We start from the raw sequence: 144,179 nt of genomic DNA, 5'->3' as shown, positions 1-144,179 counted from the left end.
GCGCTCATCAAAGTGGAGTTACTTCCACTATCCAACAGTGCCTTTATTTTTACCCCGAATATCTCTAATTCGACGAATGGTCGATTATCTGTCTTATCTGTGATGAAGATCGTACATGAATTTGACGTGTAATCATCGTCAACTGCAGGCCGGTAGTAATTAGAAAAATTAGTATTAGTTTCACAATGTCGAGAAACACGCGTGCGTTGTATCGCTCGCGCTTTTAAGCGATACAGATGTCGTTTTTTTGACAGTATGGACAACGATTCCACACGCCCCTTGAAGCCACAGATTTCACAAAAAACGCGTCCAGGTTTCGAGCAAGTTGTATGTTTATGACCTTTAGTACCACAATTATAGCATGTATCGTATGCTTGAGGATTATGATTTTTCACGAGATATTCTAAAGAGATAATCGTTCTTTCAGGAAAACTTTCAGATTGCGTTTGGGTTTCTTTACCTTTAGGTTTTGTTTGATTTATTTGTTTTCCTACTGATTGTGGATTACTATTTCCGTCTGAATCAAAACGATCGTTTGAGTAAGCGGTTTTATGCTTGTGATTTGAATTTCGTTCAACCGATTGACTTTGAGCTTGGTTTCGGTTCCAAAAATATTTCGGTTTACTGAAGTTGTTTTTACCATCGTTAGAATTCGAATTTTGATGAACTGGACGATTTGTCTGGTATTGATCGCGTGTTATGGTATTAATCTCTCGGGGGTTACCGAACACTTTGTTGAAAATTGGTACTCTTGATGCATCGAGAGTTTTCCCAATACTTAGAAGTTCTGCTAGCGTGTTAACAGATTTAAAAATCATTATCTGTTTGTAATCAGGTCTTAGATTTCGCTTGAGATGTCCCAATTTCTCCTCTGGGTTCAAAGGAACACTCAGAGCTCTGAAAAGTTTTTCCATACTTAAAAAGTATTCTTGGAAGCTCTCATTCTTATGTTGCCGCCTGGAGGCAATTTTCATTTTTAGTGTCGCATCTAATTCAGGATGTACGAAATTTGCTTTTAGTTCTCTAACCAAATGATTCCAATCAAACAGACGGTTCTCGCTTCTCATTGAAAGAAACCAATTCAAGGCTGTTCCTTTAAAAAGGTGCATAGCGGAGTTGAACAGTTCTTCTTGCGAGATTTGTTCTGAAACTGCATAGTGATAAACGCTATCGAGGAATTCATTTAACCCTAACCCTTCATCTTCGCCATCATATTTCATAATTTTCCAATCTGCGACGCGTTGTGGACGTCGATGAGTGAGTGAATCAAGTAAGACTGATCCTACCGGCTCGATATTGTTCGCGGGCACTTGCGGAATGTTCGCACACATAGGAAAATTAACTTCTCTTGTATTAGAGCAATTAGATATCACACGTGGGTTCAATATGTTTGACGTAACATGAGGGATTCCTGATGAACATCTAGGAGTATTTGAAAATGAACTGGTCTTAGTTGTAGAGTTCATCCCATGAGTGGTTACTGAACTAACAGGGACTCTAAAATTTTCGCTATAAGCTTGACTCCTGGAATGTTCTGCCGTCATTAACTCTCCTAATGTTTGGTTTGCCTTTTTAATTTCATTATTAATTTCCATCATTGTATCTGCCATCGAATTGATTCTTACCATGAAATTTGATATGGATTGAACCGATTCTAAAAGAGAATTTATTCGTGACACTTCGACTTTACGGTTCTCCTCCATTTGGATATGCATGAATCTAATCTCATGTATAACATCATTCCAGCAGGACAGATCGTTAGGTGTTCTGTTAGCTTGGGATACTGTTGTGATACAGTTTTCCGAATTCGCAATTTCTTGAGGTTCACAATTTCGGGTTGGGTCATTGACAGTGTCTGCCGGTTGAGTAGACTGAGCTGTCTCTTCGCAAATATTATCATCGTCCTCTGACTCAGTTTGCTCCTGTGTCAAACCATCAAACGTTAAATTATAATAATCTATAACTTCTTCTAATATGTTACTAATTCTTATATTTCGTTCTCCTGCCGTGTACTTCATTAACAATTGAAGCCGATTGGCAAGATGTAATAATCTTGAGCGAAAAACTAATTTGTTAGGCACACGATATCTTAAATCTTCTTTAATCAATAGTAATTTGTTTGCACATAGTTCACCATCCTCCACCGCGTCACCGTATATTTTTCTAACAATTTCTTTTGTTCCTTTCTTTTCAGCTTTCATCAGATCGCGCACACGCCTTTTTCGTTGCGTTCCTTGGATATCCCTACCATCGAATTCTTCTAGCTCGACACCTCGCGACATTAGCTCAAAGTTCAGCTCATCCTCATTCAGATGATCAATTCGAAACGTATAATACAATTGTTTAAGGGAATTCAACGTGAGCTTGGCCATCATGGAGTGTTACAAAATCGTCAACAAAAGAGCTCGATAATAGAGAAGATTGTATAAAGTACAACAATAGTCTATTGTCTGTGAACCGATGATTTCATCAGGACACACGTGCAGCCACGGAATCACGACCACTAAGGACACCAAATAAATCCAAAAGCGGAGCGAACCTGAATATTGATTATTCAATAACGAGATCAAATCGATTGATATGAGTGGAACGACAAAAGAACTTTGCAAGGATCACCACGTTCGCGAAGAAACTAAAGAGAAATTATCCGAAAAATTTTAACCATTCACAAGCTGTCGGGACTGCACTTTATTACTTTTTTTTTCCACGAACTCGAAAGAAATTCACTATATTTTCGTCGGACCCACCTCACATCCAGGAGAAAAAAAATTACGCAGTAATTTTTTTCGTAGTTTTTGTTGGGCGCCAATTAATTTGTTACTGAACTTTTTTTGTCCATTGATTACAATGAGATCTAGCTCATAGATTCAGGGTCGTTTCGGATGTGAGGCGTTCTAAATCACGACAACTAGTTTTTAGACTAAACTAACCTTAACATTTATTGTTCACATACATTTTCTTTGTCTCCGGATCCATCCAAGCCACCACGCCACGTCTCCTGCTGCTGCTGCTGTTGCCGGTTCCCGATGTCCTGGATGACTCCTCTTCATGAACTGCCGGTATTCCGGCGGGAAAATCTCTGCTGTCACGCAATGCTGCGCGTGATGACGTAACAAGGTGTACGCTCTCTCAAATAACTCCCCAATTCTTGGGGGTAGGCCGTGGCACTTTGAAAACTGTCACACGGCTTTCCGTTCACTTGCACGAACGTTTTCTGGGATTTTTCCTCAGGAATTTCGATCCCTGCTTTCTCACTCGAGTTACACCGTTGATGCGTGATATAATCACCGGCGAATCACTTCCACAGAACGTGTGGTTCAACTACGTGTTGCCTCTTAGACTCTCGAGGGCCGAATCCTCCTCTTACACGTCATTCGACGTCCTTTTATTATCTCTCCCATTCCTATTGACCAGGCATGGCGGGAACCGGATCCTTGGCTGTGGTGAATATGGCATGGTAGCTTGGGTGACAGGTGGCAGGCTTGTGTGGCGGTTGGTTGAAGTTTTACATTATATAAATGATATTTCGAGTTTACAATTGTATTTTAGTATAAGGTATCGATTGTATTTTTACTACAAATAAAACAGAAATTCTATTTCACACGAAAAACATTAGTTTGTTTCAAGCGTTACGAGTGGTGAATACAATAATGAGCCGACTTCATACACAGTAAATACATATGTTACCGCGCACTGGTAACAACTTCTATTTTTTGTTCACAGGCAACATCCCTTATCTGAAATAATTATTGAACGAGTTCGGGGATGTCAAACAAATCTTCAATCGGTTCATGGAGGGGCGGATTTCGAGCGGCTTTATCGAGCTGAATGAGAAGGTTAGTTTTTGTTAATTTGAACACACTAAAAATAATTCTCTCGTCTAATGTTCTTTGGGTATTCCAGTTTGACCTGACCGGCGACGCGATTGACGACGAGACCAAGGCACTCCAGCCAAAACTGTCAGATATGTGCTCTGTGGTCTAAATGTTCCAATGCCCGACGCCAAAGCATCGGTTCTGTCAGAACGAAATTCCAGCTTATCTGATTCGGTCATTCTTTGCCCCGGATCCGCGTATTGATAGCTGTGATGCGAATTGGGCTCGAGAAGCTGCCCCTGCCCCAGGATTACGTGCTCGAGGAATTGCGGCATATGTTGAGCTCGTTCTTCGACGAGGATCAGCGGAAGCAGCAATGGAATAGTGTTTGAACGAATTATGTTATTTTATTCGTAATTTGTTTACTGTATTAATGAAATAAAAAAAACTCTAGAATGAATGGATGTGTATACATTCTCTTGTAGGTAAATTCCAAAATAATCATAGGAAGTGAACACATTATACATATAAATAAATAGTGCCTCTGGCTTGTAACGGAATGTTATTATTATTGGTTCATCAAATTGCACTTTTATCTAACCGTGTTTCTGAGACTGTTGAAAAATTATGTGGCAACAGAGCGTGTGATATAATCATACTATTCGTGTATGCTTCGAAAAGAAATAATTATGCGTATGAATGAATAATTAGCGTGCACCCGTGGCCGAGTGGTTAGCGTCTCACATTATCATGCCGGGTGTTCGGGTTCGATTCCCGTTCTGGCCGGGGGATTTTTCGTCAAAGAAATTTCCTTCGACTTTGCACTGTGGTTCACGCGTATTCAAGAGCTTGCCCTTCGGAATACATTTAAGGCGTGTTATCTGGCTTAAGAAATCTCAACTAGGTATTAATAAACGACGCTAGTTAATACATACGTTGAGACGGCAAAAGTGCCACAGAGAACGTTAACGCAATTCAAGAAGAAGAAGATGAATGAATAAACCGCAGCTGGACTAAAGTTAGTTTTTTAAACGTATTCTGAAGTGGGGCGGAAGTATTCATAGGTACGGTAAGAACGCCGTTATGATGCAGGATGTGTGTAATGTCCGTGAGGCCTGGTCTCACTTTGATCATGCTCATGGTGTGCTATACTCCAACATTCGGCCTTATGTGATTTCCAAGGAACATACATATGAGAACGGTCGTGGTTGCCGCAGCAGCTGTGGGTTTAAGGTTTTCCGTCTGCACTCAGCTGCATGTAACCGGAATATTTGAAGCAATGTTTACCTGTCAAATCCACATATAAATAAATGCATATATGTGTTTGTGAGAGATGTACGGTTTTGTGTAGTGCGAGGTCTCTTTCACATTGTTGTCCGGTTTTCCGTCCAAACCCAGCGGCGCTTTTTGAAACCGGTCCGGCAGAAACCGGATAATGTGTAATCGCCCTAAGGGTAGCTAGGCCGAGCGCGTTAGTACCAGTGCACCTAGCCTAGCCGCCGTTATATAGTTTCGGCCGCCGAAGTGATCGAGTTGGCTGGTAAAGCTTCTCGCGACGATAAGAAAAACCGCATTCAGAACAGAACACATCAAGACAACAACAGGCAACAACAGGTGTATGTCGCTGAACTGGGTGCGATTTTTTTTTTTTTTTTTTTCTGTATTATAGTGACTTTCAACGCTTCTGGCTGGTTCGTCACTTTTCCTTCCATTTTGGAAGAGTGTCGGGAGTGAGAATTGAACTCGTGATCTTGAGCGTGAGAAGTATGGATGTTACCTCCACGCCAGATCGGCTCCACAACTGGGTGCGATATATTACGCATTAGGGATCATTGAAACATTGCCCATCGACCACTATTTTATTTTTTCAGACAGTCTCAGCTCAATAGAGGCAATCCGCTCAATGAAGGTTGATAAACGCTCATCTTATTTCCTAACTAGAATAAGACAACTATTGAGTGTTTTGGTCGAAAAATTATTCAAGATTACCTTAGTATGGGTTCCCTCTCATTGCTCGATTCCGGGGAATGAGAAAGCGGACTCGCTAGCTAAGGTGGGCGCTGTAGAAGGCACACTTTTTGAAAGACAAATTGTATATAATGAATTTTTCCACATTCCTCGTCAGTATACGCTCGTAAGTTGGCAGCGCATGTGGAGTGGTGATGAGTTCGGTCGTTGGTTACACACGATTATCCCTAAGGTCTCGACGAGTGCATGGTTCAAGGGATTGAATGTAGGTCGTGATTTCATTCGCGTGATATCTCGGCTTATGTGCAATCACTACAACCTAAACGCGCATCTCTATCGCATTGGGCTCGCAGCAAACAATCTTTGTGATTGTGGCGATGGCTACCACGACATCGAGCATGTTGTCTGGTCGTGTATCCGGTTCCATGCTGCTCGCTCTCAGCTCTCTAGAGCACTGAGAGCACAAGGCAGACAATCGGATATCCCCGTCCGGGATATCTTAGGTAGCCGGGATCCTGATCTTCTGCTTCATCTATACCTGTTCCTCAGAAACGCCGATGTCAACGTTTAATGATGTTTCCTTCGTTGTGTCCCCGTTTCATATCCCTCCTATCCGATCGATAAACTTTTACTTAGTCGCGGCAATACATACACACACTCTTTACAGATGCACGGGCCGAAGGTTGTGCAGTCCACTGATTATTCAACAAGAGCCAAAGGTTGTACCGCTCATGACAACTCTACACGAGCTGATGATTGCGCCGCCATTCTATCCTGGATTCCTTGAGTCGAGAAAGACGCACCACGCTAGATATGGGGTACAGACTAGGGGGGCGTTGCTGATTAATGGTCAGCTGCATCCCAATAGGAAGTATCCCGTGTCGGGCACACGTACAGAGCATCGAAGACTGCGACATACCAATTATGAGAACACTTGTAATACTAACCTCGAGTCAACCGCGAGTAATCGGTTACATATTACTAACATAGTCTAAGCAAACATTGTCAAAATATTGAACTCCCGGCCCCGTTAGGCTGACGCCATATGAGCCTTAATAAAATATATATTTTGGATAAAAAAAAAAAAAAAAACAACAGGCAGTTGCAGCGAGTGGCGAGTGGCAAACGCAATCGCAAAACGGCAGCAGGTAGCAGAAGAAAAAAGTTTGTTCTTTTTACAATCTGCTTTGGTGGCAAATCCAGAACAAGGCGGCATCGAGGGCGTTCGAAATGGTTTTTTTTTTCAAAACCACGAGTACTAAGTTTTCTAAATTGGAACCATTCCATAAAACAAGGCGCTTTTCAGGGCCATTAAACCTTCCAAAAAAGAGTTTAGGAAATAAAGTTCAATGCGTTCTAAAACATTATCCAAAATAACAATAAAACACAAATTGATGTTTTCATAATTTGTTTGCCAGAATCTGATGAGTATGTGAATTTGGCAGTAGTTCTGAGCTTATTGATAGTTGGGGACTTTCAAGATTATTCAATTTTCACCAACTCTCAAATTGTTTCCAGATTGAAGGTACAGTAATTTACAATTAGTTCGACATTTAGCTAATTGGACGGACATGTAATGCGACTTCTCCTACGTGAATACCTACCTATCTACCTGAAAAATGGATTAGTTTACTGTTTACTCTTTATGAATATGTTGAGGGTTGAAAAGAACCTTTGGTGTTGTGTTTTTGTTATCACTCGATATTCCCATCTTGTTCGGTTAAACCTTCCTGTTTAGCTATTGCGTTTGCCACTCGCCACAGCTTTCACAGTTGGAAAATTTCTTCCCATCCAGCTTGTGACATGTTGTTCAGTAAATTACATTTAATGCGACGTGCCGGAGAAACACTTTGCCACTCACTGAAACTAATTGTTGCCTTGATGAGCGCCGAACCGAAGCTGCTCTGTTCTTGATGCGGGTTTTCTGATTGTCGTGAGCAGCTTTGCAAGCCAACTCGAGCACTCCGACGGCCGAAACTCTATAATCGCTGTTAGGTATACTGGTGCTCCGGCACCAATCCGTTCGGCCTAGTTACCCTTGCGGAGCAATCAGTGAATGCGACCAACAGGGAACTGGAGACCTGCACGATTCGAGTGAGACTTTGCCTTTCCCTTAACTTGTCCTCCTTTGTTACGTCCGCGATGCCGATGCCGTACAACCACACGGGTTTACGGTTTGAAAGAAAATAAGATATTTTTTTGGGGTCCGCGTGTTTTATACTCTAGCGGTACACACTCACAGGATAGAGACAAATCGGCAGACTCAGCCAAAGAGGCGAGTCCAACGAGACGAACGAATGAGCGTTAAAAGGGAGCGATGGCAAAAAAATACATTCATTATGATTTGATCGCTCGTTGGATTCACATGCAGGCTAAAAAGGGTCCTTTTCAGGATCACACAATTATCTTCAATCTAAAGAGTTTATTGTTTTATTATCACTCGATATCCCCATCTTGTTCGGCTAAACCTTCCTGTTTAGCGATTTGTTGCCACTCGCCACAGCTTTCACAGTTGGAAAATTTCTTCCCATCCAGCTTTGTGACATGTTGTACAGTAAATTACATTCAATGCGACGTGCCGAAGCGCCACTCAGTGTCGCATTGGAGGCGATTTTAACCTGTAATTGAACATTTGCGATGACAGTGGTACAGTGTCGACTTTCAATGTGAGGTCATAATTTGGATCTCTATGTTTACAAAATTGTCCAACTAAATAAGTCGCATTACATGTCCGTCCAATTAGCTAAATGTCGAACTAATTGTAAATTACTGTACTTTCAATCTGGAAACAATTTAAGAATTGGTGAAAATTGAATAATCTGGAAAGTTCCCAACTATCAATAAGCTCAGAACAACTGCCAAATTCACATACTCATCAGATCCTGGCAAACAAATTATGAAAAAATCAATTTGTGTTTTATTATTATTTTGGATAATGTTTTAGAAAGCATTGAACTGTATTTCCTAAACTCTTTTTTGGAAGGTTTAATGGCCCTGATAAGCGCCTTGTTTTATGGAATGGTTCCAATTTAGAAAACTTTGTACTCGTGGTTTTGAAAAAAAACCTATTCGAACGCCCTCGATGCCGCCTTGTTCTGGATTTGCCACCAAAGCAGTTTGTATAAAGAACAAACTTTTTTCTTCTGCTACCTGATGCCGTTTTGCGATTGCGTTTGCCACTCGCCACTCGCTGCAACTGCCTGTTGTCTTGATGTCCACCGAACCGAATGTGTTCTGTTCCGAATGCGGGTTTTCTTATCGTCGCGAGCAGCTTTGCCAGCTAACTCGATCACTTCGGCGGCCGAAACTATATAACGCCGGCTAGGTGGACTGGTGCACTGGTACTAACGCGCTCGGCCTAGCTACCCTTGCGGGGAACTCCAGATCAACACGGTTCGAGCGGGATTTTGCCTTTCCCTTCACTTTTCCTCCTTTACCATGTCCAGACATGGCTGCTTGGGTTGGTTTGTTGATGTGTTGTGATGCGAACCGATGTGGTGTACGGTTTGGATGAGAATGATCCTTACGGCAGCGGAGCGGGGATTTTTAAGCTGACTGGCTGGCTCGAGAATTACGCATGTGTGAGACTGCGACCAATGTTTCGTTCATTTTTTTCTTTTTCCTTTCCAATCGTGCTTCATTTTATTTCGCTGCTGCTCTGGTTGCCCGTTTTGGTCGGTACGATTTGAGGAGCACAAAATGGACCAATAAAAAATGGGCACATAGTGCATTTTGACAATGCTTGATATTTCACAATTATTCAATTATTTATCTCACGAAAAATGAAATGTTATTCGTTATGATAGATGCGTAGATATATTTCCTATCAATTGATGCAAAAACCTTTGCGATCTATTGAGAAATGCTCGAGTTATAAGCGTTCCAAATCTTGCATTTTTTCCTACTTGTTCAGTGCCTAGATTTCCATTTCACCCCCTATATCTTCCGGTTAGACGTAGTCCTACGTCAAAATAAAACAATATATTTATAATATATATTTAACAAAAGCTGTCCCCTTTGTATAGTCCTACGTCACTCCGGTTATGTCCCCGACATTACCCACCCGTCTTTTTTGTTCATTTCACCAGTGTTACAATCGAGCTTTCGGTATCAGTGATAGAAAGTTGTTTCAGCTCCGATGCACGTTTACGAGATTGGCGCTCATATTGCGTGAACATATATTCCGACATATTTACTCGCGTAAAACTTTATGGAGCAACAAAAACAACAATTCACTTCTGTTGTTTTTTGGCAGCGGTAGCTTTTTCGAAGCCGCTGCTGCTTATTTCTGTTTTTATTTTGGTGGTTTCGTTGACACCATCACGTCGAGCTAAACGGCGAATAGCGAATTTGATACACTGGATATTGTCATGTAGAACCTTGCGATACGCTTCGATCCTCCTTTGCCTTCCTTGCCGCATGAAGTCATGTTGGTTGATGTTGATCTGATGTGACTACACTTAAAACACTAAAAACATATATGTTTACCGATCTGAGCGTCGAACAAAATGAGAAATCTGACATAGCAGCAGCATCATCAAAAAGAGAGAACATGCCTGAAACTTTCTGCTCATGATGTTTGCTGTTGCCATCAGTACTGGACCGATGCGGGACACAGCTCGATTGTTGATGTTAGGCCTCGATGTTTACCGCCGCTGCTGCTGCTACTGCCACTAAAGTTCGATATGAGACACAGCTCAATTGTTGGCCGCTCAGATTCGATGCTCATCTTGAAGTTCACTGTTGCACTTTCACGATTCCAAGAAGCGTGTGCTCGCACTTCTGATGGAGAGAGCGTGCCCGAAATGCTCCGCTCGCGATGCTTGCTGCTGCCACTAGTAGAGTAGTAGTAGTTTGTCGCTGCTTATACTGCCATAGAAGCTTGATGTGAGGCACAGCTAGCCTATTGACCACACAGCTTCGATGCTCGTCTATATATTAGCCGCGTCCACTGCTGCTGCTCTCCACTGTTGTCCGTTCCACGTCCGTTGTAAAAATGAATAAAATCCACGAACGCTCCATCCTTTTATATCATTTGGTATGTGTGAAGTAGGCGCCTCCTCCTCGATTGTCATGCAGCTTGCCGGTGAACGAACGAATCGGGCGCGAAAAAGAAATGACGTCAATTTCGATCAATCAGGCCTAGGTATCTTCTGTTTGGATAATGGTTGAGATTTTTTAATTGTTCGATTGTTAGTTACATGATATATATTATTTTATTCAATGTGAAAAATTATTATGGAGTGCCGACAACGTATGATGCAAACATCTCATCAATCCATCATGAAATGAATGAGCAATAAGCGTTTGAAATTGGACGGGTCGCTCATTTATTTTCTAACGATCATTTATTTTCTAACCGGGAAGCAGTTGACATACTACGCTGCGCTTTTATGTACATGAAAAACCACTTTTAACATGCGGGGAAAAAATCTTATATGAAAATTGCCAGATGTCAATGTTGCCAAGCGTAGTTATCCCATCCGTTACGAGCGTCGTCTATAGACGACATCCGCGCGACGTCCTGTGTGTACGAATGTCGTCGATAGACGACATCCACGCGACGAGCTGTGTGTACGAGCGTCGTCTTTAGACGACATGAAATTCATACTGCTCTTCGATCACACCAGCGCGATGTGCATACTTTTCGGCGCAGTGCTTCGTACAGGGGTAGCACTTCGGCGGAGCACACTGCCGTAATGAAAGGGTTAAACCGACCCCGAACCGAATAGCGATGAACGCACCCATATCACGAACTTCGACAATTGATTTGCTATTATGGTGCTACTCGCCTGTGTAGTTCGCGCAAAGGCATCGGCAAAATATTATTTTAGAAAATTCCTTGAGGCATTTGTCTGCAACGTGCTGTGTATGACCGGAGCCGTTTCGCTATATATATATATATATATATATATATATATATATATATATATATATATATATATATATATATATATATATATATATATATATATGCATACATATGTCATTCGCCTCCCTTACCGCATCCAGTCAGGTTGGTTGATGGAAAGTATGTTTCTGACGTGATAAGTTTCCTGTTAGTTGCACATGATCAAAGAAAATGTAAAAGTAAACAGTATTTTTGATCGTAGTTTTATATCATTTTTATGATAAGTGGAAAACAATAAATTAAACTCTTTCGTTTCAAAGCAATATCGAAAGTCCTGAAAAGAACTGGAATGGTTAAATGGGTTGTATGGAATCTGCTGCGTGCTAATGTAATGAGGTTTCAGTCGGATGTAGTAGTTGTTAACTTTTTGGCAGCGGTAGTTTTTTCAGAGTCGCTGCTGCTTTCCTTGGATTTGGCATCTTCGGCTTCTGTGCGTCGGTTTGCAAGGGTTTCGTTGACACCATCACGGTGAGTTAAACAACGGATAGCGGGTTTGATACACTGGATGTTGCCATGTGGAACCTTGCGATACACTATTCCTTAACCGGGTCCTTTGTCTTCTTTACCTCCATAACCGCATCCAATTGTATTGGTTGATGTGAACAGGAGTACCAGCAATGCACACAAGAAACACATATGTTTATCGATCTGAGCGTCCAACAAGAATAAGAAATCTGACTGAGTAGCAGCAGCAGCAGCAGCAGTAGAGAAATAGAGAATGCCTGAAACTCTCTACTCATGATATTTGTTGTTGCCAACAGTAGTGGACCGATGCGAGACACAGCTCGATTGTTGAGGTTCAGCCTCGATGTTTACCGCCGCTGCTGCTGCTACTGCCACTTATGTGAGACACAGCTCAATTGTTGGCCGCTCAGATTCGATGCTGCACTTTCACGATGCCAAGAAACGTTCTCGCACTTCTGACGGAGAGAGCGTGCCTGAAACAATCCGCTCGTGATGCTTGCTGCTGCCACTAGTAGTAGACCGGTTTCAACAACCGTTGCTACTGTTTGCCGCTGCTTATGCTGCCATAGAAGCTCGATGTGAGACACAGCTCGCATTCTGACCGTTCAACTTCTATGCTCGCCTATATATTAGCCGCTTTCACTGCTGCTGCTCTCCACTTGTTGTTGTCCGTTGTAAGAATGAATGAGATCCACGAATGCTCCTTGCTTTTATATCATTTGGTATGTGTGATGTAGGCGCCTCCTACTCGATTGCCATGCAGCTTGCCGGTGAGAGAACGAATCGGGCGCAAAAAAGAAATGACGTCAATTTCGACCAATCAGGACTGGGTATCACTGATTGGATAGGGGTTGAATTTTTTCAGTTGTTCGATAGTTAGTTATATGATATATACTATTTTATTCAATGTGAAAAATTGTTATGGAGTGCCGTAATCGTTTGATGCAAAAATCTCATCAATCCATCATGAAATGAATGAGTAACAAGCGTTTGAAATTGGACATTTTTCACGATGCGATCGATTTTCATTTTTCAATTTGTACCCCAATATGTTCCCGAAAGACGTAATCCTACGTCAAAAGTATGCTCATTCGGTAATCGGTAGTCATTCGGATCGGATGTATTTATTGATAGCTCCTGCGGTGGTTAGAACAAAAACGTCCATCATCATTATTTCACAAGTCGAAGTGGTTTATTTTGTTTTTTTTTTCTTTCGTATCAGACTGTGTTAGAGCAATTGAGTTGGGTGGAGGGTGATAACTGAAACGGGTCTGATGTGCGAAAAAATTAGAAGTGAAGGAGTTGGCATGTTCAAGAAGCTCCCTTCGGCGGAAGTCAAAATCTTGAACTTTCGCCAACTCGGTGAAGTCACCCAAGAAAAGGAAATAACAAAATTCACGCCGTTCGACTCGCTTCGAGTAACTTTTGTTTTTGCTCTCCCGGACTACGTTATGGTGGACAAATTAAGGCTACCGGTGCGACTCTTCGTGCCAAAGCCCATGACTTGTCAAAAATGCAAGTCAGTCGGCCACACTTCAGCTTATTGTGCCAACAAGGAGCGCTGTGCAACTTGCGGAGAGCAACATGTGGGCGAATCCTGCAGTGCGACTGAGCAAAAGTGTCCATATTGTGGGGGGACTCCACATGTGCTCTCAGCTTGTGAAATTTACAAGAGTCACTGGGAGAAACAGAAGTGTTTTTAAAGGAACGCTCGAAGTGCACTTTTACGGAAATTTTGAAGTACGCTTCTCCACTGGCCCAACAACAACAACAACAACAACAACAACAACAACCAATATCAACACACAATACCTTTTCCACGTTGCCAGTTGACGAAATGGAAGCGGACACAGCTAGCGGGGGTACACCGTGTATTTTCAAAGGGAAACCCCGGCGCAAAAATGTGACCCAAAAATGTGACTCCCAAATTTCAAGAACAAGTCCCCCCGGTGAAACCTCCTGTTAGCTTGCCTAAAAAATCGAGTGCAGCGGACAAGCTAAATTAGGTTCCTCCTGGCTTGCGTGGGAATAGTTCACCTTCGAACGACCCAGCACACGAGGGGACATCAAAAACCCCACCTGTCCCTATATGTCCGTCCAGCTCTTCATATCTTCACGTGTTTTCAATGTTTCCGACTCCATCAGAACCATTGTCATCTCAATGCTTCCAGTATTAAAGACAATTTTGCAACAATTGATGCAAACATGGCCCCTCCTTGCAATGATTATCTCTCTTGGTGTCTAATTCAAATAGAGAGGTCAGAGATATCACTGTTTTACAGTGGAATTGTCGTAGTCTTATCCCTAAATTGGATACATTCAAATTTTCAATTCATAACTTCAACTGTGATGTTTTTGCTCTGTCCGAAACTTGACTCTCTTCGCAAAATGATCTCTCTTTCCACGATTTTAATATTATACGCTTGGACCGTGATGACAGATACGGAGAGGTGCTATTGGGGATCAATAAGTGCCACTCATTTTTTCGAATTGGCCTTCCACCTATTGGAGGGATCGTAGCTGTTGCTTGTCATGCAAACATCAGAGGCAAAGACCTCTGTATTGTCAGCTTGTATTGGCCTCCGAGAGCTGCGGTTAGCCGCAAGCAACTTGCTGACATGTGCTCACTCCTTCCTGAGCCACGATTGATCTTGGGAGACTTCAACTCTCACGGAACTGCCTGGGGAGAACTGTACGATGACAATCGTTCATTGTTGATATATGACCTTTGCAACAGCTTCAATATGACCGTTTTGAACACTGGGGAAACAACACGTGTACCTAAACCTCCTGCTAACCCAAGTTATTGCATATGTGGGTGGTTTCTCGAATCGTAGTAATAACAGGGTTTGGATAGCATATAAATTTAACGTTTATTTAATTGTATTCATTACAAATAATGATTTGGTTGTCGTCTCAAGCAGGACCCAAGCGAACAAAATAACGCGCTGCAACCTCTTTGCGATTGAGTATCGTGTATACGTACCCTGTTGCAACGTCGAAATAGACGGCGTAATAACCGAAAAGGGTTTGACCCGAAAAGAGATAATCGATGGTGTCGGTCGCTTCAAGAACTCCACACTAAAAACTGTGAAGATTCTTGCATGCGATCGACTGAAATCTGTGTCACATAAAAATGACAAAAGAATTCTCAATCGGACAAACTCTTTTCGTGTGACTTTTGAGGGTTCCGCCCTTCCAAATTACGTTGCAATAGGGGCACTTCGTTTACCTGTTCGATTGTTTGTACCCCGGGTAATGAAATGCAACAAATGTATGCAACTCGGTCACACGGCCGCCTATTGTTGCAATAAAAAACGTTGCGCAGATTGTGGAGAGAACCATGATGAGAATCCTTGCGCGAAAGAGCACAAGTGTCTTCATTGCGGCGGGACTCCTCATGATCTTATTCAATGCCCGGTGTACAAACAACGAGGGGAAAAACTCAAGCGTTTCTTGAAGGAACGTTCCAAGCGGACTTTTGCAGAAATGCTTAAGAGTTCCGTGCCAACGACACAGGACAATCCCTACTCCATTCTGCAGAACGACGAGCCTGTTGCAGACGCTCCCAATGCCGGATGTTCCGGTACATCGCAGGGTGCCATCAGGAAAAGAAAAATTACTTCTTTTCCATCACTCCCCAGAAAGAATACCGAAACTTCCCAAGTTGGAATGAAGCCTCGAACTGAACGTGCTGAGAATAGGCCGAAGCAAGTACCTCCCGGTTTACGTGGTCATGCTACCAACCAGGGGTCCTCAGCACTTCCCGGAACAACAACGAACACGTCTGTTCCATTTTCGCGGTCGAAGCAACAGCCACTACCTGGCCTGCTTGCGCTTTCAGACCTTGTGGATAACATTTTAAATGCTTTAAATATAAATGATCCTCTTAAAAGCATAGTATTATGTTTGCTTCCGGTTGTGAGAACATTTTTGAAAGAAAAATGTGGTTTTTTAGCAGCGTTCATTTCCCTCGATACCTAATTCAGGCCAAGAGGTCAAGGATTTGACCACTGTCATACAGTGGAATTGCAGAAGCATCATCCCTAAACTAGACCAATTTAAATTTTTAGTTCACAGTTCTAACTGTGATGTATTTTCTCTCTGTGAAACATGGCTTTGTTCAGCCGACGAGCTGAATTTTCACGATTTCAACATTATTCGCCTAGATCGTAACGACTCGTTTGGTGGCGTACTATTGGGGATCAAAAAACGTCACTCCTTCTATAGAGTCACTATCCCATCGATTACAGGCATTGAAGTTGTCGCTTGCCAGATACAAATCAATGGCAAAGAACTCTGCATTGCTTCGATATATATTCCTCCCAGGACTACTGTAGGCCGCCATCAGTTCTTTGATATTATCGAGGCATTGCCGGAGCCGCGGTTAATCTTAGGTGACTTCAACTCCCATGGAACAGCATGGGGGTCACTCTACGATGACAACCGTGCCACGTTGATTTATGATCTGTGCGACAACTTCAACATGGCAGTTTTAAATACTGGGGAAGCAACTAGGATAGCCAACCCTCCTGCACGGGCAAGCATGCTAGACATATCTCTCTGCTCTTCTTCATTATCCCTGGATTGCACATGGAAGGTAATCCAAGATCCCCACGGTAGTGATCACCTACCAATAATTTTATCGATCGCCAATGAATCAAAATCTAGTGAGTCAGTCGATATTGCGTATGACCTCACGAAGAATATTGACTGGAGAAAATTTGCAGAATTAATATCTGAAGCAATCATTTCGATGCATGAACTTCCTCCCCTTGAAGAGTATAATTTTATATCAAGTTTGATTTACGATAGCGCACTTCAAGCTCAAAAGAAACGTGTACCGGCTACCACTTTCCGACGTCGTACTCCATCACTTTGGTGGGACAAGGAGTGTTCAAAGGTCTACCTTGAAAAATCATCCGCTTTCAAAAAATTCAGGAAAACTGGATCAGTGAAATGGTTTCGAAAGTACCAAGCTCTAGAAGCCAAACTAAAAGGTCTGATTAAAGCAAAAAAGCGTGGATATTGGCGGAAATTCGTCAATGGTTTGTCAAGGGAGACCGCTATGAGTACTCTTTGGAATACGGCTAGGAGAATGCGTGGCTGGAACCATACCAATGAAAGTGAGGAATACTCTGACCGTTGGATTTTCAAATTTGCAAGGAAGGTTTGTCCCGATTCTGTTCCTGCACAAAGCGTCGTACGCGATATTCCGCTCCAATGCGATTATGAGAATTTTTCGATGGTGGAATTCTCAATTGCCCTCCTCTCATGTAACAATTCAGCTCCAGGGTCGGACAAGATTAAATTCAACTTGTTGAAGAATCTTCCCGACTTGGCAAAACAGCGTTTGCTGAACTTGTTCAACAAGTTTCTGGAGCTGAATATTGTCCCGCATGACTGGAGACAAGTGAGAGTGATAGCCATACGGAAACCCAACAAGCCGGCTTGCGATCACAACTCGTATAGGCCGATTGCAATGTTATCCTCTATTCGCAAATTGTTAGAGAAAATGATTCTACTTCGTTTGGACAAGTGGGTTGAAGCGAACAATTTGCTGTCAAATACGCAGTTTGGCTTCCGCCGAGGTAAAGGGACGAATGATTGTCTCGCGCTGCTATCTTCTGAAATCCAAATCGCATTTGCTCGCAAAGAACAAATGACTTCCGTTTTTCTCGATATCAAAGGGGCATTTGATTCAGTTTCCATGGAAATTCTCTCAGAGAAGCTTCATAATCGTGGACTTTCACCAATTCTGAATAATTTCCTGTACAATTTACTGTCAGAAAAGCACATGTTTTTCAATCATGGCAGCTTAAAATCTTCTCGATACAGTTTTATGGGCCTACCGCAAGGCTCCTGCCTAAGCCCCCTCTTGTACAGTTTTTACGTCAATGATATGGATGATTGTCTCACTAGAGACTGCACGCTGAGACAACTTGCAGACGATGGAGTTATTTCCATCATGGGTACTAATCCCGTCGCTCTGCAAAAGTCGTTGCAAGATACCCTGAACAATCTGTTCACGTGGGCCCTCAAGCTGGGTATCGAATTCTCTACGGAGAAAACTGAAATGGTCGTTTTTTCTAGGAAGCACGAACCCGCCCAATTCCAGCTTTACCTATCCGGCAAAACGATCCAACACTCTATGTTTTTCAAATACCTGGGTGTATATTTTGATTCTAAATGTACCTGGGGGAGACACATTGCGTATTTGAAACAGAAATGCCAGCAAAGAATCAATTTTCTCCAAACAATAACCGGAACATGGTGGGGCGCCCATCCAGGAGACCTCATTCAGTTGTACAAAACAACGATATTGTCAGTGTTAGAATATGGCAGTTTTTGCTTCCGATCAGCTGCCAGGATTCATATTCTCAAGCTGGAGAGGATACAATATCGTTGCTTGCGTATAGCCATGGGGTGTTTGCATTCGACACATACGATGAGTCTCGAAGTTTTGGCAGGAGTACCCCCGCTTAATCTTCGGTTCACAGAATTATCCTACAGATTTCTCATCCGTTGCAAGATCATGAATCCATTGGTGATTGATAACTTCGAAAATCTACTCCAACTGACTCCTCAGTCAAGTTTTATGTCTTTATACCATGAGTACCTTACCCACGACGTGCACCCTTCACCAGGCATCTCCAACCAAGTTTGCTTCCCATACTTTTGCAATTCCTCTGTCATTTTTGATCTGTCCATGCGACAAAAAATCCATGGAATACCAGATCACCTACGCTCCAATGTTATTCCGTCGATATTTTCGGAAAATATGGGAAAGTTGGATCTGATAAAATGTTCTTTACTGACGGTTCATACATAAACGGGTCCACTGGCTTCGGCATCTTCAATGAAAATTCCAGTGCCTCTTTCAAACTCAAAGATCCTTGTTCCGCGATATACTATGCTCTAGGGATCATTGAAACACTGCCCATCGACCATTATTTTATTTTTTCAGACAGTCTCAGCTCAATAGAGGCAATCCGCTCAATGAAGGTTGATAAACGCTCATCTTATTTCCTAACAAGAATAAGACATCTATTGAGTGTTTTGGTCGAAAAATTATTCAAGATTACCTTAGCATGGGTTCCCTCTCATTGCTCGATTCCGGGGAATGAGAAAGCGGACTCATTCCCTAAGGTGGGCGCTTCAGAAGGCACACTTTTTGAAAGGCAAATTGCCTATAATGAATTTTTTCACATTCCTCGTCAGGACACACTCGTTAGTTGGCAGCGCATGTGGAGTGAAGATGAGTTCGGTCGTTGGTTACACACGATTATCCCTAAGGTCTCGACGAGTGCATGGTTCAAGGGATTGAATGTAGGTCGTGATTTCATTCGCGTGATATCTCGGCTTATGTCCAATCACTACAACCTAAACGCGCATCTCTATCGCATTGGGCTCGCAGCAAACAATCTTTGTGATTGTGGCGATGGCTACCACGACATCGAGCATGTTGTCTGGTCGTGTATCCGGTTCCATGCTGCTCGCTCTCGGCTCTCTAGAGCACTGAGAGCACAAGGCAGAAAATCGGATATCCCCGTCCGGGATATCTTAGGTAGCCGGGATCCTGATCTTCTGCTTCATCTATACCTGTTCCTCAGAAACGCCGATGTCAACGTTTAATGATGTTTCCTTCGTTGTGTCCCCGTTTCATATCCCTCCTATCCGATCGATAAACTTTTACATAGTCGCGGCAATACATACACACACTCTTTACAGATGCACGGGCCGAAGGTTGTGCAGTCCACTGATCATTCAACAAGAGCCAAAGGTTGTACCGCTCATGACAACTCTACACGAACTGATGATTGCGCCGGCTAGTGACCATTCTATCCTGGATTCCTCGAGTCGAGAAAGACGCACCACGCTAGATATGGGGTACAGACTAGGGAGCGTTGCTGATTAATGGTCAGCTGCATCCCAATAGGAAGTAGCCCGTGTCGGGCACACGTATAGAGCATCGAAGACTGCAACATACCAATTATGAGAACACTTGTAATACTAACCTCGAGCCAACCGCGAGTAATCGGTTACATATTACTAACATAGTTGTAAGACAAAAATTGTCAAAATATTGGACTCCCGGCCCCGTCAGGCTAACGCCACATGTGCCTTAATAAAAAATATATTTTGGAAAAAAAAAAAAAAAATTACAAATAATACAAATAATGATTATTAATCGAGCGATAAAAGTACGCGACTTGCGATTTCGTTATTCTGTCTTAAAACTGACAGCTCGTGTACACTCAGGTTGGATGTTAGACAAGTGCATACATAACATTTCCTCCCTCCTTTAAGGAAGAGATCTAAGCACACTACGGAGAAAATCGAAGAGGGGGACGACGCTGTCTGTCTGAACGGCGTAGCATAGGTGTTGAGTTCTCACTTGACCGCTCTGGACTGTTATTCGGTGTCAAGAACCGTGCATCTGGCGTATCAGTCCAATTGGAAGACGACTCTGATATTGAACTGGATCCTTCGTTTATTGTCGGCTGGCGTGACGTCATGATACTTCCGTAAAAATGCATCCTACGGGATTTGTCACCGGATTCGCATAACATTGGTTCTTTCGCAATTGGTATGTACCTTTCGTTATAATCTTTGTCGTGGAAATGTCGAATCTGATCAATATGACGTTTAAGATGTTTACCTTCGTAAATAATGTCGTGGTGCAAATCTCCTAATCGAGCAGCAATAATTCCCGGAATCCATTTATCCATTCGAGGATTTCCTGATAGGCAATAAACTCGCTGTCCTGGGGTGAATGACCGGAACGAAGAGTTAAACGATGCTTGTTGTTTTTCAGAAACCTTTGTGCTGGCATCTAGTGGTCTAACTAGATCCAAACGTGTTCGGATGTTTCGACCTAGAAACAATATCGCTGGTGATTCTCCGGTTTTGGCATGTGGAGCTTTTCGGTACTGTTGCAGTAACTCGTTTAAGTTGGCTTGCAAAGTGTTGGTTGTCGTTCCCATCGCCTTCAGTGCTCTTTTTATGGTCTGTATATAGCGCTCGGCCTGCCCGTTCGTAGCTGGATGGTAAGGTGCAGAAAACTTGTGATACTTTACACCGCCTCGCTGGAGAAACGTCTTGAATTCCTCGGCAGTGAATTGTGGACCGTTGTCCGATACAATGGTGATAGGTGCTCCGTAAGCAGCGAATAATGTGTCGAGAATGTTGATAGTAGCAGCTGCTGTTGTTGAGGTGGCGATTTTGACTTCCACCCACTTGCTATATGCATCGACGACGATTAGCAGCATCACACCCGCCACTGGGCCTGCGTAAAGTCTGCTTCATTTGATATTGGAACAAATTCTTTTGCTCATTGTGGCGCTCCTAGTGGACGGATTTGGAAACTTTTTTCACCCACGTGTCGGGAAAATCATTACCTTTCACCATGTATTTATGTCATAACACCAAACGATAGCATTTTGTAAACAACCGCCATGGAAGCCGAACTGAGAGATAAAATTGTGCACAGTTTTCTTGAAAATCCATTGTTGTCGGCATCTAAGCTAGCTAAACAGCTTAAAATGCCCAGAAATACCGTATGGCGTGTTATCAAGCAGTACAAGGAAACATTGACGACGGCTCGGAAGCCGCATTCGAAGCGTTGGAGTGGAACTGTCGACCGGAAACTGCATGGGAAAGTCATCAAGGCCGTCAAGAGGAATCCCAATCTTTCAGACCGCGATTTGGCCAATAAGTTCCAGGCCGCTCACAGTACGGTGCGACGAATTCGTCTCCGGGAAGGAATAAGGTCATTCCGAGCCAGCAAATCGGACGCTGAAGCAGAACATTGTGGCCAGAATCCGTGCTCGAAAGCTGTACGACCAAGTTCGACGGATGTATTCTGATGGACGATGAGACCTACGTGAAGGCGGACTTTGGGCAAATTCCAGGTCAAAAATTTTATTTGGCGACGGCTCGATGGATGTACCTGCAAAATTTAAGTTCGTGTTTGCGGATAAATTCGCCCGCAAGTACATAATTTGGCAGGGGATATGCAGTTGTGGACAGAAAACCAAAGTCTTCCTCACTGACAAGACAATGACATCAGAAGTCTACAAAAAAGAGTGCCTACAGAAACGGATTCTGCCGTTTATTCGTGCCCACGACTGTCCAGTAATGTTTTGGCAGGACCTCGCAAGCTGCCATTACAGCAAAACGGTTATGGAATGGTACGCAACGAACGGGGTCAGCATAATACCGAAGGACCTCCACCCCCCAAACTGCCCCCAGTTCCGGCCGATAGAGAAATACTGGGCAATCACGAAGCGGAGGCTTAAGGCAAAGGGAAAACTTGTTAGGAACATGACTCAAATGAAGAACTGGAGGAATCAAATCGCCAAAACGGTGGACGAAAAGGGTGTGCGCCGCCTAATGTGCCGTATTACGGGAAAAGTACGAGAATTTCTTCGAAACAGCAATGAATAATTTTTTTAATTTTTTTTTATGAAAGAGTAAAGAAAATGCTACATTTGTATGAAAAACAAATTATGAATTCGTTAATAAATGATTTGTGTTCCAATATTAAATGAAGCAGACTTTAGTCGACATTGATACGCTCCCACGGACCGTTCGGATACTCCCAATGGTGACTGCTGAATTTCGGTGATGCTGGTGCATGTCGTGCGCATTCTGTACAGGATTTGGCTGTACGTTCGATGTCTGCATCGATTCCTGGCCAGTATACAAAGGAACGTGCTAGTCCTTTCATTTTGACGACTCCGATGTGTGCCGCATGTAGGTCATTCAGGATTGCTTCACGCAAAGTTGGTGGTATGAGGACACGATGTTCGAAAAGTAAACAGTTGGCAGCTAGGGTGTATTTTACTTCCGGGGCCTTGTAGTTTGGCTGCGCGAGATTTCGTCCTAATTCCAGCTCTCGATAAATCTTTCCAAGATTAGGGTCTTTTCGTGTTTCGCGTGCAATGTGTTCAGCTGCTGGATCTGGTTTAAAGCAAATTGTTCGAATTCGTCTTCGTTATTCCTTCCCTCGTGCATGGATAATCTGTTGACATCGGTTAGTGTAGACTGACTTGGAATTCTGGAACAGTAATCAGCGTTTGTGTTCTGACTGGTTGGCTTGTAGACCACATCGAAGTTGAAGTGAGCCAGATAATCAGCGTAGTTCGCCATTCGGCTAATGCAAAGTGTGGGGAGTGACTTTTCTGGATGTAGTATCTGTGTAAGCGGCTTGTGATCGGTGATCAGCGTGAACTTACGCGTGTACAGATAATGGAAGAATTTCTTTACAGCCCATACGATAGCGAGAGCCTCCTTGTCGATTTGCGGGTATTTTTGCTCAGTGTTGGACATTGTACAACTGGCGTATGCTATCGGTCGCTCCGTTCCGTTGTTCAGTCGGTGTGATAGAACGGCACCGAGACCAGTTTTGCTGGCATCTGTTGCTAGGATTAGTGGTAATGCTGGATCGTACTGCATCAGCACTTGCGGAGAAATTAGAACCTGTTTCAAGTCTTGATAGGCCATGTCTGCTTCGGGTGTTCATTTAAATGGATCAGCAAGCAACATATCACGTAAACTTCTGGCTCTAGAAGAAATATTGGGGATAAATGAGCTGTAGTAGGTTGCCTTACCCAAAAACAGCTGCAGTTCCTCCGGAGTAGCCGGTCGTGGTGCATCACGAATGGCTTCGATATGCTTGTCCGATTTATGTAAACCATGACGATCTATTCGATGACCTAGGCATTCGAGTGATGGTGTAGCAAAGACACATTTCGATTTGTTGAGCTGCAGACCATTTTGCTTCATCCTCTCAAGTGTTGCGGTGAGAGCTAGCAGAAGCTCGTCGAAGTTTCGTGCAAAAACGATGATGTCGTCGTAGAAGCTGACGACGTTATCTAATCCTTGAAGAACGGACTCCATGCGTCGTTGCCAAATAGCTGGTATATTAGCAGCTCCGTATACAGCTCTTGTGGGACGAATGAGCCCAGGCGTCGTAGTGTTGAGTGTAAGTACATGGCAAAACTAATTGTCGATTAGAAGGTGCGTGTAAGCATCGGTTACGTCGAGGTGACAAAACAAAGCAGCACCCTTCATTTTGTTGAAGATGGTTTCAATTTTCGGTATCGGATGTTCGTCAATTATCATCCTTGGGTTGACAGTCGGCTTATAGTTACCGGTGATTCGGATGGGTCGGCGATGCCCACTCGGAATAGTCTACTTTTTCGTAGAATCCTAAAGCGAGTTTTTTGTCGATCTCCGCTGCATATAGATCACGTAGTGCGAGAGGTACGTCTCGTGCTTTCACGAAAACTGGAGATACATTAGGTTTTAGATGAATTTTCGCTGATGGTCCTATGAGCTTTCCTGGAACATCGCTGAAGATGCTATCAAAGTTGTCCAGTAATGCCGACAGATGCGTTGCTTGATCCGGAGTAAGTTCAGTGCTCGTAAGTGAATTGACGGATGTGTTTGAAGAGAAGATTCGATTCAGATTGATTTCGTCAGCGAATTGCGCGATCCATTCGCGCCCAAAGAGAGAGTCGGACTCTCCGGACACAATGTACAAATTCAGTCTGCGCGTTGTAGATCCGATGGATACATGCACAGGAAGACGACCGAGACAGTTGATGATATGACCAGTATAATTTGAGAACTGTCTGTCTGTTGGTAGCAGAGAAAACTTCGGTTTGATTATTTTCAGCGATTCAGCAATGATTCCACACGGTGCTCCTGTATCTAGTTCCATTTGCAAGCGGTGACCGTTGATTGCGACGTTGATCATTTTCTTTCCGGTTGAAGAGACATTGTGGATTTTACTCAGTGACTGTATCAAGTCGACTTCTGAAGCTGGATTTTCATGAGTTTGAACCTGATCGGTGGAAGAGTATTGGGACTTCGATTTTCCTGATCGGCAGACTTTGGCTATGTGGCCCTTCTTGTTACAGACGTTGCACGTGGCGTCACGGAAACGACATTGACTCCGCAGATGCTGTCCACCACAGCCGTTGTAAGAACCTGATCCACCAGCATTGATCGGGTGACTTTTGGTTCGATATCTGTCGTCTGATTTATTTTCTTGTTGTTCCCGGTGAGAGGATGTCGTTGGATGATAAGGTTGAGGTTTCTTAGCTATCGGCTTCTCGTAGCCAAGTTTGTTAGTAGCTTCTGAATACGTCAATTGTGTGAACGTGTTGACTTCTCGTGTCGTGTTCCGGGTTGCTTCCAGCATGTACGCGATGTCGTACGCGATGTCGTACGCAGCGTTGAACGTTTCCGGGTTTTTCGCGATGATTTCGTCACAGATATCTCGTGCTTCAAGTCCGTGTAGAAGTTGTTCGATCAACATCCGGTCCAGAAAATCGCCATATTCGCAGTAGGCGGCACCTTGCTTCAAACGAAGAACGAACTGTGCGACGGTTTCGTCCTTTTGCTGTACGATGTGTCTGAATTTGACGCTCTCGACGAATTTATTTTTCGCACGATCGAAGTGATTGACCAGGGTGATACGTAACTCGGTATAGGGAATCTCAGCAGGATCACGGGGTGTAACGAGAAATTTCAAAGCGTTATTGAGTTCAGCTCCCATGTGAACTCGTGCAAAGGGTGCAAACTGGGCTTCTGGAATGTGACTCAGCTGCAATGCCCACTCGAATCGGTTGAAGTAATCAGCGACGGACGTTCCTTCGGATGAACGGTACTGTGGCATTGTGAACGGTGGTACTTTCGGCGATGGAGCGGCAGCGTCTCCGGCCGGAATCTGTTGACCAGCATTGACCTGATCGATGGCACCCGCGATGGATGCTTTGAGGGCTTGCGCGATCATTGCGGATAGCGCCTCCATAAATTCGGGATTCATTTGAGCCATTTTTTAGACGGAAAAATGTGCTTTCGATGCGATTATAACCTCACTTCCCGCGCGCGAGAGGTTTCTTCGACCAAACCCACTTCTGACACCATAATTATTGCATATGTGGGTGGTTTCTCGAATCGTAGTAATAACACGGTTTGGATAACATATAAATTTAACGTTTATTTAATTGTATTCATTACAAATAATGATTATTAATCGAGCGATAAAAGTACGCGACTTGCGATTTCGTTATTCTGTATTAAAACTGACAGCTCGTGTACACTCAGGTTGGAAGTTAGACAAGTGCATACATAACACAAGTGCTCTTGACCTCTCGCTTTGCTCGAATTCACTATCGTTAGATTGCAAGTGGAATGTAATCCAGGACCCCGACGGTAGTGATCACTTGCCAATCAAAATTTCCATCACCATTGGGTCGAATTATTCTGAATCTATAAACATGGCATATGACCTCACAAGACACATTGACTGGAAAAAATATGCGGACGCGATTGCTCTAGCCATCAATTTCAGAGATGGTTTACCTCCATTGGAGGAGTACAACTTTCTTTATCGTTTGATCTATGACAGCGTGATTCACGCTCAAACGAAACCCATCCCAGGCTCCACTATTCGTCGAAGGCCTCCCAATCCATGGTGGGATAGCCAATGTTCCAAGCTTTATCAGGATAAATCGAATGCATTTAAAGTTTTTCGGAAACGTGGAACCCCTGAAAATTTTCAAACGTATTTAGCCCTTGAGAATCAGTTCAAAAATTTGATCAAAGGGAAAAAACGTGCTTATTGGCGTAATTTCGTGGGAGGTTTATCACGAGAAACGTCAATGAAAAAATTATGGAAAGTGGCTCGAACCATGAGAAATCGCTCTTCATCGAATGAAAGCGAGGAATATTCACATCGATGGATTTTTAATTTTGCACGGAAGGTTTGCCCTGATTCCGCACCAGTGCAAAAAATTGTTCGAGATATACCACAAGATAGGTGCGATCTTGATTCCGAGTTTTCGATGGTAGAATTCTCTCTTGCTCTCCTTTCTTGTAACAATTCTGCTCCAGGAACGGATAGAATTAAGTTCAAGTTTGAAACTCTATAATTAGGGATTTCCTTTCCTCAGGGTCGTTTAACCTGCTTCCGGTCACTTGCAAACAGCTGTTCCTCCAGCAAAAAGGAGCAGTGTCGGTTTTATCCTTCTCCACAAGACCTACGCATTCCTTTGAAGCCACCAACTACTCCCACAATCAACTATCTCTCAAAGGTTGAGCAATGCTAGCCAACTCCGCCGACCAACCGAGGACGAGGGCTGGCGACTCCTTTCGAGTCCGAAAAAACGGGAATTTCCAAAACCGCAATAGAGGAGATAAATGTAATTTTCTTACAATTTTCTTCTTTTATTCCTTCCTTTTAAATCTACTCTTTAATTTTCTTCTGACCCTATTCTATTTTCCCTACCTTTTTCCTCTGTCCTATGCTTTTATACTTGCAGTACTTTTCGTGTATTCTTTCTCTTCTTTCTGTGTTCTTTCTCCGCGGTATTAACGGGAACCCCGCTGTAGCCACCAAGAGTTGATCGGATTTTTCTGGTTCCGGTATCCTGAATCGTCGCCGAATAACAATGGCGAATAGTTCAGTGGAACGTCCTTTTTCCAAATGGCGAATACCCCACTTGTCGAAGAAGAAAAACGAAATATAAAAAGACGGGTGGGTAATGTCAGGGACATAACCGGAGTGACGTAGGACTATACACAGGGGACAGCTTTTGTTAAATATATATTTTAAATATATTGTTTTATTTTCTTCTCCTACGTGAATACCTACCTATCTACCTGAAAAATGGATTAGTTTACTGTTTACTCTTTATGAATATGTTGATGGTTCTGAAAAGAACCTTTGGTGTTGTGTTTTTGTTATCACTCGATATTCCCATCTTGTTCGGTTAAACCTTCCTGTTTAGCTATTGCGTTTGCCACTCGCCACAGCTTTCACAGTTGGAAAATTTCTTCCCATCCAGCTTGTGACATGTTGTTCAGTAAATTACATTCAATGCGACGTGCCGGAGAAACACTTTGCCACTCACTGAAACTAATTGTTGCCTTGATGAGCGCCGAACCGAAGCTGCTCTGTTCTTGATGCGGGTTTTCTGATTGTCGTGAGCAGCTTTGCAAGCCAACTCGAGCACTCCGACGGCCGAAACTCTATAATCGCTGTTAGGTATACTGGTGCTCCGGCACCAATCCGTTCGGCCTAGTTACCCTTGCGGAGCAATCAGTGAATGCGACCAACAGGGAACTGGAGACCTGCACGGTTCGAGTGAGACTTTGCCTTTCCCTTAACTTGTCCTCCTTTGTTACGTCCACGATGCCGATGCCGTACAACCACACGGGTTTACGGTTTGAAAGAAAATAAGATATTTTTTGGGGTCCGCGTGTTTTATACTCTAGCGGTACACACTCACAGGATAGAGAGAAATCGGTAGACTTAGCCAGAGGGACGAGTCCAACGAGGCGAACGAATGAACGTTAAAAGGGAGCGATGGCAAAAAAATACATTCATTACGATTTGTTCGCTCGTTGGATTCACATGCAGGCTAAAAAGGGTCCTTTTCAGGATCACAAAATTATCTTCAATCTAAAGAGTTTATTGTTTTGTTATCACTCGATATCCTAATTTTTTTCGGCTAAACCTTCCTGTTTAGAGATTTGTTGCCACTCGCCACAGCTTTCACAGTTGGAAAATTTCTTCCCATCCAGCTTTGTCACATGTTGTACAGTAAATTACATTCAATGCGACGTGCCGAAGCGCCACTCAGTATCGCATTGGAGGCGATTTTAACCTGTAATTGAACATTTGCGATGACAGTGGTACAGTGTCGACTTTCAATGTGGGGTCATAATTTGGATCTCTATGTTTACAAAAATTTCCAACTAAATAAGTCGCATTACATGTCCGTCCAATTAGCTTAATGTCGAACTAATTGTAAATTACTGTACTTTCAATCTGGAAACAATTTAAGAATTGGTGAAAATTGAATAATCAGGAAAGTCCCCAACTATCAACAAGCTCAGAACAACTGTTGTAGAGGTACCACCCGGACCAACATCAAAATATACATCCCTGTAGTCAGCACTGCGTATAAACAAGCAAGCAGTACTGTCAAATGTTCATGTCATAGGAAACAATTGGATTGAACTATAAGAAAACAAAGTGTTTTGTAGAGACGTGAATTTCCTAAATATTTTTTCTCGAAATTATTAAATTGCATTAAACTGAACTCGATTGTAAGGCAGTTACCGCACTAAACGTTCGTAGAGGTTTGGTTGATAGATACGTAGCAGGAAAAAACGTGGACTACTCATTTTTTGAGCTGTTTGTACCACAAGCTTCAAAAAATACAGTTCACCTAAATTCTATCCGAACACCCTCAAAAAATGAGTACAATAAGAAACAGACGTAACCTCGAAGTAGACCCGGACGAAACTGCAAGTAATTGTGCCATATGTTCACGCCCAGATCACGACGAAAGTCAAATGGTATTTTGTGACTCATGCCAACGATGGTTTCACTTTTCCTGCGTAGGAGTGACTTCCGCGGTAGAGTACGACGAAGACTGGAGCTGCCCTAATTGCCTTGAAAAGGTGGTGGATCATGGAAAAGAAGACATGGATGAAGCGTTGAAAGTCGCTGCTGAAAAACGGAAGCGTATGAGAGAAGATATGGAAAAGAAATTAAAGCTTGCGCAGATGGATATCGAGCTCGAGAATGAAAAACGCGATATGCAATGGGCGATAGAGAAGAAAATTTTGGAGATGAAGATAGCCACCGAAAGAGCCTTTAACGAGAGAAGGGAGGTGGAACGTAAAAAACTGCAACAAGATTGGGACCAGCTCGTACAATAACGAACGCAAGAGTTGGAGAAGCGAACGAAGAAGTCCAAACGCAATAAGGCACGAAAAGAGGATACGGAAAATCCTGAAGCATTTGACGTCAGACAGCCAAGTAATTCGACTCCAAAGGCGCAACCTGGAAGCTCACGGGCCCCCTTTGAATCTACGCAGTTGCAGGAAAAACCGAAAAATGATCAAAATGCACGTCTGTTGAGAAAAAAGAAAGACGATAACCAGCATAATGATGTCGATGATGACGAATCGTGCACATCCGAATCCGATTCTTCTGCACACAGTGACAACGAAGGAACAGAGAAAGCTGAAACGACAATACCGACGAAATCACAACTATCTGCACGCCAGTTTCTGTCCCGGAAACTTCCAACGTTCACCGGGCGGCCGGATGATTGGCCGATGTTCTTCAGCAGCTTTGAGACATCGACGAAAGCTTGTGGATTCTCTAATTTGGAAAATTTAGCCCGTCTACAGGAAAGCTTAAGAGGCCCAGCGAGAGATGCAGTAAGTAGCCGACTTTTGCTACCCGACTCCGTACCGAAAGTTATGGAGACTCTGCGAATGCTCTACGGACGACCAGAGCAGCTTCTAAATACACTTTTGTCGAAAGTTCGTAAATCAGATCCACCGAAGTCGGACAAACTGGGATCGTTAATTAATTTTGGTGTGCTTGTGCAACAACTCTGCGACCACCTCGAAGCTACGAATCTTGTGGATCATTTGGTCAACCCTATGTTGATCCAGGAACTCGTGGAAAAACTTCCTGCAAGTACCAAAATTGATTGGGTTCGATATAAACGACAGTGTGGAAGAGTGACCTTGCATACACTAGCAGATTTTTTGTCAGATATCGTCTCCGCAGCGAGTGAGGTAGCTAGTTTGGAGGATAACGCTTCACAATCTGGAATTAATCGAACGGGAAAAATGAAGGCCAATAAAAGTAGAGAGCAAGAAAGTAACGTTTATGCACACTGTGGATCCGTGAGTGTCGATAGTAGAGTGGGAAACACAGCAAGAACCGAACGTATTCCGTGCCCGATGTGCGGTCATACTAATCACCGACTACGAAACTGTGAGAATTTCCGTAAGCTGAGTGTTCATCAGAGATGGGATGCGATCGAAAAGTGGCAACTGTGTTCAATTTGTCTGAACGCACATGGAAAATCAAAATGTAAGCTAACCATACGTTGTGCAGTAGAACAATGCGGAGAGCGTCACAACACCCTACTTCATCGAGTAGAAAAGCAGTTTAGCTGCAACACACATGGATATGCAGCCAGAAACTCGATCCTTTTTTCGCATGGCACCAATCATTTTGTCTAACGGAGACAGATCAATAGAAGCAACTGCATTCCTGGACGAGGGGTCATTCTATACATTAGTGGACAGTTCGATAACCAAGCAACTGAAGTGCAAGGGTACAACACAACCTCTTCGTGTCACGTGGACAGCAGGAGTATCAAGATTGGAGAAAGACTCACAGAGAGTTCACCTGACAATCGCAGCTCGAGAAACGCAGGAAAAGTTTGTAATCCAAAACGTACACACGGTGGACAATTTGAAACTTCCAGTGCAGACATTACGATTCGAGGAAATAGCAGATAAGTACCGACATTTGCAATGTATACCCATGATGGATTATGATCAGGCTACACCGATGATTCTTATCGGTCTCAAGCATATTCACTTGTTCGCCCCGTTGGAATCACGTATTGGACGACCAGGTGAACCCATAGCAGTTCGCTCGAAATTAGGTTGGACCGTCTATGGCCCAAAAGACGCAGAGGAAATTGGAAGCTTCGTTGGACAACACTCGTGTGTGGGTCTAACTAATGAAGAACTACACGACCTTCTTAAGGCGCAGTATTCACTGGATGAAAATGGCATCTCCGCTCAAATATTACCAAAATCTAAAGATGAAGTAAGAGCGCGGGAAATCTTGGAAAAAACAACAGTTCGAGTTGGAGAGCGGTTCATGACTGGACTGCTTTGGAAAGAAGAAGATCCTCGATTTCCAGACAGTTTACCCTTAGCAATGAAACGGATGAAAAGTTTGGAAAAAAGGTTGTCTGCTAGTCTTGAATTATCAACGATCGTTCGACAGCAAATAATACAGTACCAACAGAAGGGTTACTGCCATCAAGCTACACGAGAGGAGCTGGAAGGAAGCGATCCAAATAGGGTGTGGTACTTACCATTAAATATTGTACTTAACCCTAAAAAGCCAAGTAAGGTCCGCTTGGTATGGGACGCAGCTGCGGTAGTGAAAGGAGTTTCTTTGAACTCGAAACTTCTCAAAGGACCCGACAACCTAACGCCTTTACCAGCAGTGATATGCAAATTCAGGGAACATCTCATCGGCTTCGGCGGTGACATCCGAGAGATGTTCCATCAGATAGAAATGCAACCAGCAGACAAACAGGCATTGAGGTTTGTGTTCGACAACGTTGTATACGTTATGGATCGTGCGATATTTGGGGCTACATGCTCTCCTTGTTTGGCCATGTATGTGAAGGACAGAAATGCTGAGGACTTCAAGGATCAGTTTCCAGATGCTTGTGATGCGATAGTCAACAAGCATTACGTTGATGATTATTTTGATAGTACAGACACCGTAGGAGAAGCGGTTCAGCGAGCTTCCGCTGTACGATTTGTCCATTTGAAAGCTGGTTTTGAAATCAGAAACTGGGTTTCGAATGCTCCCGAATTTCTTCGCCAAATTGGCCAACCTGAAGAAACAGAAAAAGTTTGTCTTGATTCTTCGAAACCAGATCGTGTGCTGGGGATTGTGTGGGAAACCAAACGAGACAACTTCACTTTTGTCCTCAAAGTGCGAAATGATTTATCACCATATGTGTACGAAGAACGTGTACCTACTAAACGCATCGTGCTAAGCTGCGTAATGAGCTTGTTTGACCCATTGGGTTTCATAACACCGTTTACGTTTTTTGGAAAAGTTTTGATACAAGCCCTTTGGAGATCAGGATGCGATTGGGATCAAACTATCAATGAACAAGCAGCTGTAGACTGGAAGCGCTGGACGAAGCATTTGGTGGACGTGGCGAAGGTTGAAATCCCAAGATACTATTTCGGTGATGGTCTGATGCTGGATTACAGTACATTACAGCTACATATTTTTGTAGACGCGAGCGAAAGTGCGTATGGATGCGCCGGATACTTCAGAATAATGGCGGGAGAAGTCCCTCGTTGTGCACTCGTTCAAGCCAAATCGAAGGTAACGCCATTGAAGCTTGTATCAATACCTCGACTCGAACTAATGGCCGCAGTCCTTGGTGTTCGGCTAGCAGAATCGATCAAAGCAAACCACAACTTCCTTGTAAAAGATGTATTCTATTGGACCGATTCTAGCACTGTCCATTCTTGGATCATTTCCGAACAACGAAAATATAAAAGCTTTGTTGCATTCCGAATTGGAGAGATCATCAGTCGATCAAAGCCTTCGCAATGGAATTGGATAAGAGGTAAAGGCAACGTGGCGGACCATCTAACAAAGTGGAAGGTTGGTCCACACATTGGAGAGGAAAGTCCTTGGTTCCGAGGACCAAAATTTTTATATGAATCAAGTATGAACTGGCCGCAGCAGTTACCAAAAACAGCGAATGTACAGGAGGAAATGCGAGCAACGTTTCTACTTCATACGATTGAGATTCAAGGATCACTTATGGACGTTTCAAGAATTTCGAAATGGAACGTGCTGATCAGAACACTCGCATGTGTCAATCGATTTATTTACAACATTCGTGCGAAATGCAAGGGCAAACCAATCGTAGTAGTTCCAGCTACATCGAAAATTAAAGCGATGGCGCTGATACCGTTACCATCAATTCAAAAATCGTTATCAAGGGAAGAATATCAGGTTGCGGAAAGGATCCTCTGGAAAATGGCGCAAGCAGACGGATTTCCAGATGAGGTGCGAGTTTTTACCAAAATCCGGCAGGATGATTGCAGTAGTTCTATGAAAATTGAAAGGAACAGCAGTTTATTCAAGCTCTCTCCGATTATGGACGAATTTGGAATCATTCGAATGGAAGGTCGAACAAAACCCGTTGAGTTCATTCCATTCGAGCTTCGTTTTCCGATTGTACTTCCGAAAGGTCACCTTATTACACGTAAATTGATTGAACATTACCATCATAAAATGGGACACGCTGGGCGAGAAACAGTAATAAATGAATTGAGGCAAAGATTTTACATCCAGAACATCCGCATGGAATTGAGTAAGGTGATGAAGGCTTGTGTTTGGTGTAAGATAAAACGCTGCAGACCGGTAATTCCAAGAATGGCTCCATTGCCAGCACAAAGAGTTACATCAAATCTACGTCCCTTCAGCTTCACAGGTGTAGATTTCTTTGGACCAATTATTGTTTCAGTAGGGCGTTGATCGGAGAAACGATGGGTTGCGTTGTTCACGTGCCTGACCACAAGAGCAATCCATCTCGAGGTCGCACATAGTCTTTCTAGCCAATCATGTTTGATGGCGATTCGAAGATTTGCTTGCCGTAGAGGTTTTCCGCTGGAATTTTTCTCCGATCAGGGAACAAATTTTGTCGCTGCGAGTAAAGAAGTGATGAAGACCATTATAAAGGATTGCTGCGAAGTGTATACTGACGCGAGAACGAAATGGAGTTTCAACCCACCGTCCGCGCCCCACATGGGTGGGGCGTGGGAACGTTTAGTTCGATCTACGAAACAGGCATTGTCAGTTTTAGATGATGGTCGACGACTGACTGACGAACTACTGTTAACTGTCTTGGCCGAAGCAGAAGATGTTATAAATTCGAGACCGTTAACTTACGTCCCGCAGGAGTCCGCTGATGGAGAAGCATTATCGCCCAACCACTTTCTGCGAGGTTATCCATCGAGCGGTGCAGAAGGCTATCCAGAAGCAGCAGACGAGGCAGCAGCGTTACGTGATCAATACAAACGATCTCAATGGTTGGCCAAAGCATTTTGGAAAAGATGGCTGTTAGAATACTTGCCATTGATCAACAAGAGGAGTAAGTGGCACGAGGAACGAGAGCCAATTCAGGAAGGAGAAATAGTTTACATGGCCGACGACGATAATCGTCGGAATTGGTTACGGGGAATGGTAGTGGAAGTCATCAAAGGACTAGATGGCCGCATTAGACAAGCAGTTATACGAACTACGAAAGGAACATATCGGCGACCGGTGGCGAAGTTGGCGGTACCTGAAATTAGAAACCGTAAATCCGGATGTAGCCAGGAGTTTTCACCGGATGTACGGGGTGGGGCTGTAGAGGTACCACCCGGACCAACATCAAAATATACATCCCTGTAGTCAGCACTGCGTATAAACAAGCAAGCAGTACTGTCAAATGTTCATGTCATAGGAAACAATTGGATTGAACTATAAGAAAACAAAGTGTTTTGTAGAGACGTGAATTTCCTAAATATTTTTTCTCGAAATTATTAAATTGCATTAAACTGAACTCGATTGTAAGGCAGTTACCGCACTAAACGTTCGTAGAGGTTTGGTTGATAGATACGTAGCAGGAAAAAACGTGGACTACTCATGTTTTGAGCTGTTTGTACCACAAGCTTCAAAAAATACAGTTCACCTAAATTCTATCCGAACAACTGTCAAATTCACATACTCATCAGATCCTGGCAAACAAATTATGAAAAAATCAATTTGTGTTTTATTATTATTTTGGATAATGTTTTAGAAAGCATTGAACTGTATTTCCTAAACTCTTTTTTGGAAGTTTTAATGGCCCTGAAAAGCGCCTTGTTTTATGGAATGGTTCCAATTTAGAAAACTTAGTACTCGTGGTTGAAGAAAACCATTTCGAACGCCCTCGATGCCGCCTTGTTCTGGATTTGCCACCAAAGCAGTTTGTATAAAGAACAAACTTTTTTCTTCTGCTACCTGATGCCGTTTTGCGATTGCGTTTGCCATTCGCCACTCGCTGCAACTGCGTGTTGTCTTGATGTCCACCGAACCGAATGTGTTCTGTTCCGAATGCGGGTTTTCTTATCGTCGCGAGCAGCTTTGCCAGCTAACTCGATCACTTCGGCGGCCGAAACTATATAACGCCGGCTAGGTGGACTGGTGCACTGGTACTAACGCGCTCGGCCTAGCTACCCTTGCGGGGAACTCCAGATCAACACGGTTCGAGCGGGATTTTTCCTTTCCCTTCACTTTTCCTCCTTTACCATGTCCAGACATGGCTGCTTGGGTTGGTTTGTTGATGTGTTGTGATGCGAACCGATGTGGTGTACGGTTTGAATGAGAATGATCGTTACGGCAGCGGAGCGGGGATTTTTAAGCTGACTGGCTGGCTCGAGAGTTACGCATGTGTGAGACTGCGACCAATGTTTCGTTCATTTTTTTCTTTTTCCTTCCCAATCGTGCTTCATTCTATTTCGCTGCTGCTCTGGTTGCCCGTTTTGGTCGGTACGATTTGAGGAGCACAAAATGGACCAATCAAAAATGGGCACATAGTGCATTTTGACAATGCTTGATATTTCACAATTATTCAATTATTTATCTCAAGAAAAATGAAATGTTATTCGTTATGATAGATGCGTAGATATATTTCCTATCAATTGATGCAAAAACCTTTGCGATCTATTGAGAAATACTCGAGTTATAAGCGTTCCAAATCTTGCATTTTTTCCTACTTGTTCAGTGCCTAGATTTCCATTTCACCCCCTATATCTTCCGGTTAGACGTAGTCCTACGTCAAAAAAGGCCCGCTGAAAGGACCTATCCAGCGCATTATTTCTTATTCTTGGTTCTCGTCATTACACTACTTTACCTTTTTTTCTCTCTTCCGGTTCCCCTTTTCTTTTTAGCTCTCCTATCTTTTCTCTTATGATTTCTATAAATTAAATATTAAATTACTACTAATTCTTTCCTTTCAATTTCCCACTAACCTTTTATTTCTTATAACAATCTTTCTCTATCTTCTCTATCCGATTTCGATGCACTCTGGCACTATTAAAATTTACTTCTTCCGGCTTCCACTTCCTATTTCCTTGATGAAGGAAAGTCGTTAGCCGGCACTATTCTTTACCGAGCTTTTCTTTTTGTGTGAGTTAATTTATGTTTTGTCTAGTTGGCAGCTCTGTTGAATGACAGATGGTCCAATGAAGCGTATTTCGCGATGGGCATTTTTACCCAGGGCTCACACCGTTCACTATTGGGCCAACTGTTCACAAGCAACAGGCGGTGGGTATTTATGGCGATTTTTATTAAAACATATCCGTTATGAATAAATATATGTTGGAATTTGGGTAGAGCCCAAATTAGTACTTGGAACCAACGGTTACAAGTTGCTGAAAAACCTCCCTGATGTGGCGAAACATCGCTTGTTGAATTTATTCAATTAGTTTCTGGAGCATAATATTGTCATTGGGCTAGGGATCGAATTCTCCACGGAGAAAACAGAGATAGCGTTTTTTTCTAGGAAGCATAGACCAGCAAAACCAAAGCTTCAACTTTTGGGTAAATCGATCACTCATGCTATGTCATTCAAGTATCTTGGGGTCTGGTTCGACTCCAAATGTACTTGGGTGCCCATATTAGGTATCTGAGTAAAAAATGGCAACAAAGAATAAACTTTCTCCGTACAATCACCGGCACCTGGTGGGGAGCCCATCCCGAAGATCTTATAATGTTGTATCGAACAACTATTCTCTCAGTGATGGAGTATGGCAGTTTCTGTTTTCAATCAGCTGCCAAAACACACCTCATTAAACTCGAGCGAATTCAGTATCATTGTCCCTGTATTGCGTTGGGATGTATGCCTTCAACGCATACCATGAGTCTCGAGGTTTTGGCAGGCGTACTAAAAGATCGCTTCAATTTATTATCTCTTCGGTTCTTCATCCGGTGTAAGGTCATGAACCCATTGGTGATCGGAAATTTTGAGCAGCTGATCGAGCTAAATTTTCACTCCGAATTCATGAGTTCATATCATGAATTCATCTCCATGCAGGTTAATCCTTCTTCGTATATTCTCAACCGTGTTCGTTTTCCTGACTACATCAATTCCTCTGTGCATTTTGATCTGTTCATGAATGAGAAAATCCATGATATTCCAGATTATCTTCTATCGGGGATCGTTCCTACGATCTTCAATGCAAAGTATGGGCGTATCAATTGTGATAATATGTACTTTATTGATGGGTCCTCTATGAATGAGTCCACAGGATTTGGAGTGTTCAACGAATTTTTAGCACCTCCCACAGTCTTCAGAATCCTTGCTCAGTGTGTATTGCTGAATTGGCGGCGATACACTGGGCGTTGGACAGCGTCGCCTCACGACCTGTTGAACACTATTACATTTGTAGCGGATAGTCACTCGCCGTACTTCCTTGAGAGAATACGAAAAATTTTGAGTGCTTTATCCAGACGCTGTTATGTCATTACTGTAGCGTTCTATCATAGGGAGCTTCGCTACAATGTTCACGACGCAGGTTGAGGAGTCAGAGAGCCGACTCGTATATTCACACTACTGTTGTGCCCCCACACACCCACACACATTCATGGTAACACAGAGCGGTTTGGTATGTCATTGTTCGGCTATAGATGGAATCTGTTATCACACACTGAACCAAATAACCTTTGCTATTTTCAGGACTCTACATCCTTCTCCTTCTCTAAAAAAAATTAAACAATCCAGTTTATTTCAAACGACATTAAAACATTAGTTACTTTTTTTTATTGAATAACAAAACAAAACATATTTTTTTGCAGGTATTCTAGGAACCAGTTTTTCAATTCTCAAGGTCCTTTAATTGGTGGTTCTTTATCGTCTGCTGCTTTCTCTCGTTTGTTTTTCTACGTTTTTTTCCCATTCTATTCGTTTGTGCTGCTAGTACTAGCTCTTCCGATTGCTTAATATCTCTTAATATGATTCGATATATCTCAGTTGACTTTAACCTTCAGGTCATTCGAAACTTCCTCCGACTACTCATATTGCTCAGGGTTTGAATTGGAGTACGCCTACTACCATAAACGGGTTTTTTATATACGATACATAACCCCTTCTCCATTAGCTACAATAGCATCGTAGTTGGGTTTGTTTGGCTCAAGCTTACTCATAGTAGCGTGGTATAACCGTATCGCTCTTAACGTTTTCGCTCGTCCGTTGCGTAAAGTTTTCATTATATCTCTCTCATCTCGTCTTTTCGTGCGTCTCCTCATCTCGACGCATCACGCATGCATTGTATTGTACATGTACACGTAATCGTGTACCGCATTCCTAGAAACAGTATCTTCTACCTCCGCTATGCGTAATACACAGAGTATTTCTCGATTTTGCCGTTGAGCTAGAGCGTTCATTTATGGTCAATACGGAATAATGTGAACCAATCTATTATTCGAAGAGGAGAGCCGCTGTCACTCGAAATGGTCGCATATGTTTGCTTACGAAAAGTTATTCTAGTACTTCAATCGTTATATTAGCATACGTGCTCTTTATTTCTATTATTCTGTCACGCTCCTTTCGGCGTCTCTTCACGCTCTGGCGGTTATTGTTTGCTGATAGCTGCACATCCAGCACATTCCTGTATTCTATCGGCCACGTCCTAGGCTCCATACAAGGTCACCATATTTTCCCCATTGACTCCTAGATGTTCTCAATGACCAATGTTCATCGCTCAGTGTCTTTACCATGTCCAGACATGGCTGCTTGGGTTGGTTTGTTGATGTGTTGTGATGCGAACCGATGTGGTGTACGGTTTGAATGAGAATGATCGTTACGGCAGCGGAGCGGGGATTTTTAAGCTGACTGGCTGGCTCGAGAGTTACGCATGTGTGAGACTGCGACCAATGTTTCGTTCATTTTTTTCTTTTTCCTTCCCAATCGTGCTTCATTCTATTTCGCTGCTGCTCTGGTTGCCCGTTTTGGTCGGTACGATTTGAGGAGCACAAAATGGACCAATCAAAAATGGGAACATAGTGCATTTTGACAATGCTTGATATTTCACCATTATTCAATTATTTATCTCAAGAAAAATGAAATGTTATTCGTTATGATAGATGCGTAGATATATTTCCTATCAATTGATGCAAAAACCTTTGCGATCTATTGAGAAATACTCGAGTTATAAGCGTTCCAAATCTTGCATTTTTTCCTACTTGTTCAGTGCCTAGATTTCCATTTCACCCCCTATATCTTCCGGTTAGACGTAGTCCTACGTCAAAAAAGGCCCGCTGAAAGGACCTGTCCAGCGCATTATTTCTTATTCTTGGTTCTCGTCATTACACTACTTTACCTTTTTTTCTCTCTTCCGGTTCCCCTTTTCTTTTTAGCTCTCCTATCTTTTCTCTTATGATTTCTATAAATTAAATATTAAATTACTACTAATTCTTTCCTTTCAATTTCCCACTAACCTTTTATTTCTTATAACAATCTTTCTCTATCTTCTCTATCCGATTTCGATGCACTCTGGCACTATTAAAATTTACTTCTTCCGGCGCGCACTTCCTATTTCCTTGATGAAGGAAAGTCGTTAGCCGGCACTATTCTTTACCGAGCTTTTCTTTTTGTGTGAGTTAATTTATGTTTTGTCTAGTTGGCAGCTCTGTTGAATGACAGATGGTCCAATGAAGCGTATTTCGCGATGGGCATTTTTACCCAGGGCTCACACCGTTCACTATTGGGCCAACTGTTCACAAGCAACAGGCGGTGGGTATTTATGGCGATTTTTATTAAAACATATCCGTTATGAATAAATATATGTTGGAGTTTGGGTAGAGCCCAAATTAGTACTTGGAACCAACGGTTACAAGTTGCTGAAAAACCTCCCTGATGTGGCGAAACATCGCTTGTTGAATTTATTCAATTAGTTTCTGGAGCATAATATTGTCATTGGGCTAGGGATCGAATTCTCCACGGAGAAAACAGAGATAGCGTTTTTTTCTAGGAAGCATAGACCAGCAAAACCAAAGCTTCAACTTTTGGGTAAATCGATCACTCATGCTATGTCATTCAAGTATCTTGGGGTCTGGTTCGACTCCAAATGTACTTGGGTGCCCATATTAGGTATCTGAGTAAAAAATGGCAACAAAGAATAAACTTTCTCCGTACAATCACCGGCACCTGGTGGGGAGCCCATCCCGAAGATCTTATAATGTTGTATCGAACAACTATTCTCTCAGTGATGGAGTATGGCAGTTTCTGTTTTCAATCAGCTGCCAAAACACACCTCATTAAACTCGAGCGAATTCAGTATCATTGTCTCTGTATTGCGTTGGGATGTATGCCTTCAACGCATACCATGAGTCTCGAGGTTTTGGCAGGCGTACTAAAAGATCGCTTCAATTTATTATCTCTTCGGTTCTTCATCCGGTGTAAGGTCATGAACCCATTGGTGATCGGAAATTTTGAGCAGCTGATCGAGCTAAATTTTCACTCCGAATTCATGAGTTCATATCATGAATTCATCTCTATGCAGGTTAATCCTTCTTCGTATATTCTCAACCGTGTTCGTTTTCCTGACTACACCCACTGTGCATTTTGATCTGTTCATGAATGAGAAAATCCATGATATTCCAGATTATCTTCTATCGGGGATCGTTCCTACGATCTTCAATGCAAAGTATGGGCGTATCAATTGTGATAATATGTACTTTATTGATGGGTCCTCTATGAATGAGTCCACAGGATTTGGAGTGTTCAACGAATTTTTAGCACCTCCCACAGTCTTCAGAATCCTTGCTCAGTGTGTATTGCTGAATTGGCGGCGATACACTGGGCGTTGGACAGCGTCGCCTCACGACCTGTTGAACACTATTACATTTGTAGCGGATAGTCACTCGCCGTACTTCCTTGAGAGAATACGAAAAATTTTGAGTGCTTTATCCAGACGCTGTTATGTCATTACTGTAGCGTTCTATCATAGGGAGCTTCGCTACAATGATCTGTTCACGACGCAGGTTGAGGAGTCAGAGAGCCGACTCGTATATTCACACTACTGTTGTGCCCCCACACACCCACACACATTCATGGTAACACAGAGCGGTTTGGTATGTCATTGTTCGGCTATAGATGGAATCTGTTATCACACACTGAACCAAATAACCTTTGCTATTTTCAGGACTCTACATCCTTCTCCTTCTCTAAAAAAAATTAAACAATCCAGTTTATTTCAAACGACATTAAAACATTAGTTACTTTTTTTTATTGAATAACAAAACAAAACATATTTTTTTGCAGGTATTCTAGGAACCAGTTTTTCAATTCTCAAGGTCCTTTAATTGGTGGTTCTTTATCGTCTGCTGCTTTCTCTCGTTTGTTTTTCTACGTTTTTTTCCCATTCTATTCGTTTGTGCTGCTAGTACTAGCTCTTCCGATTGCTTAATATCTCTTAATATGATTCGATATATCTCAGTTGACTTTAACCTTCAGGTCATTCGAAACTTCCTCCGACTACTCATATTGCTCAGGGTTTGAATTGGAGTACGCCTACTACCATAAACGGGTTTTTTATATACGATACATAACCCCTTCTCCATTAGCTACAATAGCATCGTAGTTGGGTTTGTTTGGCTCAAGCTTACTCATAGTAGCGTGGTATAACCGTATCGCTCTTAACGTTTTCGCTCGTCCGTTGCGTAAAGTTTTCATTATATCTCTCTCATCTCGTCTTTTCGTGCGTCTCCTCATCTCGACGCATCACGCATGCATTGTATTGTACATGTACACGTAATCGTGTACCGCATTCCTAGAAACAGTATCTTCTACCTCCGCTATGCGTAATACACAGAGTATTTCTCGATTTTGCCGTTGAGCTAGAGCGTTCATTTATGGTCAATACGGAATAATGTGAACCAATCTATTATTCGAAGAGGAGAGCCGCTGTCACTCGAAATGGTCGCATATGTTTGCTTACGAAAAGTTATTCTAGTACTTCAATCGTTATATTAGCATACGTGCTCTTTATTTCTATTATTCTGTCACGCTCCTTTCGGCGTCTCTTCACGCTCTGGCGGTTATTGTTTGCTGATAGCTGCACATCCAGCACATTCCTGTATTCTATCGGCCACGTCCTAGGCTCCATACAAGGTCACCATATTTTCCCCATTGACTCCTAGATGTTCTCAATGACCAATGTTCATCGCTCAGTGTCCTAACTTAGTCGGGAGAAAACCCTATCGTTTCTTATTAGTATACCTTCGACCTCTTCAAGTTTCTAGTTAAAAGCATGGTAACGACATAATTCAGGTCAATCACGAGTCTCCAAACATTTCAAAAATAATAACAATGTCCCATCAGTAGCTAGATTCCTCAAGATAATAGCGCAAGATTCACCATCTGTGACAAAAGATTTATTACGAGATAGTATATTGAAGATCTTCGTCGATTCTGGAATAAGCCTTGCCTAGATGGAATACAGATGTAAGTGAAGTGCTCAACTCCCAGCTCTTGGGCATGTACGTCTGCCATGTTGATATTCTCTCTCATATATTCCAAACTTCTGTGATCGATAAAGATGTATGCAGTCCGAAAAGAAACATGTAAATTATTTTTCGACCGGCCACACAATCTTCACTCAACGTTTTGAGGAGATATCGTCGATCACAATTTCGTTATGTCATTAAGGAAAAAACAAACCATATCTACCTAACCCACATCATTACATGTCGGGTTTCGTTTCATGTTTCTTCCAACCTTTCCAAAAATTTCTCTCTATCCAAATAACGTTTAGTTGTACGTATGGGAAAAAGTAATCATTGCAGCCTGGAACCTTCGAACGTCAATTTTCTGGTGCAATATCCCCTATGTTCATAGAGATAACGTGTTGCACCACGAGCGTAGCATTCAGGAAGTCCTTGGTAGGTCTAAAGACCCAAAGTGACAAAGACCTTTCGTATTCCATCATCGCGCAAATGTCTGGCTTGGGAATCTCTTCCCTTCTTGGCGCAAGTCTTGAGAACTTTCTCATTGAATCATTCGTTACTCTTTTCAGTCTTGTAATTCTCACCAATTTCCTTTTTTTTTGCAGGTAAAAGTCCAGCTGTCAAGATGGCCATTTTCATAGCGTTGCGATTTACATCAAATCCTTTTTTTCTCTAGCATTACGAGTTCCATCGGATTCGCGTTTTCCCTCAGCGCTACGATTTACAACGGACTCGCTCTTTTTCTCAGCGCTTCGATTTACATCGGACTCGCTTCTTCTCTCAGCGCTACGATTTTCATCGGACTCGCTTTTTTTCTTCAGCGCTACGATTTACATCGGACTCGCTCTTTCTCTCAGCGCTTCGATTTCCATCGGACTCGCTCTTTCTCTCAGCGCTTCGATTTCCATCGGACTCGCTTTTTTTTATCAGCGCTACGATCTACATCGGACTCGCTTTTTATTTTGGCACTTCGGACTTCTCCGGCCTCGCCTCAAATGCAGCGCCACGGACCTATCACGACTCGTCCCCAAGCAGTGGATCGGAATATCTGAACGCACTTCGCTATTTTCCGGCCTCGCCATGTACTACGGATTTCCTAGACTCGCTCTCAAACCACATCAAACATTTACGATCATGATTTACTTTCACTTACAACCTAACCTCACATATTACACAACTGTATATATATAATACATATATATCCAAATAATGAATCACCTTTAATTTGAAGTCACTATTTTCCACTTCTATCAGCACGTTATCGTTAAATTATCGAGAAAAAAAAAGTTTCCTTCTCTGTTCCAACACTACTATCCTACCGTTTGCGCCAAATTGTAGCGTTCTATCATAGGGAGCTTCGCTACAATGATCTGTTCACGACGCTGGTTGAGGAGTCAGAGAGCCGACTCGTATATTCACACTACCTCATACCGTTTACGCTGTTGTGCCCCCACACACCCACACACATTCATGGTAACTGTGACAAGTCACTTGTTGGGTCTTGCTGTCTGTTGAAGCTTATCCCGCCCATGGTGTTTATTAAGAACCAAAAAAAAAAGGAGAAAACACACATTAATAGAAAAAAAAATAGCTAAATAGGGTCCTTGGCATAAAATAAAAAAAAACATATAACTATTCTTTGAACTATATTTCAATAAATAAAACCTAAACTAAAATTTAAATGACAGATTAAAATTAGCTATTTAAGGGTTAAAAGAAAGACGGCACATAGTCATACACAACACGAATTAAGGATTATATACAGCACAAACAACATTCTTCTTTCTTCTTCTTCAATGGCACTAACGTTCCTAGAGGAACTTCGCCGTCTCAACGTAGTATTACTTGCGTCATTTTTATTAGTACTTAGTTGAGATTTCTATGCCAAATAACACGTCTTGAATGCATTTTGAGTGGCAAGCTCTAGAATACGCGTGATCACAGGGCAAGTCGGAGGAAATTTCTTTGACGAAAAATTCCCCCGACCAGAACGGGAATCGAACCCGAACACCCGGCATGTTAGTTATGACGCTAACCACTCGGCCAAGGGAGCACACAAACAACATTACACGACACATTAAAACATCGCTGCGGTTGGTAGTGCTGAAGGCGATGAAAACCAACCCGGATTTGGCGGGTCGTTCCGGTTGGAGCGAGTCGGGACTTGTCTGAACCACTCGATAGAGACTAGACGTGTAATAATAAATCCGCGACGATTCGGTGGAATTGTACTTTCTACGAAGTCGTTTCACAAAGAAGGAAGTATCATTCCGCACAAACCTAAACCAAACTAGCGGTTTGTGGCGGTCGCGTACAGTGGCGCACCGTAGTGTCGAAGAGGTTGAGTCGTGAGGGTTGGCATTATCGTCAAAACCCCAGAGCGCGGTGTGGCGTGGCCGAGGATCCGTACCGGCACCCTGAACGACGAACGAGAGGATAAGGCTGCAACGATCCGAATTTCCGCCAAACAGGAGAACCAACGCAGGAACGAGGGAGTATCAGCGGCAGTCATAATCTACGCCGAAAGTGGAGTCAACGCAGGAACGAGGTAGTATCAGCGGCGGGCCCTGACACGACACAATACACACCTGTGAGTACTTATAAATCTGAGTAGGAGTTAGGGAATTAGGGCAGACAATGAATCGAATAAAGACCGTCTCTTTAGGAAACTATAATCGGTGTTTTCCCTTTTCTGAGAAACCTAATTTGGCAGGAATTGAGCCGACCCTGGGAGGGAAAAGAAGGAGTACATGCGGGCAGCTGGGCGTAGCAAGCCCTGTGTTCATATAACACAGAGCGGTTTGGTATGTCATTGTTCGACTATAGATGGATTCTGTTATCAAACACTGAACCGAATAACCTTTGCTATTTTCAGGACTCTACAATTACCTTTGTCTGGGTCCCTTCACATTGCTCAATTCCGGGTAATGAGAGGGCTGACTCATTAGCAAAGGTAGGTGCAATTGAAGGCGATATTTAACAGCGTCAAATCGCCTTCAATGAATTTTATTCTTTAGTCCGCAAAAATACCATCGCTAACTGGCAACGCAAGTGGGATGAAGATGAATTGGGCCGGTGGTTTACTCGATTATCCCTAAGGTTAGCCTCAAACCATGGTTCAAAAGTTTGGAATTGAGTCGGGACTTTATTCGCACCTTCTCCCGACTCATGTCCAATCACTGTTCGTTAGATGCACTACTCTTCCGTTTCAATCTTGCCAGCAGCAATCTCTGTGTTTGTGGCCAAGGTTATCGCGACATCGAGCACGTTGTTTGGTCGTGCGAGGTGTATCTGGTCGCCAGATCGAATTTAGAAAACTCCCTTCGGGCCCGAGGAAGACAGCCCAATGTGCCAGTGAGAGATGTGTTGGCTCGGTTAGACCTTGATTACATGTCTCATATATATGTTTTCCTCAAAGCTATCGATCTTCGTGTGTGATTGTCCCTATATCCTTATACCCCCCTTTCCTTCCTTTGTGGGTAATTCGTCCCTTTGCTATAAATAGTAGAATAAGTTGAAATGTAAATACTGTTACGGTTGAAAACAACCGGAACAAAATAAAGCCATTGATTCAATAATAAGAATTGAATGACAGTTTAAATCGCGCAACCTAAAATAAATCCCACTCATACTTACCCAATCCACTTTGATACCTACCTGAAAGGCAATGCATGCTGTCAAAACAAAACGGAAACAATTGTAAAACTACTAACACAATATGTACAATGAGACCTAACATTCGGTTGGGAGATTTCCGATCCCGAATGACGAAGCAATAGCTGGAAAGGAAGCAGTAGAGAAAGAGAGAGAGAGAGAGAGAGAGAGAGAGAAAGATGAAAATGAAGAGAAGAAAGAAGAATTCGAGCTTTGAAGGAAAGAAGGATGACTCGACTCCTTCTTAGCTCACGGACCGTCGAAGGAATCAAGTCGAGATTCGAGAAAAATTAAAGTTGGAATTACCTACCAAGAGTTCAAGTGAAAGTGCGGGAGTAAATAGGGGCAGGAGAAGTCACAGCTCCCAGGGACCGTCCACGCCGGGTGACATCCGCCCTCCTCGCAGAAGAAATCCGACGGTGGAGGTACCTCAGTGCCGGTGGTCAGCGAGCCCCCCTCGTAATCGTTGTTCCACACGCATACGGGTAAGTCGGTTGGACGCTTTTGAGGGCAGTACGGTGAGGTCTGGTAGAGCCTAGCCCCGCTCACCGATACTGGAACCGATGAGATCGACCCCCGTGTGCGGGCACCGTGCGTGAGTAGAAAATCCGCCAAAATCTCTCTCTATTCTTCGGACTTACCTGGTTCCCATCTGTTCCTGTTCGGCCGCATCAATATACTAACCTTTAAACCTGAAAAGAAATAAATATAGATATATAAAGATACTTACCTTTCTCTTCTTATTGAATAACGAATCCTCATGATATAGTGGTTCTACTTTATTCCGTAATCTTCCGTTGAAAAGTGAGTCCACGGCGCGTTATCGGTGAAGAGCCGACCCTGAGGCCATAATAACCTCTGAGCTAGCCGATACTTACAATACACTATAGATATACGAATAGATTCAAGAATAGAGTGTTCATCAACATTGTTACAATTTCCTTATATCCCATCCTTCTCCTAAAAATATGTCACCCTTCTAAACTCGAGTACACCGCGAGTAATCGGTTTTCCACCTTACTAACCATAGATGTAAAAAAATTATAGTTTTAAAATTATATTTAAGAATTCGGCTCCTTTAAACTTAAGTAACTGAGCCTGTAAAAATAAACTAATTAATAAAAAAAAAATAAAGCATGCAGTCTGCGGGGGCTCTAACAATTGACCGATCTTTTCAACCAATCTGATCGGGCGAACTTCAAATCGCAAAAAACTATCATCATGAATAAAAACGATCTGAGGAACGTGATCGGTTGTGATCTTCATTCAGCTGATCAACACATGGGATCCATATTTAGGCTAATATTAGGCTGTCAAAAAAGTCCTGCGGTATTTCCGCGAGGTGTCGTTGTAAGCGCGTAGTTCTAGTTGTATTCATTGTATCGAGTCATACTACAGCTTGTTGGAAAGGTATAATATAGTCCTTGACATTGTTTTGTTTGGTTAAGTCGTTCGTGAGTTATAGTGTCGCAAATATGGAGCAAAATAAAGAGAAAATCCGACATATTTTACAGTACTACTATGACAAAGGCAAATAATAAAATTTGTGCAGTTTATGGACCCGATACAGTTTCCATTTCCACCGCACAACGATGGTTTCAACGTTTTCGTTCTGGTGTAGAGGTCGTCGAAGATGCGCCACGCTCCGGAAGGCCTGTCGTCGAAAATTGCGACAAAATCGCTGAATTAGCCGAGAAAGACCGGCATAGTAGCAGCCGTAGCATCGGCCAACAGCTGGGGATAAGTCATCAAACCGTTATTAACCATTTGAAGAAGCTTGAATTCACAAAGAAGCTTGATGTATGGGTGCCACACACGTTGACGCAAAAAAACATCTTTGACCGTATCGACGCATGTGAATCGCTGCTGAATCGCAACAAAATCGATCCGTTTCTGCTGTGTGTTTGGTGGGATTGTCAAGAAATAATCTATTATGAGCTGCTTCCCTATGGCCAAACGCTCGATTCGGACCTGTACTGCCAACAACTGGACCGCTTGAAGGTAGCACTCATGAAGAAGAGGTCACCTTTGATAAACAGAGGCCGCATTGTCTTCCATCAGGACAACGCCAGGCCACACACTTCTTTGGTGACGCGCCAGAAGCTACGGGAGCTCGGATGGGAGGTTCTTTTGCATCCGCCGTATAGTCCGGACCTTGCACCAAGTGACTACCACCTGTTTTTGTCCATGGCGAACGAGCTAGGTAGTCAGAAGTTAGCCACAAAAGAGGCCTGTGAAAATTGGCTATCCGAGTTTTTTGCCAATAAGGAAGCGAGCTTCTAATACAGGGGTATTATGAAGTTGGCATCTCGTTGGGAACAAGTCATTGAACAAAACGGCGCATATTTGACTTAAAACAGATGATTGTAACTAATTTTATGAACAAATGAAAATTCAAAAAATATACCGCCGGACTTTTTTGACAGCCTAATATAATATTGTAGAGCGTTTATCTATTTTTATGCCTGGAACCAGATGTTTCCTTGCAAGTGCATTACGTATCGCTCTTATTGAAAGTCACCTCAATCAATTTCAACTCTTTAAATAAACATAACACACATTCACTTCCGAAAATTCAACTTCAGCTTCCATGGTTCAAAATTGATTCGACCAACCTTGTTTAGCCAATAATGTTTATGTTGATATCCTAAACATTGCGTAGCACTAAACCGCTGCTTCTCACTTCGCTGCGGATAAGATTTGTTGTGAAAACAACAATAATATATCGATGTTTTATGCCCAGAGGTCCAGTGTATGGACAGGGACCGGCTCAGCAACAGACTGGTCTTTTTTGTCGTATAGCCATAATCTCGGAGACAGCCCAATGATTACAACACTGACAGTAATACTACTACCAAGTAGTCTCCGGTGTTGAAACCAGCAATGATGGATGGCGTTGCAGGCAGCAACAGCAACAGTAGTTCCAACGGTGATACTATCGGAGATGGTGATGGTTTAATCACCTGGATAAGTCATATTGTTTATCCCAATTGATAGCCGAACAGCAAATCCCATGGCTTAGGTCGTCATCGTCCTCCTGCAAATCTAATAATAGTAGTAGTTATAAGAATAGCGACAAGGATAGCAAATTGAAAAACAATCATCACCTCGACACGAGTCATCAAATAGACTCTAACAAATATTCTAATGATCTTAATTTGAGCTATTCAAGCAGTAATTTTATGAGCGAACACCGAAAGTTGACGAAAGATTCTTTTGTTGTCCTCTTCCTCGGAAAACTCTAGCCAATCAGTGACCTCATGGAACAGCATGAGGGTCACTCTACGATGACTATCGTGTCACTTTGATTTATGATCTGTGCGAAAACTTCAAAATGACATTTTTGAATACTGGGGAAGCAACTAGGGTAGCTAACCCTTCTGCACGGGCAAACATGCTAGACATATCTCTTTGCTCTTCTTCGTTATCCCTGGATTGCACGTGGAATGTAATCCGAGATCCCCACGATAGTGATCACCTACCAATAATTTTGATTTACGAAAAGGCACTTCAAGAAGAAACTTGTACAGCCCTCCATCACTTTGGTGGGACAAGGAGCGCTCAAAAGTCTACCTTGAAAAATCACCCACTTTCAAAAAAAATCGGAAAACTGGATTAGTGGAATGATTTCGAAAGTACTAAGGTCTAGAGGCCAAACTAAAAAGATTGATTAAAGCAAGCGTGGATATTGGCGGAAATTCGTCAATGGTCTATCAAGGGGGAACCGCTATGAGCACTCTTTGGAATACGGCTATTAGAATGCGTGGCTGGAACCATACAAACGGAACTAAGGAATACTTTGACCGTTGGATTTTCAAATTTGCAAGGAAGTTTTGCCCCGATTCCGTCTCTGCACAACACATCATACGCAACATTCCTCTTCGAAGTGATTATGAGAATTTTTCGATGGTGGTATTCTCAATTGCCTCCCTCTCATGTAACAATTCAGCTCCGGGGTCGGACAAGATTAAATTCAACTTGTTGAAGAATCTTCCCGACTTGGCAAACAGCGTTTGCTGAACTTGTTCAACAAGTTTCTGGAGCTGAATATTGTCCCGCATGACTGGAGACAAGTGAGAGTGATAGCCATGCGAAAACCCAGCAAGGCTTGCGATCACAATTCATATAGGTCGATTGCAATATTATCCTGTATTCGAAAATTGTTAGAGAAAATGATTCTACTACGTTTGAACAAGTGGGTCGACAACAATTGCGTATCTGAAACAGAAATGCCATCAGAGAATCAGTTTTCTCCGAATAATAACCGAAACATGGTGGGGTGCCCATCCAGAAGATCTCATTAAGCTTTACAAAACAACGATATTATCATTGTTAGAATATGGTAGTTTTTGCTTCTGATTAGCTGCCAGGATTCATATTTTCATGCTGGAGAGGATACAACATCGTTGCTTGCGTATAGTCATGTGTTTGCATTCGACACATACGATGAGTCTCGAAGTCTTTGCAGGAGTATCCCCGCTTACTCTTTGGTTCACAAAATTATCCTAAAAATTTCTCATCCGTTGTAAGATCATGAATCTATTGGTGATTGATAACATCGAAAATCTACTCCAACTGACTCCTCATTCAAAATTTACGTCTTTATACCATAACGTGCACCCTTCACCAGGCATTTCCAACCAAGTTTGCTTCCCATACTTCCTTTGAAATTCCTCTGTCATTTTTATATGTCCATGCGACAAACAAATCCATGAAATCCCAGATCATCTATATCCGCTGATGTTTACGGCGAAATATCGGGAACATAGATCTGATAAAATGTCATTTACTGACATGAACGGGTCCACTGGCTTCGGCATCTTTAATGAAAATTCCAGTGCCACTTTCAAACTCAAAGATCCTTGGTCCATGTATGTCGCTGAACTGGGTGCGATATATTACGCACTAGGGATCATTGAAACCCATCGGCCATTATTTTATTTTTTCAGACAGTCTCAGCTCAATAGTGTTTTGGTCGTAAAATTATTCAAGATTACCTTAGCATGGGTTCCCTCCTATTTCTCGATTCCGAGGAATGATAAAGCAGACTCGCTAGCTAAGGTGGGCGCTTCAGAGGCACACTTTTTGAAAGGCAAATTGCTTAGAATGAATTCTTCCACATTTCTCGTCAGCACACACTCGTTAGTTGGCAGTGCATTGGAGTGACGATGAGTTCGGTCGTTGGTTACAAACGATTATCCCTAAGGTTTTGACGAATACATGGTTCAAGGAATTGAATGTAGGACATGATTTCATTCGCGTGATATCTCGGCTTATGTCCAATCACTACAACCTAAACGCACATCTTTATCGCATTGGGGTCGCAGCAAGCAATCCACGACATCGAGCATGTTGTCTGGTCGTGTATCCAGTTCCATGCTTTCCGCTCTCAGCTTTCCAGAGCATCGAGGGCACAAGGCAGACAATCGGATATCCCCGTCCGGGATATCTTAGGGAGCCGTGATTCTGATCTTCTGCTTCATCTAAACCTGTTCCTCAGAAATGTCTATGTCAACGTTTAATGTTGTTTCCTCCGTTGTATCACTGTATCATATCCCTCCTATCCGACCGATAAACTTTTACTTAGTCGCGGCAATACAATACAATAGTTACAGATACACGGGCATAAGGTTTCCCTGGATTCCTCGAGTCAAGAGAGATGCACCACCATTGAAATGGGGTACATACTAGGGGGCGTCGCTGATTAATGGTTAGTTGCACCCCATTAGGAAGTATCTCGTGTCAACCACACGTACAGACCATTGGATACTGCAACATCCAAAATAAGATAATACAATGTAATACTAATCTCGAGCCAACCGCGAGTAATCGGTTACATATTACTAACATACTCGTAACCCAAAAATTGTCGAAATATTTAACTCCCGGCCCAGTGAGGCCGGGAACAAAAACACAAGTTTCTTGATCTTCCTTTCGCAAAGTTTTTTAAGAGAACCACTTTGTAAATAAACTGCTTTCCAAGAACCGACTCTGTACTGGACATAAAAACATATCGATTCTAAATTGGCAGATTTTTAGGTACTTTTATCTTCCCTCAGATTGAACATTTTGGTAGTTTTATGGAACTTTGAAGAATAATCAGCATTTGTATGCTGATGCAGTAGCACATCGAACAAGTTGCACACTATCGTATGTAGTCGAAATTCAGATCTGTGAAGTCTGGTCTCGTATCTCTTATGAATCGTTTGATGTAGGATTGGACGATCTCGGATCGATTCTTAGAAGATCGATCTTTTCCATTCCGATTTCCGATTTTTTTGATCGATCTTTTGTACTCGAGAAAATCGAGAAAATCGATTTCTTTTGCTTTCGATCTTTTTGATCTTTTTATAGATTTGTTTTTCAGTATAAATTTTTATCTCACCAAAGGTCACCTAACATTTTTTTTAAACATAATGCCAACATTCGGATCGCGTCTTCTACGATTTACTTCTGTACAAATGCTGACAGAGACAGAACTAGCAGCTACTGAGGGGATGAACTGTAACCAGTTGCGCATAAGAATAGGAAAAGTTGTTTTCTATAACTGGTGCCAAAATCAAGGACAGGCTTCGACTAAATGACAAATGTATGGCACCACAAGATGAATGCCCTGTGGCTGCGGCCTTCATGCTGAGAAACAAAACAAAATGCTTTTGATGTTTGAATAGAAATATGAAATTTGTATTCCCTGTTTAAAGAAAAGATGGCATTCATATAGAATAAGCAGATAAATCGAGAAAAAGGTTTTAATTTTTCAAAGATCGATTCAGCAAAGATCGATTCTTTGGTACCGATTTAATCAATGGTTCGATTCCTACGCCGTTTGGAAAATCGATTCGACAAGATCGATCTTTTTATAAAGATCGCCCAATCCTAGTTTGATGTATGTTGAAAACGATGGAATATTGAAACATTATCGCGTGGACATATTTTCTAGCAATTCTCTATTTCAATTCTATCGTTTTAGAGGCGAATGAACTAAAAAGTTTAAAGCCGCTTAAAAACAAAAAAGCAAGCATATTATCGATATATACGTCACTCACTATAAATTAAGTTAACTAACACATTGTTCTGTGCTCCCGTGGCCGAGTGGTTAGCGTCAAACCTAGCATGCCGGGTGTTCGGGTTCGATTCCCGTTCTGGTCGGGGAAATTTTTCTTCAAAGAAATTTCCTCTGACTTGCACTGTGGTCACGCGTATTCTAGAGCTTGCCACTCAGAATGCATTCAAGGCGTGTTATTTGGCATAGAAATCTCAACTAAGTACTAATGAAAATGACGCAAGTAATATTACGTTGAGACGGCGGAGTTCCTCTAGGAACGTTAGTGCCATATAAGAAGAAGAAGAACACATTGTTCTCCAAGTTAACTAACAGAAAAGTGAACACAATGATCGCAAAAATAAATTTAGTGAAAACGAAATGTACCTCTTAATGGAAACAACAGTTATTCCAATATATTTTGTTATTTATAGTCCTATATTGTTCTAATTAAAGAAATAAACAAACAATTTGAAATGACAATATTAAAGCACGTTAACGTGATATTTACTGATTTTAGTGAATTCAGGAAAAACAGAGTGCGAGCCAAGTGACTTGCATAGTTTTGCTGTAGTATAGACAAGCAACTTTTTACCGCAGATATATGAAAAATGCTGAAAACAAAATAGCCACTAACACAAACAAAGTTTCTTCATGTACATTTTGTTATGTTATGTAATGCAAGAACGATCATTTATATCATTTATGATCATGTCCACATTGTTAAAATGAATTGGAACTAATTACTTAGAACGAGACGACAAACTTCAATCAAAACAGTGTTTCTAAAATTCGAAGCTTCAATATTCGATGTTATTTTTTCCCAACAAAAAGCATAAATATGGTCACCTTCTGAAAAGCATGACGAGCTTTACTGCTATCAGACTCACACAAACTGTTTGTCCCACACATACTGTGGTTACCCATCCACTCAACATAGCATGCAACATCCGTACTATAATGCATGATCAATTGCTGTTCTTGGCTTCGTACAGACAAAAGAAATGTTAGAAAGGTGTTCCCTTTGGAGATATGTGAAAATTGTGGCTCAATGAATATACATTTGGTGTTTCTGGATGTTCACTTCAACATAACTGCATGTGAAATAGAAACTCAGGGTTAAGTGAGTTTCGATATTCGGCGTTTCAATGAACATTTTGAAGCTGTGCATAAGTGATAAAATTAATTGATGAATCATGCCGAGGAAACTCTTGAAATTCCTCATCTTGTTTGACAACTCCTCCCTATTGTATTTTCCTGGTCAGTTTCTGTCCGGGAGGGTATTACTCGAGCTGCAAGAAAATACATCATTATTAGGTAAGATTGAGTTAAAAATCATAGATAACATTGATGATTTGTTGATTGTGACATAGGCAGCATCGTATAACATTTTAGATTATCAAAGTGGGGAGGCCAGGGCTGCAATTGCCTCACATATATTGACAAAAGTATTCTCAAATGATTTAATTGATCGATGTTTGAATGAGTTACAAGTTTTATGATACTTGGTCGAAACGGAGATCGTATCAATGACAATTCAATAACCTTGAGCTCAAGACTGATCACATCTACCTTGAAACCAAATTGTTGGGTTATTTCGACGTATTAAAGAACTCATCTTGTAGAAAAATGTTATGTCTAATTTCTCCGCAATGAACTACTCTAGAATTGTGAATATACGATTCGTTCAAATTATACCGAAAATTATCAATGACAAACCTAATTATACTAATTTTCAATATCAATATTGATTTAATGTTATGTAAACATATGTAATGTAGATGAAAATGTTTCCAGCGCATCACACGATCAGCAAGTGATAACAATCTTCAGCTTTTTTTAAGTGGGTGAGGGGATATTTAGTTTTCAGTGTATGATAGTTGATTTTCGTTCATGCAAGCTCATAAACCTCAATGAGTAGTTACACACGCGAGCAAATCGCTTCGAGGCAGTATTCCTCTGCACGAATCCAAAAGGACCAATAATGAATAACGACAATTTTTGTTTGGTAATAGTTGCAAAGCCTTGGGAAGAACAAAAAGGACGACGTCCTTGAAGACCGCAGTTCAACTTTTTATGACCAAAAACGAATCGTGGCAGTGTTTCCAAACAATCCTTAGGCGGCGATGACATTGGATGCGGAAATGTGGCCGTACGAATTGTATGTAATAGTGAAAGTAAACAACCACATTGTATTGGTGTGGTTACATTGCTTCCCCCTTGCTTCGTTCAAATTCGTCTGCTTCTAGTGAACAGAATTGTTTATTTCTCTTCGTCAGTTATCGTACAATAAAATTTTCGTACTTACTCCGATCTAGAGATGGGCGAGCGCTCACGAGCCGCTCATTTGAGCCGGTTCGTCAGAACGAGCGTACGATCCACGGTTCTCTACAAATGAACCACGGTTCAAAAGAGTCTCGGGTCAAAAAAATTCCGCTGTTCAAAAACGTGCCGCGGTTCAAAAAAGAACCGCTTTTCGAAAGAGACTCGGCTTAAAAAAGAGCCGCGGTTCAAAGTCTTGGCTCAAAAAAGGGTCGTGGTTCAAAATCTCGGCTAAAAAAAGCCGCGGTTCAAAGTCTCGGCTCAAGAAAGAGTCGCTTTTCAAAAGAGTCTCGGCTCAAAAAAGATCCGCGATTCAAAAAAGAGCCACTCAAATGAGCCGGCTCGTTTCAATGAAGGAGCGGCTCTGAGAATAACTCACTCACTGAAATGAACCGTTTTGCCCATCTCTACTCCGATCCAATGTCACCTTGACCTTATTCTGTTTTTTGTAAAATGCGTCGTTTATTTTTATATCTTGTTTATTCTAGTGATATTTCCAGTTACATAAATGAAATATAGTATTTGTGTTACGATATGCGGGAAAACCGAGGAAGTAACGTAACAAACGAATAAACTCAATAAATTATAAATAACGACGATGATGTGTCTCTTCAATCGGTCGGTTGATAGCTGTCGGGCGACAGCCGTGAGCGTAGAAAAATAGGGTCGCACCACAACAACTCCCCTTTTTGGGGGAATGTCGCTGTCTTGATGAGTGTAGCAGGAGGGTTTCTCCAGCATCCGCTACTCGAAGTAGTAGGAACTCGTGTTCGACGTTGTTGGTTCGATGGTTTGTAAAGCTCTCGCGAAATATACGCATGGGTCGACCAAGTAGGATTTCGTCAGGTGATTTGCCAATCGATAGCGATCGGATCGATAGCAACACGGGAAAATATCGAGTGCTTCGGCTAGGTCTTCCCCTCCAGCCTGAATTTTCTTGACGGTCCTCTTAAAGGCGTCGACAAAGCTTTCCGCGTGTCCGCTGCTGTTTTGACAAAATCTGCGTGAACTCTCTGCCACGGTTTTCGGGCCATGACTCAAGTTTCACCTTGGTGTCTACTTTTGCGACCGAGGCATACTCCTGACAAGCACGAACTAGTGCGATGTTTTGTTCGTCGATGTTCAGCTAAAAAACGAAATTCCGGGTCAGTGAATACATTCTATCGATGCCTGGGTGCCCTCTGTGCAGTTGCTAGAGTACCTTCTGCTGCAATTTCTTTGGGACTACAACCCGGTCACTGTACATCAGGACTTTGTTAGCGACGTACAGCGAATCTCGACAAGCGAAGAACTTCCGGAGAAATACTTAGCTGCATATGACCATCCCTTTTGCACAAACTTTATGACCATCTGCTATGTCCGATCCTGACAGCTTTATTTGATGCATGAAGAATCTGCACTTGTCAAATTTTACCAAGAATCCATACTCTTGGAGACGCTGTAAGACACGGTCATACGGTCATACGTGCTTTACGTATTCCCCAACGGTCACGAGAACTGAGAATCATTTTTTGAACGGAAGATGTTGCGTACCTTTCATGATAACATGGGCTGATTGGTCATGGAGAAGGCAGATGAACCATGAACTGCGTTAGCTTCTAGAAAATCCAACCATCGTCCGAACAACAAAAATCGGGCGATTAAGATGGGTTGTGTGTTTCACAAGAATGTCGACAACCCGGTCAAAATGTTCCTCGATAACGAACTGACAGAAACGTGACAAGGAAACGAACTGCGGGACAAATTGGTCGATCAGGTGGAAAACGTCGTACGAACCCTTTGCAGGCGGCCCTGGACTGAGTAGGAAGGAGAAGACTTATTTGTTCAACAGGGAAAACAACAGTCAAAAATTGAATGATAAGCATGAGCAAGCCGAGAGCGTTGGAAAGCGTTCGTTTTGGATAGAATTGGTACTGGTGGTGGAGAAGACTTGAATTTAGGATAGATAAATTGTATTTCGTTGCAAAAATAACGAGCTGGTGTTATTCTTTTACTCATGTTTGTTAGTATGACCTGATAGAGAATGCATTGTGATGGGGAACAAGTATATATTCCAAATTTAAACCGATGGTATGTAGGTTATAGCTACCAAAATACCAGAATTGGATGTGTATGACAGGGTACTCTGATTCATTTGACCCAAATGGTATCCGTTCCTTGCTACAGTTAGGATGTCAGAATACAAAAACATCTGGTGCTCTGCTGAAGATCAAAACATTTGAGAAAACAAAAGACATCCAATTTCTACAAATGTTCTTGAACCCTCAATGGAACAAGGAATAACGTTCGAGAAATATTCTTGGCATAGTGAATTGCCATTGAATATAACGCAAACATAAAGTTTAAATTCACGTCTTTAATAATTGTCTTATACTGTATTCCAGGATTACATTTTCATGTTGTCGGAGAGTGTGTGGTGCGTGTACGATCAGGGCGCCATGAGCGATCATACGATAAAGAGAACTATATTGACTTCCGAATGCGATTGTTGGGCGACACTGAACAGCAAGGAGCAACAGTGCTGTCACCTGGAATACACAGTTTCCCGTTCAAATTAGGCTTACCAATAGATCTGCCGTCCACATTTCTGGGGCGGTATGGATGGGTCCAATATTTCTGCAAAGCAGCACTACGAGAGCCATCTGGATTGATACACAAAAACCACCAAGTCTTCATCGTCATGAATCCAATTAATTTGAACACAGAACAACCTTATTTAGCAGTATTGTGCAATCGCAACGTTAAAAATGATTGATCTTTTAAAAATACATTTTTAGGATCCATTTAGATGTAATATTGAACACAACTTGGGAGTAGCTTGTGTTGGCGGTGGGATCGTCAAATGCAAGATAATACTTGATAGGGGAGGATACGTTCCCGGAGAGTCTATCATGATCACAGCGACCGTAACAAATTCTAGTAGTGTAACCATAAAAAGCACAAAAGCTGCGTTAACTGAGGTAATATATTTGACTTAGAAATACAATTATGCTTCTTTTATATTAATCATTATAACATTTGAATGTTTTCTAGACTATTCAATATTTTGCGCACGATAAACTGGTACAAACGGAAAAACGAGATCTGGCGGTGATTGCACGCGGAAAAATTCGTCCTGGTTGTCGAGACGATTGGCAAAATAAATCGCTTTACGTTCCACCTTTACCACCAACGAATTTACGAGGATGTCATCTCATTCGAATACAGTATGATGTTTGTGTGAGTCATAATTTTCTCTCCAAACATTACTATAGCATGTTTCTATTGCTCATTTATTGATCTTAGTACTAATACGAATAACAATGGGTTAGTGCATTGCCCTTGGAACTGTGGTCAGTACATGATCACAAGAATTGGCAACGAAACGGAAGAACTTCGAGCCGACGATGCGGGTTAGCGAACTGGCTTGAAGTACAGTGGAACCCTAATTATCCGCGAGCGGATGATCCGCGATGCGGGTTATCCGCGAATGCGAGTTTCATAGTAATTCCATAGAGCTTCCCGAATTTAGTCAGTAAGAGGCAGGCACTTGCTGTTTTGTTTTGGTCGTGGCTTTCAGATACACCCATACCTCGCTTTACGGCCTAGATACTTTCCTGGGCCGCTAAGAAAAAAGCCGTATAACAAATCAATTATTCCAATACATACAATTCATACAAACTCTATCAGATCGGTTCCAAACTTGTTCAATGAAAAGTCGTATAAAGAGCGGCCGTATAGCGAGGTATGGATGTAATCTGACCACTGGTCTACACTACCTTACAGATGATAGTTTAATGATTTCTGTATTGATAAAACATAGTTTTCATGCTAAAATGTCTTTATTTCGTGTTTGCACCTCATTTTCAGTAATTTACCACGTTATCCGCGATTTTCGTTATTCGCGATGACCTTGCCAGACTATTTCGCGGATAATCGGAGTTCTACTGTATATCTTGATGTCATCATGTGTTCTTGCTAAAACAACATTTTTACATTCCATTGCTTTTTTGCTATGTCTACCTTTGGTCGTCTTTTTGTATTACGAGTTACAGATAAAGAAATGTGTATCATAGCAAGTCTTCTACCATTAATCACTTTTATCAGTGACTTATCATTCGACCACGAAGATATACGATATTTCCTTCCGAAGGGTGATATCTCATTCCTCCATGAATATTAACTTAATTCGTGATTATTCGTCGAATGTACTCCATGTCCATCGCTACAGTTCCTTCACCAGGGCGAGAGGCAAAGGAGGTAGCTAAGGGTGACGCGGCATACGTGGCTGACGTCTTTAAAAAGACGCGAGAGGGTTCTGGTTGAAAGGAACTGGAAGAAAAAGGTGGTAAAGTTCAGGCTCACTCAGAATGGCGAAATGCTGCTCGCGTTAAAGAGAGACTCGGAAATTATAATCTCAACATTCAAGGATCTTGTCGAAGAGATTATCAATGACGGAACTGATGTAAAGGCCTCATCCACCAGTATATCGGTAGAATGCAGGAACCTCAGTCTGTTCACCACTAAAAAGAATCTGCGTCAGATGCTGGAGACGGAAAGCAAAGGACTAATGAAAATCTGATTAAGAAAGACATATCGCTGAACACACGTCGATACGAATACAGTGGCCAACCACCAAACCATAATGTTCCCTCCTCCATGCTTGAATGTCTTCGGTGTATACTGTGGCATGTAAGCGCAGCCTATTGAACGATGGATCCAAGTTTTTCCGTCCGAGCCGATGAGGTTTACTTTCGTCTCATCCGACAACAGTATATTTCGCCACTGCTGTTCCTTCTCCGGACCGATCCAATCGAAGTGGTCTTTCGCGAAGTTCGATCACGCCTTAAGATTAGGCATGGGCGAGCCGCTCATTTGAGCCGGTTCGTCAGAACGAGCGTACGATCAACTGTTCTTTATTGATCGATTCTATGTTATGCAGCCTCGACGGAACATCCGGTTATATGAACGAGGTCGTAGTCGTTGTAAAAAGCGATCAGGAGCATGATTGTAATCTGTTACTGTTTCGTTATCTAGGCTCTAGTTTATATGTAGAATCATAAGAATAACGCTCTGAAAAACAAATATATATACATGTATAGTAGGAAAACATTTAGTACAACACAACACACACACACACTTACCTTCTGAAAGCTGCAGTCCCTGATCCACGAAAGGAACATCGAAAAGAGAATATAGATGGTTAAAGAGGAAATTAAAAGCTGTCGGAAAAGAGGAAGAAAATTATAATAAGTTACTTGGTAGGAAGAATTGTAAAATTCTGCCATTTCCTGGTTGAGTTCAGTGCTAGAAGCATTAAATTAAAAGGGGTATTGTTATATGCCACTTTGTATAAAAGAGTACTCTTGAACAATAGTGTGTCTCAGGATTATTTGAATCAGGTATGATTATAAGAAGACCCAGGAAAAAACTAAACCAGGTAACAAGCAGCATGGCCAGTAGCCTCATATTTTCCTGTTTGATAGGACCCGTAATTTTATCCACTGGAAAGCTCCTGTGAACCACACGGGCAAGATTCCTCGCTTAGAACGCCGAATGCTGGAAACCAAGTTTGCTAAAACTGGTCCGCAGCAAAGCTTCGGCGATCGTGTCACCGTCAACCCGAGAAGAGCTTAACCGTCAGGACATCGAGATCCCGCCACCGCGTGCATCCGCAGCAGCAGCAGCCGGCCGGCCATCACCACACTCTATACACTCCCACAGCAGCCATTGTAATTAGGTAACAATAAACGGAAAAAAAGATATATTTACCTGTTTAATATTGGGGATAATCCGAGCCCTTGACCCGCAAAATCACCTCAAATACGAGGAAAGCCGACCCTGAGAGCTAAAGGCCTCAAGCTCGAGCTAGCCACGGTAAAAAGAGGCCTTGAGAGCCCAACCTCAACGATCCCCGAGGCTCAGACCAGGGATCGAGGTTTAGAGGGAGGTCCATCTGATCCCCTTGAGAGTAATAATTGGCGCCCAACATACAAGATTGAAAGCGGTCAAGAGCTCAAGATTAACCAACATTCTCGGAGCGTTGTAGGTGTTAGGTTAGGTGTAGGTACTCTAAAGTGAGCCTAAAGTATTCGGATAGTGCATGAACACTATTTCGCGGCAAATATACATTTCTATTTAAGAAGTGCTTCCTAGTGCGCGTACGTTAACGAAAGTGAACTGATTAGCGAGGTTAGAATCAAATAGCGGATGTTTTTTTCGGAGAAATTGAGTGAACGAATGAAAGAGTGATTAACGGGTCTTGGTTCAAATTAATTTACCAAATATTACCTTGTTTCGGATTGAATTAAAATACAGCGATTCAAATATCATTTATTCAGATTTTCATACAAAAGAATCGTACAGAGAGTTGAGTGATCACAACGCATTACTTACACAATGGATCTACAAACAATGTACAAATACATGGATGTGTCCCACCTGTCGATTGATGAAGTGGAGCATGAATTATTGATTCGGAAAATGTTGGTTGACTTAGATCAACACGAAAGTGTTAAGAGGAGAAAGCTTAGGGATCGGATGAAGTTAGAGAGAGAAACAGAAGAGTTTGTGGTTTCCCAAAGTTGGAGAGCGGTTAGAGAAGAAATGTCCATCATTGCGACTAAGCTTCACGTAATTGAAAAGGTGCTTGAAAACCCAAAAGTTGATGCCCGCCAAAGACAAAAACTTAAAACTAGACTGGTGCATTATCGTGTGAGAATTTATTTACTTTCTCAATCATCAGAGGCAGCGAAATACTCGCATGAAATTTCAAAAATGGGGAAACGAGCTTGTCAGATTTTCGTGAAATATTTTCCGGAAATACAAGGGGGAAAGGGAACTTCCAAAGCGGGAGCGAAACAATCGAATAGTGAGATCAATCGGGTGATTGAAGAGGTTAGGAACGAAATAGGAGTGCTGAGCGAAACGATGGAAGGGAATGCTCTGGGAGAAGTAAAAGAGAGTCAAAATGAAAATGCGGTGGAGGCGGGAAATGTGTCCATAGAATCGAAGGAAAGTGAGATAGAATCATCAGTGAGAAGATCAGATGAAATGATGTTATATTTAAAAGATTTTGAGGAGGGAAAATTAGAAAACGCGGCAAGTTTAATTGAAATTTTCAAATCGTTTGTGGTACAAACAACAGAACAGCAAAAGCTCATGAGAGAGAAAGAGATCGAGGCAGAGAGGAAAAGAGAACGTGAGGTCAAAGAAAATAGAGATCGGAAAAAGCGTCTCGAAAAATTGCTAATGAATTTGAATGAACAGTTAAGAACCAATATCAATACACATACGCAGAATGAACCAGATCGAGCTTTGAACAGACGATGAGCATAAAAATTGAATCCGATGAAGAAGAGCTTTCGAATACAGATAGCATAGAAGGCGAAACTGAAGGCAGATTCGAGGAGATTAAAAAGTCTGATAAGAGATTGGAACAGATGGAAAAATTAGCATGTCACAAAATTAAAGGAATGAATTTGAGAAAAGGCAATACGTTTCTTTCGGAAAAGAATAACGATAGACGTCACAGAGAAAATAGATATTCATCGTATTCATCTAGTGGTACAGATAGCCTAGACTGGGACAGTTCGAGTACACGAAGTACCTCAGAATCCAGTCTGGATAGGAAAAGCAAGAAAAATATCAAGAAAGGGAAGCAAACATTCGACAAACTGAAGAGAATTCCAGTGTCGGAGTGGAGGGTTAAATATGACGGGAAAGATCAGGGGAGACGAGTGGCGGAATTTCTAAAGGAAATTGAACTGAGAAGGAAATCGGAAAAAATATCTGAGCGGGAATTGTTTCGAGGAGCTATCCACTTATTTACAGGGAGAGCAAAAGATTGGTTCATGGAGGGGTACGAGAATCGTGATTTTCGAAATTGGCATGAACTCAAACGAGAATTAAAGCGTGAGTTTTTACCACCAGATCTGAACTTTCAGATAGAAATTCAGGCAACCAACCGTCGTCAAGCTCGAGGAGAAAAGTTCGTGGACTATTTCCAAGACATGATAAAACTTATCCAGTCTATGACAAGACCAATGTCAGAGAGAAGAAAATTCGAAGTCATATGGCGAAACATGCGATTTGACTACAAAAATGCAATGATTGGAGCTGGTATAAGGTCATTGCCAAAATTGAAGAAATATGGTCGAATGGTAGATGAAAATTATTGGAACATTTATCAGAAACCAACAGAAAATCAATATCGTTCAAAAACGAATCAAGTTAATGAGATATCAGAAATGCCCACATCCGATTCGTCCAATTTCAAAAACAATTCACGTGTTTTCGTTCAAACCAAACATAAAGTTGAGCAAAACAAAACCAAATATCGTCCAATGAAAGAGAATGGGAGAAAGGAAGAAACAAATGAACAATCTATAGATCCAATGGAAGGTTCAGCCAGGGGGACGATGCAGGTTTTAGTCAACCAATATAAGCGCCCCGCTATTGGCACATGCTATAACTGCAGGAAAATTGGGCACCACTATATTGAGTGTCCCCAGCCAAAGCAACAATTTTGTAGACTTTGTGGTTTTCCTGATGTGATGACTTCCCAATGTGAACATTGTTTAAAAAACGTAAAGAATTCAGCTTAAGGGGGCAAGTTGAATTTTTGAGTAGCATGCCTCCGAATCAAATAACTGCAGATTTGAATTATCATGGGTTTCAGCGATTTTCCGATCATGATTACATTTCGGAGAATGACGTAGAGGAGCTTTTCGTGAGGGTTCAAAAAGATAATCGACCATTTGCAAAAGTTTCCGTGATAGGAAGAGAGATAGTGGGTTTGTTGGACAGTGGCGCTCAACGAACAATTTTAGGAGCAGGTTGTGAGAAACTGATAAACTCACTCAAGCTTAAAGTGTATTCGACTGACGTATCTTTGAAAACGGCTTCAGGAACTCCTGTTGAAGTTGAAGGGTATGTGTACTTGCCCATCACATTTAACAATGAGAATCATATTATCAAGACACTCATTGCACCAAAACTCAAACACAAATTAATTCTGGGATACGATGATTTCTGGAAAGCTTTTGGAATTCATCCAGCAGTGCTTTCAAACAGCTTACCGAGGGAGGAATTTCTCGAAGAGATCTCCGAATCTAATGAAATAGCATCGAAAGGAGAGAAAGAAGAGGGAATAGTGCTATCAGAAGATCAAAAAGTGCAACTCGAGGAGGTGAAAGCTCTTTTTATAGCAGCTAAGGATTGTGAAATATTAGGGTTCACTCCATTGATCTCTCATAAGATAGAGATTAGGGAGGAATATAAAAATGCAGCACCTATTAGAATTAACCCCTATCCAACTTCTCCTTTGATACAAAAAAAGATTAGTAATGAGATTACAAAGATGTTGAAACAGCAAGTGATCGAAGTAAGTAAAAGCGATTGGCGTCTCAGTACTGTCCCCGTGATTAAACCTAGCGGAGAGGTTCGATTGTGCTTGGATGCGAGACGTTTGAATGAACGAACTAAGAAAGACGCTTATCCTCTCCCACACCAAGACCGTATACTGAGCAGATTGGAATCTAGCAGATATTTGTCAACGATTGACTTGACTAAAGCATTCTTGCAAATTTCGTTAGATCCAGATTCGCGTCAGTTTACGGCCTTCTCGATGATGGGGCGAGGGTTATTTCAGTTCACCAGACTTCCCTTCGGCTTGGTTAACAGTCCAGCAACGTTAGCCCGTTTGATGGATCAAGTCCTAGGCTATGGTGAACTGGAACCGAATGTGTTCGTCTACCTCGACGATATTGTTGTGGTAAGCGACACATTCGATGCACATGTAAAAAATTTGAAAGAGGTGGCTCACAGATTAAAATGTGCGAATCTTTCGATCAATTTGGACAAGTCCAAATTTTGTGTGGATGAACTTCCCTATCTCGGCTATATTCTCACATCGGAGGGCCTGCGACCCAACCCCGAGAGAATCGAGGCAATCGTGAACTATCAACGTCCAACTTCTCTTCGCTCACTTCGCCGATTTTTGGGAATGGCGAACTACTACAGAAGATTCATTCCTCAATTCAGTGAGATGTCTGCTCCGCTCACAAGCTTATTGAGAAACAGACCCAAAACAATTACATGGAATCCCACAGCCGAACAAGCTTTCGCTCTTCTCAAAGATAGCTTGATCGCAGCACCGATACTAGCTAACCCTAATTTTGAATTGCCTTTTTTCATTCAAACCGATGCGAGTGATAACGCAATTGCAGCGGTACTCACCCAGCATCAGGATCAGGGAGAAAAAGTGATTGCATATTTCTCGCAAAAGCTCTCACCAACTCAGCAATCCTATGCAGCCACTGAAAAGGAAGGCTTAGCGGTGCTGAGTGCCATTGAGAAATTCCGACCATACGTTGAAGGAACACATTTTGTAGTAGTAACAGACGCATTTGCTCTGACCCACATTATGAAGGGTAAATGGCGTACATCCTCGAGATTGAGTAGATGGAGTATCGAGCTCCAGGGATATGACTTTGAAATACGTCACAGACGAGGTAAGGATAATATCATCCCTGATGCCCTGTCGCGTTCGTTGGAAGTTGCATTTGTGGATGAAGTAGAAGATTGCTGGTACACCACTTTACACAAAAAGGTTCAACAAAGTCCTGAAGAGCATCTCGATTTTAAAATTGAGGGAGGGAAACTATATAAATTCATTCCTGTCAAAACAGCAGTCCTAGATTTTCGTCACGAATGGAAACTCTGTGTTCCAGAGAAACTAAGAAATCAACTTATGAATGAAGCACATGACCAGTCATTGCACATTGGCTATGATAAAATGCTCGAAAGAGTACGTTTGAACTATTTTTGGCCAAAAATGGCATCATCCATTAAAAAGTACGTTTCGCAATGTCAGACATGTAGGGAATGTAAACCGTCATATGTGTCGCAGCATCCTCCAATGGGGAATCAGCGCTTGGTAACGAAGCCTTTTCAGATTCTGGCTATGGATTTTATCCAGACGTTGCCTCGCTCTAAATCTGGAAGCATGCATCTCCTGGTTCTCCTCGATTTATTCTCGAAATGGACACTTTTATTTCCGGTCAAAAAGATTTCCTCAACATCCGTCATTAAAATCCTGGAAGAACAATGGTTTAGGCGATATTCGGTGCCGGAAATAGTCATTAGTGACAACGCTACCTGTTTCCTGAGTAAAGAGTTCAAGTCCTTTTTAGGGCACTATAAAGTCCAGCACTGGACTAATTCGCGGTACCACAGTCAGGCCAACCCCGTAGAACGGGTCAATAGGAACATCAATTCGTGTATCCGGACGTACGTTAAAATGGATCAACGTCTTTGGGACACAAAAATCTCTGAAGTCGAGTATATCCTAAACAATACAGTCCATTCTTCCACGAATTTCACACCCCACAAAATATTGTTTGGTCACGAATCACTCGTAAGTGGCGAAGATCATCTTTGTGATCCGGACATCGACGAGAGTTCTATAAGGGATAGAAATGATCGTCATATGAAAGTGAATCGCGAAATTTACGACATTGTGGTTAAAAATTTGGCAAAAGCACACGAGAAAAGTAAGCATACTTACAACCTTCGTAGTCAAAAAACGGCCCCAGTTTATAAGGTAGGCCAAAGAGTTTTCAAAAGGAATTTCACTCAATCCTCGGCAGCCAACTCGTACAACGCTAAATTAGGTCCGTTGTATACGCCATGTACGATCGTTTCCCGGAGAGGATGCAGCTCGTACGAGCTCATAGATGATCGAGGCAAAAATATTGGCATTTTCTCGGCGGCTGATCTCAAGCCAGGAAATCCAACATAGTTTAATTTTTCGGAGTTTTTCCTTATTTTATTATGTCTAAAAAAAAAGGAAATAAATGAGAATAAAAAGTAATTTTGTGTATACCTTGTAGAGCCATTGTGATGTGTTGCGTCGTTAAGAGAGATCAATTCAATTCTGATCGTTCTTTGTTGTACACGTAGCTTTTATGGTAGAAAAGAGAAGTAACGCGAATTTGACGGTTGTCGACATACAAGCCGAGTTTCAAGAGAGCTTTTTAGAACATTTTGCTATAAAATAGAATTATTTAAAACCCAATAGAAAATCACAGATCGAACAAATAGGAAGCGCATTAGGAATGCCACCGATCAAGGAAATAAAACTAGAAATGTAAAATTTCCAATCGCTGTTAGTAGATTTTGTGAACCGGTTCAATTTACACTATTTAGTTCGGGAGTGAAAAACCAGAAAAAAACAATTCATTTTCTCAATTTTCATACACCATATTATGTCGGCATTACTCGAAATACCAACCGTTGTTAATAATTCGCGATGATAAACATATTCTCTCCCATATCCAAGGATATGCTTGGAATATTGGTTTGAAGAGAAGGTTTGTTAAACACTCCGAATTAGTAATACGCGTGCAAATAGCATATCATTGAGAAACCAATGAAATCAACTATTTGATCAAATCATGCTTTAATGTTTGTTTTTGTTTAGATTATAAGCACCAAAGATGCGTCTCAATCCTGGGCATTGTTAATTAGAATGTAATTTGTTGGAAAAAAAAATGTTAGCTACGTTATCATTTTTTTTTGAGAGGAGTGGGTGGTAGTGTTACTGTTTCGTTATCTAGGCTCTAGTTTATATGTAGAATCATAAGAATAACGCTCTGAAAAACAAATATATATACATGTATAGTAGGAAAACATTTAGTACAACACAACACACACACACACTTACCTTCTGAAAGCTGCAGTCCCTGATCCACGAAAGGAACATCGAAAAGAGAATATAGATGGTTAAAGAGGATATTAAAAGCTGTCGGAAAAGAGGAAGAAAATTATAATAAGTTACTTGGTAGGAAGAATTGTAAAATTCTGCCATTTCCTGGTTGAGTTCAGTGCTAGAAGCATTAAATTAAAAGGGGTATTGTTATATGCCACTTTGTATAAAAGAGTACTCTAGAACAATAGTGTGTCTCAGGATTATTTGAATCAGGTATGATTATAAGAAGACCCAGGAAAAAACTAAACCAGGTAACAAGCAGCATGGCCAGTAGCCTCATATTTTCCTGTTTGATAGGACCCGTAATTTTATCCACTGGAAAGCTCCTGTGAACCACACGCGCAAGATTCCTCGCTTAGAACGCCGAATGCTGGAAACCAAGTTTGCTAAAACTGGTCCGCAGCAAAGCTTCGGCGATCGTGTCACCGTCAACCCGAGAAGAGCTTAACCGTCAGGACATCGAGATCCCGCCACCGCGTGCATCCGCAGCAGCAGCAGCCGGCCGGCCATCACCACACTCTATACACTCCCACAGCAGCCATTGTAATTAGGTAACAATAAACGGAAAAAAAGATATATTTACCTGTTTAATATTGGGGATAATCCGAGCCCTTGACCCGCAAAATCACCTCAAATACGAGGAAAGCCGACCCTGAGAGCTAAAGGCCTCAAGCTCGAGCTAGCCACGGTAAAAAGAGGCCTTGAGAGCCCAACCTCAACGATCCCCGAGGCTCAGACCAGGGATCGAGGTTTAGAGGGAGGTCCATCTGATCCCCTTGAGAGTAATAAATCTGAAAGCAGTTCTACAGCGCATCGAAGACTTTGGTTTCACGATTCGAGCGGAGAAATGTTCATTCCGCAAACATGAGATCCACTATAATCACGGGCTACGTCCAGATGCAACAAAAACCGAAGGGATCGCCAAACTATCGCCTCCCATTGACATTTCAGGTTGCGCTATCCACTTGACAACCTGCTCAAATCGGATGCAAATTTCGAGAGGAATAAAGAGTGTAAGCAAGCTTTCGACAATTTCAAGAAAATTCTCTTGTCAGATCTGCTTCTTAAGCCTGGTTCAGAGTTCCCGTGAACGTTAACTTGAACAGGTGGTGAAATAGTACGATCATTTCACGGTGAACTACATTGCGAACAAACAACTCAAAAAATCGTGGTGAATAGAATGATTTTGTTCACGTTCACGTTCATATTAAAAGTTCGGCAGTAAACGTGAAGTAAATAAACATCGATCTTCAATAAAGTAATTCGGATAAATTATACAGTTGTTCACGAATCAACCCGAAGCAACGAAGTTTCTTAACCCGCGCAGAGATCCGATTGAATGAAATTGCATCCATATCATGTTTCTTCCTATCGTTTCAAGATGTTTTCCTCGCGTTTTATGTATGGACTGATGAATTTTTAACAAAAAAGTGTTTGTCCGCGTTCACGGCAACTCTAAACCTACCTTTACCCATTATAATCCGAAGTTAGATATTATCGTGGCATCTGATGCTTCATCCATTGGTCTAGGAACAACGATTAGTCATCGATTTCCAGATGAATCAATAAAAGTGGTACAACATGCTTCAAGAGCACTCACCAAGGCGAAGCAGAACTACAGTCAAGTGGACCGTGAGGATCTGGCCATAATATTCGCCGTCACCAAGTTTCATAAAATGCTGTTTGGTCGCCGTTCCGTTTATAAACTGACCACGCTCCACTACTTCGAATTTTCGGATCCAAGAAGAGTATTCCCGTCTGTACTGCCAACAGACTGCACAGTTCGCTTTAACTACTGTACGACTTCGAGATTGAAAGCACAAAAGCCTGCGTTAACGAAATTCGGTAAAGCCGAAATCTTGTCACGTCTCATCGATCAGCATGCGAAGCTGATCATGTCGTGTAATTTTACAAGAATAAATTATATTTTAATGTGTTTATGGCGTGTCAGTATCCTCAATGAGGTATTATTTATTTCACAAGTTGACACCTCTCAAATACAAACCAAATTTCTTCGAACAATGGAAATAAATTTATATAAATCGATTGAAGCCAGGATTGGATTATTTTTTCCCAAAGTTTTGTCACTTTCGGGAACATTGTGGAGGAAATTTGTCGAGCCGAGGGCATCTGAAATGCCGTGAACAGTGTCAGAATCACGTCTGAGCCACAGCGGGAGTGGAGGGTCGACCAGCGTGCTGGTAACGACTTGATTGTGGAATGGAATATGGAACAGCCACAAAAACCCAGAAACAACTATTCTAAGCGAATTGACGCCGCTATAAGCGTCTTTGCCCAGTTCTGGTGGTACTCGGGACGTAAAACAGTAGTATCACGACGATCCTCCTGCGAAATAGTGGGGCTGGTCACAGGCCTTGCAAGCACCAAGCAAACGAACGATACACAAGAAGATTTGAACCGGACTAATCGATATAGACCTGGGCGACGAAACCGGACTAACTCGGGATATGGAATTGTCGATCTCTCAATTGTATCGGAAGTACTCGTGTGCTCTCCGAACTATTTTGTTTTGACACCGTAGCGCTGCAGGAAGTTTCGCGATGATCATACTATATACTAGAGCTACAGCAACACAAACGAGCTAGGTAAAGCTTCCATTGTGATGTACAATATGCAGAAGCGTGTGATTGGTTGGTGGACAATCAACCCACGAGTGTGCAGATTGAGAATTAAGCATCACAGCACAACCCTCACCTTGCAAGTTCAGATGATGACAAAGAAGAATTCTACGCGCAGCTGGAACGCGAATACGAACGCTGTCCAAAACATGACATCATGATTATCATCGGAAAATTAAAATTATGATTCAGTTAACTTTTCCATATCAAACTAGTATTCTATTTAAATGAAAAACATTTTTGTTTGCAGGTGATAAAAAAGTCTCATACGAAAATTGTTTATGAGGACTATATTATGATGAAAAATTCAGCAACAATGTTGGAATTTTTTAGCCATATGGTTGAATGAAAGTTAGAAAAACGTGTTTCAAGTACAGTAGAACCTCGATTATCCGCGAGCGGTTGATCCGCGATGCGGGTTATCTGCGAAATTGAGTTCCCTAGCAAATCTATAAACCTTCCCGAAAGTTGTCAGTAAGTGGTAGAGTCTTGCTTTTTTGTTTTGGTCATGGCTTTCACATTATCTGATCACTGATGTACAAGACCTTACAGATTGATAGTTCAATAATCTCTGTATTGATGAAACATAGGGCCTGATTCTCGAATACACTTCACGGTGGAAACGAAATAAACGGCACGCCATTGAACTACGTTTTACGAGTTAGTGAAGTGTCGAAGATAATAATGAGTTCTCAGGCAGAATGAGCACTTTTCAAATAAAAAAATCATTAATGAAAATTAACTTCTTCGTATCAAACTGGTATTCAATGTGAGTGGAAAACTTTGTTTTCTTCATGTGATATAATAATCTCATACAAAAGATTCATCTGAAGATAATTTGATATTATAATGATAAATTTAGTGGGAAACTAATCTCGTATCCAGATGTCGACACTGTACCTTTGTCATCGCGAATACGTTTCATTCCGTTTCCACCGTGAAGTGTATTCGAGAATCAGGCCCATAGTTTTCATGCTGAAATATATATTTTTCGTGTTTGTACCTCATTTTTAGTCTTATATTGCATTATCCGCGATTTTTGTTATACGCGATGACCTAGCCCGACTATTCCGCGGATAATCGGGGTTCTACTGTAATCAAATAACATGATGTGAAAATTTTCATTAAAATTTTAGAATTTAACTGGCTTCGTGTCTTCTAATCTGATAGAGATTACACTAACGAGTTTGGGACCCAAATGATGGCCCTAATTTGAAATTGCCACCAGACGTCGACATCATGCCACTGTCATCGCGAATTCGGCGCAAGCAGTTTAGAACAAATGTTATGGCGGGTTTACATTAGGGAGATCTATAGCTATAGATGGATTTATTCACGTGAAATAGGTGTAAACGGGTGAGAATAAATATGATACACTTATTCGAGGTATATGTAACTTGAATAAATTCAGCATATGTAAACGCTTGTGAATTTCTCACTGGTGAGAAATCACTGAAGTTGGATGCAGTTCTACTTCAGGTGAATAAATTCACCGAAGATATGAATATATTCATTATAGAAGTTCACGCTAGTGTAAACGGTTGATGCGATTTCTACCAATCTCATCATATTTCTTCATATGAATATATCACTAGTCTAAACCCACCCTTAGCGTTTAGTACAACGACGCTAATGACGCAATGCATTATTGTGTTCGACTAAATGGAAACACACATATTTAAAACGAAGTGTCAAAGCACAGTTGTCGCAACGCGACGCATAGCGCGGCATTCTGATCCCACCTTAAGGCTGATGTCACATTAGGCGGATTCCGCGAGTAAAACCGCAGCGGAGAATCTACAGTGTATTGTGAATGAGCCATGTCACACAGAGCGGGGCGGTTTTGGAAGCGAATTCAAATCGAGAAAAAAACCGTCGTGATATCCGCGGCGGCGAATCCGCCTAATGTTACATCAGCCTAACGCACAACGCGGCATTCTGTTTCCATCTTTACACTAGAAGAACGCTGCGTGGGAGCTAATGCTGCGTCAAGCTACCCGTCAGCACGCGGCCGCTACCTACAACGCAATTAAAGAATTTCTTCGGACATGATTTAACTTCAGCTTCGACCTTTCAATTATACTCTTCGTGTGCACTTTTAATGGCAAAATTTAATTCTTGGGAAATACTCTGATATTCCAGCAAATTTAGTCTGTTTTGTAATTTTTTGTGTATTTTTTGTTTTCAATTCTTTAAATTTCTTATTTGAACGTTAAATCAAACAGGATATTTGCTGGTTGAATTTTTTCGTCTTCTTATGTTATTCAGAATTTCGTGAAGGATATGTACGGATGAGTTGACATCTCGTTCGCTGTTTAATAAAGTTTACCATTTTATGGCTTGTAGACTACAAATGATTGCAAAAAAAAGTGAAATGTGTTGCTAACGAGAGAATTATTTTCAAAATAAAGCTCGCCGCCGTCGGTTAAATAGTTACTACCAAGAGAAATTATTCTATTGTCAGCTATTTTAGCCAGCATAAAACTCCTCTACCGCCACAGCAACGTGAATGTACAATTAGATTCATGAGCATAACTAACAGTTGCGATAGGTGTGAAGGCTGTGGCAGATGATAGTGGGAGGGCAAGCGTTCCGCTTAGGCACTTGTGGAGGGACACTAGCACACTTTCATGGCATTTGAAAGGACGGATTGGTTCCACAAGCGCGTTAACAGAACCATCACGATAACAAGTGGACTGTATCACTTCCTTGGCACTTCCTTCTGGATAGTTGCTGGTTCTCCGGTGGAATCAGGATGATGATTTGCTGATTAAAGAACTAGGTGATGGTTTTGGCTTTTATACAACTTTATTACATTGAATTAAGAATTAAGTTAAAGGATATATTTACACACTTTCTCTATATACACTAGGTACACATACGACGTTGAGAGTTTTTCTCTTTCTCCCCCACTGTCGGTGATGTCGATTGGGCGGGGCGTGCGTTTCTGCTTTGTTCGCGTCACATTTCCAAAACTTTCCGCTTAGCTCGAAAAGCCGACATGCCAGGAAATGTTGGAGCACGAACAGCGTTTGGCATGAAAACGCATATTTTAAGGGAATGTTTGAAAATTTTCGGACTATGATCCTCAGTATTCAGTGGATTTTTCAACCATAAGAAATACAATTTGTCTATCTCTTTTTTATTCCAGTTTTTAATTGAGCCAAAATCAATGGAAAAGCAGGTAAAACTACAATTGCCAATCATCCTTGGAACGTACCCTTTCAAAACAGAGGATGGCGACAATACCAACGAATGGGCGGAAGCTGTTTTAAAACCAGAAACACATTATCCGTCAACGCTGCCTATTTTTAGACCATTTGAAACCGATTCAAAGTGATAGCGATATAGCAACGTTTGTATGGTGTAACATTCGGATATTTGAAATGACATGCAAAGCTGTTTTTTCATTCGCATTTCATAAAATAAGTATCATAGAACGGCATCAATACGGAGTGCCATACCAAACAAGCTATAACAAATGTCCAGCAATATATTTAATATATCTGAAACTTGTGATAAATAAAAATCATGCTACAACTTATGGTGTTGTTTTATCAAATCTATGAGCTCCGCCTTCTTCAGTTTTGAAATGCCGCTAATATCTAGTTGCTCTAAATAGGATCGTAGTACACTGACCAATAAAGCTCCTGTCTGAAATGACTCACTAAGTAAGTATATCGTTACAGATACATAAATTAATCGTTTCACCTTTCCATTTTTTATTGATTCTATCACAAACTGAGAGTCTACCGCATCCAATTTAGGCGCCTTTGCGGCGGGACTGCCAGCAGCACTATCTTTGATTCTTTTCTTAGCAAATTCCTTGACATCCTTGAAAAAACGTGAGTTGTCAATCATTATAAAAGAATCAAAACCAGACAAATATATACTTCTCCAAAAAGTTCATTTATAGAAGACACAAATTTTGCAACTTTTGCGTCTATCCGATCATTATCCGTTTTCGTTGAGTCAAATACTTCCAAATCATTCTTGTCGAAGAGAAGCGCTTCAATGTTGGCATAGAGTGTCGTTAATACTGGGTTATCAAACTGAGATGGGTGGTACTTGAATTTAATCTTTTTTGCGATACTCTTGAAAAGATATATCTGTTCATTATCGACATCGGCAGGAGAACGTTCGAAAACCTCCAGTTTTCTTATGTCGGCTAGCACAAAAAAAAAGCTATTATTATTTTTATTATTCTAAGAAAGTTAGCATTACCTGCATATGGTATGAATTCTATTCTGAATCCGCTGTGTCGAAAAGGCTCCCCATCTTCGTCGTAACAACACTCTTGTGGAATTAATGCCACCAATCTGCAAATAAGTAAAATGTATTCAAACTCAAATCTTAGTTCAGGTCTACAAACACATGTGAATTAATTTAGTATCCTTGCACTTTCTAGTTCGATTGATTGTTGTTGTTGTTTTGCATTATAGAGACTTTGAGCTGTATGACAGTCATTGGTATCTTTATTCCCATTTACACATCGGAACAACCACTCAAAGTTACACAATACTTGTAGGTAATCATTTCAGGTGGGCACAGACGCCTCTTTTTAGTTACCCTGGTACATAATACCAGGGTGTAAGCGTTCAAATTCGATTACAGTATCAGTAGTACTGAATGAGGTTAGCCTCTTTTACGAAATCGAGAGTGTCTCCTTCTTTCCGTGTGTCGTTTAGCAAAACGACATCTGGGCCACCGGTGAGGCCGTACCTTCTTCGAAGGTCCGCAGCATGCATACCGTTAGAATATGCCCCACTGTCAGGCGGGTACCGCAATAGGTTGGGGGCTCTTCTTTCTTTGCTAGGAAGTTATGAGTCAACCACGAATGCCCGATACGAGGACGCGAGATAATTCGCTGTTCAAACGTCTTGGCTCGGTCCCTCCATTTGTCGGTTGATGCTTTAATTCTACGAAACTGCAGGTCCCTTTCACGATTCCATTGAGCCTCCCAAGTGAGGAGAATGGAATTGTTCGCCCTTCTAATGAGGTCCTTACCAGATATACCCATACTGGTAATGGAGCCTCTACGCCCTTCGTTAGCAGACCGATCGGCTCCTTCGTTCCCCGGGATTCCGGTGTGACACGGGATCCAACATAGGGTCGCACTACAATCTTTAGCTGCTCTTCATTTTCTTGAATGATGGGGTGTTTGATTTTACCACCCTATCAAGCGATAGATTGGCTGGGTACTTCTCCCACCTGACTAGTGCATGGACCATTCTCTGCACACATAACATCTCGAAATGGGGTTCACCTATTTCAGCTAGTAGACTCTTAATAGGATTACTGTAAAACGCACTCGTGATTATGCGAATTCCGCTGTTATAGGCTGATTCCAGCATCTTAAAATATTTATCCGCTTTACTTGCGAGGACGATACTATTATGTCCAACAGATTTAGTACAGTGTACTTTAGTTTGCGTAACGGTCGAATTGCCGATAAGGCAGTCAGGTTCTATTGTATCAAACAATATTGTTATATTTAACAAATGTCTTTTGTTTACGTCTGGCATTCAAGAAGACGGTCGAATAAAGAATTCTCTCTGTTTTTTGGAAGTTGAAGTGCATACTGCTTATTCTATTACCCCGAACGAAGGACATTTCAGATACCATACACCAGTCGTGGGATAATCTAGCTTTTGAAAATATTCAAAAGGGAGTCCCGTGGGCTACCTTTCAGCCTTCCTTCAATCGCTTTTAGAACGTTCGAGTGATGTTTCTCTCAATATGTTCCACAGGTAACCCAGAAGTTTAAAGAAAATTTAAATTCATAGCCACACGAAAAATGTTCTGATGCGGAAAGTATCATGGGTATAAGACGAGTTATGATTTTGCGCGCTAAATGTTCAAACCAAAATATCACGCCCCGGCCAAGAGTATATGATTCGCGATTGGTTGCAAATTTAAGTACGATTCACATATAACATCCATCCGTCACGTTACGTCAAATATTCTCCCATGCAATTCTTATGAAAACATTCACATACAGCGGCAACGACAACTTCGACTGGCCGAGCACAATGGCATGGCATGGAAATGACAAAGCTGGAGAAACCTGACTTTTGAAAGCGTTTTCGCACATTCGTGCGGAACTGTGCGGTGTATACCATAAATTAAATGATATACAGAATAAAAAAGTTTCTATTTTCAATATTTTAAATTGTTAAAAATACCTCTTTTATCAATGAAAAAATCTGCACTAGAAGAAAACATGGCATAACTTTTTTTGTAATAAATTTTGTGATATTAATGATTTTTTCAACAATTGCAAAGAATCGTGTCATGCTATGACATAGAAAGCTTGTTTAATATGGAAAGTTAACTTCAATTCATATACAGTAAATCACCTTTAATACGCCATCTAGCTAACTGAACAGACCTGTAATGCGACACGAATAATTGGACATTTTCTTGTCTAATTGGACATTTTTGTATGGGACCCAAATTGTGGTCCCAAATTGAAAGTCGTCTCCAGATGTTGACACTGTCATCGCGAATGTCTAATTAACACGTTGACTGCCACGTCAATCACCGGTGACTGACACCGAGTTTTCGCTCAAATTAACCCAATACGTTTCGTAGTACGTAGTACGAGTTTTCGCTCAGATTGCGTCAGTCACCGGTGACTGAGAGTATAACATACGATAATAAAGGTAACTAATATAAGCACATAAGCTTATGCGCATTCCCTTTCGAACAAAAATACCCTCCACTACGATAAGAAACGATGGCATGGCATGACATAGAAATGACAAAGCTGGCAACGATACGTTTAAAAATTTCCATACAATCGCTATAAAACAGTGGCACTCAACGTGTTAATCTGTGATTCACATAGAACGTTACGGAAAAGAACATCCACGTTCCGCCAACGTGGTTCCAATTCATACATGCAGTCTATGCTTGCAGCAGCATCGTCGCGGTAAATGTCGGACGAATGATTTATTCAATGTTGTTCGTAGTGTCTGACTGACTGATTAATGATGAATTAAAGAGGTTTTAAACTTTTCAGTTCATTCACCTCTACAATCGTAGTGTCGCTACTTACAACAGTTTTCACTTTAAATCCTTTCAAATCAGTAAATCAGTATATTATGAATTATATTATTTAAATGCTTAAAATCCGTAGTCTCGACCCTTATTCAACAATAATAATATATACAGTCTATCGCAAAATTGAGTGCACAAATGCTACTTGACGATAGTTTCCATTTATTTTGTATACAATATTTTTAATACATTGATTCTTTTGATGCATTTTTATTACTCACTAGCTGTACGTGCAATAAAATTCCGAGAAAAGTTTTCTGCTGATTGTCTATTCCTAAAAATTGAAAACAATCTCTATTCTAGGCATCGCAAAATTGAGTGTACACCTTAAATTTCTCCGAACAAATTAGTCTTGTAAGTAAGTTATTTTTGCGAATTAGCGTACTTTTTTCATCATTGATTGGTGTCAACACTCAACCATTGCTTGGGCAGTTGGTTGGTTTTAGTTTTTTTTAAATTTATTTTTGATTTTTGATTTATCAAAATGGCAAGTTAGAGGAAAGAAATGGATATTGTTACACGTTCAATGACAATAATTATGAATTATTGTGGAAAGACATTGCAGGAAATAGCAGCTGCTGTCGGAAGAACCCACTCTACAGTAAACAGTGCTTGGATATTGAATGAACTGAATATGAACCAATGCCATTCATTAGCTTATTCATTCATGAACAATACTCTCTTTGAACCATCCAACACTGTGATGCCGGGCGAACTGCCTTGATTCACTACCACCAACGTCGGTGAACCATCAACATTCGAAGCTTGAATGCTAAACGTGGAGGGGGAACATTCAATGCTCATTCTCTCTTCTCTTCGTGTAATACCTTCTAGTGGACGTCATCCACTCTCAGCTGTAAACAGAATGTAGTCGCATATGCTCTTTTAGCGGGCATCGGGTGAGCTGTGGTGCATGAAAGCATGATGTGTGGTGCACGGATAGATAATTGAACGGAAGCATTTTTCTCTTATCGCGGAAAGCAAGTTTACTTGTGCTCTGTCAGCAGATTACATTGCTTGTGTTACTTTCTTATTCTTCTATATTAAAATTCAACGTTCGACACGTGTTTGGGCTATGTGTTTAGTGGAATTTGATAAAAATGGCAACTAAAAGAAAAATTCAATACTCAGAGGAACCAACCCGTGGTCGAGTGGTTAGCGTCACACCTAACAAGTGGCATCTTCAGCGCAAACATCAGTTGCTCGGTGTGTTAGTGTGAGAGTTTCAGAGCAGCTGAACTGTTTTACTGTTCGTTGATTCAAATTTGAATGAATGGTGAAAGCACTGACAGTAAATTAAATCATAAACAAGTGGAAATACGAAGGAACCATGGAAAATCTCCCGGTAGAGAACGCAAACGGATTCTATCTTTTGATGATGAACGGGTAATTGTTCGAACATTGCGAAGAAACCCCAAAACAAACATTCCTAAATTGACTACCGAAGTAGCCGGCATCATAGGAAGAACTGTCTGCGCAGACACTGTCCGGAGAGCAGCATACAGGAACAATCTGAGAGGCGACGACTACAGTTTGCTAAGGCATATGTAAATAGACCTAAGGAGTTCTGGAACAGGGTCTTTTATACGGATGAGCCGAAAACCAATCTCTTTGAATCGGATGAAAGACAGATGGCGTGGAGGAAACCAGGATCGGTGCTTCAGATTCAGCATTTGGTTATCACAGTAAAACACGGCGGCGATAGTCAGATGATGCATGGTACATTGACGGCTTCTGGAACTGGAACCATGGTGTTTATCGATTCGGCGATGGACAAGATGGCTTAATCGATCTTCCTGAAACGTAACATGCAGTCTCCCGTTCAGATTACTACTTTCAACAGAATAATGACCCGAAGCAAACTGACTTCGTGGTGCTCGAATGCCTGCTCTATCATATCCCAAACAACTCAAAACACCTCCGAAATCACCGAACTTGAACACTATCGAGTATAAACGGAGGGAAATCAAGAACCATCCATCCATCAAAATCCAGGGAACGAAGCGGAACTCAAAACGACGATTACGGATATCTGGGTGGTACTTCCGTCTACAGTGACCAAAAATTTCGCTCGGTGCTTGCAGGAAGTGCTGGACGCGCCTCACACATCTTTGATGACCCGTCAGAAGCGCCAAGAGCTCGGATGGGATGTCCTATTGCACCCACCGTATAGTCCGAACCTGGCTCCAAGTGATTATCATCTCTTCCGGTCCGTGCAAAACGCTCTTGGTGATACTAAGTTGGCCTCGAAAGAGGCTTGTGACTGTCTGAGTTTTTTGCAAATAAGGAGAGGGGGTTTTATAAGGGGGGATGATGAAGTTGCCTTCTAAATGGCAACAAGTTTGCGAACAAAACGGCGCATATTTGACTTAAAATGGATAATTTGAAGTATGTTAAATAAAGCGTGAAATTTCGATCAGAAATACGACATTTCTTTTTCCCCAACCCAATATGTTGGCATAAAAATGCAACCAATATCAAAACAAAAGCCGAGACACAAATCCCAGACAAAAACCCAACGAACCGTCCGTTTCCGTCAATTATTCTTTTCTACAAATCCTGCCAGTGGTTTTCGTTGAACGTTGAACGTTACGTTGCCGGTGTATGTAAATGTTTTCAGAATTGCATGGTAGAATAATTGACGTAACTTGACGTGACGTGATGTGGATATTGTATGTGAATCGCACTTAATGCGACACCGAGTGGTGCATCGGTATGTCGAATTGGAGGTAATTTACTGTATTACATTTTCAATATTAATTAAAATTGTTTCGGGAAGAGTTTGTCCCTGAATAAAGGAGAATATCTACTCGCTTACGATATTCTTCTGCTACTGAAGACATTATTAATGAAAATCAGTGTTTTCGGACCGAATGATTCAGCACGTAAAAAATTTGTTTTGATTTCACGAACGACACCGATTGCGTTGAGCCCTTTCCATATTCTGGCTATAACTAGCATAAGGTGGATTGACAGGTCTGTCTACGGGAAACATATATCACGTCAATCCATCATCTGTAGTAAAAGTTAGAGCTTCCGTTTCAATGTACTCTGTGGTTCAACTTGCCTTGGTGTACCTTACTTTCTTTCCCTACTATAAACCAGTGGTATTAATCTTTTTTTCAGAGGTGCCACAAACACAAACACGGTCCGTATCTACCGCACAAAAAAAGTTTTTTTTTTTTAATTTGTACCGAACTCGATTTTTCAAAGCTACTGTTGAAGTTTTGTACGATTTATCTTATGCGATTTTTTTGTGCAGTTCCTATCCCCCGCACAAAAAAAGGTTTGCCTGTACTACAAAATTACAACCGGCAAGAAACAAATATTATAAAAATTCGAGAATGAAATTCTTTAATACAAACGTTAGGTAGCACTGACAAGGGCCAATGAATGAATGCCTTAAGGTGAAGGTGGAAGCTAGCCACAAATGGCTGCCACAATGCACTATGGTCCAGGAGGTGTATTTAAGTGGAAATTAGCATCTAGAGCTCGACAGTGATTCTCTAGACAAAAACTGTCTTCGACAAAGTTGTTACATATAAAAGAGCGCTCATATTTATGTTATCAAAAATAGGGTGACCAAAATTGTCGATGAAATGAAAAATCTAACTTTCTTATCTTTATAGATAGAGGTAAACATAGTTCGACAATATTGTAGCCCTGGTTATTTTAAGTAACTTTGTGGAACAATATTTCTTTCTATCTCTTCATATAACCGATATAGCGCTTTTTCTCTAGGTTGAGTTAGGGTTACCATGAAAAAAAAGGTTTTTTTGCTTTAACTTTTATATGTAAAATTCTACATCAAAACTGTCTTCGAATGACTTTTAGAGCTTTCCAATCCACGAATTTTACGGTGCATAACTTATATGTATCTTAATTCTACTCAAAGTTATTGATGTTTTTTCCCCGAAAGCACGACCTTTTCATTTGCTAGTCGTTCTTTTTGGGGCAAACATAATAAAAAATTATTGATGGCATTTTAAAGAGCACATTTGATTCTACATAAGGTGTAACTTCCAAAAGAGTGTTATTTTTTGTATTTGAGTAAATTAAATTTGAAATTATGAGTTTTTGCATATAAATGAACAAGTTGCAATATTTAAATGCATATAGTAAGTGTAGACTTCAAAGTAGCATCACTTCTTTTCTTTCTTTGTTTTTAAGAGGCTTTAAACTTTGCAGTTCATTCGCCTCTAAGTAGCATCACTTCAGTTCAGTCTTATAGCAACTCAACATGGAGGTTCAAAGAAGACACATTTTTGTTTTTGTTTTCGGTGGACGAAATATAGAAGACGTTATACAATTATTACGAGAAAAATGCCAAGATATATGTGTTTTGAGTGCCAGAAAGTGCCTGAAATGCCAAATGCTGAGCCAAAGGATGAAGCGTAACCGTGTTCGGGAAATTACAGAAATAATTTCTGCTGAAGAACTGGGCTTCGCAACAGCTTCGGATCCAGTATTATCTTTTAGTAATAGGCAAACACCAGAGTACTCCGATCTTCTGATTCCGGAAAATGCTAAGCATTTGATTTTGTAGTTTTTTATTTGTATGATTTTTATTTATTACTATGAATTTAATTTCCATTATAACAACTAAAACAGGTTAATATGTACATACGGAAGATTATAAAAATAAATTTGAATAAAACAATAGGAACAACAAAAGTTTGGTAAAATAATGTCATCAATCAACTCATCGCCAGTAAAATATGTCAATATATTACTAAAAAATAACACGTCGAGCCCCGAGTTGTTCTTCATACGGTTTCTATTCGGGAAGCATTTGATAATTTGTCGGTCCCCGCTTTTCTTTTTATACAATAAATATATTTTATTGTAGAAAAAAAAATAGTCAGAAATTTTTCTCGTAATAAAGGGTGTGTCACATCAAATTGCATCACGGAAAAAACGCTGTAGAAATTCAATTTTTAGGAATTATATCTTCAGCTTTCGCTTATAATCAGATAAGAGTGTATAGATCACGTTGGCCATGCTTCACTGTCAATTTTTCGTAAATTTGGAAAAATGTCGTCGAACGAAAAAGAGCGTCGTGAATTAATCCTGTGCACTCATTTCGAGAATACGGAGTTGTCACATCGGGACATCGGTAAGATGATGGGAATCGTCCAATCCACGGTCAGCAGAGTACTAAAACGATACTTCGAGAACCTAACCATCGACCGGAAAGTGAAGAACGGCAAAAATGGATGCTCCGTCAGTGAAAAAGATCACAAGCGCGTAGTTAAACAGTTTAGACGTGATCCGAGAAGTTCGGTCCGGGATGTCGCCAATAAGCTGAATTTGTCCAGTTCATTCGTCCAGCGGAACAAGCAGCGGGAGGGCCTGCGTACATACAAGGTTCAGAAAGCTCCTAACCGCGACGAAAGGCAAAACATGGTGGGGAAGACGCGAGCCCGGAAGCTGTACACCGAAATGCTGACGAAGCCGCATTGCCTGGTAATGGACTACGAAACCTACGTCAAAGCGGACTTTCGTCAGCTGCCGGGCCAGTTGTTCTTCTCCGCAGAGGACAAATTCAGCGTTCCGGAGGAGATTCGCAAGCAGAAACTATCCAAGTTTGCCAAAAAGTACATGGTGTGGCAAGCAATCTGCTCTTGCGGAAAGCGGAGCGCCCCCTTCGTGATGACCGGCACGGTAAACGGGCAGGTTTACCTTAAGGAGTGCCTACAGAAGCGCTTACTACCACTATTGAAGCAGCACGAGGGCCCGACCATCTTCTGGCCGGATCTCGCTTCGTACCACTATTCAAAGGACGTGTTGGAGTGGTACGAAGCCAACGGGGACACCTTCGTGCCAAAGGAATTGAACCCGCCCAACGCGCCGGAGCTTCGCCCAATAGAGAAATATTGGGCGATTATGAAGCAGGTCCTCCGGAAGAACCCAAAAGTTGTCAAATCGGAGGCGGACTTCAAGAGAAAATGGATTTCTGTTCAAAAAAACTACAACCTGACGTTGTACAGAACCTTATGGACGGGGTAAAGAGGAAGGTGCGAGCATACGGGCTTGGGCTCGAAGTATGAATAGAAAGAAAATGCCAAAAGTTGTTTAATAGTTTTTATTTTACTGTCTAAAACTTTCAAAAGGATCGGTCTACTGGGCGAATTTCTACAGCGTTTTTTCCGTGATGCAATTTGATGTGACACACCCTTTAATTGTATAACGTCTTCTATATTTCGTCCACCGAAAAAGGAAATCAACAATGTGTCTTCTTTGAACCTCCATGTTGAGTGGCTATAAGACTGAACTGAAGTGATGCTGCTTTAAAGTCTACGCTTATTATATGCATTTAAATATTGCAACTTGTTCATTTATATGCAAAAACTCATAATGTCAAATTTAATTTACTCAAATACAAAAAATAACACTCTTTTGAAAGTTTCACCTTATGTAGAGTCAAATGTGCTCTTTAAAATGCTATCAATAATTTTTTATTATGTTTGCCCCAAAAAGAACGACAAGCAAATGAAAAGGTCGTGTTTTCGGGGAAAAAACATCAATAACTTTGAGTAGCATTAAGATACATACAAGTTAAAAATGCGTGGATTGGAAAGCTCTAAAGATCATTCAAAGACAGTTCTGATGTAGAATTTTACATATAAAAGTTAGAGCAAAAAAACCATTTTTTTCATGGTAACCCTAAATCAACCTAGAGAAAAAGCGTTATATCGGTTATTTGAAGAGATAGAAAGAAATATTGTTCGACAAAGTTACTTAAAATAACCAGAGCTACAATATTGTCGAACTATGTTTACCTCTATCTATAAAGATAAGAAAGTTAGATTTTTCATTTCATCGACAATTTTGGTCACCCTATTTTTGATAACATAAAAATGAGCGCTCTATTATATGTAACAACTTTGTCGAAGACAGTTTTTGTCTAGAGAATCACTGTCGAGCTCTAGATGCTAATTTCCACTTAAATGCACCTCCTGGACCATAGTGCAATGGTGCTCATTTCTTTCATCTCCCTCCCTCACCTCTCGCCCGAAAATCAATAATTTTGCGAAACAGTGTGAAGAAAATGATCGTTTTCGCACACTTCCCATCAAGTAATATCAACCAAACTCTATTCGATTACTCACAAGATATTAAATTTTCATCTGCTTTCGCACCGTATAGTGAAGAACGTCGGAAAACTCGAGCAAGTGCTCTGAAAGTTAAATTTTCGTTTTTCAATCTTCTGCAATGGTTTTGTTTGTATTGGTGGAAGCATCGTTATTTTTTCGACACTGATGCCAAACAACATCATCGAAACAGCTATAAAAACCACTCAATAAAATGTTATTCCGGAGTCATAGCGTCCCATGTCATGAAAATCAATAGAATAAAATTGTGTTGATATCAATACAATTATTATTTTTACGTTTAATGGGTCTATAATGTAAATTTTAGCAACTTTAACATTGGGTAAGAAAATTGTATTGCAGAGCTCGGAACACTGCCACGGCTGCCTATTCTTTCAAAAACAGTAAACGGAAAAGTATTAAATTCAATCTAAATGCCTCGGCCAACGAAGAGAAGGGTTAAGGCTTTCCAACGTGAATATGTGAAAACAATACGATCAACGAAGGAAAATATTAAGGAATTATCAACATCGAGTTACTATGCGGAAGAACTTGATAATACCAAAAGAGCCCCAATTCGCATGTGTTATAAATTTGCTCATGTTACGCTCGCGTATAATCAGAATCATATGCAAATGCACCTTCTATATATATTTATATTTGCAATTGTTCATCGGAACATATCGTTCATACATTTTACTTTAGTATTGAATTGTTATTTGTTTTTTTTTTCAAATGTATTCAAAGACTCGTGTCAATGAAGCGCCACACAGTCTGAAAAGTGAATTGATCTATTTACGTGTGCTTTGCTCTTCTCTCACAAACACTATTACCCCATTTTTACACGAGGGTTTACCTATACTACTACAATGGCTAGCTTCCACCTTCACCTTAACTGAGTGAGGGACGCAGACTTTCACTAATATTTATAGATTTTTGCATATAAGTTCCAAACATCATACACACCAGATGGGCCAACCAGAAGAGCCGCAGGTTGAGTATCGCTGCGATGAGTTGAAAGAAGGTATCACTGCTCTGTCCATGATTGCATTGGAGACGTAATCGACAACACCATTAGTGTTGGGAAAACGCATTTTTGTTGTTTTTTGACCTACAAGCATAACCATGCAAATTTCCGATGAAATGATCTGTCCAGTTGAATGATATTATCGGCAAAAAGAGGACCTAGGTGATTTTGTGGATTATAACATATTTTTTTCCATTTGGAAAACGCTTGCGTCTGTTTATGCGGACAATCAATCGTTTCAATGAACATTTGTATTTACAATTCCGATAAGAGTCAAAACGTCTCCGTCGGTAGTTTCAGTTGTTATCGGATAACATCAAAAAGGTTTGGAAGAAATTTAGTGGACTGTCTGGAAAAAGGTGCTTTTGATTTGTTGCGAGTATATGATAGAACTTTTTTCCTGAAGAATACTCTGGGATATGATATGACAGCAGGTTCGTGTTTTTTCAATTAGTTGAATGTGTAAAGGCAATGATTTACCGATATCACGATCAATCGCATAAAGATGGTGGAGTAACTTACTCCAACGGTATGAGTAAATGCTGAGTATGCGGAATAATTCAATGTTGATTCCGAGGAGTTATAATGCTAAGAACCAATATTATTTTAATTTTACCACTGATCTGATTGTTTCATTATCTACTCGAAGATTCAAATGCAGAAATTTAGGTAATTATAACTGTATGATACGAAAAAGACTATAGTAGTCATAGCAGTAGTGTAGAAGGTAGTCTGAAAAGCTCAACTGTAGTCGTAGTCGAAAAAGCTCCACTGTAGCGAATACGCGGCTGCACTATTTTCCGATAGGTGCCGATCATTTTCGAGCAGTACGAAATTACACTACTGTCGTAACATTGTTACGATATAAAAAGGCGCGGCATCCATGTTGCTCTCAGTTTTGAATGTCCAATTAACAAAAGGCGCACGGCCGGCCATCATAGAAAATATTAGAATTAAAGTAACTAAGTAAAATAAATGTAGTGTTAATTGTCAAATAAAGAGTTCGTCTTGTGTAAATATAACGTGTAATAAAGTTTTTAAATGTTGTACCATATTGTACAATGTTGTGTGTGATCGCGTGCAATAAATAAGCTCGAAGAGAAAGAAGCTTTCGTAGCGACTTTATACCATAGAAAGCAGCCCACGCAACAAATAAAGGGAGAGCGCGATTTAATCACCCCGGGAATCTAATACGCGTCGGGAATTGGAAAGACCACAATTTTTCGGAGGTCACAACATTGGTGTCACGACCAGGATAGTGGTTCTTTGGAAACGTACCGACGCAGAGACGCCATTGGGTCTTTGGACAATTGAATTGGCGCCATTTTCACTCGTTACACAATCACGAGGCGTCATCACGATCAATGTGAATTCACTGGGCGCTGCCATCACGGATTTTGGAATCAGGATTAAGGAGAGATTGAAATATAATACAAGGCTCATTAGACAGGCCTTCAAGGTCCTACATTTCTATCTAATTTGACGGAGTTCTTGGTGGCCGGATACAAAAACGGTTCTTACGCGTTAATTGGACTATGGAAGGACTCTTAAGAACACTTCTAATACAGCTTGGTGGACGTTAGACGATATCGACTGTTTGAGAGCTTCTGGGGAGTGCAAAATTCAAATTTGGACACCAGACGACGAAGGGCAAAGCTGAGACAACTATAATTCAATACACGGCCTATTTGACAGGCTCACCAGGTGAGTTCCTGTCCAACGAACAATACTTTCTTCTGGGAGGTACTCTGCTGGTTTCTTTGCTTCACAGTTCTTGTCCGCTCTTCGTGAATATCATCCGGTGCCAGCAGCATGTCAACGTCGAGGAAGTACAAGGCATTGATACGCAGCAGGGACTGCGTCATCAACTTCGTGGAACGGATGGACCACTTCCTGAAAACAACACAGGAATTCGATGAGCAAGCGGTCAAGATTCGTTTGGAGAAGCTCGATCAAAAATATCAGGAGTTCGACGATCTCCAGAGCGACATCGAAGGCATGGAGGACAACGAAGAAAGCTTACTGGATTACCAGCAGTCGAGGGCCGATTTCAAGGATAAATATTTCGAGGTAAGGGCAGGGTTGGCGAGAAAATTAACTCCAGAACATGCGACACCAAATACTGCGACTACACACACAAACAACGTCCCTCATGTACATGCTTCCGTACGACTTCCTCAAATAAACCTACCAGAGTTTGATGGCAATTTCCAAAATTGGCTTCCGTTTCACGACACTTACGTGGCTTTAATCGACTCCTCGGTGGAACTAACCGACATACAAAAGTTCCATTATTTGCGTGCTTCTCTGAAGGGCGATGCTTTGAAGTTGATCGATTCGTATGCGATGAGTGAGGCTAATTACAGGGTGGCTTGGGATAGTCTGGTTGATCGGTTCTCCAACAAATACCTCCTCAAGAAACGTCATTTGAACGCCTTGTTCGAATATCCTAGAATCAAGAGGGAATCAGCGACTGGCCTGCATGAACTCATCGACTGTTTCGGACGTAACACGAAGATCCTGGATCAACTAGGGGAGAAGACGAATGTATGGGGAGCGATGCTGGTGCATCTAATGGTCTCGAAGTTGGACGAGGTCATACAGAAGCGTTGGGAGGAAAATGTCACACCGGATAGAGAACCGTCGTACACTTCACTGGTCGAATTCCTCAAAAGGCAAACTCGGGTGCTGGATGCCGTCTCTGTCGATCAGCAGATGTTCTCCACGTCTTCGTCGTCATCCAGGGGTAGCAAATTCCGTCCAACTAAAGTTTCGGTTAACTCGGCGACTGAGAACTCGCTCCCAAGCTGCTTCGCCTGCAGTGAGAAGCATTGGATTACTGCCCAACTTTCGCTAGTCTTCCGGTGGATAAACAGCTGCAGCTTACAAACTCCAAGCGGCTCTGCAGCAACTGCCTGGGTCGGAATCATTTAGCGAGAGATTGTCCGTCTAAATTTCGATGCAAAACGTGCTCCAAAAAACATCATTCGTTGCTGCATTCTGGTTTCCCTGGTTCTGGATCTAGTTCTGCTCCTATCCCCACTCCAGCGAATGAAAACGGTAACACTTCTGCTCCATCAATTTCCGGCGGCGCTTCGAACTCTGGTCAATTGGTTTCTAGTTCGGTAGCATCAGTTTCAACCAACATGGCGATGGGGCAGCCAAGGTCACACTCATTTCTGCTCACGGTTTTGCTAAACGTGAAGGACGTATGGGGAAGGGCCCACCACGCAAAGGCACTTTTGTATTCTGGTTCCCAAGTCAACCTGATGTCGGAAAATCTCTGCAAGCTGCTTCAATTATCACGGCGGGACAGGAAGGTGGAAATAACTGGAATAGGACGATCACGAAGCCGCACGGCCTTCGAAGTTTCCACCACAGTTTCTTCTCGGGTGCAGAATTTCTCGACGTCATTGGATTTTCTGGTTCTGGGGCAGGTCACCGACGACCAGCCATCTGTCTCGCTTCCACAAACGCAACGGAAAATTCCACCCGATATGGTTCTAGCCGATCCTGGATTCAACATCTCTGGTCCGATCGATTTGGTATTGGGTGCACAGTACTTTTACGATTTCCATGTACGCGATGGTGGCCGGTTGCAAATTCGCAAGGTCGACGATGCGCTTCCAGTATTTGTCAATACGGTGTTCGGATGGGTGGCAGCCGGCGAAGCAAAACGCATGGATGAATCAACACGGGTCAGCTGTCACGTTGCAAAAATTCTGGACGGTTGAAGAGTTGACGATCAAAACGCCACGGTCACAGGAAGAGGAGGACTGCGAGATGCACTTCGTGAACACATTCACACGCGATGACACCGGCAGATATATCGTGCGATATCCCAAACGCATGAACTTCAGTAGCATGGTTGGCGAATCGAAGCAGACGGCTCTGCGACGATTTCTTCAGACAGAGAAACGATTGGAACGAGACCCAAACCTACGATCGCAGTACGTGGATTTCATGAAGTAATACATCGAGCTGGGCCAAATGAAATACATCGGTGAAGCAGACGATTATCGCTTGGATAAAGATAAAACGGTCTGCTACCTTCCCCACCACCCGGTATTTAAGGAATCTAGTTCCACCACAAAGGTACGGGTAGTCTTCGATGGATCGGCGAAAACGTCCACAAATCATTCGCTGAACGAAGCTCTACTCACCGGCCCTACGATTCAGGATGAACTTCTGGATCTGATGCTCCGCTTCCGGAAACACCTTATCGCTTTGGTCGCTGATGTCACGAAAATGTACCGGCAAATCTTAATCCACCTCGATGACATTCCCCTTCAACGAATCCTGTGGCGATGTGATCCATCAGAACCAATTCAGGTGTACGAACTGCTAACCGTCACGTACGGCTTGTCCCCATCGTCATTTCTCGCCACACGTGTGCTGAAGCAACTGGCTTTGGATTCCGCTCAGAAGTACGAACTTGCAGCACGGACCGTGCAAGAAGATTTTTACATGGATGACTTTCTCTCGGGAGCAAACACGGTAGAAGAAGCCATAAAACACCAGAAGCAAGTTCAATCCCTACTGGCCGGAGGGGGCCTTGAGCTGCGTAAATGGAGCTCCAATAGTCCAGAGGTCCTGGAGAACTTACCCATCGAAGCGCTTGGAGGAGAAACAATGCGCAATTGCTTTTCTTTGTTCATCGTGTACAGAAAATAGTAATTATCAGAGCAGCATTTCAATGATTTCTTATATTCATCTATTAGGAAACACTAAGTAATAAGACACCATCCTGACAAACATGTTTGGACTCTACGAAGAATGCGATTCAAATGTGGATTTAGCCTCTAGCACATAATACTGACAATTGTTAATTTCGAACGATGTATGAAAGCTGTATGGAACTACGCCTGTTATGAGGACAAACAGTGATTTTACGGAAACGATTTTTCAAAATTACTCTAATGTTTTCGAACAAAAAATGTTTGTATGCATGTTGAGCAAACGTATTACATTGTGTAGAATGGGAAACAGCGAAAAAATCGATTTTGTTTATTTTGTCGTTTACGTCTCCTATACAAACATGGGCAGTGCTATGGGTATTGAAATTGAAAAATCGATCAACTTTAATACTCACTTGGACGGTTGCTTGCGTCGCATAGTCAAGATGCAGAAGGCTGCTTTTTGTTTCTCAAGGCACTTCTCATACAGTGCACGAAAAAGGATGCTGGAACCGTTTATTGTAGCTTCATCCGGATACACAAAAAGAGAACTGCGTAGATGGTTTGCAGGTGATAGTTTAGAGAAAGGTTTAAATCCCAACAACCGTAGTCCAGGCTGCAGCATTTGTTTCATCGAAATTACTTCGTTGGCAGTGAAGCTAATTTTTTCACCACCAACGCTTTGAATTTTCCTAGCACGAAATACTTATTACAATAAGAAAGAAAAATGAACGTACTTTTACCTTTGATCGCCCGGGAGAAGTGGCGTTATCGAACTTTCACCATCTTCTCCTACAGTGCACATAACGTATGATCTTTTGGTGAAGATAGTTTCATTAGAATCTCTTGCTAATGTTACTTTAACAGGAAACCGCGGTTTTCTTAAAAAAAATTATTTGTAAAAATTGCAGTAGTTGAATAACTCAAACTAACCTTGATAGAGAATATATGCTTACACCAACTATGACATCCTCCGACATTTGCAGTTTAATGGAGGACAGTGCCTTCTTCTTGAAATCCTTTCTAAAAATTCTATTCAACAGTCGCTGACGTGATTCTTCGAACCGCGGGAAGCGAAATAGTTCAGGATCCTCGTTTCCTACGGTGCACAAGAGTTCCTGAAACAAAATCAAATTCGCGTTATTCACATTTCCATGCCAAATACAATGATTGTATTCAGAACGACAACAAAAACGCGTGTACCAGTGTTTTTTGACGTAGGACTACGTCTTTCATTTCTATACCGGGGTGTAAAATCAAAGTTTCGAAAACGAAAGCGTTACGCCGGAGACCGAGATGTTGAGCGTTAATACCTCCTAAACAACTGAACGAAATGGTATGATAAACAATTCATTCGAAAGATAAAATGTCTACGCGTTATATACTTGTTACTTTTTGATCCAAAAACTTGTTTCAATAGTCTTAAAATTGCTTTCAAAACAGGCTATTGAAATCACCAATCGGTATATAAGCGAGCGGCGCTCGGAAATCCACTCAGTTCTAATTGAACAGCGATTGGAGCATGTTGTCGCTGTTGCGGTGAAGCTCTTTATTCATCATGAAAGTGCGGATGAAAGTTGTGTCACCAAGAGCCTGTTTGTGCACCCTAGGCCAGAAGGGAATCTATCAGGAGGAGAGTGATGCCACAAACGGTTCCCTGGGAAGACATCGCTACACACACATACACGCGCGGCTATTAACAGGTGGTTATCGAGTTGGCATTAACCACTGGTGGGCTTCCAGTATCGAGGAAAATGTGGAAATATCTAATCGTTACTGAAAATAATCTGCCAGTTCCTCTGGGAATTTTCAAAATATATTCATGTGAAAGAGTTTAATTGAATGTTTTCTATCCATGTTACACTGTGACCAAATATGTTTCAATCAAGTGCTATTAACAGGTGGTTATCGAGTTGGCATTAACCACTGGTGGGCTTCCAGTATCGAGGAAAATGTGGAAATATCTAATCGTTACTGAAAATAATCTGCCAGTTCCTTTGGGAATTTTCAAAATATATTCATGTGAAACAGTTTAATTGAATGTTTTCTATCCATGTTACACTGTGACCAAATATGTTTCAATCAAGTGCTATTAACAGGTGGTTATCGAGTTGGCATTAACCACTGGTGGGCTTCCAGTATCGAGGAAAATGTGGAAATATCTAATCGTTACTGAAAATAATCTGCCAGTTCCTCTGGGAATTTTCAAAATATATTCATGTGAAAGAGTTTAATTGAATGTTTTCTATCCATGTTACACTGTGACCAAATATGTTTCAATCAAGTGCTATTAACAGGTGGTTATCGAGTTGGCATTAACCACTGGTGGGCTTCCAGTATCGAGGAAAATGTGGAAATATCTAATCATTGCTGGAAAATAATCTGCCAGTTCCTTTGGGAATTTTCAAAATATATTCATGTGAAAGAGTTTAATTGAATGTTTTCTATCCATGTAACACTGTGACCAAATATGTTTCAATCAAGTGCTATTAACAGGTGGTTATCGAGTTGGCATTAACCACTGGTGGGCTTCCAGTATCGAGGAAAATGTGGAAATATCTAATCGTTACTGAAAATAATCTGCCAGTTCCTTTGGGAATTTTCAAAATATATTCATGTTAAAGAGTTTATTTGAATGTTTTCTTTCCATGTAACACTGTGATCAAATACATTTGGTTTTGTAGTTTTTCAATCAATCGCAATTAACAGGATAGCTTCAGAAGATTATTCTTCCCCATCAGTAGGATATTTCCGTATCCAATATTGTATGCGCCCGCAATCGATTATTGCTCAGTCGCCGAAAGTTCCGAGCTCAGTGAGTTCATTCCCCTCTAGTTTGCCTTCCAAATTGCCATCGTAAACCACACCTTCTCTCGATTCAATCACACACAAAAAGCATACTTAAGCAATATTCTGGTGGTGAGACACATTCATTTTTCGTGAGGACATCGACAAGACAACATCGTTGCCTAACGTGCTGGAGGAGGTGGACGGCGAAGGATCGACACATACACGCGCAGAACACTTTCCGTTAGGATGCCATTCAGCATCGAGAAAGTTCCGGAAAGATCTAATCATTGCTGGAAAATAATCTGCCAGTTCCTTTGGGAATTTTCAAAATATATTCATGTGAAAGAGTTTAATTGAATGTTTTCTATCCATGTAACACTGTGACCAAATATGTTTCAATCAAGTGCTATTAACAGGTGGTTATCGAGTTGGCATTAACCACTGGTGGGCTTCCAGTATCGAGGAAAATGTGGAAATATCTAATCGTTACTGAAAATAATCTGCCAGTTCCTTTGGGAATTTTCAAAATATATTCATGTGAAAGAATTTAATTGAATGTTTTCTATCCATGTAACACTGTGACCAAATATGTTTCAATCAAGTGCTATTAACAGGTGGTTATCGAGTTGGCAATAACCACTGGTGGGCTTCCAGTATCGAGGAAAATGTGGAAATATCTAATCGTTACTGAAAATAATCTGCCAGTTCCTTTGGGAATTTTCAAAATATATTCATGTGAAAGAATTTAATTGAATGTTTTCTATCCATGTAACACTGTGACCAAATATGTTTCAATCAAGTGCTATTAACAGGTGGTTATCGAGTTGGCATTAACCACTGGTGGGCTTCCAGTATCGAGGAAAATGTGGAAATATCTAATCGTTACTGAAAATAATCTGCCAGTTCCTTTGGGAATTTTCAAAATATATTCATGTGAAAGAATTTAATTGAATGTTTTCTATCCATGTAACACTGTGACCAAATATGTTTCAATCAAGTGCTATTAACAGGTGGTTATCGAGTTGGCATTAACCACTGGTAGGCTTCCAGTATCGAGGAAAATGTGGAAATATCTAATCGTTACTGAAAATAATCTGCCAGTTCCTTTGGGAATTTTCAAAATATATTCATGTGAAAGAGTTTAATTGAATGTTTTCTATCCATGTAACACTGTGACCAAATATATTTCAATCAAGTGCTATTAACAGGTGGTTATCGAGTTGGCATTAACCACTGGTGGGCTTCCAGTATCGAGGAAAATGTGGAAATATCTAATCGTTACTGAAAATAATCTGCCAGTTCCTTTGGGAATTTTCAAAATATATTCATGTGAAAGAATTTAATTGAATGTTTTCTATCCATGTAACACTGTGACCAAATATGTTTCAATCAAGTGCTATTAACAGGTGGTTATCGAGTTGGCATTAACCACTGGTAGGCTTCCAGTATCGAGGAAAATGTGGAAATATCTAATCGTTACTGAAAATAATCTGCCAGTTCCTTTGGGAATTTTCAAAATATATTCATGTGAAAGAGTTTAATTGAATGTTTTCTATCCATGTAACACTGTGACCAAATATATTTCAATCAAGTGCTATTAACAGGTGGTTATCGAGTTGGCATTAACCACTGGTGGGCTTCCAGTATCGAGGAAAATGTGGAAATATCTAATCGTTACTGAAAATAATCTGCCAGTTCCTTTGGGAATTTTCAAAATATATTCATGTGAAAGAATTTAATTGAATGTTTTCTATCCATGTAACACTGTGACCAAATATGTTTCAATCAAGTGCTATTAACAGGTGGTTATCGAGTTGGCATTAACCACTGGTAGGCTTCCAGTATCGAGGAAAATGTGGAAATATCTAATCGTTACTGAAAATAGTCTGCCAGTTCCTTTGGGAATTTTCAAAATATATTCATGTGAAAGAGTTTAATTGAATGTTTTCTATCCATGTAACACTGTGACCAAATATATTTCAATCAAGTGCTATTAACAGGTGGTTATCGAGTTGGCATTAACCACTGGTGGGCTTCCAGTATCGAGGAAAATGTGGAAATATCTAATCGTTACTGAAAATAATCTGCCAGTTCCTTTGGGAATTTTCAAAATATATTCATGTGAAAGAATTTAATTGAATGTTTTCTATCCATGTAACACTGTGACCAAATATGTTTCAATCAAGTGCTATTAACAGGTGGTTATCGAGTTGGCATTAACCACTGGTAGGCTTCCAGTATCGAGGAAAATGTGGAAATATCTAATCGTTACTGAAAATAATCTGCCAGTTCCTTTGGGAATTTTCAAAATATATTCATGTGAAAGAGTTTAATTGAATGTTTTCTATCCATGTAACACTGTGACCAAATATATTTCAATCAAGTGCTATTAACAGGTGGTTATCGAGTTGGCATTAACCACTGGTGGGCTTCCAGTATCGAGGAAAATGTGGAAATATCTAATCGTTACTGAAAATAATCTGCCAGTTCCTTTGGGAATTTTCAAAATATATTCATGTGAAAGAATTTAATTGAATGTTTTCTATCCATGTAACACTGTGACCAAATATATTTCAATCAAGTGCTATTAACAGGTGGTTATCGAGTTGGCATTAACCACTGGTGGGCTTCCAGTATCGAGGAAAATGTGGAAATATCTAATCGTTACTGAAAATAATCTGCCAGTTCCTTTGAGAATTTTCAAAATATATTCATGTGAAAGAATTTAATTGAATGTTTTCTATCCATGTAACACTGTGACCAAATATGTTTCAATCAAGTGCTATTAACAGGTGGTTATCGAGTTGGCATTAACCACTGGTGGGCTTCCAGTATCGAGGAAAATGTGGAAATATCTAATCGTTACTGAAAATAATCTGCCAGTTCCTTTGGGAATTTTCAAAATATATTCATGTGAAAGAATTTAATTGAATGTTTTCTATCCATGTACCACTGTGACCAAATATATTTCAATCAAGTGCTATTAACAGGTGGTTATCGAGTTGGCATTAACCACTGGTGGGCTTCCAGTATCGAGGAAAATGTGGAAATATCTAATCGTTACTGAAAATAATCTGCCAGTTCCTTTGGGAATTTTCAAAATATATTCATCTGAAAGAATTTAATTGAATGTTTTCTATCCATGTAACACTGTGACCAAATATGTTTCAATCAAGTGCTATTAACAGGTGGTTATCGAGTTGGCAATAACCACTGGTGGGCTTCCAGTATCGAGGAAAATGTGGAAATATCTAATCGTTACTGAAAATAATCTGCCAGTTCCTTTGGGAATTTTCAAAATATATTCATGTGAAAGAATTTAATTGAATGTTTTCTATCCATGTAACACTGTGACCAAATATGTTTCAATCAAGTGCTATTAACAGGTGGTTATCGAGTTGGCATTAACCACTGGTGGGCTTCCAGTATCGAGGAAAATGTGGAAATATCTAATCGTTACTGAAAATAATCTGCCAGTTCCTTTGGGAATTTTCAAAATATATTCATGTGAAAGAATTTAATTGAATGTTTTCTATCCATGTAACACTGTGACCAAATATGTTTCAATCAAGTGCTATTAACAGGTGGTTATCGAGTTGGCATTAACCACTGGTAGGCTTCCAGTATCGAGGAAAATGTGGAAATATCTAATCATTGCTGGAAAATAATCTGCCAGTTCCTTTGGGAATTTTCAAAATATATTCATGTGAAAGAGTTTAATTGAATGTTTTCTATCCATGTAACACTGTGACCAAATATGTTTCAATCAAGTGCTATTAACAGGTGGTTATCGAGTTGGCATTAACCACTGGTGGGCTTCCAGTATCGAGGAAAATGTGGAAATATCTAATCGTTACTGAAAATAATCTGCCAGTTCCTTTGGGAATTTTCAAAATATATTCATGTGAAAGAATTTAATTGAATGTTTTCTATCCATGTAACACTGTGACCAAATATGTTTCAATCAAGTGCTATTAACAGGTGGTTATCGAGTTGGCATTAACCACTGGTAGGCTTCCAGTATCGAGGAAAATGTGGAAATATCTAATCGTTACTGAAAATAATCTGCCAGTTCCTTTGGGAATTTTCAAAATATATTCATGTGAAAGAGTTTAATTGAATGTTTTCTATCCATGTAACACTGTGACCAAATATATTTCAATCAAGTGCTATTAACAGGTGGTTATCGAGTTGGCATTAACCACTGGTGGGCTTCCAGTATCGAGGAAAATGTGGAAATATCTAATCGTTACTGAAAATAATCTGCCAGTTCCTTTGGGAATTTTCAAAATATATTCATGTGAAAGAATTTAATTGAATGTTTTCTATCCATGTAACACTGTGACCAAATATGTTTCAATCAAGTGCTATTAACAGGTGGTTATCGAGTTGGCAATAACCACTGGTGGGCTTCCAGTATCGAGGAAAATGTGGAAATATCTAATCGTTACTGAAAATAATCTGCCAGTTTCTTTGGGAATTTTCAAAATATATTCATGTGAAAGAATTTAATTGAATGTTTTCTATCCATGTAACACTGTGACCAAATATGTTTCAATCAAGTGCTATTAACAGGTGGTTATCGAGTTGGCATTAACCACTGGTGGGCTTCCAGTATCGAGGAAAATGTGGAAATATCTAATCGTTACTGAAAATAATCTGCCAGTTCCTTTGGGAATTTTCAAAATATATTCATGTGAAAGAATTTAATTGAATGTTTTCTATCCATGTAACACTGTGACCAAATATATTTCAATCAAGTGCTATTAACAGGTGGTTATCGAGTTGGCATTAACCACTGGTGGGCTTCCAGTATCGAGGAAAATGTGGAAATATCTAATCGTTACTGAAAATAATCTGCCAGTTCCTTTGGGAATTTTCAAAATATATTCATGTGAAAGAATTTAATTGAATGTTTTCTATCCATGTAACACTGTGACCAAATATGTTTCAATCAAGTGCTATTAACAGGTGGTTATCGAGTTGGCATTAACCACTGGTGGGCTTCCAGTATCGAGGAAAATGTGGAAATATCTAATCGTTACTGAAAATAATCTGCCAGTTCCTTTGGGAATTTTCAAAATATATTCATGTGAAAGAATTTAATTGAATGTTTTCTATCCATGTAACACTGTGACCAAATATATTTCAATCAAGTGCTATTAACAGGTGGTTATCGAGTTGGCATTAACCACTGGTGGGCTTCCAGTATCGAGGAAAATGTGGAAATATCTAATCGTTACTGAAAATAATCTGCCAGTTCCTTTGGGAATTTTCAAAATATATTCATGTGAAAGAATTTAATTGAATGTTTTCTATCCATGTAACACTGTGACCAAATATGTTTCAATCAAGTGCTATTAACAGGTGGTTATCGAGTTGGCAATAACCACTGGTGGGCTTCCAGTATCGAGGAAAATGTGGAAATATCTAATCGTTACTGAAAATAATCTGCCAGTTCCTTTGGGAATTTTCAAAATATATTCATGTGAAAGAATTTAATTGAATGTTTTCTATCCATGTAACACTGTGACCAAATATGTTTCAATCAAGTGCTATTAACAGGTGGTTATCGAGTTGGCATTAACCACTGGTGGGCTTCCAGTATCGAGGAAAATGTGGAAATATCTAATCGTTACTGAAAATAATCTGCCAGTTCCTTTGGGAATTTTCAAAATATATTCATGTGAAAGAATTTAATTGAATGTTTTCTATCCATGTAACACTGTGACCAAATATGTTTCAATCAAGTGCTATTAACAGGTGGTTATCGAGTTGGCATTAACCACTGGTAGGCTTCCAGTATCGAGGAAAATGTGGAAATATCTAATCGTTACTGAAAATAATCTGCCAGTTCCTTTGGGAATTTTCAAAATATATTCATGTGAAAGAGTTTAATTGAATGTTTTCTATCCATGTAACACTGTGACCAAATATATTTCAATCAAGTGCTATTAACAGGTGGTTATCGAGTTGGCATTAACCACTGGTGGGCTTCCAGTATCGAGGAAAATGTGGAAATATCTAATCGTTACTGAAAATAATCTGCCAGTTCCTTTGGGAATTTTCAAAATATATTCATGTGAAAGAATTTAATTGAATGTTTTCTATCCATGTAACACTGTGACCAAATATGTTTCAATCAAGTGCTATTAACAGGTGGTTATCGAGTTGGCATTAACCACTGGTAGGCTTCCAGTATCGAGGAAAATGTGGAAATATTTAATCGTTACTGAAAATAATCTGCCAGTTCCTTTGGGAATTTTCAAAATATATTCATGTGAAAGAGTTTAATTGAATGTTTTCTATCCATGTAACACTGTGACCAAATATATTTCAATCAAGTGCTATTAACAGGTGGTTATCGAGTTGGCATTAACCACTGGTGGGCTTCCAGTATCGAGGAAAATGTGGAAATATCTAATCGTTACTGAAAATAATCTGCCAGTTCCTTTGGGAATTTTCAAAATATATTCATGTGAAAGAATTTAATTGAATGTTTTCTATCCATGTAACACTGTGACCAAATATGTTTCAATCAAGTGCTATTAACAGGTGGTTATCGAGTTGGCATTAACCACTGGTAGGCTTCCAGTATCGAGGAAAATGTGGAAATATCTAATCGTTACTGAAAATAATCTGCCAGTTCCTTTGGGAATTTTCAAAATATATTCATGTGAAAGAGTTTAATTGAATGTTTTCTATCCATGTAACACTGTGACCAAATATATTTCAATCAAGTGCTATTAACAGGTGGTTATCGAGTTGGCATTAACCACTGGTGGGCTTCCAGTATCGAGGAAAATGTGGAAATATCTAATCGTTACTGAAAATAATCTGCCAGTTCCTTTGGGAATTTTCAAAATATATTCATGTGAAAGAATTTAATTGAATGTTTTCTATCCATGTAACACTGTGACCAAATATGTTTCAATCAAGTGCTATTAACAGGTGGTTATCGAGTTGGCATTAACCACTGGTAGGCTTCCAGTATCGAGGAAAATGTGGAAATATCTAATCGTTACTGAAAATAATCTGCCAGTTCCTTTGGCAATTTTCAAAATATATTCATGTGAAAGAGTTTAATTGAATGTTTTCTATCCATGTAACACTGTGACCAAATACATTAGGTTTTGTGATTTTTCAATCAATCGCAATCAACAGGATAGCTTCTGAAGATTATTCTTCCCCATCAGTAGGATATTTCCGTATCCAATATTGGATGCATAAAACCTTGTGCCTCCAACGTAACGCTCTCGTTTTCGAAGTTCTCCAAATATTCATTCATTCAGAATGAATTCAGATTCAACTTCATACAAATGATCTCTAAATCAACGATAGTCCTACGTCACCCTTGCGGTTATACCATAGATATAACCCACTTCCTGGTTTTTTATTAATCCGTTTATTTTTACAGGCTCAGTTACATATGTTCAAAGGAGCCAAACTCTTAACTAACTAAACATATAATTAACTTTCCTTAATTATATGTTTAATAAAATAGGAAACCGATTACTAGGATGGGATGTAAGGAGATTGTAACAATGTTCACACTCACACTTCCGCTCAATCACATCACACTCAATTCTTAAAACTATCTTTACATCTAATATGTATTTACAGTTTAACTTATTCTAATGTTAGAAGGAAGGGAACCGATAGCTCGCGAAAGAATGTATCAATCACACTCGAAGATCGATAGCTTTAAGGAAAACATATACTTGGGACATGTAATCAAGGTCTAACCAAGCCAACACATCTCTCACCGGCACATTGGGCTGCCTTCCTCGGGCCCGAAAGGAAGTTTTCTAAATTTGATCTGATGACAAGATATAGCTCGTACGACCAAACAACGTGTTCGATTTCGTGGTAACAATGGCCACAAACGCAGACTTGTTGTCGGCAAGATTGAAACGAAGAAGTAGCGCATCTAAAGAGCAGTGATTGGACATGAGTCGGGAGAAGACCTTGAACTTGAGCTTAGGTAGACTGTACAATTCGTAGTTGCTCTCCGTGATTGACCTGAACCAACCAAATGGCACAGAGAACACTCAGAATGACGCTTGGGACTAGCAAATCATTCTCGTTGTGCAATTCTCGGCGATTCGAGCTTTAAATGGTCAATAACGACGCCGGCCACGTCCTTACAGTCACCAGAGAAAGGGAAGGAATGTTACTATGATATTAGCCACCCGATCAGATTAACATAACATTAATCAGATTTTTCATTTCTTGCACGCATTTGTTTTCGAAATCCAATCGCAACTGCATCTTTTAACTGGGAAACCTGAGAAGGTAACCGAGAGAACTCATCTAGGAACAATCGTTCTCCATTATAATATAAATTAACACACTAGAGATATTAAAGCACTGGTTCACCTCTAATTGTACATACCGAGGCAACATTCAGTGTCGCATTAGAGACGATTGTGACTTGTAACTAGACATATCAACAAACACAACACAATACGAAAAACAAGTTAAAACATGAAAATCATTGAAAATCAAACAAATAACCATTAGAAAAGTGTGCAAAATAAATAATTTAGGTTGAAAACACTTCTAAAAATTGATATTGATATGTTGCAGAAAGTTACACAAAGGATGTTTACAAAAATGTAGTTAGAGGCGAAAATGTCCAATTGTTCGTGTCGCATTACATGTTTGTTCAATTAGCTAGATGTCCAATTAGAGGCGAATCACTGTACTATATTCATACTAATTCCACACTGGTTCCATTTTGGTTAGATACACAGAATTACATAGGTGCGGCGGCCAGTGACCCCTCGCCCCACCCGGAATCGGGAACTCCAAGCGAACAAAATAGCCTGCCACCCATCGCCAGCCATCGTACAATCAAACCATCGTATGTGTTTCGACTCAATATAACTGCACTCAAGGTTACGTTGACAGTGAATACGGACTCACACGGAGAGCGAAACCCGCTTCAAGCTAATGACACGCAGAGAACAAAAAGGTTAAGTCCCATTACTCTATTTTTCTCTTTTTCTCAGAGATTGTATTTCTCTATCCCTCGCATAAAAATGGAGTGTGGTCGTACGAGTTGCGTACGGTCGTGGAATTTCAGCTGCATGGAATGGTACTGGTGTGAGTGCATTGCTTTCCTTCACTTTGTTCAGATTTTGATGACTGCACGACCGGCGAAAGGAAACAAACCACTCGGCCCGCCCGAAGCAGCGAGCCCGAACAAAGTGAAGGAAAGCAATGCACTCACACCAGTACCATTCCATGCAGCTGAAATTCCACGACCGTACGCAACTCGTACGACCACACTCCATTTTTATGCGAGGGATAGAGAAATACAATCTCTGAGAAAAAGAGAAAAATAGAGTAATGGGACTTAACCTTTTTGTTCTCTGCGTGTCATTAGCTTGAAGCGGGTTTCGCTCTCCGATACAGCCCGATATCTGCTCAGGAGACTGTTTCGCACAAAACACACACAGCCAAGCGTTGGGGCACGCAATTGGCAGAAATAAAAGCATTTAATCAGCACACCGAAACGTTAAACTTAGATTTGCTTGTTTCTCCAATGCAAAATGAAAGTAAATTCTACCTAACGCACAGAGCTCAATAAAATATTCAAAATCCGTCTAAGCTATCTTCACTAGATTTTTTCGGCCAAACGTTTCGGACTGTTTTTGAAACAGTATTTTTTTCTCCACACTACAGACGCTTGAAAAAGAAACGAAATAAAAAACGTCGGAGCGGTCGAAAAGCACCTCTACACTCGGCGGCTGCTCTCGCGAGACCTTGGACATGAGTCGGGAGAAGATGCGAATAAAGTCCCGACTCAAGTTGAACCATGGTTTGAGGCTAACCTTAAGGCGCGTCCACATTATGCCGAATGATGCCGATCGACCTGTACCAGGCGGCATATTCGGTTCGTTATGTAATGTGGACGCCTTATCGGGTACACGAAGCCGGAGTCCCATCGGGTGCACGAAGCCGTCACGAACACACGAAGCACAATGTCGTCAACGCTAATTTACTTCGTTTTATTTTGGTTCGACTTTCTCGAACCAGACCCACTTGTTTCGGGTTGGGTTCGGTTTGATTCAATTCGGTTTTCGGCACGTCGGCAAGCCCGGGCGGTATGTCCACATTTAGTCGGGTTTACCAGGCGGCCAAGGCCGATTGGCGTAATGTGGACGCGTCTTTAGGGATAATTGAGTGAAGCCACCGGCCCAATTCATCTTCGTTCCATTTGCGTTGCTAGTGAGCGGTGGTATTTTTACGGACTAAAAACAGGAAGTGGGTTATATCTATGGTATAACCGCAAGGGTGACGTAGGACTATCGTTGATTAGGAGATAATTTGTTTGAAGTTGAATCTAAATCCATTGAATGAATGAATGAATAAATGAATATTTGGGGGACTTCGAAAACGAGAGCGTTACGTTGGAGGCTCAAGGTTTTATGCATCCAATAATGGATACAAAAAACCTTGCTCTGAACAATGATCTTCAGAAGCTTTCCTGCTAACTATACTTGATTAACAAATCACAAAACCAAATGTATGTGGTCGCAGTATTATATGGATAGAAAACATTAAAATAAACTCGCTTTAATGTAATTTTCAATTACAAGGGGAACTGGCAGATTACTTTTCAGCAACGATCACTTCTTTCCAGGAACGCTCTTCCAGCCTTATCTGGGAAGGGATAACCCAGACGTCGAGTGGGGATCGCACCCACAAAAACCAAGCCCTCTACTCGTAGCCTCATGCCCCCCGGGACCACATCTAGGCGACTACTTCAGGGGGCGGCTGTGCTCATGCACTTCACGAGTTTTCAACGCTAACTAGCGTTGATCCGTTGATGTGCACGATTACACTGTTCACAGCGTTCCAGGTGCCCTCCTCGCGACACATTTCACTATGTTCCTGGCATGAAGGGCAGGCAGCCCCTCGCGTCTTGCGGTGAACCTGGGACACTCGAATACCACGTGTTCTGGTGTTTCCTCCACTGTGTGTGTTTTTTGACGTAGGACTACGTCTTTCATTTCTATACTGGGGTGTAAAATCAAAGTTTCGAAAACGAAAGCGTTACGCCGGAGAACGAGATTTTGAGCGTTAATAGCTCCTAAACAACTGAACGAAATGGTATGAAAAAAAACTTCATTTGAAAGATAAAATGTCTACGCGTTCTATACTTGTTACTTTTTGATCCAAAAACTTGTTTCAATAGTCTTAAAATTGCTTTCAAAACGGGCTATTGAAATCACCAATCGGTATATAAGCGAGCGCCGCTCGGAAATCCACTCAGTTCTAATTGAACAGCGATTGGAGCATGTTGTCGCTGTTGTGGTGAAGCTCTTCGTTTATCATGAAAGCGCGGATGAACGGTGTGACCAAGAGCCTGTTTGTGCACCCTAGGCCAGAAGGGAATCCATCAGGAGGAGAGTGATGCCACAAACGGTTCCCCGGGAAGACATCGCTACACACATACACGCGCGGAATTCTTTCCGTTTGGATGCCATTCAGCATTGAGAAAGTTCCGGAAAGATCTAATCATTCCTGGAAAATAATCTGCCAGTTCCTCTGGGAATTTAAAAATACATTCATGTGAAAGAGTTTATTTGAATGTTTCCTATCCATGTAACACTGTGACCAAATATTTTTCAATCAAGTACTATTAACAGGTGGTTATCGAGTTAGTATTAACCACTGGTGGGCTTCCAGTATCGAGGAAAATGTGGAAATATCTAATCGTTACTGAAAATAATCTGCCAGTTCCTCTGGGAATTTAAAAATACATTCATGTGAAAGAGTTTATTTTAATGTTTTCTATCCATGTAACACTGTGACCAAATACATTTGGTTTTGTGATTTTTCAATCAATCGCAATTAACAGGATAGCTTCTGAAGATTATTCTTCCCCATCAGTAGGATATTTCCGTATCCAATATTGTATGCGCCCGCAATCGATTATTGCTCAGTCGCCGAAAGTTCCGAGCTCAGAGAGTTCACTCCCCTCTAGTTTGCCTTCCAAATTGCCATCGTAAACCACACCTTCTCTCGATTCAATCACACACGAAAAGCATACTTAAGTGATATTCTGGTGGTGAGACACATTCATTTTTCGTGAGGACATCGACAAGACAACATCGTTGCCTAACGTGCTGGAGGAGGTGGACGGCGAAGGATCGACACATACACGCGCAGAATTCTTTCCGTTTGGATGCCATTCAGCATCGAGAAAGTTCCGGAAAGATCTAATCATTGCTGGAAAATTATCTGCCAGTTCCTCTGGGAATTCAAAAATACATTCATGTGAAAGAGTTTATTTGAATGTTTTCTATCCATGTAACACTGTGACCAAATATTTTTCAATCAAGTACTATTAACAGGTGGTTATCGAGTTAGTATTAACAACTGGTGGGCTTCCAGTATCGAGGAAAATGTGGAAATATCTAATCGTTGCTGGAAAATAATCTGCCAGTTCCCCTTGGAATTGAAAATTACATTCAAGCGAAAGAGTTTATTTTAATGTTTTCTATCCATAAAATATACATTTGGGTTTGTGATTTGTCAATCAAGTACAGTTAGCAGGTTAGCTTCTGAAGATTATTCTTCAGAACAAGGTTTTTCGAATCCTATATTGGATGCATAAAACCTTGTGCCTCCAACGTAACGCTCTCGTTTTCGAAGTCCCACAAATATTCATTTATTCATTCATTCAGAATGGATTTAGATTCAACTTCAAACAAATGATCTCTAAATCAACGATAGTCCTACGTCACCCTTGCGGTTATACGATAGATATAACCCACTTCCGGTTTTTTTATAGAGGTGAGGAACGCTCTACCAGCCTTACATTACCCAGACGTCGAGTGGGGATCGCACCCACAAAAACCAAGCCCTCTACTCGTTGCCTCATTCCCCCTGGGACCACATCTAGGCGACTACTTCAGGGGGCGACTGTGCTCATGCACTTCTCGAGTTTACAAAGCTGAATAGCTCATGCACTTCTCGAGTTTACAAAGCTGAATAGCGTTGATCCTTCCCTTTTTCTGAATATTTTTTTTCTCCATTTCCTTCCGCGGCGCTTATGTCCATTTCGCAGCCATCCATTTACCCGTCGAAACGTGAACCGATTAGAAATTGCCCTCCAACTTGACGCGCAATCCGTCACAGCCACCCTCGCGGGGTTTCTCACCTGTTGAGGTGTTACGCGCGTTCTAAAAGTCTCCTCGTGCGAAGGTTCGAGGTAGCGAGACTTTCTTAACCGACGAAACTAAAAATACCGACGCGGACCAACTGTTCTTTGGCGGACTATTTTTGCGCTTAGAATAAGCTATTACTCGGCCTTTCCCGCTTCCTCCTAGTTGCCTTGCTATTCAGCAGGCCTATGACACTGGAAGGGAGAAAAGAGTTTTCGCTTGAGCTAAGTGCGCTAGTGAATCCAATAGAGACTCTTGGTCTGGTTCGTTTTCTAGCTAGTTTCCTCACTATGTTGAAGGACTATGCACCTTGAAATGGAACCAAAAGATTCTCTACTGGATTACCAGAAGGATTTCGGACCTCACGAACAGAGGTTAATAGAACAGTCCCGGTTGAACTGTAGAATAGAACTAACTTTATTTTACAAATTTTGAGGTTTATATACATAGGTTCTTAATCTAAGTTAAAACTAAGAAAGGGAGAGAAAGATCTCTCTATCATATTCAAATTACCGAAAATGCATCGGTTTCCCGCTTGACATGCGGGGGACTTTTCCATCTACATATATTTCTATCCTTCGCTTGTAGTGCTAGGCTATATGTGTAGCGCGGGTCTCAATATAAACAAGTGCATTATGCTTATACTTTAAATGCCCTGGATAAGTGATATAGCTTGCTTGCGCCTTCCGTCAAGGTCATAAAATTCTATTCTCATAAAAAAGCGAAGGAGAGAAAAAACACATGGTTTTTTTTTTCTTCAGATAATTTATGTTTACATCTGTTTATGTTTTCATTTTTCGGTCCCGCTATGTGGAGTGATTTGAACTAATTTTATCACGGCGGTAACATCCCGGCCCCCGTAACTTGCAAAGTTACGTAAACTAATCACTCGCCGTGATAATATTTTATATCATCATAAATTTTAGCATGAACTTTCGTCTATGGATTGTTTAACAGTTGGTTTTGGTAAAGGTTTTCTTCTTGGTTGAGGTTGTGGATTTTCTGACATAGCAATTTCTTGTGGTTCATTTGTTTTTCTTTGATTCATGTAGTATAAGACCGTAATAATTACACCTAATATTAATGTGAACAATATGCCAATGGTCAAAGATAATGCTAGCCAATTATGATGACTCACTGTTTTGCTATCATCGGAAGATGTAGTTGCAAGTCTATCTTCTGTTAAGTTGCCGAATTCAATTGTTGGTTTTAAGTCTATTTGATGTGGAATTTCTTCCTTGCCCTTGAAGAAAATCTTTGTACTCTTTATTTCACCTGTACTACTTGCGTATGTTACACTACTTTTCGAACGTATTTCACATCCTGGATCCATGTAAACTATAGCAGCATAGTGAGGCGGTGTTACAGTTGTCTGGTCACAATGTATCAACATTGTACAAGGGTTTTGCGTATAATATAATATAACATTAGGATGAGATAAAGTTACAAGTTTAAAATAATCGTTCCTAAGTGTTTTAATTTTACAAATTTCTTGTGGCATCTTATGTAATATGGCAGCTGAAATACAATCTGGTTCTGTATAGAATGTTTTTTGCTGAGTTAAAAAATAGCTATCATTCAATTTGATTAATTCATCTGATATATAGAAATACTGTTCATGATGATTGATTGCTATTAATGAATTATTTATGTCAATAATAGATCTATTTTGCTCTCTAGGGATTGCTATCACTTTAAATAATTCAAAGTATTCCCTGTTCACAATTATGGTTGTTAATCTTACTTGAATTGAATTGTTTTTCATGACGATTTCATAATGACTTGCAAATTCTTCTTTTGGCAATATACAATCATGAGGTAGTTGTTCTTCCATCTTTTCGAGTACTTGTAATCTTTCTGTCTCTGTGATTGGATTGAACCGTATCAATTTATATCTATTTAAAATGCTTTCAACTATCTGACGAGTGAGCACAATTGTTTCTAATAGTCTTTTCGTTGCAATTTCAGCACGTTTTGAATCATATTGTTTTGTTAATCTATTTAGACCTTCGTGTATATCATATATCTTTTTGTTCAATTGAGTTTTTAATGTGATTGTTGTTTCTTCTATATTGTTAATTGAATTTGACAACTGATGTAACTTCGTGCCGTATCATTTGTAACTGATCTTCTAAGTCATTACCACCGAACAGTAAATCTTTCATGAGCCCGAAAATTCCTCTACTTCGTTTTATTCTTATTCTTGGTTGACTGACTGTTTGTATTTCATTAATGGCAACTTTACATTGTTGCTCAACTGCAATTGTCAATTCAGTAATAGTATCATCTTTGATAATTCCTGTTATTTTACTCAATGTGTCAGTCAGACGTTTTTGAATCGTTTTTGTCTAATATCCTCTGTTGGACTAATATTAGTTTCTATATTCGTTGTCCATAGACCTCTTTGTACTAAGCACGTTCCTTCATGATGGAATATAAGTCCATCTTTGTTTATCGGTTGAATCCTCAATGGTGCCGATGGTGATATGATAGACAATAACGTGGTGCTGAGTAGAAATGCCTTGGTCCAGCTGCATGGTTTGATTCGTTTACCTCTTTTGACTGTTGGCTTTGGCGGGTGTTCTTTTTGATGTTTGTCCCGCAATCTTTTGATTTCGTCGATGTCCAATTTATTCCGCTTTCCCCAATTAGAGAAGTTTTCATCTGAGTTTTTACGTTTTATATTACCAACGTTGTTACTATCGATGTTGTTACTGATGACCTCGTTACATTGAATGATCGTAACATGATTGGTTGTTGTACCCTTCGTTGTGGAAGGTTGAATATTTTCGAGTTTTTGCAGTGGTTGTCTTTTTCCGGTAACGTCGATGACAGCGATTTTAGTAGCTGGCCTGTTCAGAACTCCTCTTTCAGTTTGAATGTCTGCTTTTCGAACTTGCCCGTCCTTGCCAGGATAGACTTTGATTATACGACCTTTCAGCCATCTTCCAGCAGGAACTTTGTCATCTGTTATGATAACTACGTCATTTTCCATTATTGGAATAACCTCTTCCGTCCATTTATTTCTTTTGATGAGAGTTGGAAGATATTCCTTCTTCCAACGATTCCAGAATAACTGTCCGTAGTGCTGTGCTAATTTCTAGTGTTCTTTTTCAAAGCCGTCTACAATTGGCGCAAGTGGAGATGTATGTTCTCCAGCCCTTCCGATCAATATGTGGAATGGTGTTAGGACTTCGTCGTCAAATGTTTCGATTGGTATATGAGTAAGGGGCCTGGAGTTTAATATGAATTCAGCTTGAATAAAACCTGCTCTCAATAATTCTGGTGTAGGTTTCTTGCAGTTCTCGAACATATGTTTAAGTGATGTTTTTATAATTCTTATTAATCGCTCCCATGCACCGCCGAAGTGCGGCGCTGTTGGTGGGTTAAAGTTCCATTTTATTTCGAGCGCTGCTGCTTGTCCCTTGTCCATTGTGTTGTTGATTCGATTTACCCATGCTTGAAGTTCACGTATTTCGTTTCTAGCTCCTATGAAGTTGGTACCATTGTCACTGTAGAGATGTGATACCTTTCCTCGTCGATGTTGAAAATTCTTAAAGCATACTAAAAAGCTATCAGTGTCTAGTCTTTCGGCCATCTCGATATGGGCTGCTCGACTTGATAGGCATGTAAATATCACTCCCCACCTTTTTTCAGTAGACCTTCGAACACTCACTTCGAAAGGACCAAAGTAATCCACTCCCGTATGTGTGAATGGATGCAAGTAAGGTTTCACTCTGAAGTCAGGTAGTGCTGCCATCATTGGCGGATTTGGCTTTGCTCTCCAGATAATACATTTTTGACAATATTTTTTCACATTTTTCAATACAGCGCGTGCTGTAATAATCCAATATTTGGTTTGGAGGGCACCAATTACTGTTTCATCACCATGATGAAGATATCTTTCGTGATACGATTTCGTGATGAGATGTGTAATATGATGCTTCTGTGGCAAAATGATCAATCGACGAGATGAATCTTTTAAAGCGGATAAGTTTTCTAGTCTACCTTTGCTTCGCATAACACCGAATTCATCTAGGAATGGACTAAGTCCCGATAAATGTCCCTTTTCCGTTAAGAGTCCATTACGGGTTAAATCCCTCATTTCATTAGGGAACATTTCCCACTGAGCTTTTTTATATAGTGCTCTTTCTACGACCTCTCGATCATTCTGTGTTATCGCCTTTGACATTTTCTTGTTTTTCAGCCAGTCGACAAATTTCTTCAGGATGCATAGGTGCAAAAGAAGTTTCCACCAACTGGAATAACGATTTTCTTGAATGAAGTTGAATTGTTGTACCTCTGTGTGCATTCCTATTATCTCCGTTGACGTCTCTATGTTTTCCGGGATAGTACATTGCGTAGGCCATTTATGTTCATGTAGATGTAAGAATCCGGGCCCGTTTATCCATATAGAGTTCTTCTTTGTCTCTTTTGTGGCTTCATCTGCCGGATTTTGAAGTGATGGAACCCATCGCCATTGTTTGATTGTTGTGGAGTCTAAAATCTCTCCTATACGATGAGCCACGAATGGTTTATATTTTCGATGATCAGATCTTATCCATGCTAGGACTGTTTGTGAGTCTGACCAATAAACTCTTCTAGATATCGTTGGACGCATTTCATTCATAACCGTGTCAGCTAGACGAGTACCCAATACAGCTGCTTGTAATTCTAAACGAGGTATTGAGAGTGCTTTGATAGGCGCCACTCTTGCTTTCGCTGCCACTAGGCTTACGTTAGATCCGCACTTTAGGTAAACCACTGCGGCAAATGCATTTTCACTTGCATCTACAAATGTATGTAGTTCTAATGGGACTCCGATCTTTATTCGAAGACTTCTTGGTATCTTTAGATTTCCCATGACTTTTAAAGTTTTAATCCAATTTTGCCATTTCAACAGAATATGTTGTGGGGCCGCATCATCCCATTCAATTGATTCCTTATGCAGTTCTTGAAGTATGATTTTCCCTTCAATAGTCTTGTGGGAAATTAGTCCTAATGGGTCGTAGATACTCATTACGAATGCGAGTATTTCTCTTTTAGTGGGTGTATGCAATGTTTTCGCAGCTTCTGCGCTCAATTTATCTAACCTTAGTTGGTAGCTAAAATAGTCGTGTTGAGTGTTCCAGTGCAACCCTAGAACCTTTTCTACTTGCGACTCTTTGTCGTCTATATCTTTTTTGTTTGAATCCAGCACCCTGTCTCGAGGGAGCGTGTTGAGAAGGTCTCGATTGTTTGATATGAAATTCCTGATGAAGAAACCTCCTTTGTCATGAATATTCATTACGTCGTTGACTACTTTAACTGCTTCTGCTTGGTTGTGAAAACTGTCCAGATAATCATCAACGTAATGTTGTTTTATTATTGCGTTCGAAGCTACTGCGTGAGTTTGTTCGAATTTTTTTGCATTAAAATTTTTCACTGCCTGTGCGCAAACGGGCGAACAAGTAGCTCCAAATATCATAACCATCATGATGTATTCTTCGGGGGGTTTACTCGTATCACAGTCTCTCCAAAGGAAACGTAGGACATGTTGATCCTCTGATCTAATTCTCACCTGGTGAAACATTTCCATGATGTCACCACATACTGCTATGTATCCTTCTCTAAAACGTAACAATATTCCGAATATGGATGTTGTCGCGTCCGGCCCCGATAACAGAGCAGAATTTAGTGAAACGCCTTTCACTTCTGCCTTTGCATCAAACACCAGGCGGGGCTTTTTCTTATTCGGATTTATAACGATGAAATGGGGCAGGTAATACACTTTAGGTGTCGGTGTTAATAATTCTGTTGAAGTCAATTTCCTGGCATATCCTTTTGCAACGTATTCCTTGAAGTTATTGATTGCCCATTTTTGGAGATCCTGATTTTTGTTCAACATCCTTTCGGTCACAAGTAGCCGTCTCAAGGCGTTTTGGTAGCTGTCGGGAAATTGGAAGTTATCCTCCTTGAAGAGCATGCCGATTTCGTATTTATTCCCAACGTATTTTAAAGTGCTGTTGATGATTTCTTCTGCTCTTTTTTCATCTTTAGATTTCGGGAGATTTTCGATTGGTTTTACTCCGAAATCTTCAGTGCTGAAGTATTGTCTCATCATGTTCCGCATTTCATCTTCCTCTTGTATGGCCATAACATAATCTTGTGCTACACTTTCTTTTAGCGTGCCGAAGATAATCCATCCAAGTTTGGTTCTCATTGCCATTGGTGCGTTTTCGTCTCCCATTCTTTTTTCCATTGGCATCAATAAGTGCGAATTGTCCAAGCCTATCAAAATCGTTGGACGAACCGATGAATAGCTTTCAATAGGTAAATCATTCAAATGTTTGAATTGATTCTTCATCTTTTCCATGTCCAAAGATTGTATTGGTAGTTGGAGGTTGTTTATAGTACGAACTCCTCTAAGAGTGAAGTTTTTCTGTGACGGTCCTGATATAGAGACTTGAACTTGTCTGCTTTCAGATTCCGCTGTCACATTTTGTGTCCAAGTTAATTTCAACGGGTTTGTGCGTCCCTCAAGGTGGAGTTCATTTGCAATCTTTTCCTCAATAAGTGTTAAAGATGATCCGGCATCCAAGAATGCATATGTATTGATTTCATGTCCTTTTCCTCTGAGTGTTACCGGAACAATTTGATAAAATATGTTTTTTCTAAATACTTGATGATAGTTATTGGTTGCATAGCCGGAAGTTTGTTGCTCGTTTTCTGGTGTTTTCTCACCTTCGTTGGTTAGTGGATTATCCTTTTGATTTGCACCAGTATTATTTTTTGTTCTGGTCGTGTCTGTTCTGTTCCGAGGATGTAACCATCGGCTGTGCTTTTCTCGGCACTGGTTAATACCGCACATTTTAACTCGTTCACAATCTTTTATTTGATGGTTCATTCCTAAACACCCAAAGCATAATCGCTTTTGAGTGACGAGTTTTCTTCTGGCTTCCGTATTCATTTTCTTGAAAGCATCACATTCGTAGAATTTGTGATTGTCTTGGCAAGCCACGCATTTAATTTTCCTTTCGTCATGATGTACATTCACTCGTATTTTCTTTTCGCTGAATTGTGTCGAAGGATTAAGCAGTCTTTGCATTCTGGCCAATGGTTTTAACCACTCGTTTAACGTGGCCAAATCTCTAAAATTGTCATTTTCCTTGCACAATTCTTCGGCCCATTCGAGCTGGACATTATATGGCAGTTTTCTCATAATAGAATCGACCAGACGATGATCGTTCAGATAATTATTCCGATCGATTATTTTGATCGTACTCACTAAATTGTCTAGAGCATCTGAGGTTTCCACTAATATATTCCTATTCTCCTTCCGGATTTTCATTAGCTCAGTTAATAATTCATTATATATCAAGTCTGGGCGACCGTATGTCTCCTCCAGACGTTCCATTATCTTCGTAGTATTTTCGGGATCAATCAGAAGTTGGTTGACTGATTTCTCCGCATTCCCACGTAAAGCTTTCTGAAGTCGATTCAAATTCTCCAGGTTCGTGAATGCTCCGGCTTTCGTCGTTTCGTGGAAAGTTTTTCTGAACTTCGGCCAATCTTTTGGTGATCCATCAAATCTAGGCAATTCGGCCAGAGCTTGCCTCTTTAAGTAAATTGTCCAATCTTCGGCTTTGTTGGACATTAATTCACGACTTGTTCCTGGAGTCGGTTCCGATTTCGCTCCCTGGAGCTGGTGAATGAGAGCCTCCACTGGCTCTCGTTGTTTACTTTCTTCTGTTGCCGCCTTTTCTTCGGGCGGCGTTGTTTTGCTCTTCACTAGAGCTTCTAGTTTTCTCATTTTCTCCTCCATCATATGGCATTTTGGGCAAATCCATATTTCATCAATCGTCGGGGCTCGTTTTAGACCCACACACACGAAGTGGAACCAACGGTCACACTCCGAGCACTCCACTAAGTCACTTTTCTCATCAGGATCAGTGCACAAGCGGCAGTGCCCTTTGGGATTTTCCATATATTTCACTGACATTTTTTTATCTGTACTTTTGTCCTTTGACACACTTGATTACCGCGCGGATAGAGTTCACTTGCTCCTCTCTGGAGCCACCAATGTTACGCGCGTTCTAAAAGTCTCCTCGTGCGAAGGTTCGAGTTAGCGAGACTTTCTTAACCGACGAAACTAAAAATACCGACGCGGACCAACTGTTCTTTGGCGGACTATTTTTGCGCTTAGAATAAGCTATTACTCGGCCTTTCCCGCTTCCTCCTAGTTGCCTTGCTATTCAGCAGGCCTATGACACTGGAAGGGAGAAAAGAGTTTTCGCTTGAGCTAAGTGCGCTAGTGAATCCAATAGAGACTCTTGGCCTGGTTCGTTTTCTAGCTAGTTTCCTCACTATGTTGAAGGACTATGCACCTTGAAATGGAACCAAAAGATTCTCTACTGGATTACCAGAAGGATTTCGGACCTCACGAACAGAGGTTAATAGAACAGTCCCGGTTGAACTGTAGAATAGAACTAACTTTATTTTACAAATTTTGAGGTTTATATACATAGGTTCTTAATCTAAGTTAAAACTAAGAAAGGGAGAGAAAGATCTCTCTATCATATTCAAATTACCGAAAATGCATCGGTTTCCCGCTTGACATGCGGGGGACTTTTCCATCTACATATATTTCTATCCTTCGCTTGTAGTGCTGGGCTATATGTGTAGCGCGGGTCTCAATATAAACAAGTGCATTATGCTTATACTTTAAATGCCCTGGATAAGTGATATAGCTTGCTTGCGCCTTCCGTCAAGGTCATAAAATTCTATTCTCATAAAAAAGCGAAGGAGAGAAAAAACACATGGTTTTTTTTTCTTCAGATAATTTATGTTTACATCTGTTTATGTTTTCATTTTTCGGTCCCGCTATGTGGGGTGATTTGAACTAATTTTATCACGGCGGTAACATGAGGCGTGAACCGATTAGGAAGCGTCCTCCAACTTGACGCGCGCCCCGTCACAGCCACACTCGCAGGATTTCTCCTCCCAACGGAGCGCCTATTAGGCAGTGCCCTCCAACATAATGCGCACTCCGTCACAGCAACTCTCGTGGGGTACACACCGATTCGATGATGCTCTCTTAGGCGCTGTGTGTGTATGTTTTTTTTTTTTTTTTTTTTTTTTTTAAAGAGGTGAGGAACGCTCTACCAGCCTTACCTGGGAAGGGTTAACCCAGACGTCGAGTGGGGATCGCACCCACAAAAACCAAGCCCTCTACTCGTTGCCTTATTCCCCCTGGGACCACATCTAGGCGACTACTTCAGGGGGCGGCTGTGCTCATGCACTTCTCGAGTTTTCAACGCAAACTAGCGTTGTCCTTCCCTTTTTCTCAATATTTTTTTCTTTCCATTCGTTATTAATTCCACTGCGCTGATGTCCTCTTCGCAGGCATTTTGAATTTACCCGTCGAGACGTGAACCGATTAGGAATTGCCCTCCAACTTGACGCGCAACCCGTCACAGCCACCCTCGCGGGGTTTCTCACCTGTCGAGACGTGAACCGATTAGGAAGCGCCCTCCAACTTGACGCGCGCCCCGTCACAGTCACCCTCGCAGGATTTCTCTTCCCAACGGAGCGCCGATTAGGCAGTGCCCTCCAACCTGACGCGCACTCCGTCACAGCTACTCTCGTGGGGTATTCACCATTTTGATCGTGGCTTCATCCTTGATGCTCGTTCCTTCGAAATGTTCGCGGTGTTCCTCCATCCAGGCCACGATCAGGCGTTGTCAGGTAGGCCTTTTGCTGTTCTCCGCGGCAGTATCCGTTTACCTGTCGAGACGTGCACCGATTAGGAAGCGCCCTCCAACTTGACGCGCGCCCCGTCACAGTCACCCTCGCAGGATTTCTCTTCCCAGCGGAGAGCCGATTAGGTGGTGCCCTCCAACACAACGCGCACCCCGTCACAGCTACTCTCGTGAGGTACCATCTCTTGCAACAGCCGTCGCCGTTGTTCACCTTTCACCGTCGGACGTTGTCAGCACTTTGGTCAGCCCTCCACCTTCGCTGCAGCTCCGACATGATTTGTGTGATTGCACTGCTCACGGCATTCCAGATCATCTCGTCGCGACACATCTCCTCCACAATATTCTCGACATGAAGTGCAGGCAGCCCCTCGCGCCTTTCGATGAACCTGGGACAGACAAAAACGACGTGCTCCGGTGTTTCCTCCATATCTCCACAGTCCGGACAGAGGGGTGAAACTGCGTGCCCGAACCGGTGTAGATATTGCCTGAAACAGCCATGCCCAGACAGAAACTGCGTCAAGTAAAAGTTAACTTCACCGTGTTTCCTGTTCAACCAGGTCGAAAGTACCGGTATCAGCCTGTACGTCCATCTACCATTTTCTGCCGTATCCCATTCATACTGCCATTTGTCCAACGACTCCGCTCTCATCAATTTCCGGATACCTCTGCTTTCCCGTCGCTTGTAGCACTCGCTATCTTCCGCCAGAGTGATGCAGATGGGAATCATTCCGGCGATTACACACACAGCTTCTGTCGAAATGGTCCTATAAGCACTTACGACTCGCATGGCCATGAGTCGGAATGTGCTGTTCAGCTTCCTCCGATTTCGGTGGGTTTCCAGAGCCGCCAACCAGGCAGGGCCACCATACCTCAGTATCGACGAAGATACACTTGCCAAGAGACGCCTCTTGCTGCTGCTTGGGCCAAAGCTATTTGGCATGATCCTCGCCACCACGTTGATGGCCTTTGACGCCTTCCCACATGCATAGTCGACGTGCTGGTTGAAGTTCAGCCGGTCGTCGATCATGACTCCGAGGTACTTCACCGCCCGCTTCGAAACGATGGTATGTCCTCCGACCGATACCTCTGCCCGCAGCACTGCCTTACAATTGCTCACTAACAGCACCTCGGTTTTGTGATGTGCCATCTGGAGCTTTACGCTGTCCATCCAACTACCGATCATGTCTACAGCCTCAGTCGCCAACATTTCCACCTCCTGAAGCGTCTCGCCGATTACCGTTGTTACGATGTCGTCCGCGAAGCCCACGATCTCCACACCTCTGGGTAGCTTCAGCCTTAGAACACCGTCGTACATCGTGTTCCAAAGCGTAGGACCTAGGATGGAGCCTTGTGGAACTCCCGCCGAGATATTCTTCACTATCTGTCCCCTGTCTGTGTTGTATACCAGGATCCGATTCTGGAAATAACTCCTCAGTATCCTGTACAGGTAGCTAGGGACCTTCAATCTGTGTAGCGCCTCGGCGATGGCCTCCCAGCTGGCACTATTGAAGGCGTTCTTCACGTCAATCAAAATCACCGCGCAGTAACGGTCGCCTCTTCGTTTTTGTTTAAGCGAGACCTGAGCTTTCTCGATAACTGTCCGAATAGCGTCCACTGTCGACTTTCCTTTCCGGAACCCGAACTGCATTTTCGACAATCCGTGGTCATCCTCCGTGCATTTCACCAGTCTGTTGAGAATAACCCTTTCCAAGAGCTTTCCCAAAGTATCCAACAAACAAATAGGCCTATACGACGCTGGATCTCCAGGTGGCTTTCCTGGTTTCGGGAGCAGCACCAACTTTTGTATCTTCCATTCCGCAGGGAAGAGACCGTCATCCAGGCATTTCTGCAGCACCACCCTGAACATGTCGGGGTAAGCAAGGATCGCCGATTTCAGGGCCACATTGGGGATTCCGTCGGGGCCAGGTGCTTTTTTCAACTTTAGACCTTTTGCCACCGCGATGAGTTCTTCGTTGGTGACTTGTGCGTTCTCTGCTTCGTCCTCACCGTGCAGTGTGGGTGGCCACGTCGGTGGGTCGTGCTGCGGAAAGAGTCCATTCACAATGACCTCGAGTTTTTCCGGACATAATTCCATGGGAGTCGTTGAACTACGGAATTTCGCCATCACGATTCGATATGCTTCACCCCAAGGATTTGCGTCGACGTCACGACACAGCTCCCTATAGCAGTTCGATTTGCTCCTACGTATCTCTCGTTTCAAGGCGGCTCTGGTCGCTCGGAAAGACGCGCGGTGCTCCTCTCTCTCTACATCGGTTCGTGCCCTCTGGACTCTTCTTCTGGCTCGTAGACAGTTAGCGCGGAGGATGCTGAGTGTCTCGTTCCACCAGTAGGCTGGACGTCGTTCATTCGTCGGGTTCAGTCTTCTCGGCATCGCTGTATCGCATGCCCTCACCAATGTTCCTGTTAGCCCGTCGGCGCTCAGATTAAGAGTTCTGCTGTCTATGCGTAGTGCTTCGACGAAAAGCTCCTTGTCAAAAACCTTTGTCCTCCACTTCCGCTCAAAGGTTTTTGTATTCCGTACCGCTGCGGGATTCCGTTGGCCGACACTATACAGGATTGCCTGGTGGTCGCTGTGTGTGTATCCCTCCGACACTCTCCACTTCGTATTAGCCGCCAGTGATGGACTGCAGAAAGTTACATCGATGATGGATTCGCGGCCGTCCCTTCGAAAGGTGCTGCTAGTGCCTTCGTTCAGAAGTGTGACGTCTAGTTTTGCGAAGGCTTCTAGTAGGCTGTACCCCCTGGCGTTGGTGCATCTGCTTCCCCACTCCTCAGCCCAGGCGTTGAAGTCTCCTCCGATGATGACTGGTTTGCGGCCGCTGACCTTATCCGTGAGTACGTCCAACATCTCGTGAAACTGCTCCGCTGACCATCTTGGGGGTGCATAGCAACTACACATGAAGATTCCGTTGATTTTGACGATCACGAAACCTTCCTGTGAGCTTTCCACCACTTCTTGGATGGGGTACCTTCCCATCACTAGTATTGCAGCCATCCCTGCTTTATCCACCACCCATTTTCCGTTATCGCGAGGAACTCGGTACGGTTCTGCGATCATTGCAACGTCGCATTTAGTTTCAGTTGTTGACTGCCACAACAATTGCTGTGCTATGTCGCAATGATTGAGGTTGAGCTGGGTAACCTCCATTACTGCGAACCCGCAATCGCCTTTTTGTACGCCGGACATTTGAAGCTACCTGTGACGTGGTCGTTTCCGTCCTCCTCCTTGCACAACATGCACCTCGGTTGCTTGGTGCAGTCTCTAGCAACGTGACCTTCCGTCCCGCACTTCCTGCACAATTTCGATCTGTCAGGACCACCGCAGTTTTTCGCCTGGTGACCGAAGCCCATGCATTGAAAGCATCTCTCCATTTGCTTGGCCATACGAGGGGGAGCTTTCATCGGGCACACGGACCACCCCACTTTTATTTTACCCTTCTCCACCAGTTTATTCGCAGCTTGTTTCGAGAGCCGTATCGAGGCCGTTTGTGTCCCACCGTATGCCTTTCTCAGTCGGATTGTCATTGGCACATCGCCAAGGTCACATTGTGACTGTAACGCAGTTCTCAATTCCTCAACAGTCGTGATCTCGTCCAGATACCGGCACTCGATGGTTGATTCCTGAGAGAGAGCTCTCACCTTCGCCTCCTCCCCTAGTGACTTCTCAATGAGTTGTTTGAAAGCGGAGCTCTTAACCGCTGGATCTTTTTTAAGCTCGAAGAGCATCTCGCCTTTCTGCGTGCGCCTAGTTTTCACGACGTTCTCGCCCAGTGTCTGCAACTCCGGATCGTCTCTCACTTTCCGAAGGATAGCTGCATACGATACTCCTGCTGACACTTCAACGATCAAAGCATCGCCCTTGATTCGCTCCACTCGAGGTCCGAGTTTCTTCTTTTCCTGCTCAACTTTTTTCTTCTTCTCCTTCTGTTTTTTGCGTTTTTCTGCCTGGTTATCGACAGTACGCCATTCACTGCTTTCACCTCCTTTCGCGTTACTCAGATCGTTCTTGGCCTTTTTCAGCTCTTCTTCTTCTCCTGGGGTGTCCCTCCTTCTCTTGTCCGATCGTGTGTTCAGAGGACCCTTCGGCGTCTCAAGTATCTCGACGGGTTTCTCATTCGCCTCGAGCAGAGCCTTTTCAGCACCCTCTGCTCTCATCTGCAGCTCTTTATGCTCGCGTTCAGCAACCATGACGACCGATCTGATGCTCGTCACCAGATGTTTTATTTTTAAGTGGACATTGTTTTTGTCCTTTACGAACTCGTAAAGTTCGTTGACCTTTTTCCTAACGTCCGTGATGCTGAGCCTCCCAAGTTGCCCTTCTTGGGATGCGCTTGAGGTCAGCGTAAACAACTGGCTCTGTACGGAGCCAAGATCTCCTTGGAATGCTTGGGCAGCAAACACTTCTTGTGGTTTTGTGTTGCTTGTACTCGTTGTGGCTACTCGAGTGACAGGTGACCTCAGCATTCGTCCGCTTCTCGCGAACACATTCTCCTCTCCATCGTTTGTTGGTGTGTTATTGCAACTATTCATATTTTTCTGGGTCCCAACTTCGGGCCGCTATCTCCGCTCGTTGTACATAGTCGCTACCAGTGATCCCATGGTTATCTATGCAAGCAGTGAGGCCATGCAGGGGTTGACACGGTCCTTCATGGGGACCGTGTTCAGAGCCAGATCAGCGCAAGTCAGGAATGTGACATCTGACGCCTAGTACCTAGTGCCTGGGCCTAGACGAGCATCGAACGTACCCGAAGACTTGCCAAGTTATTACCGGGACGGGGGCAACCGCACTATTAGCCCAAACGCCATTTCAGGACGGTGTCACCCTTCCTTACTCAGGGAACAGGATAGTACGACTGTCAGCCTTTAGCGTCGTGTTGAAATCGTTTCCGTATCGTGTCCGTTTTCTATGTCGTAACCAGTATGTCGTAATCAGGATCTTACTGGCGTCAATCCTGATGTGCTTGGCACTCCTTTCGTGGCTCCTGTACACGGTATTTCCCCCGTGCAATCTCCAATAGGCTTTACCGCGCCCTTACTCGCGTTGTCACCCGATTAGTCGCCTCATACGACAGGGACAGGGACCAAGACCCGAAGTGCTATTCTAGGCCGGCAATTCTAGGCCGGCAACTCCACGGCTGTGTGTGTATGTGTGTATGTATGTATGTGTGTGTGTGTGGCGGCTACTTCGATGTCTTCCCGGAAAACCGTTTTTCGATGCTGATACTCTCTTGGTCACCTTCTCTTCTCCTTCTGATCGATCGGCTTTTCTGCGCTCCCTCACAGTTAAAACAAACTGATTGCATTTCAGGTCAGGTCAGGCCAGGTAATGAATCCCTCGATCCCTCGCCGTCCAGCTCGTCCAACACGTTCAGCTCGTTCAGTAACGATGTTGCCTTGTCGATGTCCTCACGAAAAATGAATGCGTTTCACCACCAGAATATCGCTTAAGTATGCTTTTTGTGCGTGATTGAATCCGGAGAAGGTGTGGTTTACGATGGCAATTTGGAAGGCAAACTAGAGGGGAATGAAATCTCTGAGCATGAAAATTTCGGCGACTGAGCAATAATCGATTGAAAATTATATAATTTCCGCGATACGAAACATTTTCCGTTGCGCGCGCATACAATATTGGAATCTTCAGAAGCTTTCCAGCTAATTACACTTGATTGAAAAACTACAAAATCAAATTATTTGGTCGCTGTGTTATATGGTTAGAAAACATTAAAATAAACTCTTTCACATGAATGTATTTTTCAATTTCCAGGGAAACTGGCAGATTATTTTTCAGCAACGATTAGTTCTTTCCAGATTTTCCTCGATACTCGAAGCCCACCAGTGGTTATTGCTAACTCGATAACCACCTGTTAATAGCACTTGATTGAAAAATATTTGGTCACAGTGTTACATGGATAGAAAACATTAAAATAAACTCTTTCGCATGAATGTATTTTTCAATTCCCAGCGAACTGGAAGATTATTTGTCAGCAATAATTAGATCTTTCCGGAATTTCCTCGATGCTGAATGGCAACGAAACGAAAATACTCCTTTCAGTTCGGCCTGTAAAAAAAAATTCTGAACTCTAATCCATCAAATTTGGAGCCCTGAAAAGAGCCGTTGATTATATGCTAAGCTGATATAGCACGCTCTCCTCGGATACAATGGGCCAGCTGGATGTCCTTGGGCATGATAAGAATTGGTATCTTCCAATAGGCTTCCTGCAGCGTCATAATCGCGGAACTTTGGAAGCGCAAATCGGTTTTGAAGTCCTGAGCAATTCCACGAACCAAATGCTGCAAAGGTAGTTTGCGGATCAGCAATTCGGTCGACTTCTGATAGCGACGAATTTCACGCAAAGTTCCCGGTAGCTATGTGGTTTCTTCACACTTCCTGCGACTGGTGCGCTTATCCGAGCTGCTTTCGTGGTGCCTTACCACCGAAAGACTAACGAGCTGTCTGCTTAGACCCGATGAAACGAGTCCTCATGATGTGAGAGTAGAGTAAGAAATGAACGAAAACAAAGGAAGCGTCATTTTATAAACTATAAAAGTATAGAATGTAAACCCCACCCTCTTTATTATATAAGCTTACTGTATACTTACTTCGATGTTATTCGTTTCTCCCCAGGGTAATCTACGAATATAATAAGGGTGGGTTTACATTCTATACTTTTATAGTTTATAAAATGACGCTTCCTTTGTTTTCGTTCATTTCTTACTCTACTCTCACATCGTGAGGACTCGTTTCATCGGGTCTAAGCAGACAGCTCGTTAGTCTTTCGGTGGTAAGGCACCACGAAAGCAGCTCGGATAAGCGCACCAGTCGCAGGAAGTGTGAAGAAACCACATCGCTACCGGGAACTTTGCGTGAAATTCTTCGCTATCAGTGTCGATGATAATTCGATACCGATAGGTGCCATGGATATGGATTTGATAGTGAAGAATATGAAATACATGACATGATGTAGTGAATATTTCCCCATATCGAAGAAATCACCTTGATGCAACTGCATTATAAAATTATTTGTGTACGAATGGCGCAATCGATAGTCGACTCTAATTTGCACTGGGTATTTCCTCGGAGGATTCGATTCCTCTTTTGAGCATTGTAAATCTCTTTCTGGCAAAAGGAAGTGGTATGATAATCACATTATTCGAAAGATAAAATGAAGATGTTTTCTGCCAATTTCCTTTCAACCTCCAAACATCTCTTTCTGCCGTTTGTCGTTTTTGCGTTCGCTAATCCTTTCTCATAACACCCATTTTTCATTTGAGAAATTGTTGAGTAAAAATCGTTTGCCAGTGCGCGTAGAGCGGGAATTCCTAAAGATTCATTGCACCTCTAATAAATTAATTGAAAACGTGATCTTACGTTGATCGCACTTGATTGAAAAATCCAAAACGAAATGTAATTGGTCGCAGCATTATATGAGTAGAAAGCAAATAATCGCTCGAAAATTACATGATTTTCGCGATGTGAAAAATTTTTCGTTTTCCATGTTATGCATCCAATATTGGATACGAAAATTTTCTACTGGTGGGGAAAAATAATATTCAGAAGCTTTCCTGTTAATTACCATTGATTGAAAAATCACAAAACCAAATGTATTTGGTTGCAGTGTTATATGAATAGAGAACATTAAAATAAACTCTTTCGCAAGAATGTATTTTTCAATTCCCAGGGGAACCAGCAGATTATTTTTCAGCAACGATGATAGCAACGAAAGTTCCGCGCGTGTATGTGTGTGTGGCGGATGCTCTGATGTTTCAAGCGGAACCGTGGCATCACTCTCCTCCTGATGGATTCCCTTCTGGCCTAAGGTGAACAAACAGGCTCTTGGTGACACCGTTCATCAGCGCTTTTATGATAAACGAATTAAGCTTCACCACAACAGCGACAACATGCTCCAATCGCTGTTCAATTATAACTGAGTGGGTTTCCGAGCGGCACTCGCTTATATACCGATTGGTGATTTCAATAGCCTGTTTTGAAAGCAATTTTAAGGCTATTGAAACAAGTTTTTGGATGAAAAAGTAACAAGTATACAACGCGTAGACATTTTATAATGAAGTGGTTATCATACCATTTCGTTCAGTTATTCAAGAGCTATTAACGCTCAAAATCTTGGTCTCCGGCGTAACGCTTTCGTTTTCGAAATTTTGATTTTACACCCCGGTATAGAAATGAAAGACGTAGTAAAATTCATTGAAGGCGATTTGACGCTGATAGATATCGCCTTCAATCGCACCCACCTTTGCTACTGAGTGAGCCCTCTCATTACCCGGATTTAAGCAATGTGAAGCGACCCAGACAAAGGAAATGAAATAACAGCGTCTGGATAAAGCACTCAAAATTTCTCGTATTCTCTCAAGGAAGTACGGCGAGTGCTTTTCCGGCCTCACTAAACGGATAGCTTCGACAGAGCTAAGACTATCCGTTTCAATGTAATAGTGTTCAATAGGTCGTGAGGCGACGCTGTCCAGCGCCCAGTTAATTGCTGCCAATTCAGCAATATACACTGAGCAAGGATACTGAAGACTGTGGGAGGGACTAAAAAAAAAGTTGAACACTCCAAATCCTGTGGACTCGTTCATAGAGGACCCATCTGTAAAGTACATTGTTGCCGGACGAATTTCAGGAGAACGATGAGAGTGAAACCTCTTTTTAGCTACGTATATAGTAACACAGCTTTAAGCTAGAATTTATTAATTTTTAGATTAATGAACAATTCTTCATATATTAATAATTCTTACATTTGGTTTTCTTCTGTCTCTTTCCTCAATTCCTCCGGTTTCTACTTATTTTCTCGTTATCTGCTTCAACTCTTTGATTCAATAACTTTTATAAACTTTCTACTTTCTTCAAACTTTGGCTTTCCTTTTAATTTCAATTTTCTATTACTTCAATTCACTCTATCAATCTATTGTTTGTTTTCATTCTCTTCATACTTAATTTTCATCTGACGTTTCTCCTGGTAAACATTACACTTTCATTTGTGAAGGGCGTAATCGAGACACACTTGGTAACCGGTGGTAACGGCACAGTGGGTGCGGCAACATCCCCCCGCCCGTGTAGTTCCGGTTCGCTCAAACAAGCCCTCAAACAAGCACCACTGCTCTCCGCACTTGTCCATCCTTTCTTGACACCACATCAAGAATGCGTCCTCGAAGCCATCCATTGCGCCTACCTTCGTCTACCACGACCACCAAGTCTCCGGCTTTTAAAGGTCTTACTAGCTGGAACCACTTGGTGCTCCGGGTTAGCATGGGTAAATATTCATGTACCCAGCGTCTCCAGAAAGTATCCACAAGATACTGGGCAAGCTTCCAACTGTCCCGCAGCGTAGTGTAATCCACCAGCTCTCGGCAGGGTTGGCTGACTCCTTGCGTACCGTAGAGCATGAAGTGGTTCGGCGTAAGAGCCTCCTGCTCAGCATGATCCAATGCGATGTAGGTTAGTGGCCTAAAATTAACCACCGACTCAGCCTCCAGCGCAACTGTCTCCAAAACCTCATCACTGGGGTGATGTGGATGCTCTGAAATTGCCGTCATCGCCACCTTCACTGATCTGACCATGCGCTCCCATGATCCTCCCATGTGGGGCGTCAACGGCGGGTTGAACAACCATCTCGTATTCGTGTTAGTGAAGGTAGCAGCGCAGTGTTCATTGGCGATCTTAAGCTGTTCCTGCAGTATATTGCTTGCTCCAATAAAATTGGTCCCATTGTCTGAGCAGAACGTTGATGGTGATCCCCTTCGTGCCACGAGCCTTCTGATTAGAGATGGGCAAACCGTTCACGAACGGTACGAACGAACTAGTTCGCCGAAAAGAGTGAACGAACGGTCGTTCTTTTTCAAAGAACGGTAGTTCTCCCCACGAACTGATTGCGAGCGAACGGTTTGTGAACGAACTGATTCCGAAAGAACGGTTTGCGAGTGAACTGTTTGAGAGTGAACTGATGGAGAGTGAACTGCTTGTGAACGAACTGTTTGCGAGTGAACTGTATGGGTAAGAACTGATTGAGAGTGAACTGTTTGGGAACGAACTGTTTGAGAACGAAGTGTTTGCGGGCGAACTGTTTGCGAACGAACTAGTGCAGCTGAACTGATTTGCGCTGGACGGAATGAACAAATATAACGAGAACGCTTGTAAGGAAAATAAAACGATATTGTCATGATGAGCAAAATGCATCTAACGCAGGGTTTATTTTGTTAATGTATACTCAATTTTGTGTTAAAAATTAAATTAGATTTTCGTAGTTTTAAAAGCAAAAATATATATTTTCAATTACATGTATTCTTTCAATTCCGCCTAACATTCATATATTTCGTGATTATCAGAAAAAAATCTGGGGGAAGCTGGGGCGATTCATGGATTAGGTAAACATAAAATTTTATAGTGTTGAGAAAAAAGTTTATTCGTGGCTTTCAATTCATTGATTGGCCTATTGCGTGTACGTGTTATTGTGATTGTTTGTATGATTGATTGTTAGTGAAAATCGCTGTTGATTTTTTTCCCTGAATGAACATTATGAAATATGTAATCTTACATGGAACCAGTGTGTTGTCCAAAAAGAGAATATGAAAAATTGCACATATTTTGTGCGGATCAAATTATTACATAAATACCATACGTACACTATCCAATCCAACGATATCAATTAATAGCTGTCTATTGATGTTGGGTTCCAGCCAACATTCTATGTTGTTCTTAATACCGCTGAACGAAAGAACGGTTCAAAAGAACTGATTCACGTAGATGAACGGTTAGTGAGTGAACCGTTCATCAAAGTGAACTGTTTTGCCCATCTCTACTTCTGATAGCCATCACGCACGACTGGGTAGACAAACCATGAACAACCTCGAGGTGCACTGCTCTGATGGACAGGCAAGTAAAAAGCGCTTAACCAGGCTGCGACCTTGCTTGACAAATACAGGACCGAAGTAGTCCACACCAGTATACGTGAATGGACGAACGAAAGCAGTCAACCGAATCTCTGGAAGTGGTGCCATGATTGGTGGATGAGGTACCGCCTTGTGTACTCTACAATATTGGCACTGCTTGGCAATCTTCCTAACGACCACGCGAAGCTGGGGAATATAGAACCGCTGCCTTAACTCGTTCACTACCGTTTCATGGTTACTGTGTAGAAAACGTGCGTGGTAATCAGCTACAAGCAACTCCGTTGCTCGATGACTTTTCGGGAGCAGAACCGGAAATCTTACTTCGTCGGTTACTATTGGCGCTGCTCCAATCCGACTATGCATGCGTAGAACTCCATCACCATCCAGCATCGGGCTCAACTTGTACAATGCACTGGTTCTGTCAACCGATTTTGACTCCATATCCAGATTATCTTTATTGTAGCGAAGTATTGCGAGTTCATCCGTGTATTCTTCCTGTTGTACCTGCTGCCATATCAGCGTCTCGGCTTGCTGTAGTTCCTCTTGTGAGAGTGGGCCTATCGCATGTAGCCCCAGGAACCGCTTCATTGCCCTGACGACGAATCCAGTCGACCGCAGAAATCTCTTCCATTTTGAGAATCTTAAGTACTGAAGAATTGGTGTCGACAAAACTCGATGGTGCAGGAAAGCAGCTCGCAAATCTTCTTCCGTCGAAAACTCTTCCGAATCATCCTTTTGCCAATTATCATCTGGATTCATCAGGAATGCTGGGCCTGTATACCACCAGTCGTTAGGATTGAAACTGGGTCCATCTCTCCACTTCGTCGCTTGATCGGCGATGTTAATCTTCGACTGTACTTTCCGCCATTCGCTCACGGTAGTCGTACTGAGGATCTCTCCTACCCGGAAGCCGACGAACTGGTGGTATCGTCGAGTTTCGGACTTCAACCACGCGAGCACAGTTGTCGAGTCTGACCAAAGATATCTGGCGGCCACTGTTATCGTCAGAGACTTGCAGATGTTATCAAGAAGTCGAGAACCGATCAAAGCCGCCTGCAGCTCTAACCGCGGAATTGAAATTGGTTTTAATGGTGCCACCTTGGTCTTCGCGGCTATCATCGAGCATCGAGGTGTTCCGTTGCACAGACTTCGAATGTATACGACGCAAGCGTATGCGTTTTCGCTTGCGTCGACAAAAACGTGGATCTGCAGGTTCTTCGGGGTAACGATGCCAGAAAAGAAACATCTAGGGACACTGACTTCCCCTATCTTCATCAACGTGTTGATCCACCGGCGCCACTCTTCTACTAGATCCCCACTGATCGTCTCGTCCCAACCTGTACTAGTTCTCCATATTCGTTGCATGAGAATCTTCCCGTGAACTGAAAAGTGCGCCACGAGTCCTAATGGATCATATAGAGACATGATCGTCCGTAAAACTTGACGTTTTGTGGGTGCATTCTGACTCTCTACGATGTTTCGAATCTCCTCCTTCACACTGAGCTCGAAACTAAAAACGTCTTCTGATGACCTCCAAACCATTCCAAGTATTCTCTCCACACTAATGGTCGGAGTAAGGGACTTCTGCTGAACTTTACTGGTTTCCCCTATTCGCGTAAGCACTTCGGTGAAATTTGACGAGAAGTTCCGAATCTCCATTCCAGCCATGGAGTGCACGTACTTCACCTCGTTGATCAGGTTGACCGCCTCTTCTACGGAATCTACACTATCGAGATAATCATCAACGTAGTGATTTTCGATTATTGCTCGGGCTGCGTCTGGGAATTTGTTCGCGTACTCCTTCGCATTTTTGTTTTTCAGGTACTGAGCTATGCATGGTGAGCACGCTGCGCCGAACGTGGCGACTCTCATTACGTAGATCTGTGGTGGCTGTCCTGGATGTTCGCGGAATACGAACCGTTGCGCTTGTCTGTCCCTTGGCCGAATCAGGAATTGGTGGAACATCTCCTTTATATCGGCACTAAATGCGACACGCTTCTGCCGGAAACGCAGAAGTACGGTGGTTAAAGCGGTCATCATATCGGGTCCTTTAAGGACCATATCGTTAAAGGATGTGCCGTTCACTCGGGCTGCTGCATCCCAAATCAGGCGAATCTTGCCTGGTTTCTTCGGATTTCTTACTACCCCAAGTGGTAGATACCAGACACGTCTAGGGTCGTTAGACTCCATTTCTGCTGGAGTTATCCGATAAGCATACCCCTTTTCAAGATACTCTGCAATCTGCAATCTTACTTTCTCGTCAAGCTCTGGGTCTTTAGCCAACTTTCTTTCGAGCGCTTCCATTCTGCGCACTGCCATTGGATAACTATTCGGAAGGCACGGTTCGTCATAGCGCCATAACAGTCCTGTTTCCAATCTGCTGTCCACCCTGCGAGTGGTGTTCTGGAGAATCTCCATGGCACGCTTGTCTTCTTCCGATTCAGGACTGTGTTGAATACACGATTCATCCACCGCTAGAAACTGCCTAAATAAGCTGTTGATTTCAGCCTCTTCTGCACATTGCTCCACGTGAGCATTTACGTACTCCACAGGACTCTTAGCGGTAGTACATCGTCCGTAAATGCACCATCCCAGCCGAGTTTTGACAGCGACTAACTCTCCAGTCTCTTTCTCGACTCTTGAGCGCACTGAGCAACTTAGCGTTGTCTACCCCGATAATCAGCTGAGGAGTGATATCTGTGTATCCCCGCATTGGTAATTTTCTGAGATGTGGATATCCCTCGCAAAGCTCGTCGTAAGCTACGGTTTGACTGGGCAGTTTGAGCTGCTCGACGGTCCTCGCTCTCAATGGAAAACTTGTTTTCTCGCTCAGTCCTGAAATGGTTATCTCTACACGTTGCGATCCCTTCTCGATTCTCTCAACATCTCCCGTCCAGCACAAACACAGGGGCTCACTGGGCCCTTTTACTCCAAGCAGATTCGCCACTCCCACTACCAACATGGTTGACGAGGACCCATCGTCGAGGAACGCGTATACGTTCACGCTCTTCCCGTTTCCGTACAGTGTGACAGGAAGATACCGCAACAACGCAGATGAAGTGAAGGAGTGGTGATGTTGATGTGCAATATTTCTATTTGTTGGTGTTGATGGTGAAGGCGTAATCGTTTCTGATTTCTTCGTGTGCAGCAAAGGGTGATGACGCATGCGACAGTCTCCTATTCCGCACTCTCGCTTGGAGCGACACGGCCAGGATCGGTGAGGTATCAATGAATTCGATATTCGATACTGCTGATGCTCCGGCTGAGGCAGAAACATCGAAGACGTTGGTACTTGAAATTGCTGATGCCCCGGCTGTGCTAAAGGCAACGACGACGTTGGCAACTGCAAATGCTGATTCCCCAAAGATGGCAAAAGCACCGAAGAACTCAACCCAGAACATTGTTGCTGCATTTGTTCCACTGACGACGATTGTACGTTCGGTATTGTACAACCCACTTTGGCTGATCTGGACAACATTCCCTGGTAACTTTCATATTCAGGTTGCTGAAGCACTGGCCGATCCCATTGGGTAAGTGGATCAAGGCTCATCTGTTGCATCGCCGATAGTGGATTTGATACGACATTTTGCTTTTGCCCTGACGGTGGTTGAGGTTTCAACGAATTCGATACATCGAACTGTATGCGCCCCGATGGTGGAGGAAACAATGACGGATGGAGATCGATACCTTGCCCGTGCCCCGACGGTGGCTTAAGCACTGACCCAAGGGACGCGGTAACATGAGCACCTTCTGCAGGCTTTGTATTTGAGTGAACAGTTTGTGGAAATTGACTTCGACTAGTAGTGTACAAACATGCTGACTCAATGTAATCATTTTTGCTACTCGTAACTACTAACTAGCTGGTTTGATTTACATTTTCGTTCGTTACTACATGCGATTGTTTCGGAGTGCTAGTGTTGACTATTTCATCTACCTTAGTTTTCCTACCACCTTTTCTCACCTGGTTAACAACAGGATTGACATGCGTTGGATTTATTAATTCGACTCGATTGCCATCAGTTACGCTAACTATTGCTGTGACAGCTGCCGGAATCGAAACATCCAACTGGGATCTGGTGGTAACAGGAACACCTCCTTCCTGCGGTCTTGTAACGTTGCTTGATGACACTTGCGACGGCATTTGTGTGTCATTAGATTCGGCGGCGAGTCCCGTTCGCTGCAATGCTGAACCCTCGATACGATGAGTTCCCATGTCAACAGGTTGAGGTGAACTGCCAGGCTGGCTCTGCGATACGGTAGCGGTGGTAACAGCGGTTGTTGACGTGGTGACTACTTGACCCTCAGTCTGACTTGCTGCTCCAACCCACTTACTGGTATTCTCGCGGATGACTCTGGAGCTTACTCTGCTCCTCGTGCTGCGCTGTTCGACCTCTTCCAGTTGTGCATCGAGCACCTGGAAACGCTGCTTATCAAAATCAGCTTCCACTTGACGACGCATTCTCTAGTACTTCTCCGCATCATCTAACTCCTTCAGGCGGTTTTGACGATCCGTTTCTATCTGCTGTAACCGCAAGCTCGTCCGCCTTGCACTGATGCTACTTCTCGACGATGCGTGGGAGCGTTTGCTGGTGTGTTGTGACGATATAGTGACAGCCTCTTCGCTTTCGACGCATTTCTTGCAGGTAAAACTCCGATCTGCATCGGCAATCGATTCACCCACATCAGCACAGGAAAAGTGCACATATCCGTCGCATTTGTCGCACTGCACCAGATTGTCGGGATTATCTGGCCGGTCACACATCAGGCAGTGGCTTTCCATCTATACGGTACTCCAACCACGCAACGTATCCAACCGTAAATCTCTCTCTACTCGAAAGACAAATCTTAAAGATTGTTGCCGGACGAATTTCAGGAGAACGATGAGAGTGAAACCTCTTTTTAGCTACGTATATAGTAACACAGCTTTAAGCTAGAATTTATTAATTTTTAGATTAATGAACAATTCTTCATATATTAATAATTCTTACATTTGGTTTTCTTCTGTCTCTTTCCTCAATTCCTCCGGTTTCTACTTATTTTCTCGTTATCTGCTTCAACTCTTTCATTCAATAACTTTCATAAACTTTCTTCTTTCTTCAAACTATGGCTTTCCTTTTAATTTCAATTTTCTATTACTTCAATTCACTCTATCAATCTATTGTTTGTTTTCATTCTCTTCATACTTAATTTTCATCTGACGTTTCTCCTGGTAAACATTACACTTTCATTTGTGAAGGGCGTAATCGGGACTCACTTGGTAACCGGTGGTAACGGCACAGTGGGTGCGGCAACATACATATTATTACAATTGATACGCCCATGCTTTGCTTGGAACGATCCTCGATCGAAGATAATCTGATATTCCATGGATATCCTGCTTCATGGACAGATCAAAATGCACAGAGGAATTGATGTAGTCAGAACAACAAACACGGTTGGGAATATACAAAGAAGGATCAACCTGCATGGAGATGAGTTCATGATATGAACTCATGAATCCAGAGTGAAAATTTAGCTCGATCAGCTGCTCAAAATTTGGTCCAGGAGGTGCATTGATGTGGAAATTAGCATTTAGAGCTCGACAGTTATTCTGTAGACAAAAACTGTCTCCGACAAAGTTGCCACCTATGATAGAGTGCTTATTCTGATATTATGAAAAATAGGGTGACCAAAACTTACGATGAAATAAAAAATCTAAGTTTCTTATCTTTATAGATAGAGGTAAATATAGTTTGACAATGTTGTAGCCTCAGTTATTTTAAGCAATTTTGTAGAACAAAGTTTTATTCTATCTCGTTAAATAGCCGATACAGCGCTTTTTATTCTAAGTTTCATTAGGGTGACCATGAAAAAACGGTTTTTTCTCTAACTTTTATATTTCAAATCCTATATCAAAATTGTCTACGAACGACTTTTAGAGCTTGCGATGCAGAAAATATCAATACCTTGAACCTACTTAAAGTTATTGATGCTTTTTCACCCAAAAACTCATGATTTCAATTTTAATTTACTTAAATACAAAAAATAACTTTCAAATGCCGTCAACAAACATTTTTTTATGTTTGCCCCAAAAATAATGATAAGCGAATGAACCGAGCGTATTTTTTTTTAAAGAAATCAATAACTTTGAGTAGAAGTGAGATATTGACAAGTTCTGCATCGCAAAATATTTGTCTTAGTAAGCTCTAAAAGCGTTTTGAAGACAGTTTGCATTTAAAATTTGGAGTGTAAAAATTAGAGCAAAAACCCGTTTTTTTCATAGTGACCCTAACGCAACGCTATATCGCGCTATATGGGTTATTTAAAGAGAGAGAAAAAAAAATTTATTCTACAAATTTGATTAAAATAACTGGGGCTAAAACATTGTCGAACCATATTTACCTATAGCTATAAAGATAAGAAAGTTAGATTTTTATTTTATCGAAAATTTTGGTAACCATATTTTTGACAACATCAAAATGAGCGCATTGTAATATGTAACAACTTTGTCGAGGACATTTTTTGTCTAGAAAATAACTGTCGAGCTCTAGAAGCCAATTTCCACATAAATGCACTGTCTGAACCATTGTGCAATGGGTTTATAACCTTACACCGGATGAGGAACCGAAGAGATAATGAATTGAAGCGATCTTTCAGTGGGAGTACGCCTGCCAAAATCTCGAGACTTATGGTGTACGTTAAGGGCATACATCCCAACGCAATACGGAGACAACGATACTGAATGCGCTCGAGTTAAATGAAGTGTGTTTTGGCAGCTGATTGAAAACAGAAACTGCCATAATCCATCACCGAGAGAATAGTTCGATACAACATTATAAGATCTTCTGGATGGGCTCCCCACCAGGTACCGGTAATTGTACGGAGAAAGTTTATCCTTTGTTGACATTTTTACTAAGATACCTAATATGGGCCCCTAAGTACATATGGAGTCGAACCAGACCCCAAGATACTTGAATGACATAGTATGAGTGACCGGTTTACCCAAAAGTTGAAGCTTTGGTTTTGCTGGTCTATGCTTCCTAGAAAAGACGACCATCTCTGTTTCTCCGTGGAGAATTCGATTTCTAGCCCAATGGCTGTTTTTGTTTAATGTATCTTGAAGCGTTCTTGCAGGCCGGATTCGTTTGATCCTACGATCCTTGTCTTAGGTTGCAATTTTGTGTAAGGCAATTGTCAATATCGCAAGTTATATAACATGATATTCAAAAGAGGCGTCAGACCCCGAGAGTGTAATTTGTTTGACAGGACCTCTATTGAAACTAAATCAAAAGCCCCCTGTATGCCCAAGAATACTGAAGCCATTTGTTTTTTTTTTTTGAATTTCTGAAGAAGGCAACGCAAGACAATCATTCGTTCTCTTGTCCCTGCGGAACCCATATTGTGTATCTGAGAATAGACCATTCATTTCAACCCATCGATCAAGGCGAAACAATCATTTTATCTACCAATTTCCGATTACAAGACAGCATTGCTATTGGGCGGTACGAATTGAAGTCGGACGCGGGTTTTTGAATAGCTTTAACTCGTACTTGTCTCCAATCATCCGGAACAATATTATGCCTCAGAAACTGATTAAACAAATTCAACAAACGTTGTTTCGCCACATCAGGGAGGTTTTTCAGCAAGTTGAACTTAATTCTATCCGTTCCCGGAGCAGAATTGTTACAAGAAAGCGCAAGAGCAAGAGAGAATTCTACTATCCAAAACTCGAAATCAAGATCGCACCTATCTTGTGGTATATCTCGAACAATTTTTGACGTTTTTCGTGACAAACCTCCCACGAAATTTCGCCAATAAGCACGTATTCCACTGTCCTTTTATAAAATTTTTTAATTGATTTTCAAGGGCTAAATACGTTTGAATATTCTCAATGGTTCCAACTTTTTCGAAAAGCATTCAATGCATTCGATTTTTCTACATGAAGCTTGTAACACTGGCTATCCCACCATGAATTGTGAGGCCTTCGGCGAACATTGGAACCTGGGATGGGTTTCGTTTGAGCGCGAACTGCGCTGTCATCAATCAAACGAGAAATGAAGTTATACTCCTCCAATAGAGGTAAACCATCTCTGGAATTAACGGCTAGAGCAATCGCGCCCGCATATTGTTTCCAGTCAATGTGTCTTGTGGGGTCATATGCCATGTTTATAGATTCAGAAGAACTCAACCCATTGGTGATAGAAATTTTGATTGGCAACTGATCAGTACCGTTGGGGTCCTGGATTACATTCACTTGCAATCTAACGATAGTGAATTCGAGCAAAGCGAAAGGTCAAGCACTTGGTTTAGGTCATATTGAAGCTGTTACAAAGGTCATATATCTACAATGAACGGTTGTCATCATACTGTTCACCCCAGGCGGTTCCGTGAGAGTTGAAGTCTCCCAAGATCAACCGTGGCTCAGGAAGAAGTGACCACATGTCGGCAAGTAGCTTCCGGATAACTGTAACCCTCGGAAGCCAATATAAGCTGACAATACAGAGGTTTTTGCCTCCGATGTTTGCATGACAAGCAATAGCTTCGATCCCTCCAACAGGTGAAAGATCAATTCGTAAAAATGAGTGACACCTATTGATCCTTAATAGCACCCCTCCGTATCTGTCATCACGGTCCAAGCGTATAATATTAAAATCGTGGAAAGAGAGATCATCTTGCGGAGAAAGCCATGTTTTGGACAGAGCAAAAACATCACAATTAGTGTTATGAATTAAACATTTGAAAGTATCCAGTTCAGGGATAAGACTACGACAATTCCACTGTAAAACAGTTATATCACCGATCTCTCTATTTAAATTAGACATCAAGAGGGATAATCACTGCAAGGAGGGGCCATGTTTGCATCAATTGCTGCAATGTGTCTTTAATACTGGAAGCTTTGCGGTGACAATGGCTCTGATGGAGTCGGAAACATTAAAACACGTGAAGATTTGATCCACAATGTCAGTTAACTTTATAAATCCCGAGTGGGATCGATGTGCAGGGGTGATACCTCGATGTCGATTATAGATGACGCTCGTAACGAAAGGGTTAAGGCACAAATTCGACGATAACCCAATGATTAGTGTCTTCCATTATATTGTAAAATACTTGATACTCTTAGAAACAGGTGCACATGGTATGCAGGCATTCCTATACATTTCCTTCAATGAATTAATTATTTCAGTAGCGGTTCTCCACGTTTCGTTGTCAAGTTCATAAAAAAACGTTACTCTGTATCTATTCAGTTTGCGATACTCAACGAAAAATTAAGTCGGAATCTAGTCTGAGTTGGATAATGCATCAAATTTCATATTTTCCCGAAGAAAATACAAATTGTCACGCGTAAACTTTGCGTGTGGTAGCTTTATGTTTCGGAATTCGAGTTCAAATAATAGAAAATTATAGAGTAATACAAACCAGATAAAATTTTGTTTCGTCGAAATCGATGCTCATTGGAACGAGAACAATATTCACATCAAGTTGTTGCAAGTCTTTAGCTTTTACGAAACATTGCTGATATTCGTAGGATCCCGCAGGGTGTGGTTCATCATTCGATGTGAACAAAATTATGCTCATCTGTTCAAGTTTATAGCCGCAACGAGTGAACACCCGAGAACAAAGCCATAATACATCCGCCAAGTTACAGTCTGATTTTAGAATAAGTGTATTAAAATTTAGTCATCCACATTAAAAGATTAAATACCTGTCGAATGACCAAATTGACGACCAAAATCACAAAAATCATCTGATTCCCGCAAATTTATTATTCTACGTATTTGGTCGGCCGAAGTGTTTGATAGTGGCATACAAACAGCAGACCGGTTCGGGACTATAAGCCCAATTTCGTTTTCAAATTCATCCGATAATACCGGACTATGTTCCGTGTTATAGAATATAATTCCTATCTGTAAGACAAGTAAATATCAGAGTTCAATAATTCGACATTGGAACATACCAGATCTTTCTCGCTGCTGATTATTTTGTTCCGCATTATCGCTTCCACACATTCCAATGCATCGCGGAAATTATTGTTCCCGTCGCTTCGTTCCGCGAACATATACTCTGCACAGTCTATCAACACTATCAAAGCTTCGCGGCCACCAAAAATAAATTCTTGATGTTCCTCATCTTCCGAATAGTCTGGGTTCCAATACATTTTGCATATATTTCTGTTGAAAAGTGAATGAATTTTTGGAATTTTTGTTTACTGATACATCTGATCCGAGATGGAAAATGTAAGGTGGGAAGATTTTTAAATCTGTGACGTCGCAGATTTTGTTTATGTGTGTTACTTTTCTTATAATAGTTACATAGAAAAGTATTGATATTAAAAGTAAAAATAATCAGATGAAATGAACGAACTAGTTTTTTTTCTTCAAACAATCCTAGCGTTCAAAATCATCATGGCCAACCAGATATTCTAGCAGAAAATGAAATTTCAGTATTATTGAGGTGTTCTAAACTTAATGCCAATTCAATTTTACTTTTCGTTACGTCGACCAGAAACATAAATGAACAAGGTCAGAGTTACGGAATCGTTTGTTCCTTTGACGGAAAACATTTGACAGTGCATGGGAAAAAGGTTGCAAGTTTATTTCGTGTAAAATGCACTTGAAAAATAAATTTGATTGTCTCCATATGACTTAGATTAAGACGAAAAGTTTTCCGCCTTCGTCCTAGTTTTAGATAAATGAAGTGTTCAGCACTCTTATTGTGAAAAAAAAGTGATAGCGAATTGCTGACAAGTGATAAACTTCCAAGATGCTGCTCTAAAATCCGAACACAGTAGACATTAGAATACTAATTCTGATATAAGAAGAAATCAAAGAAAAGATGAAACATTTTAGTTCGTGGCATGTTCTGTTTATTTTTTAAATGATGAATAAAATGCGAAAAATACTTTTTGGCTTGGGCCGCCTCGATTTCTTATTCTCGCTAAATAGGGACCTCGTTGTAGGGTTCATTATTATATACATTCTTTTTATATCCTCACAATTTATAGGAAGTTTGATAATCGATCAAATTCATACCTGCGAGTGTAGAACCTTGGTTGAATAGACTAAAGCGGACCTTACACGGTCAAATTTATTGACAATATGATGACATTTGAGAGCATAATGACAGCTGAACATGGCCGACAACGCAGAAATCCGGATTTTCTGATTTTCGGGCATCAATATCGTGACATTTCATATGGATGCATGATGTTGACGTTTTACCTCACGGACTTCCAGACTGAGTTGCCAGATTTGCAAGCGGACATTTAATGTTTGTTAGTCTTTTTTGCGATTGCAATTAAAATTTATAAACTTCTGAAATTGTAGCAATCATAAATGAAAGCTTTTGGTTTGGAAAACTGATATAGTAATTTACATTAAATGCGACATGCCGGAGTACCACTCAGTGTCGCATTGGAGGCGATTTGACCTGTAATTGGACATTGAAGATGAGAGTGGTACAGCGTCGACGTCTGGCGGCGAATGTCAATGTGGGGCCATAATTTGGGCCCGAACTCGATGTTTACAAAAATGTCTAACTAAACGTGTCGTATATAGGTCTGTCCAATTAGAAAAATGTCGCATTAAATGTAAATTACTGTACCTAAAATAGCAAAATACAGTACTTTTCGCAATACAAACCAAAACCTCAAAGTAACTGACAATGTGATGGTGAGAGAGTGAATGAAAATTAACAACGTCTTAGGAATGTTTAAAACATTGAACTCGGTCATTCTTTGCGCTAGCGAGCGGGGCAGCCACTTTAGTCTAAGTTGTGTGTTTCTTCACACTCCGCTATAAAATTTGGAGAATGAGAAGATCTGGGAAAATCACAGGTGAAAAAACATCACGTGTTAATTCAAGTTACAGTAGAATCCCGATTATCCGTGAATAGTCGGGATGATTTTTAAACATAGAAACTATGTTTTATCAATACAGAAATAGATACAGATACAGATAATCGGGGTTCTACTGTCATAGTCTTATTTATCGAATAAAAACATTTGCTTGCAGATAATATAATTTGCATATATTTTCACAATCTAAAATAATTTGGCATCCCTGAGACTGAAAGGATCAGTCTGTATTTGTGAAGCGAGTATTATGATGTGTTTTTGAGAAGGAAAAACGAGTTTTAAAGTGTAAATTATGAATGAAAATTAACTTTTCCAAATCAAATTAGTATTCTATGTGAATGCAAATCACTTTTTTTCTGCAAGTGGTGAGAAAATCCCATACAAAAATTGTATCTGAAACTGACGTTATATAATAATAATAAATTTTAGTAGGAATATCTGAAAATTCATAGAAAATAGGTTAAGTTAGAGTTAGGACTACGCGCTTCAACTAATTAAATAATACCAAGTAGATATTTTCATTCAAATTTTACCAATTGAAAATTGCAATTTAGCCTTCTAATCTGATGGAATCCCAAACTCGAATGTCACCACTAGCCAACGCGGATATTTTCGTTGTCTCGGGTTGAGGGCGATATTGACCGTGTAAGGTGGCAAAATATTGATTGAGGTTAGATCGGATGTCGAAAGCCTAGCTGTCACGATATTGAAGACACTTATTGTCAATCAGTTTGATCGTGTAAGGTGCCCATAAAGATTTGACAGATCAGAGATACGGGAAGCAAGGCACCTAGAAGTATATCCTAAGGTGGACCAACTTGCTAATAGCGAATTCGTTTTTGTTCAGTTTCAACCACAGTGCCGCACTAACTGCTGTCAAAACGTTTTTTTATTCAGTCAGTTTCGCACTCAGTGTCGCACTGGTTCGCCCCGAAAGCTGTTAGTTTCGCACTGAGATGTTTCACGGGTTGGCACTCGGGTTCACCAATACAACTATACCGAACTGTCAAGTTCCGAGTATATTTTGGAAAATCTAAAAATAAAAACTATGAAGATGAAAAACCTGCTGCTTTTGCTTTTGTATTATTGGAATCGTAATCCAATTCGGATTCTGATTTTGAAAGTATATTCGAGCAGACGGCATTAAGCTACGTGTGCTTTCATTGGGAGGCGAAAATAATGATGGATATTCAGATGGAATAAACCTGCTTTCAAAATCAAAATTATGAATGAAAATTTACTTTAACGTATCGAATATTTATTTCATGTGATGAAATAAGAGGTTTTTTTTCGATATCACAGAAACATATTGAACGAAAACTGTGGCTAATGATGATTTTATATTATAATAGTAATTATTTGTGGAAAAACCAGGAAATGCATCGACAAATGGTTAAGTAAGTGTCAGAACTACATGTTTTAAGTAATAAAACAATATGAAGTGAAAACATTCATTCAAACTTTTATATTTTTTCCACTGCACTTGGCCCTGCTGATCTGATAGAGAATAATTTACCTCCCAAGCATTAATATCGCCATTAGACGTCGACACTGTACATTTATCGTCGCGAATATAAACAAATCAGACTATTATATCAGATATGGGGTACAGACTAGGGGGGCGTTGCTAATTAATGGTCAGCTGCATCCCAATAGGAAGTATCCCGTGTCGGGCACAGGTACAGATCATTGAAGACAGCAACATCACAATTACGAAAACACTTGTAATACTAACCTCGAGCCAACCGCGAGTAATCGGTTACATATTACTAACATAGTTATAAGGCAAACATTGTCGAAATATTGAACTCCCGGCCCCGTCAGGTTGACGCCATATGAGCCTTAATAAAAATATATATTTTGGATAAAAAAAAAATCAGACTATATAACGCACACCAACAAAACACCGCATTCGTGAAACTGAAAAGGTTTTTTTATTACAGAGTCAGTTTGATACTGACTCAGTTTTAAAAACGAATTCGCTATAAAACAACTCTTCAGCCATCTTGGAAGTCTACTGTGTTTTGTTTGTAAACAAAACACAATACGCTAGTGCCGAGGCTCGCTCCTGATCAGTCTGTCTCTTTCACGCTTCAAGCAAATAATTACCCTTCTGCTTTCTTCCGTACTGTTTTCATATACCGCTCCTCTAACCAACATAGTGACGAAACGGCCTCACCTACACTGAGAGGAAAATTTAGTAAATATGACGAATTTTTTGGTACATGTTACCAATTCTCTAGTCATTTTCTACCCTACTAATCATTGGTACATGTTACAAAAAAAGAATGGTAGGCACATATGTCAAACAAACTACAAATTGTTGGTCCAACATTGGTGCAATAACAGTGAAAATTTTGCTTCATATTTGTGAGAGGTCATCATCAGTGATAATGACAATATTTTTTAATAATTACTTTCAATTTAAAAAATTGTATTTGATTGCGTTTAATTCTACTTACTTAGAATACATTAGGCTAATAACTTTTTCTATAAACATCATCAATAATTCTCGTTGGAATCATTCTATAAATTGCGTAAAAGAGGCAAATTTTAATCGCAGCCTCAACCACCTCAATTTGATGAGTATTTCCGAAGCAAGTTCCCGTTCCTCTTCCTGCTGCATCGCTCTGATTTGCATTAGCTGATTAGCAGAGTGACGGTAGAATTAGCACGTTTCATCCGTATTTTGTTCTCTCGTGTCCCTATGAAGAAAAGAAATACATATGTTAATGATATTAAATATGCAATAAATTATGTATGTTCACCTTAAGTTTTTTACGGTCGATGATGTGTTGAAGAAAGATTCCAATCTTAGCGACAAACTCGCCGTTACCTTCAATCCCATAGCTTGGATGGTTTTTGGTAAACAAGTATTACGAGTCTGGGATCATGCCAGCTGTAAAGTCAAGGAAAAAGGTCAATAGTGTTGTAATGTATAGAATATAACTGATGTTTATCCTTGGCCGGAATATGAAAATAGTTTCCCGTCCGAGGTGACTGATGTAATGATGTAAAAAAACGAATACTTATCTCCGATTGGTTTATGATGAATTATTGTACTGCATATAATTTTAAGGCCAACTAAAAAAGAAAAAAATGGTATTAGGTCAATTATGTTAATATGGATCAAAATTTCTTGTGATATCTTCCCCGCCGAAAATATGAAAACAAATTCTCGGGGGAGATGAATACATAATTGAATTCAATAAAAACAAAGTGCTTACCTCCGAATCGCTTCGTCTCCAAAAGACAAAAGACAAAGTGCGCACATCACAGTTGTTAGGTATGACAATAAAAACAAACTTACTAATGGTATGAAGTAAAATATACGAATTCCTGGTAGGAACATTCATTGCGTCTGACATCTTTTTTACGCAATTTTAGTAATATTTACAAAAAATGTGTATATTTTACCAATGTTTTTGCTACTAAAGATTTGGTAGCTGCTTTTACTAAACTATTTCTCTAGTGTAGACTCATCTTGACGGGAAGTATGGAGAAAATTGGAGATAGAAGGAGAAGCCGTAAATAGTGGTGAGAACCAGAATTGATTGAGAAAGAGCTGTGATAAACTCTACAATTGGCGACGAGGATGGGATAGATAACCGAAGTAAGTTCCATTACTTTGAATAATTGATATTGTTTGTGTTGTAGATACCCGTTTGTAATAGATGAAAATTCCTAGAATTGCATGTAGAAGAAGGACACAAAATGGTGGAACTCAATGACGGTGAAAGAAAATAGATGAAAAGCGAGAATGACCATTGAAAATTACGATTGAAAGTTACGACCGTTGGCGACTAATATTTTGGAATTGGTATTTGGAATTTTGTTTTACTTTTTTGTTATTGTGCCCATTGAAGGTAAAGCGCGACTGAAACCCCTGGGAAAAGGAACGGTTACTTCGGAAAAGCTAGAATAAACTCGAACTTTACGGAGAGAAAAATGAAAAACAACTTTTATTCTACACGTTTCGATAATGACAGTTCGTTTGGTGGAAAAAATATCAAGATGTATATATTACAAGGTTTGGCTGTTACTCTGCTGCAGGGGTGTGCGAGGGGTGCATCCATGGTGGTCATTACACTCATACACTCCTTGATGACCACTGACTAAACCAACAGTCCGATCCGTCC

At 41.4% G+C, this 144,179-nt stretch overlaps 3 protein-coding genes across 3 annotated transcripts; 1 reads left to right on the top strand and 2 right to left on the bottom strand.

Moving 5' to 3' along the window:
* Window positions 1-54,882: 54,882 nt before the first annotated feature.
* LOC129774620 (arrestin domain-containing protein 4) lies at window positions 54,883-75,258 on the top strand. Its single transcript, XM_055778391.1, has 5 exons — window positions 54,883-55,319; window positions 58,709-59,046; window positions 59,102-59,284; window positions 59,358-59,543; window positions 74,866-75,258. The coding sequence occupies exons 1-5, from the start codon at window positions 55,199-55,201 to the stop codon at window positions 75,052-75,054; spliced, it is 1,017 nt and encodes a 338-aa protein (XP_055634366.1). The 5' UTR covers window positions 54,883-55,198; the 3' UTR covers window positions 75,055-75,258.
* Window positions 75,115-138,444, bottom strand: LOC129774619 (X-ray repair cross-complementing protein 5). The gene is made up of 10 exons (XM_055778390.1): window positions 138,142-138,444; window positions 137,890-138,091; window positions 137,604-137,833; window positions 92,507-92,691; window positions 92,317-92,454; window positions 91,990-92,265; window positions 75,939-76,033; window positions 75,608-75,882; window positions 75,426-75,548; window positions 75,115-75,368 (listed from the first exon to the last, which is right to left on the bottom strand). The coding sequence occupies exons 1-10, from the start codon at window positions 138,340-138,342 to the stop codon at window positions 75,249-75,251; spliced, it is 1,845 nt and encodes a 614-aa protein (XP_055634365.1). The 5' UTR covers window positions 138,343-138,444; the 3' UTR covers window positions 75,115-75,248.
* Window positions 131,295-133,460, bottom strand: LOC129774622 (uncharacterized). The gene is made up of 2 exons (XM_055778392.1): window positions 133,196-133,460; window positions 131,295-133,137 (listed from the first exon to the last, which is right to left on the bottom strand). Exon 2 carries the CDS (start codon window positions 132,664-132,666, stop codon window positions 132,064-132,066), a length of 603 nt encoding a protein of 200 aa, XP_055634367.1. The 5' UTR covers window positions 132,667-133,137; window positions 133,196-133,460; the 3' UTR covers window positions 131,295-132,063.
* Window positions 138,445-144,179: the final 5,735 nt, after the last annotated feature.

Source organism: Toxorhynchites rutilus, chromosome 3 (assembly GCF_029784135.1).
Source record: "Toxorhynchites rutilus septentrionalis strain SRP chromosome 3, ASM2978413v1, whole genome shotgun sequence".
Taxonomy (NCBI): domain Eukaryota; kingdom Metazoa; phylum Arthropoda; class Insecta; order Diptera; family Culicidae; genus Toxorhynchites; species Toxorhynchites rutilus.
The sequence above is the reverse complement of the archived record's forward strand: the minus strand, read 5'-3'. Positions and strand labels throughout refer to the sequence as shown.

Excerpts from the sequence above, each read along its gene's own strand:
- LOC129774620 (XM_055778391.1), top strand. The coding sequence starts at position 55,199 with ATGCCGAGGAAACTCTTGAAATTCCTCATCTTGTTTGACAACTCCTCC. Across the intron at positions 55,320-58,708 it reads AGAAAATACATCATTATTAG|GATTACATTTTCATGTTGTC; the intron begins GTAAGATTGAGT and ends ACTGTATTCCAG. Across the intron at positions 59,544-74,865 it reads GAATACAGTATGATGTTTGT|TTTTTAATTGAGCCAAAATC; the intron begins GTGAGTCATAAT and ends TTTTTATTCCAG.
- LOC129774622 (XM_055778392.1), bottom strand. The coding sequence starts at position 132,666 with ATGCGTCGTCAAGTGGAAGCTGATTTTGATAAGCAGCGTTTCCAGGTG.
- LOC129774619 (XM_055778390.1), bottom strand. The coding sequence starts at position 138,342 with ATGTATTGGAACCCAGACTATTCGGAAGATGAGGAACATCAAGAATTT. Across the intron at positions 137,834-137,889 it reads TCAATTTGGTCATTCGACAG|ACTGTAACTTGGCGGATGTA; the intron begins GTATTTAATCTT and ends TTCTAAAATCAG. Across the intron at positions 75,369-75,425 it reads AATCAATAAAAAATGGAAAG|ACAGGAGCTTTATTGGTCAG; the intron begins GTGAAACGATTA and ends GAGTCATTTCAG.